At 48.6% G+C, this 144,179-nt stretch overlaps 1 protein-coding gene across 1 annotated transcript; it reads left to right on the forward strand.

Annotated features, from left to right (window-relative positions):
• Positions 1-43,124: 43,124 nt before the first annotated feature.
• On the forward strand, positions 43,125-94,441 carry LOC138821206 (mucin-2-like). Its single transcript, XM_070013299.1, has 53 exons — positions 43,125-43,225; positions 48,661-48,797; positions 50,524-50,659; positions 50,994-51,184; positions 51,580-51,700; positions 51,830-51,921; positions 52,419-52,549; positions 53,279-53,414; positions 53,678-53,821; positions 54,110-54,298; positions 57,221-57,330; positions 59,054-59,275; positions 59,726-59,870; positions 60,209-60,436; positions 61,018-61,907; positions 63,397-63,533; positions 64,874-65,014; positions 65,278-65,414; positions 65,709-65,782; positions 66,562-66,651; positions 67,098-67,299; positions 67,893-67,998; positions 70,438-70,489; positions 70,827-70,916; positions 70,964-71,069; positions 71,598-71,783; positions 72,280-72,330; positions 72,726-72,884; positions 73,852-73,971; positions 74,808-74,944; positions 75,013-75,175; positions 75,245-75,394; positions 76,498-76,663; positions 77,333-77,505; positions 78,070-78,205; positions 79,499-79,572; positions 81,220-81,294; positions 81,454-81,544; positions 82,514-82,671; positions 83,980-84,033; positions 84,477-84,652; positions 84,841-85,158; positions 85,558-85,702; positions 86,356-86,496; positions 88,224-88,663; positions 89,227-89,282; positions 89,593-89,644; positions 90,502-90,735; positions 90,822-90,969; positions 91,647-91,789; positions 92,614-92,924; positions 93,720-94,073; positions 94,252-94,441. Exons 1-53 carry the CDS (start codon positions 43,125-43,127, stop codon positions 94,439-94,441), a joined length of 8,709 nt encoding a protein of 2,902 aa, XP_069869400.1.
• Positions 94,442-144,179: the final 49,738 nt, after the last annotated feature.

Consider the following 144,179-nt stretch of genomic DNA (forward strand, 5'->3'; position numbering starts at 1 on the left):
GTTCCAGTCCAACACAATGGATATATATATAGGTCGCGACCCAACCACGGAAGACTGTTTCTAATATCTTCAGCATAGTGCCATAAGTAGAGGTTCAACTTACTCCTCAGGTTGAGGAGAGTTTAGCTCTAAAAGCTGTAATCAACAGGCTTCAGTTGGGAGGAACGAGAAGCAGATATTCCCAGTGAGCTGGCAGCGTCCAACGGGGACAAGCAGAACTGGCTGCCATGTCTGAATGCTTGCAACCGCTGTAGAGCTCTGCAGGCACAATTGTGCAGCAATGCTACCTGAGTAACCTTGCCAAACTTCACGGGTGTAGAAGAAACCCTGTAGGATTTACAGGGAGATATTTATCCAGAGCACCTGGGCCCTTCTAGCAACATGATTCAGGAATTCTTCCTAATAAGACTTAAAAGCAGTGAAATGCTTTTTTGTTGGGATGACTCAGAACCTCATTCTGAGTGTACACGGCAGAGGTCATTCAACTGCACACAACCAAGAAATATTTAGTGGTGGATATTTCAGGTGCTGTCCGTTGCAATGGATAGACATCAGTTGCCTCCCAAACAAAGGCAGACTGGTTCTCAAATCTTCAACACAGTGGCATAAGTAGAGGTTCATCTTACTCCTCAGGTTGAGGAGATTGTAGCTCTAAAAGGTGTAATCAGCAGGATTCAGTTGGAAGGAATGGGTAGCGGATATTCCCTGTCAGCTGGCAACATCCAACGGGGAAAGCACAACTGGCTGAAACATCTGAATACTTGCAACCACTACAGAGCTCTGATGGTGCAATTGTGCAGCAATGCAAACTTGGTAACCTTGCCAGATGAAACCATGTAGGTTTTACAAAGAGATATTTATTGTTTACCACCTTCACCGTCTGGCAACAAGATTCAGTAATTCTTCCTAAGAAGCCTTGAAAGCAATGAAATGATCTTATGTTGCAATGACTCAGAACCACATTCTGAGGGTACACGGCAGAGGTTATTCGACTCAACACAACCATTAAATATTTAGAGGCCAATATTTTCGGAGCCGTCCATAGCAATGGATAGACATCGGTCCCGTCCCAAACAAAGGAAGACTGGTTCTCAAATCTTCAACACAGTGCTATAAGTAGAGATTCATCTTACTCCTCAGGTTGAGGAGATTGTAGCTCTAAAATCTGTAATCAGCAGGATTCAGTTGGGAGGAACGGGAAGGGAATATTCCTAGTCAGCTGGCAGCTTCCAAAGGGGACAAGCACAACTGGCTGCCACGTCTGAATGGTTGCAACTGCTGCAGAGCTCTGCAGGCACAATTTGCAGCAATGCAAACTGAGTAACCTTGCCAGGTGAAACCATGTAGGTTTTACAAAGAGATATTTACCTGTTAACAGCTGGACCATTCTGGCAACATGATTCAGTAATTCTTCCTAAGAAGCCTTGAAAATTATGAAATGATCTTATGTTGAGATGACTCAGAACCTCATTCTGACTGTACAGGGCAGAGGTCATTCGACTCAGCACAACTGTGAAATATTTAGAGGCTGATATTTCTAGTGCCGTCCATAGTAATGGATAGACATCGGTCGTGTCCCAAACAAGGGAAGACTGGTTCTCAAATCTTCAACGCAGTGCCATAAGTAGAGGTGCAACTTACTCCTCAAGTTGAGGAGCATGAAACTCAAAAGCTGAAATCAGCAGGGTTCAGTTGGGAGGATCGGGAAGCAGATTTTCCCAGTAGGCTGGCAGCTTCCAACGGGGACAAGCACAACTGGCTGCCAAGTCTGAATGGTTGAAACTGCTGCAGATCACTGCAGCCGTAATTGTGCAGCAATGCAAACTGAGTAACCTTTCCAAACTTCAGGGGTGTAGGAGAAACCATGTTGGATTTACAAGGAGATATTTTCCTGGAACACCTGGGTCCTTCTGGCAACAAGATTCAGGAATTCTTCCTAATAAGCCTTGAAAGCAGTGAAATGCTCTTATGTTGTGATGACTCAGAACCTCATTCTGAGTGTACACGGCAGAGGTCATTCAACTCAGCACAACCGTGAAATATTTATAGGCGGATATTTCAGGTGGCGTCGATTGCAATGGACGGACATTGGACGCAGCCCAAACAAAGGAAAACTGGTACTCAAATCCTCAACAAAGTTCCATAAGTCGAGGTTCAAATTCCTCCTCAGGTTGAGGAGAGTGTAACTCTAAAAGCTGTAATCAGCAGGTTTCAGTAGTGAGGAACGGTAAGTGGATATTTCCTGTCAGCTGGCAACATCCAACGGGGACATGCACAACTGGCTGACATGTCTTAATTCTTGCAACCTCTGTACAGCTCTGCTGGCACACTTGTGTAGCAATGCAAACTGAGTAACCTGGCCAAACTTCAGGGACATAGAAGAAACCATGTAGGGTTTAAAGGAGATATTTACCCGGAACACCTGTGTCCTTTGGCACCAAGATTCAGGAATTCTTCCTAAGACTCCTTGAAAGCAGTGAAATGCTCTTAGGTTGCAATGACTCACAACCTCATTCTGAGTGTACATGGCAGAGGTCATTCGACTCAGCACAACTATGAAATATTTAGAGTCTGATATTTCCGTGCTGTCCAAATCAATGGAGAGAAATGGGTCGCGTCCCAAACACAGGAATACTGGGTCTCAAATCTTCAACACAGTTCCATAAGTAGAGGTTCAAATTACTCCTCAGGTTGAGGAGAGTGTATCTCAAAATGTGTAATTAGCAGGATTCAGATGAGAGGAACGGGACTCGGATTTCCCAGTCAGCTGACAGAGTCCACTGGGGACAAGCACCACAGGCTGTCATGACTGAATGCTTGCAACCACTGTAGATCACTGCAAGCACAATTGTGCAGGATGGCAAACTGATTAACCTTGCCACACTTCAGGGTTGTAGAAGAAAACATGTAGGATTTACAAGGTGATATTTACCCGGAACATATGGGCCCTTCTGGCAACAAGATTCAGGAATTCTTCCTAAGAAGCCTTAAAAGCAGTGAAATGCTCTTATGTTGCAATGACTAAGTACCTCATTCTGAGTATACACGACAGAGGTCATTCGATGCAGTACAACTGTGAAATATTTAGAGACTGATATTTCCAGTGTGGTCCATAGCAAATAATGGACATGGGTCACGTCCGAAACAAAGGAAGACTGGTTCTCAAATATTCAACACAGTGCCTTAAGTAGAGTTTCAACTTACTCCTCCCGTTGAGGAGAGTGTAGCTGTAAAAGCTGTAATCAGTAGGATTCAGTTGGGAGGAACGGGAAGTGGATATTCTCAGTCAGCTGGCAGTGTCCATCGGGGACAAGCACAAGTGGCTGCCACTTCTGAATGCTTGCAACTGCTGCAGAGTTCACAGGCAAAATTGTGAAGCAATGAAAAATGATTATCCTTGCCAAACTTCAGGGGTGTAGAAGAAACCATGTAGGATTTAAAGGAGATATTTACCGGGAACACCTGGGTCCTTTGGCACCAAGATTCAGGAATTCTTCCTAAGAAGCCTTGAAAGCAGTGAAATGCTCTTATGTTGCAATGACTCAGATACTCATTCTGAGTGTACACAGTAGAGGTCATTCAACTCAGCACAACCGTGAAGTATTTAGAGGCTGATATTTCCAGTGCCATCCATAGCAATGGATTGTCATCGGTCTCATCCCAAACAAAGGAAGACTGGATTGCAAATCAACACAGTGCCATAAGTAGAGGTTCAACTTATTCCTCCATTTGAGGAGAGTGTAGCTCTAAGACCTGTAATCAGCAGGATTCATATGTTACATACGGGAAGCAGATATTCCCAGTCAGCTGTCAGTGTTCAATGGGGACAAGCACAACTGGCTTCCACGTCTGAATGCTTACAACTGCTGCAAAGCTCTGCAGGTGCAATTGTGCAGCAATGCAAACTGAGTAACCTTGCCAAACTCCTGGTGTGTACAAGAAACCATGTTGGATTTACAAGGTGATATTTTCCAGGAACATCTGGCCCCTTCTAGCAACAGGATTCAGGAATTCTTCCTAAGAAGCCGTGAAAGTAATGAAATGCTCTTATGTTGCTATTGCTCAGAAGCTCATTCTGAGTGTACACGGCAGAGTTCATTCAAGTAAAGACAACCTAGGGGAATTTAGATGCTGATATTTCCATTTCCATCCATATCAATGGATATATATATAGGTTTCGTCCCAAACAACGGAAATTGGTTTTCAAATCTCAACACTGTGCCATAAGTAGAGTTTCACCTTATTCCTAAAGTTGAGGAAAGTGTTGCTCTAAAAGCTGTAATCAGCAGGATTCAGGTGGGAAAAAGGGGAAGTTGATATTCCCAATCAGCTGGAAGCATCCAAAGGGAACAAGCACAACTAGCTGCCAAGTCTGAATGGTTGCAACCACTGCAGACCTCTGCAAGCTCAATTGTGCAGGAATTCAAACTGAGTAACCTTGCCAAACTTCAGGGGTGTAGAACAAACAATGTAGGATTTACAGGGAGATATTTACCCGGAACACCTGGGCCCTTCTGGCAACAAGATTCAGGAATTCTTCCTAATAAGCCTTGAAAGCAGTGAAATGCTCTTATGTTGCACTGACTCAGAACCTCATTCTGAGTGTACACGGCAGAGGTCATTCGACTCAGCACAACCATGAAATATTTAGAGGCTGATATTTCTGGTGCCATCCATAGCAATGGAAAGATATAGGTTGTGTTTCAAACAACGGAACACTGGTTCTCAAATCTTTAACACAGTGCCATAAGTAGAGGTTCAACTTACTTCTCAGGTTCAGGAGAGTGTTGCTCTAAAAGCTGTAAGCAGTAGGATTCAGTTGGGAGGAACGGGCAGGGGATATTCCCAGTCAGCTGGCAGCGTCCAACGGGGACAAACACAACTGTCTGCCACACTTTAGAAATATGCAGGCGCAATTGTGCAGCAATGCAAACTGAGTAACCTTGCCAAACTTCAGGGTGTAGAAGAACCAAGGTAGGATTTACAAGGAGATATTTACCCGGAACACCTGGGCCCTTCTGGCAACAAGATTCAGGAATTCTTCCTAAGAAGCCTTGAAAGCAGTGAAATGCTCTTATGTTGCGGTGACTCAGAACCTCATTCTGAGTGTACACTGAAGAGGTCATTTGACTCAGCACAACCGTGAAATATTTAGAGCCTGATATTTCCTGTGCTGTCCATAGCAATGGAAAGATATAGGTTGTGTCCCAAACAATGGAACACTGATTCTCAAATTTTTAACACAGTGCGATAAGTAGAGGCTCTACTTACTTCTCAGGTTCAGGAGAGTATTTCTCTTTTTTTCCAGGGCTGAGGACCAAACCCAGGGCCTTGCGCATGCTGGGCAGGCGCCCTTCCACTGGGCTAAATCCCCAGCCCCAGGAGAGTATTTCCCTAAAAGCTGTAAGCAGCAGGATTCAGTTGGAAGGAACGGGCAGGGGATATTCCCAGTCAGCTGGCAGCATCCAACGGGGACAAGCACAACTGGCTGCCATGCTTTAGAAATATGCAGGAGCAATTGTGCAGCAATGCAAACTGAGTAATCTTGCCAAACTTCAGGGGTGTAGAAGAAACCATATAGGATTTACAAGGAGATATTAACCCGGAATACCTGGGGGCCTGCTGGCTACAAGAATCCGGAATTCTTCCTAAGAAGCTTTGAAAGTAATGAAATGCTCTTATGTTGCGATTACTCAGAATCTCATTCTGAGTGTTCCTGGCAGAGGTCATTCGGGTAAAGACAACCTTGGTGAATTTAGAGACTGCTTTTTCCGCACAACTGTGAAATATTTAGAGTTTGATATTTCCGGTGCCGTCTGTAGCAATGGATAGACATCGGTCGTGGCCCAAACAAAGGAAGACTGGTTCTCAAATCTTCAACACAGTGCCATAAGTAGAGGTTCAACTTACTCCTCAGGTTGAGGAGAGTGTAGCTCTAAAAGCTGTCTTCAGCAGGATTCAGTTGAGAGGAACGGGAAGGGGATATTCCCAGTCAGCTGGCAGCTTCCATCGGGGACAACCACAACTGGTTGCCACGACTGAATGCTTGCAACCACTGCAGAGCTCTGTAGGTGAAATTGTGCAGCAATGCAAACTGAGTAACCTTGCCAAACTTCAGGGGTGTAGAAGAAACCATGTAGGGCCCGGAACACCTGGGCCCTTCTGGCAAAAAGTTTCAGGAAATCTTCCTAAAAAGCCTTGAAAGCAATGAAATGCTCTTCTGTTGTGATGACTCAAAACCTCATTATGAGCGTTCCCAGAAGAGGTCATTAGGCTCACCACAACCGTGGAGTATTTAGAGGCTGATATTTCTGGTGCCATCCATAGCAATGGTTGGGCAAAGATCGCATTCCAAACAACTGAGGTCTGTTTCCAAAATCTTCAACCGAGTGCCATAATTAGAGGTTCAATTTACTCCTCAGTTTGAATAGAGTGTATCCATAAAACTGTAATCTACAGGACTGAGGTTGGAAGAACGTGAAGTAGATATTCCCAATCAGCAGGCAGTGTCCTACGGGGACAAGCACAACATGCTGCCACGTCTGAATGCTTGCAAACACTGCAGAACTCTACAGGCACAATTGTGCAGCAATGCAAATTGAGTAATCTTGCCAAACATCAGGGGTGTAGAAGAAACCACGTAGGATTTAAAAGGGAATATTAACCTAGAACACCTAGTGGCCTGCCAGGGTTAAGAATCTGGAATTTTCCAAGAAAGCCTTGAAAACAGTGGAATGCTTTTCTGTTGCCATGACTAAGAACCTCATTCTGAGTGTTCCCGGCAGAGGTCAATGAGCTCAAAACAACAGTGGAGTATTTAGAGGCTGATATTTCCGGTGCCATCCAGAGCAACAGATGGGCAAAGATCGCGTCCCAAACAACTGAGGTCTGGTTCTCAAATCTTCAACCGAGTGCCATAAGTAGAGGTTCAACTTACTCCTCAGTTTGAGGAGAGTGTATCTGTAAAAGCTGTAATCAGCAGGACTCAGGTGGGAAGAAAGGGAAGCCGATGTTCCCAGTCAGCTGGCAGTGTCCTACAGGGACAAGCACAACTGGCTGCCACGTCTGAATGCTTGCAACCACTATAGAACTCTGCAGGCACAATTTGCAGCAATGAAAACTGAGTAACCTTTCCAATCATCAGGGGTTTAAAAGAAACCATGGAGGATTTACAAGGAGATATTAACCTGGATCACCTGGAGGCCAGAAGGCCAAAAATATCTGGAATGCTTCCTAAGAAGCCTTGAAAGTATTGAAATGCTCTTCTGTTTGGATGACTCAGGAATGCATTCTGAGTGTTCCCGCAGAGGTCATTCGGCTACACACAACCATGGAGTATTTAGAGGCTGATATTTCTGGTTTCCGCCATAGCAATGGATGGACACAGGTCATGTCCTAAAAAACTGAGGTCTGGTTCTCAATCTTCAACTGAGTGCAATAAGTAGAGGTTCAACTTACTCCTCTGGATGAGGAGAGGATAACAGTAAATGCTGTAATCTGTAGGACTCTGGAGGGAAAAACTGGAAATGGATATTTCTATTAGGCTGGCAGTGACCTACGTGTACTAGCACAACTAGATGCCATGACTGAATGCTTGCAACCACTGCAAAGCTCTGCATGTGCAATTGTGCAACCATGCAAAATGAGTAACCTTGACAAGATTCAGGGGTGGAGAAGCAACCTCGGAGGATTTATAAAGAGATATTAACCCAGATACCTGGGGGCCTGCCGTCCGCAAGAATCTGGAAATCTTCCTAAGAAGTCTTGAAAGCAGTGAAATGCTCTTATGTTCCAATGACTCAGAACCTCATTCTGAGTGTTCCCAGCAGAGATCATTTGGTTCAACACAACCATGGAGTATTTAGAGGCTGATATTTCTGAGGCTGTCCATAGCAATGGATGGGCATATGTCGCATCCCAACAATTGAGGTCTGGTTCTCAAATCTTCAACACAGTACCATAAGTAGAGGTTCAACTTTCTCCTCAGGTTGAGGAGAGTGTAGCCATAAAAGCTGTAATTAGCAGGACACAGGTGGGAAGAATCAGAAGCGGGTATTCCCAGTCAGCTGGCAGTGTCCTAAGGGGACAAGCACAATATACTGCCATGTCTGAATGCTTGCAACCGCTGCAAAGCTCTGCAGGCTTAACAGTGCAGCAATGCAAACTGAGTGCCTTTATCAAATTTCAGGGCTGTAGAAGAATCCATGTAGGATTTACACAGAGGTATTTACCGGGAACACTAGGGCCCTTCTGGCAACAAGATTCAGGAATTCTTCCTAAGAAGCCCTGAAAGCAGTGAAATGCTCTTTGTTTCCATGACTCAGAACCTCATTCTGAGTGTTCCCAGCAAAGTCATTCAGCGCAACACAACTGTGGAATATTTAGTGGCTGATATTTCCGGTGCCATCCATAGCAATGGATGGGCATAGGATGCGTCCCAAACAACTGAGGTCTGGTTCTCAAATCTTCCACAGAGTGCCATAAGCAGAGATTCAACTTACTCGCTGGATGAGGAGATGGTAACAGTAAAAGCTGTAATCTCCAGGACTCTGGAGGGAAGAACAAGAAACGGATAATCCCAATAGGCTGCAGCGTCCTACGGGGACAAGCACAACCAGCTGCCAGTCTGAATGCTTGCAAATGCTGCAGACCTCTGCAGGCGCAATTGTGCAGCAATGCAAAATGAGTAACCTTGCCAAGCTTCATGGGTGTAGAAGAAATCTGGGAGGATTTATAAAGAGATATTAACCAGGAATACCTGGGGGCTTGCCAGCCTCAAGAATCTGGAATTCTTCCTAAGAACCCTTGAAAGCAGTGAAATCCTCTTATGTTGCAATGACTCAGAACCTCTTTCTGAGTGTTCCCAGAAGAGGTCATTCGGCTCAACACAACCATGGAGTATTTAGAGCCTGATATTTCCGTTGCCATCTATAGCAATGGATGGGCATATGTCGGGTCCCAAACAATTGAGGCCTAGTTCATAAATCTTCAACACAGGATGATAAGTAGAGGTTCAACTTACTCCGCAGGTTGAGGAGAGTGTAGCCATAAACGCTGTAATTAGCAGGACTCAGGTGGGATGAACCAGAAGCAGATATTCCCAGTCAGCTGGCAGTGTCCTCCGGGAACAAGCACAACTGGCTGCCACGTCTGCTTGCTTGCAACCACTGCAGAGCTCTGCAAGCGAAATTGTGCAGCAATGCAAACTGAGTAACCTTGCCAAAGTTCAGGAGTGTAGAAGAAACTGGTAGGATTTACAAGGAGAAATTTACCCGGAACACCTGGGCCCTTCTGGCAAAAACATTCAGGAAATCTTCCTAAGAAGCCTTGAAAGCAATTAAATGTTCTTATGTTGCGATTACTCAGAACCTCATTCTGAGTGTTCCTGGCAGAGGTCATTCGACTGAACACAACCGTGGACTAATTAGAGCCAGATATAGCCAGTGCCGTCCATAGTGCTGGATGGAGAGTGGTCGCGTGCCAAACAACTGAGGTCTAGTTCTCTAAACTTTCACAGAGTGCCATAAGTAGAGGTTGAACTTACTCCTCAGGTTGAGTAGAGTGTAGCCGTCAAAGCTGTAATCAGTAGCACTCAGGTGAGAAGAATGGGAAGCAGATATACCCAGTCAGCTGGCAGTGTCCTACGGGGACAAGCCTATATGGCTGCCACGTCTGAATGTTTGCAACCGTGGCAGAGCTCTGCAGGCGCAATTGTGCAGCAATGCAAACTGCCTACCCTTGCCAAACTTCACGGGTGTAGAAGAAACCATATAGGATTTACAAGAGATATTAACCCAGAACACCTAGCGGCCTGCCAGGGTTAAGAATCTGGAATTTTCCAAGAAAGCCTTGAAAACAGTGGAATGCTCTTCTGTTGCCATGACTAAGAACCTCATTCTGGGTGTTCCTGGCAGAGGTCATTGGGCTCAACACAACAGTGGAGTATTTAGAGACTATATTTCCAGTGCCGTCCATAGCAATGGAGGGGCAAAGATCATGTCCCAAACAACTGAGGTCTGGTTCTCAAATCTTCAACGAGTGCCATAAGTAGAGGTTCAACTTACTCCTCAGTTTGAGGAGAGTGTATCTGTAAAAGCTGTAATCAGCAGGACTCTGGTGGGAAGAAAAAGAAGCCCATGTTCCCAGTCAGCTGGCAGTGTCCTACGGGGTTAAGCACAACTGGCTGCCATGTCTGAATGCTTACAACCCCTGCAGGACTCTGCAGGCACAATTGTGCAGCAATGAAAGCTGAGTAACATTTCCAAACATCAGGGATGTAAAAGAAACCATGGAGGATTTACAAGGAGATATTAACCTGGAATACCTGGGGGTCTGCCATCCGCAAGAATCTGGAATTCTTCCTAAGAAGCCTTGAAAGCAGTGAAATGCTCTTATGTTCCGATGACTCAGGACCTCATTCTGAGTGTTCCCGGCAGAGGTCATTTGGTTCAACACAAGCATGGAGTATTTAGAGGCTGATATTTCTGAGGCTGTCCATAGCAATGGGTGGGCATATGTTGTGTCTCAACAATTGAGGCCTGGTTCTCAAATCTTCAACATAGTACCATAAGTAGAGGTTCAACTTACTCCTCAGGTTGAGGAGAATGTAGCCATAAAAGCTGTAATTAGCAGGACACAGGTGGGAAGAACCAGAAGTGGATATTCCCAGTCAGCTGGCAGTGTCCTCTGGGGACAAGCACAACCTGCTTGGACATCTGAATGCTTACAACAGCTTTCAGAGCTCTGCAAGGGCAACTCTGTAGCAATTCATAATGAGTAACCTTGCCAAACTTCAGGGGTTTAGAAGCAACGATGGAGGATTTACACAGAGATATTAACCCGGAACACCTGGGGTCTGCTGGCTGACCTGGCATTCTTCCTACGAATCCTTGAAAGCAGTGAAATGCTCTTATGTTGTGATGACTCAGAACCTCTTTCTCAGTGTTCCTGAAAGAGGTCATTCAGCTCAACACTACCGAGCAGTATTTAGCGCCTGATGTTTCCCGTGCCTTCCATAGCAATGGTTGGACATACATCACATCCCTAAAAAATGAGATCTGGTTCTCAAATCTTAAACACACCACCATAAGTAGAGGTTCAACATACTCCTCTGGATAAGGAGATTGTAACAGTTAAAGCTGTAATTACCAAGACTCAGGTGGGAAGAACAGGAATCGGATCTTCCCAGTCAGTTGACAGTGTCCCACGGAGAGAAGCACAACTGGCTGCCACATCTGAATGCTTGCAACCGCTGCAGAGTTCTGCAGGCGCAATTGTGCAGCAATGCAAACTGAGTAACCTTGCCAAACTTCAAGGGTGTAGAAGAAATCTCGGAAGATTTACATATTAACCCAGAACACCTGGGGGCCTGCCGGCCCCGAGAATCTGGTATTCTTCCTAAGAGGCGTTTAAAGCAGTGAAATGCTCTTATGTTGCAATGACCCAGAACCTCATTCTGAGTGATCCCGGCATTGGTCATTCGACTCAACAAAACTGCTGATATTTCAGATGCTGTGCATAGCAATGGATCGACATAGGTCCTGTCCCAAACAACTAAGGTCTGGTTATCAAATCTTCAACAGATAGGTTCAACCAACTCCTCAGGTTGAGGAGAGTGTAGCCATAAAAGCTGTAAGCAGCGGGACTCACGGGGGAAGAATGGGAAGCAGATATTCCCTGTCACCTTGCACATACCTGCAGGGACAAGCACAACTGTCAGCCAAGTCTTGAATAGCAATGGATGGGCATATGTATCATCCCAAACAATTGAGGTCTGGTTCACAAATCTAAAACACAGCACCATAAGAAGAGCTTCAACTTACTCCTCAGGGCGAGGAGAGTGTAGCCTTAAAAGCTGTAATTAGCAGGATTCAGATGGGAAGAAAGGAAAATGGATATTTCCAGTCAGGTGGCAGCATCCTTTGGGGTCAAGCACAACCGGCTGCCACTTCTGAATGCTTGCAACAGCTTCAGAGCTCTGCAGGTGCAATTGTGCAGAAATGTATACTGAGTAACCTTGCCAAACATCAGGGGTGTAGATGAAACCACGAAGATTTACATGGAGATATTAACCTGGAATACATGGGGGCCTGCCAGTGGCAAGAATCTGGAATTCTTCCTAAGAAGACTTGAAAGCAGTGAAATGCTCTTATGTTACAATGACGCAGAACCTCATTCTGAGTATTCCCGGCAGAGGTCATTCGGCTCAAGACAACCGTGGAATATTTAGAGGCTCATATTTCAGGTGCAGTCCATAACAATGGATGGACATAGATCGAGTCCCAAACAACTGAGGTCTGGTTCTCAAATCTTCAACACACTGCCATAAGTAGAGGTTCAACTTACTCCTCAGATTGAGGAGAGTGTAGCTGTAAAAGCTGTAATCAGTGGGATTCAGTTGGGAAGAACGGTAAACAGATATTCCCAATCAGCTGGCAGGGTCCTACAGTGACAAGCACAACAGGATGCCATGTCTGAATGCTTGCAACAGCTGCATAGCTCTACAGGTGCAATTGTACAGCAATGCAAACTGAGAAACCTTGCCAAACGTAAGGGGTGTAGAATAAACCACGTTGGATTTACAAGGAGATATGAACCCAAAACACATTGTGGCCTGCTGGCCTCAAGAATCTGGAATTTTCCTAGACAGGCTTGAAAGCAGTGAAATGCTTTTATGTTGCGATGACTCAGAACCTCATTCTGAGTGTTCCCGGAAGAGGTCATTCCCCTCAACACACCCTGGAGTATTTAAGGGCTGGTATTTCCTGTGCTGTCCATAGCAATGGATGGACACAGGTCGCGTCCCAAACAACTGAGGTCTGGTTCTAAAATCTTCAACATTTTGCCATAGTAGAGGTTCAACTTACTCCTCAGGATGAGGATAGTGGAGCTGTGAAAGCTGTAATTCACAGGACTCAGGTGGTCAGAACTGGAAGTGGATATTCCCAGTCAGCTGGCAGTGTCCTACAGGGAGAAGCACAATTGGCTGCCACGTCTGAATGCTTGCAACCACGGCAGAGCTCTGCAGGGACAATTGTACAGCAATGCAAACTAAATAACTTTGCCAAATGTGAGGGGTGTAGAAGAAACCATGTAGGATTTACAAGGAGATATTAACCTGGAACACCTGGGGGCATTCCAGCTGTAAGAATCTGGAATTCTTCCTAAGAAGCCTTGAAAGCAGTGAAATGCTCTTATGTTGTGATGACTCAGAACCTCATTCTGAGTGTTCCCGGCAGAGGTCATTCAGCTCAACACAACCCTGGAGTATTTACAGGCTGATATTTCTGGTGCCGTCAATAGCAATGGATGGACAAAGGTCGAGTCCCAATAAACTGAGGTCTCGTCCTCAAATCTTCAACAGAATGCCATATGTACAGGTTCAAGTTACTCCTCAGGTTGGGGAGAGTGTAGCCATAAAAGGTGTAATCAGTAGGACTCAGGTGGGAAGAACAGGAAGCAGATATTCCTAGTCAGCTGGCTGCATTCTACGGGGACAAGCACAACCCGCTGCGACATCTGAATGCTTGCAACAGCTGCAAAGCTCTGCAGGTGCAATTGTGCAGCAATGCAAATTGAATGACCTTGCCATACTTCAGGAGTGTACAGGAAAACTCAGAGGATTTCCAAGGAGATATTACCCAGGGAACACTTGGGGACTTGCTGGCCCCAAGGATCTGGAATTCTTCCTAAGAAGATTTGAAAGCAGTGAAAGGCTCTTATGTGGCATTGACTCAGAATCTCATTCTGAGTGTTCTCAGCAGAGATCATTCAGCTCAACATAACTGTGGACTATTTAGAGGGTGATATTTCCAGTGCCGCCCATAGCAATTGATGTACATAGGTTGCGTCCCAAACAACTGAGGTCTTGTTCTCAAATCTTCAACACAGTGCCATAAGTAGAGGTTTAACTTACTCCTCAGGTTGAGGAGAGTGGAGCTCTAAAAGCTGTAATCAGCAGGACTCAGGCGGAAAGAATGGGAAGAGGATATTCCCAGTCGCCTGGCAGTGTCCTTCGAGGACCAGCACAACCGGCTGCCAAGTCTGAATACTTGCAACCGCTGCAGAGCTCTGCAGACACAATTGTGCAGCAATGCAAACTGAGTAACCTTGCCAAACATCAGGGGTGTAGAAGAAACCATGTAGGAATTACAAGGAGATATTAACCCGGACACTTGGAGGCCTATTGGTGTCAATAATCTAGAATTTTCCTAGAAAGCCTTGAAAGCAGTGAAATGCTCTTATGTTGCAATGACTCAGAACCTCATTCTGAGTGTTCCCGGCAGAGGTCATTGGGCTCCACACAACCGTGAAGTATTTAGAGGCTGATATTTCTGGTGTCGTCCATAGCAATGGATGGACATAGGTCGTGTCCAAAAAACTGTAGGCTGGTTCTCAAATCTTCAACATAGTGCCATAATTAGAGGTTTAACTTACTCCTCAGATTGAGGAGAGTGTAGCCGTAAAAGCTGTAATCAGCAGGATTCAGGTGGGAAAGACGGGAAGCAGATATTCCCAGTTATCTGGCATTGTCCTAAGGGGACAAGCACAACCAGCTGCCACCTTTGAATACTTGCAACCGCTGCAGAGCTCTTCAGGCCCAATTGTGCAGCATTGCAAACTGAGTAAACTTGCCAAACTTCAGGGGTGTAGAAGAAACCGTAGGATTTGCAAGAAGATGTTAACCCAGAACACTTGGGGGCCTGCTGGTATCAATAATCTGGAATTTTTCAAGAAGGCCTTGAAAGCAGGGGTATGCTATTATGTTGTGATGACTCAGGATCTCTTTCTGAGTGTTCCCGGCAGAGGTCATTAGGCTCAATACAACCGTGGAGAATTTAGAGGCTGATATTTCCAGTGCCATGCTTAGCAATGGATGGGCATAGATCTTGTCCCAAACAACTGAGGTCTGGTTCTCAAATCTTCAACTGAGTGCAATAAGTAGATGTTCATCTTACTCCTCATGTTGAGGAGAGTTTAGTTGTAAAAGCTGTGATCAGCAGGACTCAGGTGGGATGAAAGAGAAGAGGATACTCCCAGTCAGCCTGCAGCATCCTACGGGGACAAGCACAATTGGCTGCCACGTCTGAATTCTGGCAACAGCTGCAGAATTCTGCAGGCCCAACTGGGCACCAATGCACTCAGTAACCTTGACAAATTTCAGGGGTGTAGAAGATTCCATGTAGGATTTACAAGGAGATATTAACCTGGAATACCTGGGGGCCTGCCGGCAACAAGAATCTGGAATTTTCCTTGAAAGACTTGAAAGCAGCCAATTGCTCTTATGTTGTGATGACTCAGATCCTCATTCTGAGTGTTCCTGGCAGAGGTCATTCGGCTCAACACAACCATGGAGTATTTAGAGGTCTATATTTCTGGTGCCGGCTATATCAATGGATGGACATAGGTTGCGTCCCACATATTTCAAGTCTGGTTCTCAAATCTTCAACACAGTGCCATAAGTTGAGGTTCAACATACTCCTCAGGTTGAGGAGAGTGTAGCCGTAAAAGTTGTAATAAGCAGAACTCATATGGGAAGAACCAGAAGTGTATATTCCCAGTTAGCTGGCAGTGTCCTTCGGGAATAAGCACAACTGGCTGCCACGTCTGAATGCTTGTAACCTCTGCATAGCTCTGCAGGCACAATTGTGCATCAGTGAAAACTGAGTAACCTTCCCAAACGACAGGGGTGTATATGAAACCACGTAAGATTTACAAGGAGATATTAACCTGATAAGCCTGTGGGCATGCTGGCTGCAAGAATCTTAAATTTTCCTTGAAAGCTTTGAAAGCAGTGAAATGCTCTTATGTTGCATGTCTCAGACCTCATTCTGAGTGTCCCAGCAAAGTCATTTGGCCCAATACAACTGTGGAGTATTTTGAGGCTGATATTTCCGGTGCCATTCATAGCAATGGATGGACAAATGTCGAGTCCCAAAAACTGAGATCTGGTTCTCAAATCTTCACCACAGTGCCATAAATAGAGCTGCAACTTACTCCTCAAGTTGAGGAGAGTGCAGCTCTAAAAGCTGTAATCAGCAGGATTCAGGTGGGAGGAACAGGATGCGGATATTTCCAGTCAGCTGGAAGCGTCCAACGGGGACAAGACAACAGGCTGCTACGTCTGAATGCTTGCAACCGCTGCAGAGCTCTGCAGACCCAATTGTGCAGCAATGCAAACTGAGTTACCTTGCCAAACTTCAGGGGTGTAGAAGAAACCATGTAGGATTTACAAGGAGATAATTACATGGAACAACTAGGCCCTTTTCGCAACAAGATTCAGGAATTCTTCCTAAGAAGCCTTGAAAGCAGTGAAATGTTCTTATGTCATGATGACTCAGAACCTCAATCTGAGTGTACACTGAAGAGGTCATTTGACTCAGCACAACTGTGAAGTATTTAGAGGATATTTCCAATGCCGTCCATAGAAATGGATAGACATAGGTTGCATCCCAACCAATAGAAGACTGGTTCTCAAATATTCAATACAGTGCCATAAGTAGAGGTTCAACTTACTCCTTAGGTTGAGGACAGTGTAGTGGTAAAACCTGTAATCAGCAGGATTCAGGTAGGAGGAATTGGAATCAGATATTTGCAGTCAGCTGGCAGCGACCAACGCAGACAAGCACAACTGGCTGCCACGTCTGAATGCTTGTAACCAATGCAGAGCTCTGCAGGTGAAATTGTGCAGCAATGCAAATGGAGTAACCTTGCCAAACTTCAGGGGTGTAGAAGAAACCATGTAGGATTTACAAGGAGATATTAACCCGGAATAAATGGGGGCCTTTTGGCAACAAGAATATGGAGTTATTTCTAAGAAGCCTTGAAAACATTGAAATGCTCTTATGTTGCGATGACTCAGAACCTCATTCTGAGTGTACAAGGCAGAGGTCATTCGACTCCCCACAACTGTGAAATATTTAGAGGCTGATATTTCCGGTGTCATACATAGCAATGGATATATATCGGTCGAATCCCAAACAAAAGACACCTTGTTCACAAATCTGCACCACAGTGCTGTAAGTAGAGGTTCAACTTACTCCTCAGGTTGAGGAGAGTGTAGCTCTAACAGCTGTAATCAGCAGGATTCAGTTGGGAGGAACAGGAAGGGGATATTCCTAGTCATCTGGCAGCGTCTGAGGGGTACAAGTATAACTGGCTGCCACATCTGAATGCATGCAACTGCTGCAGAGCTCTGCAGGCGCAATTGTGCAGCAATACAAACTGAGTAACCTTGCCAAACGTCAGGGGTGTAGACGAAACGATGTAGGATTTACAAGGACAGATTAACCCGGAACACCTGGAGGCCTGCTGGCAACAAGAATCAGGAATTCTTCCTATGAAACCTTGAAAGTAATGAAATGCTTTTATGTTGCAATAACTCAGAACCTCATTCTGAGTGTACAAGTCAGAGGTCAATCGGGTAAAGCAACCTTGGTGAACTTAGAGGCTTCTCTTTCCTTTGCCGGCCATAGCACGGGATATACAGAGGTTGCGTCCCAAATAAAGGAAGACTGGTTCTCAAATCTTCAACACAGTGCCATATGTAGAGTTTCAACTTAGTCCTCAGGTGGAGGAGAGTGTAGCTCTAAAAGCTGTAATCAGCAGGATTCAGTTGGGAGGAAAGGGAAGCAGATATTCCCAGTCAGCTGGCACCATCCAAAAGGGACAAGTACAACTGACTGCCATGTCTGAATGCTTGCAACCCCTTCAGAGCTCTGCAGGCACAATTGTGCAGCAATGCAAATGGAGTAACCTTGCCAAACTTCAGGGGTATAGAAGAAACTATGTAGAATTTACAAGGAGATATTTACCCGGAACACCTGGGCCCTATTGGCAACAAGATTCAGGAATTCTTCCAAAGAAGCCTTGAAAGTAATTATATGCTCTTAAATTGCGATTACTAAGAACCTCATTCTGAGTGTTCCTGGCAGAGGTCATTCGGGTAAAGACAACCTTCGTGAATTTAGCAGCTGATATTTCTGTTTTTGTCCATAGCAAAGGAGATATATATATATATATATATATATATATATATATATATATATATATATATATATATATATATATATATGTTGTGTCCAAAACAAGGGAAGATTGGTTCAGGAATCTTCAACACAGTATCATAAGTAGAGGTTCAACTTACTCTTCAGGTTGAGGAGAGTGTAGCTCTAAAAGCTGTATTCAGCAGGATTCAGTTGGGAGAAATGGGAAGCAAATATTCCCAGTCAGCTGGCAACCTCCAACGTGGACAAGCACAACTGGCTGCCACATCTGAATGCTTGCTACCTCTGCAGAGCTCTGCAGGCCAATTGTGCAGCAATGCAAACTGAGTAACCTTGAAATATTTAGAGGCTGATATTTCCGATGCCCTCCACAGAAATGGATAGACATCAGTCACGTACTAAACAAAGGAAGACTGGTTCTCAATTCTTCAACAAAGTACCAGGTTGAGGGGAGTGTAGCTTTAAAAGCTGTAATCAGCTGGACTCAGGTGGGCAGGAAGGGAAGTGGATATTCATAGTCAGCTGGCAGCATCCAACGGGGACAAGCACAACTGGCTGCCATGTCTGAATGCTTGCAACCGCTGCAGAGCTCTGCAGGTGCAATTGTGCAGCAATGCAAACGGAGTAACCTTGCTAAACTTCAGGGGCATAGAAGAAACCATGTAGGATTTACAAGGAGATATTAACCAGGAATTACTGGGGGCCTTTCGGCAACAAGAATCTGGAATTATTCCTAAGAAGCCTTTAAAGCAGTAAAATGCTCCTATGTTGTGACGACTCAGAACCTTATTCTGAGTGTACACGGCAGAGGTCATTCGACTCAGCACAACCCTCCAATATTTAGAGGCTGACATTTCTGGTGCTGTCCATTGCACTGGATAGATATTGGTCGTGTCTCAAACAAAGGAAGACTGGTTCAACACAGTGCCATAAGTAGAGGTTCAACTTACTCCTCAGGTTGAGGAGAGTGTAGCTCTAAAAGCTGTAATCAACAGTACTCAAGTGGGCGGAACGGGAAGCAGATATTCCCAGTCAGCAGCAGCATCCAACGGGGATAAACACAACTGGCTGCCAAGTCTGAGTGCTTGCAACCGATGCAGAGCTCTGCAGGCCCAATTGTGCAGCAATGCAAACTGAGTAACCTTGCCAAACCTCAGGCGTGTAGAAGAAACACGTACAATTTACAAGGAGATATTAACCTGGAACAAATGAGGGCCTGTTGGCAACAAGAATCTGGACTTATTCCTAAGAAGTCTTGAAAGCTGTGAAATGCTCTTATTTTGTGATGATTCAGAACCTCATTCTGATTGTACACCGCAAAGGTCATTCGACTAAGCACAACCATGAAATATTTAGAGTCTGATATTTCCGGTGTCATCCATAGCAAAGGATAGACACCGGCACATTCCAAACAAAGGAAGACTGGTTCTCAAATCTTCAACACAGTGCCATAAGTAGAGTTTCAACTTACTCCTCACGTTGAGGAGAGTGAAGTTGTAAAATCTGTAACCAGCAAGATTCATTTGGGAGGAACTGGAAGCAGATATTCCCAGTCAACTGGCAGCGTCCTATGGGTACAAGCACAACTGGCTGCCACATCTGAATGCTTGCAACTACTGCAGAGCTCTGCAGGCCCCATTGTACAACAATGCAAACTGAGTAACCTTGCCAAACTTCAGGGGTGTAGAAGAAATCATGTAGGATTTACAAGGAGATATTAACCTGGAACACCTGGAGCCTGCTGGCAACAAGAAGCAGGAATTCTTCCTAAGAAGACTTGAAAGCAGTGGAATGCTCTTATGTTGCGATGACTCAGAACCTCATTCTGAGTGTACACTGCAGAAGTCATTCGACTCAGCACAACCGTCAAATACATAGAGGCTGATATTTCCTGTGCCATCCATACCAATGGATAGGCATCTGTCGCGTCCCTAACAAAGGAAGTCTGGTTCTTAAATCTTCAACACAGTGCTATAAGTAGAGGTTCAACTTACTCCTCAGGTTGAGGAGAGTGTAGCTCTAAAAGCTGTATTTAGCAGGATTCAGTTGGGAGGAATGGGAAGCGGATATTCCCAGTCAGCTGGCAGCGTCCAATGGGGACAACCACAACTGGCTGCCACGTCTGCATGCTTGCAACAGCTGGAGAGCTCTGAAGGCACAATTGTGCAGCAATGTAAACTGAGTAACCTTGCCAACTTCAAGGTTGTAGAAGAAACAATGTAGGATTTACAAGGAGATATTTATCCGGAACACCTGGGCCATTCTGGTAAAATATTCAGGAATTCTTCCTATGAAGCTTTGAAAGCAGTGAAATTCTCTTATGTTGCAATGACTCAGAACCTCATTCTGAGTGTACAAGGCAGAGGTCATTTGCCTCAGCATAACTGTGACATATTTAGAGGCTGATTTTACCGGTGTCGTCCATAGCAGTGGATAGAAATAGGTAGCATCCCAAACAATGAAACACTGGTTTTCAAATCTTGAACAAAGTGCCATAAGTAGAGGTTCAACTTACTCCTCAGGTTGAGGAGAGTGTAGTGGCAAAACCTGTAATCAGCAGAATTCCGTAGGGAGGAATTAGAATTGGAATTCCAGTCAGCTGGCAGCGTCCTTTGGGTACAAGCACTACTGGCTGCCACATCTGAATGCTTGCAACTGCTGCAGAGCTCTGCAGGCCCAATTCTGCAGCAATGCAAACTGAGTAACGTAGTCAAACTTCAGGGGTGTAGAAGAAACCATGTAGGATTTACAAGGAGATATTAACCCAGTAAACCTGGTGGCCTGCTGGCAACAAGTATCAGGAATTCTTCCTAAGAAACCTTGAAAGTAATGAAATGCTCTTATGTTGCGATAACTCAAAACCTCATTCTGAGTGTTCCTGGCAGAGGTCAATCGGGTAAAGACAACTTTGGTGAATTGGGTAAAGACAACTTTGGTGAATTTAGAGGCTGGTTGCCGTCCATAGCAATGGATATATAAGGGTTGCATCCCAAACAACGGAAGTCTGGTTCTCAAATCTTCAACACAGTGCCATAAGTAGAGTCTCAAACTTACTCCTTAGGTTGAAGAGAGTGTAGCTCTAAAAGCTCTAATCAACAGTACTCAGGTTGGTGGAACGGGAAGCGGATATTCCCAGTCAGCTGGCAGCATCCAACGGGGACAAGCACAACTGGCTACCACGTCGGAATGCTTGCAACTGCTGTAGAGCAGCTCTGCAGGCGCAATTGTTCAGCAATGCAAACTGAGTAACCTTGCCAAACTTCAAGCATGTAGAAGAAACTGCATAGGATTTACAAGGAGATATTAACCTGGAATAAATGGGGGCCTATTGGCAACAAGATTCTGGAATCCTTCCTAAGAAGCCTTGAAAGCAGTGAAATGCTCTTATGTTGCGATGACTCAGAACCTCATTCTGAGTATACAAGTCAGAGATCATTCAATAATCACAACAGTAAAATATTTAGAGGCTGATATTTTTGGTGTCGTCCATATCGATGGATAGTTATCAGTTGTGTCCAAAACAATGGAAGAATGATTCTCAAATCTTCAATACAGTGCTATAAGTTGAGGTTCAGCTTTCTCCACAGGTTGAGTAGAGTGTAGTCTAAAACTTGTAGTCAGCAGGATTCAGGTGGGAGGAGTTGGAATAGGATATTTCCGGTCAGCTGGCAGCGTCCTACGGGTACAAGGACAACTGGCTGCCACATATGAATGCTTGCAACCACTGCAGAGCTCTGCATGCCCAATTGTGAAGCAATGCAAACTGAGTAATCATGCCAAAATTCAGGGGTGTAGAAGAAACCATGTAGGATTTATAAGGAGATATAAACCCAGAATAAATGGGGCCTGTCCCCACAAGAATCAGGAATTCTTCCTAAGAAGCTTTGAAAGTAATGAAATGATCTTATGTTGCAATAACTCAGAACCTCATTCTGAGTGTTCCTGGCAGAGGTCATTCAGGTAAAGACAACCTTGGTGAATTTAGAGGCTGATATTTCCAATGCTCTCCATAACAATGGATATATATAGGTTGCATCCCAAACAAGGGAAGACTGTTTCTCAAATCTTCGACACAGTGCCATAAGTAGAGTTTGAACTTGCTCCTCCCATTGAGGAGAGTGTAGCTCTAAAAGCTGTAATCTGCAGGATTCAGTTGTGAGGATGGGGAAGCAGATATTCCCAGTCAGCAGGCAGCATCCAATGGGGACAAGCACAAGTGGCTGCTACATCTGAATGCTTACAACTGCTGCAGAGCTCTGCAGGCGCAAATGTTCAGCAATGCAAACTGAGTAACCTTGCCAAACTTCAGGGGTGTAGAAGAAACCATGTAGGATTTACAGGGAGATATTTTCCCGGAACACCTGGGCCCTTCTGGCAGCAATATTCAGGAATTCTTCCTAAGAAGCCTTGAAAGCAGTGAAATGCTCTCATGTTGCGATGACTCAGAACCTCATTTTGAGTGATTCCGGCAGAGGTCATTCAGCTCAACACAAATATGGAGTATTTAGAGGCTAATATTTCCAATGCCATCCATAGCAATGGATGGGCATATGTGGTGTCCTAAACAATTGAGTTCTGGTTCACAAATCTTAAACACAGTACCATAAGTGGAGCTTCAACTTACTCATCACATTGAGGAGAGTGTAGCCGTAAAAGCTGTAATTACCAGGACTTAGGTAGGATGAAAGGGAAGCTGATCTTCCCTGTCAGCTCTCAGTGTCCTTCGGGGACAAGCACAACAGTATGCAACTTCTGAATGCTTGCAACTGTTGCAGAGCTCTGCAGGTGGAATTGTGCAGAAATGCAAACTGAGTAACCATGCCAACCTTCAGTGGTGTAAAAGAAACCACGTAGGATTTACAAGGAGATATTAACCTGGAATACCTGGAGGCCTTCTGGCCCCAAGAATCTGGTACTCTTTCTAAGAAGCCTTGAAAGCATTGAAATGCTATTATGTTGCCGTGACTCAGAACCTCATTCTTAGTGTTCCTGGCAGAGGTCATTAAGCTCAACACAACTCTGGACTATTTAGGGGCTGATATTTCAGGTGCTGTCCATAGCAATGGATAGACATAAGTCGCATACCAAACAACTAAGGTCTGGTTATCAAATCGTCAACACAGTGACATAAGTATCGGTTCAACTTATTCCTCAACTTGAGGAGAATGTAGCCTTAAAAGCTGTAATCAGTGGGAATCAGGTGGGAAGAACCAGAAGCAGATATTTCCAGTCACCTGGCAGCATCCTGCATGGACAAGCACAACTGGCTACCAAGTCTGAATACTTGCAAACGCTACAGTGCTCTGCAGGCACAATTGTGCAGCAATGCAAACTGAGTAACCTTGCCAAACATCAGGGATGTAGAAGAAACCATGGAGGACTTACAAATACATATTTTCCTGGAACACCTGGGTGCCTACCTGTTGCAAGATTCTGGAATTCTTCCTAAGAAGCCTTGAAAGCAGTGAAATGCTCTTATGGTGCAATGACTCAGAACCTCATTCTGAGTGTTCAGAACAGAGGTCATTCGACTCAACACAACCATGCAGTATTTAGCGGCTGACCTTTCCAGTGCTGTCCATAGCAATGGATGGACATAGGTTGCATCCCAATCAACTGAGGTCTGGCTCTCAAATCTTCAACCCAGTGCCATAAGTAGAGTTATAACTTACTCCTCAGGTTAGGGAGAGTGTAGCCGTAAAAGCTATAATCAGCAGGATTCAGGTGGGAAGAACGAGAAAGCAAATATTCCCAGTCACTTAGCAGCATCCTTCGGACATAAGCACAACATTTTGCCATGTCAGAATGCTTGCAACTGCTGCAGAGCTCTGCAGGCGCAATTGTGTAGCAATGAAAACTGAGTAACTTTGCCAAACTTCAGGGGTGTAGAAGAAATCAAGGAAGATTTACAAGGAAATATTAACCCAGAACACCTGGGGGCCTTCCACCCGCAAGAATCTGGATTTCTTCCTAAGAAGCCTTGAAAGCAGTGAAATGCTCTTATGTTGGGATGGCTCAGAAACTCATTCTGAGTGATCCCTGCAGAGGTCGTTCGGCTCAACACAACCAAGGAGTATGTAGAGGCTGATATTTCCGGTGCCGTCCAAAGCAATGGATGGACAGAGGTCGCGTCTCAAACAACTGAGGTCTGGTGGTCAAATCTTCAACACAGTGCCATAAGTAGAGGTTCACCTTACTCCTAAGGTTGAGGAGAGTGTAGGCATAAAAGCTGTAATAAGCAGCACTCTGGTGGGAAGAAGGAGAAGCAGATAGTCCCAGTCAGCTTGCAGCATCTTACGGGGAAAAGAACAACCGGCTGCCACATCCGAATGCTTGCAACCACGGCAGAGCTCTGCAGGCACAAGTGTGCAGCAATGCAAAATGAGTAACCTTGCCAAACTTCAGGGGTGTAGAAAAAAAACGGAGGATTTAAAAGGAGATATTACCCGGAACATCTGGGGGCACGCCGGCCTCAAGAATCTGGATTTCTTCCTAAGAAGCTTTGAAAGCAGTGAAATGCTCTTATGTTGGGATGAATCAGAACCTCATTCTGAGTGTTCCTGGCAGAGGTCATTCGGCTCAACACAACCATGGAGTATTTAGAGGCTGATATTTCCGGAGCCATCCATAGCAATGGATGGACATAGGTCGGGTCCCAAACAACTGAGGTCTGGGTCTCAAATCTTCAACACAGTGCCCTAAGTAGAGGTTGACCTTACTCCTCTGGATGAGGACATTGTAACAGTAAGAGCTGAAATCTGCAGGACTCAGGTTGGAAGAACCAGAAACGGATATTCCCAGTAGGCTGGCAGCATCCTACGAGGACAAGCACAACTGGCTGCCATGTCTGAATGCTTGCAACTGCTGCATACCTCTGCAGGTGCAATTGTACAGCAATGCAAAATGAGTCACCTTGCCAAACTTCAGGGGTGCAGAAGAAACCTCGAAGGATTTACAAAGACATATTAACCCGGAATATCTGGGGGCCTGCCCGCCACAAGAATCTGGAATTCTTCCTACAAAGACTTGAAAGCATTGAAATGTTCTTATGTTGCGATGACTCAGAACCTCATTCTGAGTGTTCCCGGTAGAGGTCATTCAGCTCAACACAACCATGGAGTATTTAGAGGCTGATATTTCCAGTGCTGTCCATAGCAATGGATGGGCATATGTGGCATCCCAAACAATTGAGGTCTGGTTCACAAATCTTTAACACAGTACCATAAGTAGAGCTTCAATTTACTCATCAGGTTGAGGAGAGTGTAGCCGTAAAAGCTGTAATTACCAGGACTCAGGTGGGATGAAAGGGAAGCAGATCTTCCCAGTAACCCGACAGTGTCCTAAGGGGACAAGCACAATCAGCTGCCATGTCTGAATGCTTGCAAATGCTACAGAGCTCTGCAGGCGCAATTGTGCTGAAATGCAAACTGAGTAACCTTGCCAAATTTCATGGGTATAGAAGAGACCACGGAGGATTTACAAGGAATTATTAACCTGTAACCCCTGGAGGCCTGCCGGTCCCAAGATTCTGGTACTCTTCCTAAGAAGCCTTGAAAGCAGTGAAATGCTCTTATGTTGCGGTGACTCAGAATCTCATTCTAAGTGTTCCCGGCAGAGATCATTCGGCTCAACACAACTCTGGACTATTTAGAGGCTGATATTTCAGGTGCCCTCCATACAAATGGATCGACATAGGTCTCATACCAAACAACTAAGGTCTGGTTATCAAATCAACAACACAGTGCCATAGGTATAGGTTCAACTTACTCCTCAGGTTGAGGAGAATGTAGCTGTAAAAGCTGTAATTAGCACAGCTCAGGTGGGAAGAAAGGGAAATGGATATTCCCAGTCAGCTGTCAGTGTCCTACAGGAACAAGCACATCCGGCTGCAAAGTCAGAATGCTTGCAACAGCTGCAGAGCTCTGCAGGTGCAATTGTGTAGCAATGAAAACTGAGTAACCTTGCCAAGAGTGAAGTGTGTAGAAGAAACCAGGTAGGATTTACAAGGAGAAATTAACTCGGAACACCTGGGGGGCCTTCAGGCAGCAAGAATCTGGAATTCTCCCTCAGAAGCCTTGAAAGCAGTGAAATGTTCTTATGTTATGATGACTCACAACCTCATTCTGAGTGTTCCCAGCAGAGGTCATTTGGCTCAACACTACAGTGGAGAATTTAGAGGCTGATATTTCCGGTGCTGTCCATAGCAATGGATGGGCATAGATCTTGTCCCAAACAACTGAGGTATGGTTCTCAAATCTTCAACCGAGTGCCAGAAGTAGAGGTTCAACCTACTCCTCACGTTGAGGAGAGTGTAGACGTAAAAGCTGGGATCAGCAGGACTTAGGTGGGATGAAAGGCAAACGGATATTCCATTAGCTGGCAGCGTCCTACGGGGACAAGCACAACTGGCTGCCACGTCTGAATTCTGGAAACAGCTGCAGAATTCTGCAAGCACAACTGGGTAACAATGCACTCAGTAACCTTGACAAATTTCAGGCATGTAGAAGAAACCACGTAGGATTTACAAGGAGATATTAACCTGGAACTTCTGAGGGCCTGCCGGCAACAAGAATCTGGAATTTTCCTTTAAAGACTTGAAAGCAGCGAAATGTTCTTATGTTGTGATGACTCAGATCCTCATTCTGATTGTTCACGGCAGATGTCATTCGACTCAACCCAACAATGGAGTATTTAGAGGCGTATAATTCCGGTGCCAGCCATAGCAATGGATGGACATAGGTCGCATCCCACACATCTCAGGTCTGGTTCTCAAATCTTCAACACAGTGTCATAAATTGAGGTTCAACATATTCCTCAGGTTGAGGAGAGTGTAGCTGTAAAATTTGTAATCAGCAGGACTCAGTTGGGAAGAAGAGGAAGCAGATATTCCCAGTCAGCTGGCAGTGTCCTTTGGGAACAAGCACAACTGGCTGCCAAGTCTGAATGCTTGTAACCGCTGCATAGCTCTGCACTTGCAATTGTGCAGCAATGAAAACTGAGTAACTTGGCCAATCGTCAGGGGTGTATTTGAAACCACGTAAGATTTACAAGGAGATATTAACCCAGTACACCTGTGGGCATGCCGGCCGCAAGAATATTAAATTTTACTAGAAAGCTTTGAAAACAGTGAAATGCTCTTATGTTGCGATGACTCAGAACCTCATTCTGAGTATTCCCGGCAAAATCATTCGGCGCAACACAATCGTGGAGTATTTAGTGGCTGATATTTCCAGTGCCATCCATAGCTATGGATGGGCATAGGTTGTGACCCAAACAACTGAGGTCTGGTTCTCAAATCTTCAACACAGTACCATAGGTATAGGTTCAACTTACTCCTCAGGTTGAGGAGAGTGTAGCGGTAAAAGCTGTAATCAGCAGGACTCAGGAGGGAAGAATGGGAATCATATATTCCCAGTCAGCTGGCAGCATCCTTCGGGGTCAAGCACAACCGGCTGCCATGTCTGAATGCTTGCAACCACTGCAGAACACTGCAGGCGCAATTGTGCAGCAATGAAAACTGAGTAACCTTACCAAACATCAGGGGTGTAGAAGAAACCACGTAGGATTTATTAGGAGATATTGACCCAAAAGACCTGGCGGCCTGCCGGCCGCAAGCATCTTGCATTCTTTCTAAGAAGCCTTGAAAGCAGTGAAATGCTCTTATGTTGTGATGACTCAGAACCTCATTTTGAGTTTTTCCGGCAGATGTCATTTGGCTCAACACAACAGTGGAGTTTTTTTTTATTTTTTAAATAAGCTTTTTTTTTTAATTGTAAAGGTACTATACAGAGAGTTACAGTTACATGAGTGAGGTATTGAGTACACTTCCTCTTGAACATTGTTACCCCCTCCACTGTTTTCCCCCTACCATCTCCCCCTCCCTCCCTTCCCCAAGGTTTTTTTTTTTAATTGTGATTAAGTGATTACATAATTTCTGGAATTTCACAGTATTGTGGAATAATGATGTTCATTTAAAGTCACAAGTTCATTCTAACTTTCCTGGAGCAAATTGTCTATCACAGTCTGTAACATATAACGGTGTTCACATGTTATATACCATATATGTGATCAGCAGCATGGGGATATTTAGTAGCGGTTCAACCAGATGAGTGGGAGTTCTTTGTTTCTTAAGTCCTGTTAGTTTTGTCGTATCGCCTAACATTTTGGATTTAGCATCCGCTTTTCAGGGAGACCATGTACCATTTGTCTCTTCTTTCTTGGCTTACCTCGCTCAACATGATTCCTTCTAGCTCCATCCATTTCCCTGCAAATGCCATTATTTTGTCATTTCTAATGGCTGCATAATATTCCATTGTGTATAGATACCACAATTTTTGGATCCATTCATCTGTGGTGGGGCATCTAGGTTGTTTCCATATCCTAGCTATTGCAAACAGTGCTGCAATAAACATGGAGGTGCACGTGTCCTTGTATATTGGTTCCTGTTGTTCAGGGTAAATGCCTAGAAGTGGTATGACTTGGTCGTAAGGGAGGTCAATCTTTAGCTTTCTAAGGACCCTCCAGACTGCTTTCCAAAGTGGTTGTATAAGTGTACATTCCCACCAGCAGTGTAATAGGGTTCCTCTTTCTCCACATCCCCTCCAGCATTTGTCGTTGGCTGATTTGTGGATGTGGGACATTCTGACTGGGGTAAGGTGGTATCTCAGGGTTGTCTTTATTTGCATTTCCTTCACCATCAGGGATGATGAACATTTCCTCATGTGTTTCTTTGCCATTTTTATTTCTTCATTTGAGAAGTCCCTCTTTAGTTCCCTTGCCCAGTTATTAATTGGTTTGTTAGGTTTGGGAGGGATTAGTTTCTTGAGCTCCCTGTATATACAGGATGTTAACCCCTTGTCTGATATATTGCTGGTAAATATTTTTCCCAATTAGTTGGTTGTCTTTCTAGCTTAGTTGCGATAGATTTAGCTGTGCAGAAGCTTTTTATTTTAAGGTAGTCCCATTTGTCGAGTCTCTCTCCAACTTGTTGTGACCCTGGGACTTTGTTCAGGAAGTTCCTTCCTGTGCCTATTAGTTCAAGTGTCTCTCCTACCCTGTCCTGCAGTAGTTTCAGAGATTCAGGTTTAATGTTAAGGTCTTTAATCCATTTTGAGTTGATGTTGGTGCATGGTGATAGGCTGGGGTCCACTTTTAATTTTCTGCATGTGGCTGCCCAGTTTTCCCAGCACCAGCAGTTGAAGAGGCTGTGTTTCTTCCATTGTATGTCTTTGGCTCCTTTATCGAATACCAGCTGGCTGTAGGCTTGTGGATTTATTTCTGGGTCTTCTATTCTGTTCCATTGGTCTTCGGGTCTGTTTTTGTGCCAGTACCATGCTGTCTTTGTTATTATAGCTCTGTAGTAGAGTTTGAAGTTCGGCATGGATAGCCCTCCCATATTGTCTTTATCCCCTAGAATTGTTTTGGCTATTCTAGGTCTTTTGTTGTTCCATATAAATTTTTGGACTGTTTTCTGTATTTCAGTGATGTACGTCATTGGGATTTTAATAGGAATTGCATTGAATTTGTATATTAGTTTTGGAAGTATTACCATCTTTACTATATTAAGTCGGCCTATCCAGGGGCATGGGAGGTCTTTCCATTTCCTAGTGTCTTCTGCAATTTCTTTCTTTAACTTTTTATAGTTCTCATTAAATAGTTCTTTTACATCTTTGGTTAGGTTAATTCCTAAATATTTTATTTTTTGGGAGGTTATTGCTCCCTTTATTTCCCTCTCTTCTTGTACATTGTCAGTGTACAGGAAGGCAACTGATTTTTGTGGGTTTATTTTGTATCCTGCTATTTTGCCGAAGTGATTTATGATTTCTAAGAGTTTGGGGATGGAGTTTTTGGGATAGTGAAGGTATAGTATCATGTCGTCTGCAAAAAGGGATAGTTTAACTTCTTCTTTCCCTATGCGGATCCCTTTAATGTCTTTTTCTTGCCTTATTGCCCTGGCTAAGGGTTCCAGGACTATATTGAAGAAGAGTGGAGACAGTGGGCATCCTTGCCTTGTTCCTGATTTTAGGAGAATTGGTTGTAGCTTTTCCCCATTAAGTATAATATTGGCTATTGGTCTGTCATAAACGGCTTTTATTGTTTTTTAGAAATGTTCCTTCTATTCCTATTTTCTCCAGAGCTTTTAGCATGAATGAATGTTGAATTTTATCAAAGGCCTTTTCTGCATCTGTGGCGATAATCATGTGATTCTTGACCTTGGCTCTGTTGATATGTTGGATTACATTTATTGACTTACGTATGTTAAACCATCCCTGTGTCTCTGGGATGAAGCCTACCTGGTCATAATGTATAATTTTTTAATGTGTTTCTGGATTCTGTTAGCTAGAATCTTGTTAAGGATCTTTGCATCTGTGTTCATCAAGGAGATTGGCCTGTAATTCTCCTTTTTGGTTGGGTCTTTGCCTGGTTTGGGGATGAGTGTGATATTGGCTTCCTAGAATGAGTTTGGGATAGCTCCCTCCTTCTCTGTTTCTCTGAAGAGCTTGAGGAGTATGGGTATTAGTTCTTGTTTAAAGGTCTTATAAAATTCTGCTGTAAATCCATCTGGTCCTGGGCTTTTTTTTGTTGGAAGACTTTTAATAGCTTCCTGTATCTCGTTATAGGATATTGGCTTATTTAATTGGTTAACTTCTTCTTTGCTCAGTTTGGGCAACTTGTATTTCTCTAAAAATGCATCCATTTCTGCCAGATTTTCTTCCTTTTGAGAGTATAGCTTTTGAAAGTAGTCTGTCAGAAATTGTTTGGATATCTTGGGTACGTGTTGTGATGTTTCCCGTGGCATCCCTAATCCTATTAATATGGGTTTCCTCTCTTCTTTTTTTAATTAATCTAGCCAATGGACCATCAATTTTGTTTATTTTTTCAAAGAACCAGCTTTTTGTTTGGTTTACTTTGGTTATGGTTTTCTGATTTTCTAATTGGTTAATCTCTGCTCTTAATTTGGTTATCTGGCTTCGTCTAGTAACTTTAGGTCCCATTTTTTCTTGTTTTTCCAGCTGTTTTAATTGCAACATGAGATTATTTACTTGGTCTGTCTCCATTCTCTTGATGTGGGCACTGAGGGCAATAAATTTGCCCCTCAGGACTGCTTTTGCTGTGTCCCACAAGTTTCTTTGTGAGGTGTTTTCATTTTCATTGAGTTGTAGGAAATGCTTTATTTCTTCTCTGATCTCTTCCTTTACCCAGGCATTGTTAAGGAGTGTGCTGTTCAATTTCCATGTATTAGAGAAATTTCTGAGGTATGCTTTGTTATTGAGAGCTAGCTTGATTCCACTGTGGTCAGATAGGATACAGGGGATTATGTCGATCCCTTTGTATTTGCTTAAGTTCCTTGCATGAACTATGATATGGTCTATTTTGGAGAAAGTTCCATGAGCTGCTGAGAAGAATGTGTACTGTGTTGTTTTAGGGTGAAATACTCGGTAGATGTCAGTTAATTCCGCTTGAAGTATTGCCTCACTTAATTCGGTAGCTTCTTTGCCAATCCTCTGGTTGGTAGACCTGTCCTTTGGTGAGAGTGGTGTGTTAAAGTCTCCTAGTATTATCGTATTGGGATCTATTTTATTCTGTAAGTTTGAGAGCATTTGTTTAACGTATCTGGGTGCACCAATATTTGGGGCATATAAGTTGATGATGGTTATATCCTCCTCTTGGATTGTTCCCTGTATTACAATGTAGTGTCCGTCCTTGTCTTTCTGTATTGATTTTAATGAAAAGTTTATTTTGTCAGATATCAGGATAGCTACACCTGCTTTCTTACTGGGGGCATTTGATTGGTAGATCCTTTTCCACCCCTTCACTCTGAGTTTGTTTGTATGTTTGGCTGAGAGGTGGGTCTCCTGAAGGCAACAGATGGATGGGTTTTGTTTTCTGATCCAGTCCTCAGTTCGTTTTCTTTTAATTGGCGAATTCAGCCCATTTATATTAAGAGAAAGTATAGAGAGATGCATTGTTGTCCCTGCCATTCCGTTTTCCTAAGTTTTTCTTCTTTCCTTTCCTCCTGTGCTTGCTCAGTTGGACTTTGAGTAATGCCTGTTTGGGGCAGGTCCCAATTCCTGGTTGCTTTCTTCAGGTTGTGTCCCCCCTCTTAGAATTCTTTGTAGTGCTGGCTTAATGTTTATGTATTCATTTAGTTTTTCTTTGCTATTAAAAGTTTTCAGTTCTCCATCGAATGTGAATGCTAGCTTTGCCGGATATATCAGTCTGGGTTGGCATTTATTGGCTTTCAGGGCTCGTATGATGCATTCATTGTTTGTGTGGAGAGATCTGCAGTGATTCTAATTTTTTTTCCCGTTGTAGTATAGCTCCTTCTTCATTTTTGCTGCATGCAGGATTGTTTCCTTATTATTCAGATCTATCATTTTTGCTATAATGTGTCTAGAAGTATTTCTCCTGGGGTCTTGCTTGTTGGGTGTTCGATAAGCTTTTGTGATGTAGTTAAGATGGTCGTTTTTGAGGTGGGGAAAATTTTCGCTGATTATCTTAATAAATAGGTGTTGCATTCCCTTGCTCTGGAATTCCTCACCTTCATCCACTTCGATTATGCGAAGGTTAAATTTCTTAGCATTATCTGCTTGCTCTTGAATTTCCCTTTGGTTTAATTTGAGTGATTTTTCCATATCTGTCACTTTTTGGTCCAGTTGGTGTATTCTGTCTTCTGTATCTGACACTCTACCTTCCATTTCATTCACTCTGTTGACCGTGGCTTCTATTGTGGTTTGCATGGAGGAAATGGATCCCTTTATGGATTCAATGTTGGTTCTCAGAGTACTGATCTCACCTCTCAATGAGGTATGCATTACCTCTAATTTGGCGTTTATCTCACTTCTTACTGAGGTTTGTGCAGCTTCTATTTTTGCATCCAACTCTTGTTTGATATCCTGTATCTCTTTTGATAGTTCATCCTTGTGCTCTTTCAATTTCTGATCAATTTCTCACTTTATTTCTTGAGTCATTGCCTCCAGCAACCCTTGGATGTAGCTTTTGTCTTCCATTCCTGCTTTGCTCCCACTGGGGCTCTCCCCTGCGTGGCTGCTGGCTTTTGAGGTGAGCTTGCTGTCCTGGGTGGTGGTAAACATTGTGATTTTTCTCTGTGATTTTCGCATGGGAGTTCAGGAGACTGCTCTGCAATTTTGTTTTGGTGTGTCTCTCTTTGCTTGGTTGCTAATTCTGTATTGGTAGAGAGAGTCTGTGCCTGATCCGTGTTCTGTTGGGAGCCTATTTCCAGCTGCTATTCTGACCTACTTAGGATTCTCAGCTCTCTGCTGTAGATTGCTGGCAATTCCCGCCTTTGGAAGGGTTGAGCAGCCTAGACTGCTTGTGTTTGCTCCTATGGGTGCTCTTGGGAAGATCAGATGCTCTGGATGCACTCTCCCAAATACTGGAGTCTGCTATGGGCTCCTGGTGTGTTTTTGTTTGTTTGTATGTTTTGGGCTGGTTGTGGGCTTGAACTCTAGGTTTGGGTGCTGTCCCTAAGCTCTTCAACTCAAGGCTGGCACCCTACCATTTGAGCCAGAGCACCACTTCTGACCCTTTTTGCTTTTGTGATGCTGAGGAATCAGATCCAGGGCCTCATACATCCAAGACTCTCACTCTACTGCTGAGCCGCTTTATCCGCCTGAGCTCCTGCTTACTATCAGGTGCTGGCAGCCTGTGTTGCCCAATTTCCAGCCTAGGGTATATGGGTGGAGTTTTGGTGGGGTTTGGGCTTCTCTTGTCCTGAGACTCCAGGTCTTTTGTTGTCACAGGCGTGCTTCCCGGGGAGTGCTGTTCCCTGTTTTTCTCCCCTCTGTTGAGGCATATGCTCAGCTTTTTACTTCAGTTGGGAGGAGTTGGTTGTGTTCAGGCACCCAATCCCCGGGCCTGGTTCTGGCCCCAGCCTGGGGCGCGCTCTTTAGGCCTGTGCCGATGTGTATACCACCTAGGTCATGCAGCCTGGGGGACACAGTTCAAATTTCTTCTACTGTTGGTAGTCTTGACCCAGGGGGGTTGTTCCTGGATTGGGCATTTAAGCTCCCTTCCAGGGGCACTCTTGCTCTGGCCTGGCCAGCGGAGTGTGCTCCATTGGCTGGTGGAGCTCTCAAACAGTTCCCAGTTTTAGTGGGTTCTGTGATCCGGATGTTGGGGTAGGGAGTCTAGGTCAGGGTCTGGGGATTCCCTCCAGCTCTGGTCTCCCTTGAGGGATACACTGTCCCCTGTGGGGTACTCACCCTGGAGCTGGTTGTTTCTGTGTGGTGTAGATCGTCAGTTGTTGTTGCAATCCGAGTTCAGTTGGGGTGATTGAGGGCTGGGTTGGGCGGTGGTGGCTCTGTGTGATTCTTTTCTGTCTCTGCCTCTATCGAAGCTGTCGGGTCCACAGTGTCCATGCTCAGGCGGCTTCTTCGCTGGTTGTAGAGATCCGGTGGGTCTGATGGCAGTGCTTGAGGCGGCTTCTGCTCGGGTGGTCTGCAGGCAGCCCCCTGTGCCTCTGGGACCTGGGCGGCCCCGCCGGGTCATTGCGTTGGCGATCGGGCAGGTCCGGTGCCTCAGGCGTGGGTGATCTGCAGGCAGCCCCCTGTGCCTCTGGGACCCGGACGGCCCCCCGCCGGGTATTGCGATCGCTATTGGGCAGGTCTGGTAACCTCAGGCAGCCTCTGTGCGGGTGATCTGCAGACAGGTCCCTTTGTCGAGTTGCCGGTGCCGGGCAGCTTTGGCGGGATGGAGCCTCTCTGCTTGGGTGGGGAGTGATGGGTGGGGGTGGGATCCTCGTGGAGACTCCCGGCTTGTAGGTTTCTCTGTTCCTGGCGATCAGTTGTTCTGCAAGCCGGTACCTCAGGTGGGTGATCTGCAGGCGGCCCCCTGTGTATCTGGGGCTCCGGCAGCCCCCGCCGGGCCAACTGGCCGGCAGCTTGGCGCACTGCCGAGCGGCCAGTAAAGGTTGGGGGAGGGGTCTTCACTCTTCTGTTCTGAAATTCTTCTTTTCCTCTCTTTCTTTTTTTTGTTATTTTCCACCTCATTTTTTCTCTGAATGTTCATCTTTTTGTTGTTGTCGGTCTCTTGGGGAAATGAGCATTGGAACTCGAACTCTCTTTTTGGTTGGGGAGAGCTGTGGCGTTTCCCTACTGCCCCGTCACCATCTTGGTCCCCCCTTTTCAACAGTGGAGTTTTTAGAGGCTGATATTTCCGGTGCTGTCCATAGCAATGGATGGACATAGGTTGCGTCCCAAACAACTGAGGTCTGGTTCTCACATTTTCAACACAGTGCCATAAATATAAGTTCAAATTACTCCTCAGGTTAAAGAGAGTGTAGCCATAAAAGTTGTAATCTGCAGGACTCTGATGAGAAGAATGGGAAACAGACATTCCCAGTCAGTTGGCAGCATCCTTTGGGTTCAAGCACAACCAGCTGCCATGTCTGAATGCTTGCAACTGCTGCAGAGCTCTACAGGCGCAATTGTGCAGCAATGCAAAATGAGTATCCTTGCCAAGCTTCCAGGGTATAGAAGAAACCTCGGAGGATTTATAAAAAGATATTAACCCGGAATACCTGGAGGTCTGCTGGCCGCAAGAACATGGAATTCTTCCTAAGAAGCCTTGAAAGCTGTGAAATGCTCTTATGTTGTGATGACTCAGAACCTCATGCTGAGTGTTCCCGGCAGTGGTCATGGAGTATTTAGAGGCTGATATTTCCAGTGATGTCCATAGCAATGGATGGACATAGGTCATGTCCCAAACAACAGAGTTCTGGTTCTCAAATCTTCAACACTGTGCCATAAGTGGAGGTTGAACTTACTCCTCAGGTTGAGGAGAGTGTAGCCGTAAAAGGTGTAATTAGCAGGACTCAGTTGGGAAGAACCGGAAGCAGATATTCCCAGTCAGCTGGCAGTGTCCACCATGAACAAGCACAAGTGGCTGCCACATCTGAATGCTTGCAACCACTGCAGAGCTCTGCAGGTACAATTGTGCAGCAATGCAAACTGAGTCACCTTGCCAAACTTCAGGGGTGTATAAGAAACCAGGTAGGATTTACAAGGAGATATTTACTCAGAACACCTGGGGCCTTCCAGCTGCAAGAATCTGGAATTCTTCCTAGGAACCTTTGAAAGCACTGAAATTATCTTATGTTACCATGACTCAGAACCTTAATCTGAGTGTTCTTGGCAGAGGTCATTCGGCTCAACAAAAATGTGGACTAATTAGAGTCTGGTATTTGTGGTGCCATCCATAGCAATGGATCGACATAGGATGCGTCCCTATCAACTAAAGTCTGGTTCTCAAATTTTCAACACAGTGCCATAAGTAGAGGTTCAACTTATCCCTCAGGTTGAGGAGAGTGTAGCGGTAAAAGCTGTAATCAACCAGACGCAGGTGGGAGGTATGCTAAGCGGATCTTCCCAGTCAGCTGTTAGCATCCTACGGTGACAAGTACAACTGGCTGACACGTCTGAATGCTTGAAACTGTTGCAGAAGCCTGCAGGCACACTTGTGCAGCAACACAAACTGAGTAACCTTACCAAACTTCAGGGGTGTACAAGGAAAAAGAGAGGATTTACAAGGAGATATTAACCCAGAACAACAGGAGGCCTGCCATCCGTAAGAATCTGGAATTCTTCCTAAGAAGCCTTGAAAACAGTGAAATGCTTTAATGTTGCAATTTCTCAGAACCTCATTCTGAGTGTTCCAGGCAGAGGTCATTCGGCTCAACACAACCGTGGAATATTTAGAGGCTGATATTTCTGGGCTGTCTATAGCAATGGAGAGGCAAAGATTGCCTCCCAAACACCTGAGGTCTGGTTCTCAAATCTTCAATACAGGGCCATAGGTAGAGGTTCAACTTACTCCTCAGGTAAGGAGAGTGTAGCTGTAAAAGCTGTAATCAGTAGAACTCAGGTGGGAAGAATGGGAAACGGATGTTCCCAGTCAGCTGGCAGTGTCCTATGAAGACAAGCATAAACGGCTGCCATGTCTGAATGCTTGCAAGCACTTCAGAGCTCTACAATCACAATTGTGCAGCAATGCAAACTGAGTAACCTTGCCAAACTTCAGGAGTGTAGAAGAAACCACGTAAGATTTACAAGGAGATATTAACCCAAAACACCTGGGCCTCAAGAATCTGGAATTCTCCTAGAAAGTCCTGAAAGCAATGAGATGCTCTTATGTTGCGATGGCTCAGAACCTCATTCTGATAGTTCCCAGCAGAGGTCATTCAGCTCAACACTACCTTGGAGTATTTAAGAGGTGATATTTCTGGTGCCGTCCAGAGCAATGGATAGACTTAGGTCTTGTCCCAAACAACTGAGGTCTGGTTCTCAAATCTTCAACACTGCCCATAAGTAGAGGTTCAACTTACTCTTCAGGTTGAGGAGCGAGTAGCCATATAAGCTGTAATCAGCAGGACTCAGGTGTGAGGTACCCGAAGCAGATCTTCCCAGTCAGCTGGCAGAGCCCTAGAGGACAAGCACAACTGGCTGGCACCTCTGAATGCTTGCAATCGCTGCAGAGCTCTGCAGGCGCAATTGTGCAGCAATGCAATCTGAGTAACCTTGCCAAACTTCATGGGTGTAGAAGAAACCATGATGGATTTACGAGGAGATATTAACCCGGAACACCTGGAGGCCTGTCAGCTGCAAGAATCTGGAATTCTTCCTAAGAAGCCTTGAAAGCACTGAAATGCTGTGATGACTCAGAACCTCATTCTGAGAGTTCCCAGCAGAGGTCATTCGGCTTAAGACAACTTTGGACTATTTAGAGGCTGATATTTCCGGTGCCGTTCATAGCAATGGATGGACAAAGGTCGAGTCCGAAAAAACTGAGGTCTGGTTCTCAAATCTTCATCACAGTGCCATAGGTACAGGTTCAACTTACTCCTCATGTTGAGGAGAGTAAAGCTGGAAAAGGTGTAATCAGCAGGAATCTGGTGGGAAGAACAGGAAGCAGATATTCCCAGTCATCTGGAAGCATCCTGCAGGGACAAGCACAACTAGCTGCCAACTCTGAATGCTTGTAAACACTGCAGTGCTCTTCAGGTGCAATTGTGCAGCAATGCAAACTGAGTAACCTTGCCAAATTTCAGGGGTGCAGAAGAAAACACGGAGGATTTACAAGGAGACCTTAACCCGGACCACCTAGGGGCATGCCAGCTGCAAGTATCTGGAATTACTCCTGAGAAGCCTTAAAAGCAGTGAAGTGCTCTTAGGAGTGTTCCCGGAATAGGTCATTCAGCTCAACACAACCCTGGAGTATTTAGAGGCTGATATTTCCGGTGCCGTCCATAGCAATGTATGGACATAGGTCCCGTCCCAAACATCTGAGGTCTGGTTCTCAACTCTTCAACACAAAGTGATAAGTAGAGTTTCAATTTACTCCTCAGGTTGAGAAGAATGTAGCCATAAAAGCTCTAATCAGCAGGACTCAGGGGGGAGGAATGGGTAATGGATACGACCAGTCAGCTGGCAGCATCCTAAGGGGACAAGCACAACTGGCTGCCATGTCTGCATTCTTGCAACCGCTATAGAGCTCTGCAGGCGCAAGTGGAAAGCAATGCAATCTGAGTACCCTTGCCAAACTTCAGGCATATAGAAGATACCACGGCGGATTTACAAGAAGATATTCACCAGAACCCCTGGGGGCCTGCTGACTTCAAGCATCTGGAATTCTTCCTAAGAAGCCTTGAAAGCAGTGAAATGCTCTTATGTTGTGATGACTCAGAACCTCATTCTGAGTGTTCCCAGCAGAGTTCATTCCGCTCAACACTACCATAGAGTATTTAGAGGCTGATATCGCCTGTGCTGTCCACAGCAATGGTTGGACATAGGTTGCATCCCAAACAACTGAGGACTGGTTCTCAAATCTTAAAACAGTGTCAAAAGTAGAGGTTCAACCTACTCATCAGGTTGAGGAGAGTGTAGTAAAAGCTGTAATCAGCAGGACTCAGGTGGGAGGAACGGGAACCGGATTTTCCCAGTCAGCTGGCAACGTCCTACCAGGACTAGCACAACTGGCTGCCACTTCTGAATGCTTGCAACCGCTGCAGAGCTCTGCAGGCGCAAGTGGAAAGCAATGCAATCTGAGTAATCTTGCCAAACTTCAGGCCTGTAGAAGAAACCATGGAGGATTTAAAAGAAGATATTAACTTGGAACCCCTGAGGGCCTGCCGGCTGCAAGGATCTGGAATTCTTCCTAAGAAGCCTTGAGAGTAGTGAAATGCTTTCATGTTGTGTTGACTCAGAACCTCATTCCAAGTATTTCCGGCAGAGTTCATTTGGCTCAACACAGCCTTGGAGATTTTAGTGGCTGATATTTCTGGTGCCGTCCATAGCAATGGATGGACATAGGCAGGACTCAGGTGGGAGGTACCAGAAGCCGATCTTCCCAGTCTGCTGGCAGTGTCCTACCAGGACAATCACAACCAGCTGGCACATCTGAATGTTTGCAACCTCTGCAGAGCTCTGCAGGCGCAATTGTGCTGTAATCAGCAGGACACAGTTGGGAGGACCGGGAAGCACATATTCTCAGTCAGCTGGCAGTGTCCAACGGGGACAAGCACAACTTGTTGCCATGTGTGAATGCTTGCAAACGCTGCAAAGCTCTGCAGGCACAATTGTGCAGCAATGCAAACTGAGTAATCTTGCCAAACTTCAGGGGTATAGAAGAAAACATGTAGGATTTACCAGGAGATATTAACCCAGAACCCATGGGGGCTGCCAGCTGCAAGGATCTGGAATACTTCCTAAGAAGCCTTGACAGCAGTGAAATGATTTTATATTCCAATTACTCAGAACCTGATTTTGAGTGTTCCTGGCAGAGTTCATTCGACTCAGCACAACCATGGATTATTTAGAGCCTGCTATTTCTGGTTCCATCCATAGCAATTGATAAACAAAAGTTGCATCCCAAACAAGGAAAGACTGGTTCTGAAATCTTCAACACAGTACCATAAGCAGAGGTTTAACTTACTCCTCAGGTTGAGGAGAATGTAGCTCTAAATGCTGTAATCAGCAGGATTCAGTTGGGAAGAACGTGAAGTGGATATTCCCAGTCAGCTGGCAGTGTCCAACAGGGACAAGCCCAACTGGCTGACACCTCTGAATGCTTGCAATAGCTGCATAGCTCTGCAGGAACAATTGTGCAGGAGATCAAAATGAGTAACCTTGCCAAACTTCAGGGATGTAGAAGAAACCATGTAGGATTTTCAAGTAGATATTATCACGGAACACTTGGGAGTCTGATGGCCCCAAGAATCTGGAATTCTTCCTAAGAAGTCTTGAAAGCAGAGAAATGCTCTTATGTTGCAATGACTCGGAACCTCCTTCTGAGTATTCCTGGCAGACGTCATTTGGCTCAACACAACCCTGGAGTATTTAGAGGTTAATATTTCCGGTGCCATCCATAGCAATGCATGGATATAGGTTGCATCCCATACAATGGAAGTCTGTTTCTAGAATCTCAACACAGTGCCATAAGTAGAGGTTCAACTTAGTCCTCAGCTTGAGGAGAGTGTAGCCGTTAAAGCTGTAATCAGCAGGATTCAGGTGGGAGGAACTGGAAGCAGATATTATCAGTCAGCTGGCAGTGTCCTATGGGGACAAGCTCAACTGGCTGGCAAGTCTCAATGCTTGCAACCTCTGAAGAGCTCTGCAGGTGCAATTGTGCAGCAATTCATACTGAATAACCTTGCCAAACTTCAGGGGTATAAAAGAAACCACGTCAGATTTACAAGGAGATATTTACCCGGAACACATCTGGGCATTCCGGCAATAAGAATCTGGCATTCTTCCTAAAAAGCCTTGAAAGCAGTGAAATGCTCTTATTTTGCCATGACTCAGAACCTCATTCTGAGTGCTCCCGTCAGAGGTACATTGGCTTAACACAACTGTGGACCAATTAAGGCTGATATTTCCATTGCCGTCCATACCAATGGATGGACATAGGTCGCATCACATACAATGGAAGACTTGTTGTCAAATCTTCAACACAATGCCATAAGTAGAGGTACAACTTCCTTCTCAGGTTGAGGGGAGTGTAATGGTAAAAGCTATAATCAGCAGGACTCAGGTGGGATGAACTGGAAGTGGATATTATCAGTCAGCTGGCAGTGTCCTACGGGGACAAGCAAAACTGGCTGCCAAGTCTGAATGCTTGCAACCGATGAAGAGCTCTGCAGGTGCAATTGTGAAGCAATGCAAACTGAATAACCTTGCCAAACTTCAGGGATATAAAAGAAACCACGTCTGATGTACAAGGAGATATTTACCTGGAACACGTCTGGTCCTTCGGGTCGCAAGACTCTGGCATTCTTCCTAAAAAGCCTTGAAAGCAGTGAAATGCTCTTATGTTATGATGACTCAGAACGTCATTCTGAGTGCTCCTGGCAGAGGTAATTTGGCCTAACACAACCGTGGACCAATGAAGGACTGATATTTCCGTTTCTGTCTATACCAATGCATGGACATAGGTCGCATCCCAAACAACTGAAGACTGGTTGTTAAATCTTCAACACAGTGTCATAAGTGTAGGTACAACTTCCTCCTCAGGTTGAGGAGAGTGTAATGGTAAAAGCTCTATTCAGCAGGACTCAGGTGGGAGGAACTGGAAGCGGTTATTCCCAGTTAACTTGCAGCATCCTACGGGGACAAGCACAACTTGCTGACACATCTGAATGCTTGCAACTGCTGCAGAGCTCTGCAGGCACAAGTGTGCAGCAATGCAAACTGAGTAACCTCGCCAAATTTCAGGGGTGTAGAAGAAATCAAGTAAGATTTAGAAGGAGATATTAACCCGGAATGCCTGGGGTGCCTGCCACCTGCAACAATCTGGCATTCTTCTTAAGAAGCCTAGAAAGTCGTGAAATGCTCTATATTGTGATGACTCAGGATCTCATTCTGTCCCGGCAGAAGTTATTTGGCTCAATAATACCATGGAGCATTTAGAGGCTGATGTTTCGCTGCCATCCATAGCAATGGATGGACATAGGTTGCGTCCTAAACAATGGAAGTCTGGTTCTCAAATCTTCAACACAGTGCCATAAGTAGAAGTTCAACTTCCTCCTCAAGTTGAGGCGAGTATAGCGGTAATAGCTGTATGCAAGAGGACTCAGGTGCGAGGAACAAGAAGACGATATTTCCATTCAGCTGGCAGTGTCCTACAGGGAGAACCAGAACTGGCTGCCAGGTCTGAATGCTTGCAACTGATGCAGAGTACTGCAGGTGCAATCGTGCAGCAATGCAAACTCAGCATCCTTGCCAAACTTCAGGGGGGTAGAAAAAACCACATAGGATTTACAAGGAGATATTTACCTGGAACACCTGGGGGGCCTACCGGCAGCAAGAATCTGGCATTCTTCCTAAGAAACCTTGAAAGCAGTGAAATGCTCTTATGTTGCAATGACTCAGAAGTTCATTCTGAGTTTTGCTGTCAGAGGTCATTCGGCTCAACACAACGATGGAATATTTATAGGCTGATATTTCCGGGGCCATCCATAGAATTGCATGGACATAGATTGCATCCCAAACAACTGAGGTCTGGTTTTCAAATCTTCAACACAGTGCCATAAATAGAGGTTCAACTTATACCTCAGGGTGAGGAGATTGTACTGGTAAAAGCTGTAATCAGGAGGACTCCAGTGGGAGGATTGGGAAGTGAATATTCCCAGTCATCTGCCAGCTTCCTACGGGGAGAAGCCCAACTGGCTGCCACTGAATGCTTGCAACCACTGCAGAGCTCTGCAGGCACAATTGTGCAGCAATGCAAACTGAGTAACCTTTCCAATTCTTCCTAAGAAGCTTTGAAAGCTAAGAAATGCTGTTATGTTGTGATGACTCAGAGCCTCATTTGGTGTGTTCTCAGCAGAGGTCATTTGGCTCAACACAACGGTGGAGCTTTTAGAGACTGATAGTTCCGGTGCCGTCCATTGCAATGGATGGACAAAGTTCGTGTTGCAAACAACAGAAATCTGGTTCTCAAATGTTCAACACCGTGTCATAAGGAGAGGTTCACCTTACTCCTCAGGTTGAGGAGAGTGTAGCGGTAAAAGTTGTAATCAGCAGGACACAGGTGGGAGGAACAGGAAGTGCATGCTCCCAGTCAGATGGCAGTGTTGTACTGGTACCAACACAACTGACTGCTATGCCTGAATGCTTGCAACTGCAGCAGATCTCTGCAGGCACAATTGTGAAGCAATGCAAAATGATGAACCTTGCTAAACTTCAGGGTGTAGAAGAAACCATGTAGGATTTAGAAGGAGATATTAACCTGTAACACCTGGGGGCCTGCCGGCCACAAGAATCTGGAAAACTTCCTGAGAAGCCTTGAAAGCAATGAAATGCTCTTATGTTGTGATGACTCAGAACCTTATTCTGAGTGTTCCCGGCAGAGGTCATTCGGCTCAACACAACCGTATTTAGAGGCTGATATAGACTATTGCAAATTACTGGGAGTATCCATTTCTCATTCCTCCCACCTGACTCCTGCTGATTAGAGCTTTTACTGATACACTCTCCTCAACCTGAGGAGTAAGTTGATTCTCTACTCAGGGCACTGAGTTGAAGGTTTTAGAACCAGACTTCCATTGATTGGACGCGAGATATTTCCATCCATTGCTATGGATGGCACCCCAATTGTCAGCCTTTAAGTAATCCAGGGTGGTGTTGAGCCGAATGACTTCTGCTGGGAACACTCAGAATGAGGTTCTGAATCATCGCAGCAGAAGAGCTTTCAATGCTTCTTAGAAAGAATTCCAGATTCTTGCAGCCGGATGGCGCACAGGTGTTCCGGATTCATATGTTTGCCTAAACCCTATATGGTTTCTTCTACACACCTGAAGATTTACAAGGTTACTCAGTTTGCATTGCTGTACAATTGCACCTCCAGAGCTCTGCAGCAGTTGCAAGTATTCAGAGGTGCTCTTCAGTTGTGCTTGTCCTCGTAAGACGCTGCCAGCTTACTGGGAATATCCCCTTCTTGTTCCTCCCACCTGAGTCCTGCTGATTAGAGCTTTTACACCTATACTCTCTGCAACCTGAGAAGTAATTTGAACCTCTACTTAGTGCACTGTGTTGAAGATTTGAGAACCAGACTTCTGTTGTTTTGGATGTGACTTATGTCCATCCATACCTATGAACGGCACCAGAAATATCAACGTCTAAATACTCCATGGTTGTGTTGAGCCGAATGAGCTCTGCTGGGAACACACAGAATGAGGTTCCAATTCACCACAACATAAGAGCATTTCACTGCTTTCAAGGCTTCTTAAGAAGAATTCCAGATTCTTGCAGCCAGCAGGGCCACAGTTGTTCCGGGTTCATAACTCCTTCTAAATCCTATGTGTTTTCTTCTACACACCTGAAGTTTTGCAAGGTTACTCAGTGTGCATTGCTTATAATTGCACCTGCAGAGCTCTGCTGCGGTTGCAAGCATTCAGACTTGGCTTTCAGTTGTTCTTTTATCAGTAGGACGCTGCCAGCTGACTGGGAATATCCGCTTCTCATTCCTCCCACCTGAGTCCTGCTAATTAGAGTTTTTAATCTCTACACACTCCCCAGCCTGAGGAGTAAGTTGAATCTCTACTTAGGGCACTGTGTTGAAGTTTTGAGAACCAGATTTCTGTTGTTTTGGACACGACCTATGTCCATCCATTGCTATGGACAGCACCAGTAATATCAGCCTCTAAATATTCCAGGGTGGTGTTGAGCCAATTGACCTCTGCCGGGAACACTCAGAATGAGGTCTGAGTTATCGCAACATAAGAGCATTTCACTGCTTTCGAGGGTTCTTTAGAAGTATTCCAGATTCTTGCAGTTGGCAGGCTCACAGGTGTTCCAGGTTCATATCTCCGTTAAATCCTTCATGGTTTCTTCTACACATCTGAAGTTTTGCAAGGTTTCTCAGTTTGCATTGCTGCACAATTGTGCCTGCATAACTTTGCAGTGGTTGCAAATATTCAGACTTGGCATTCAGTTGTGCTTGTCCCCATAGGACTCTACCTGCTGACTGGGAATATCTGCTTCTCCTTCCTACCACCGGAGTCTTGCTTATTAGAGCGTTTCCTGATACACTCTCCTCAAACTAAGAAGAAAGTTGAACCTCGACTTAGGGCACTGTGTTGAAGATTTGAGAACCAGAATTCCTTTGTTTTGGATGCGACCTATGTCCATCCATGGCTATGGAAAACACGGGAAATATCAGCTTCTAAATACTCCATGGTTGTTTTGAGCCGAATGACCTCTGCCAGGAGCACTCAGAATGAGGTTCCGAGTCACCAAAACATAAGAGCATTTCACTGCTTTCAAGGCTTTTAAGGAAGAATTCCAGACTCTTGCAGAAGGCAGGTCCACAGGAGTTCCGTGTTCATATTTCCTTCCAAATCCTACGTGGTTTCTTCTACACAGCTGAAGTTTTCAAGGTTACTCAGTTTGCATTGCTGTACAACTGCACCTGCTGTGCTCTGCAGTGGTTGCATGCATTCAGACATGGTGTTCAGTTGTGCTTGTCCTCGTAGATGCTGCCAGCTGACTGGGAATATCTGCTTCTTGTTCCTCCCACTTCAGTCCTGCTAATTAGAGCTTTTATTTCTACATGCTCCCCAACCTGAGGAGTAAGTTGAATCTCTACTTAGGGCACTGTGTTGAAGTTTTGGGAACCAGACTTTCATTGTTTTGGACACAACCTATGTCCATCCACTGCTATGGACAGCACTGGTAATATCAGCCTCTAAATATTCCAGGTTGCTGTTGAGCCAAATGACCTCAGCTGGGAACACTCAGAATGAGGTCTGAGTCATCGCAACATAAGATCATTTCACTGCTTTCAAGGGTTCTTTAGAAGTATTACAGATTCTTGCAACCAGCAGGCTCACAGGTGTTCCGGGTTCATATCTCCGTTAAATCCTTCGTAGTTTCTTCTACACAGCTGAAGTTTTGCAAGGTTTCTCAGTTTGCATTGCTGCACACTTGTGCTTGCAGAGCTTTGCAGCAGTTGCAAATATTCAGACTTGGCACTCAATTGTGCTTGTCCCCATAGGACGCTGCCTGCTGACTGGGGAATATCTGCTTCTCCTTCCTCCCACCTGAGGCTTGCTGATTAGAGCTTTTATGTTACACTCTCTTCAAGTTGAGGAGTAAGTTGAACCTCTACTTATGACACTGTGTTGCAGATTTGAGAACCAGAATTCCATTGTTTTGGACACGACCTATGTCCATCCATTGCTATGGAAGGCACTGGAAATATCAGCATCTAAATACTCCATGGTTGTGTGGAGACGAAAGACCTCTACTGGAACACACAGAATGAGGCTCTGAGTCACCGCATCATAAGAGCATTTCACTGCTTTCAAGGCTTCTTAGGAAGAATTCCAGACTCTTGCAGCCTGTAGACCCACAGGTGTTACGGGTTAATATCTCCTTCTAAATCCTATGTGGTTTCTTCTACACAGATGAAGTTTTGCAAGGTTACTCAGTTTGCATTGCTGCACGATTGCACCTGCAGAGCTCTGCAGTGGTTGCAAGCATTCAGACGTTGTGTTCAGTTGGGCCTGTCCCCATAGGACACTGCCAGCTGACTGAGAATATCTGCTTCTCCTTCCTCCCACCTGAGTCCTGCTGATTACAGCTTTTACCGCTACACTCTCCTCCAGCTGAGCAGTAAGTTGAACCTCTACTTAGAGCACTGTGTTGAAGACTTGAGAAACAGACTTCCATTGTTTGGATGCGACCTATGTTCTTCCATTGCTATGGACGGCACTGGAAAGATCAACTTCTAAATACTCCACGGTTGTGTTGAACCGAATTGCCTCTGCCGTGAACACTCAGAATGAGGTTCATAGTCATGGCAACATAAGAGCATTTCACTGCTTTCAATGCTTTTTAGGAAGAATTCCAGACTCTTGCAACCAGCAGGCCCTCAGGTGTTTTGGGTTCATATCTCCCTCTAAATCCTATGTGGTTTCTTCTACACAGATGAAGTTTAGCAAGGTTACTCAGTTTGTATTGCTGCACAATTGCTCCTGCAGCGCTCTGCATGAATTGCAAGCATTCAAATGTGGCGCTCTGTTGTACTCGTTGCCGAAATTGGTGCCAGCACACTGGGAATATCTGCTTCTCATTCCTCCCACTTGATTCCTGCTGATTAGAGCTTTTATGGCTACACTCTCCTCAACTTTAGTAGTAAGTTGTTCCTCTACTCAGGGAACTGAGTTGAAGATTTGAAAACCAGACTTCTGTTGTTTTGGATGCGAGCTATGTCCATCCATTACTATGGATGGCACCGGAATATCAGCCTCTAAATACTCCAGGGTGGTGTTGAGCCGAATGAGCTCTGCCGGGATCACTCAGAATGAGGTTCTGAATCATTGCAGCAGAAGAGTATTTCACTGCTTTCAAGGCTTCTTAGGAAGAATTCCAGATTCTTGCAGCCGGCAGGACCACAGGTGTTCCAGGTTCATATGTCCGTCTAAACCCTATATGGATTTTTCTATACACCTGAAGTTTTGCCAGGTTACTCAGTTTGCGTTGCTGCACAAGTGCACCTGCAGAGCTCTGCAGCAGTTGCAAGCATTCAGAGGTGGTGTTCAATTGTGCTTGTCCTGTAAGACACTGCCAGCTTATTGAGAATATCCCCTTCTCCTTCCTCCCACCTGAGTCCAGCTTATTAGAGCTTTTACCACTACACTCTCCTCAACCTGAGGAGTAGGTTGATCCTTTACTTAGGGCACTGTGTTCAGCATTTGAGAACTAGCTTTCCATTCTTTTGGATGCGACCTCTGCTATCCATTGCTATGGATGGCACCAGAAATATCAATCTCTAAATACTCCATGGTTGTGTTGAGCCGAATGACCTCTGCTGGGAACACACAGAATGAGGTTCCTAGTCACCACAACATAAGAGCATTTCACTGCTTTCAAAGCTTCTTAGGAAGAATTCCAGAATCTTGCAGCCTGTAGGCCTACAGGTGTTACGGGTTAATATCTCCTTCTAAATTCTACGTGGTTTCTTCTATACAGCTGAAGTTTTGCAAGGTTACTCAGTTTGTATTGCTGCACGATTGCGCCTGCAGAGCTCTGCAGCGGTTGCAAGCATTCAGACATTGTGTTCAGTTGGGCTTGTCCCCATAGGGGACTGCCAGCTGACTGGGAATATCTCCTTCTCCTTCCTCTCACCTGAGTCCTGCTGATTAGAGCTTTTACTGCTACACTCTCCTCAACCTGAGGAGTAAGTTGAATGTCTACTAAGAGCACTATGTTGAAGATTTGAGAACCAGACATCCGTTGTTTTGGACGCGACCTATTTCCATGCATTTCTATGGAAGGCAACAGACATATCAGCCTCTAAATACTCCACGGTTGTGTTGAGCCGAATGACCTCTGCCAGGAACACTCAGAATCACGTTCTGAGTCATCGCAACATAAGAACATTTCACTGCTTTCAAGTCTTCCCACAGAGCATAGTGTCTACACTCAGCAGAGTCCCATTTTCTTAGTCCCAAGATCCCAGTGTCCACAATTCATAAGGTCCAGTGTCCACTCCCCAGATACCAGTGTCCACACTCTCCAGATCCCAGTGTCCATGATTCACAGAGTCCAGTGTCTACACTCAAAACATCCTAGGATCCACATTGTCCAGATCCAAGTGTCCACACTCCTAAGATCCCAGTATCTACACTCTCCAGATCCCAGTGTCCACAGTCCACAGATCACAGTGTCCACAATCCCCAGATCCCAGTGTGCACACTCCCTTATCCAAGTGTCCACACTCCCAAGATCCCAGTATCCACACTGCCAGATGCCGAGTCCACACTCTCCAGATGTCAGTCTCCACACTCCACAGATCCCAGTGTCCACACTTCCCAGATATTATTGTTCACACTCCCCAGAGTCCAGTGTGCAAATTCCCTAAATCCCAGTGTCCACACTCCCCAGATTCCAGTGTCCATTCTCCCCAGAACCCAGTGTCCACACTCCCCCAATCCCAGTGTACACATTCCCCCGATCCCAGTGTCCACACTCCCCATATCCCAGTGACCACAATACACAGAATCCCCAGAAAATAGTGTCCACAATACACAGAAGCCAGTGTCCACACTCCCAGACATCAGTGACCACACTCTCCTGATCACAGTGTCCAATGTCCCAAATCCCATTGTCCACCCACCCAGATCCCAGTGTCCATAGTGCCCAGAGTTCAGTGTGCACACTCCTGTAATCCCAGGTTCCATACTCACCATATCCCAGTGTCAACACTCCAAAGAGTAGTACAGTGTCCAAACTTCCCACAACCCAGTATCCAGAATCCATAGATTCCAGGGTCCACACTGCCCAGATCCCTGTGTCAATATTTCCCACACCCCAGAATCCATAGGTTCCGGTGTCCACACTCCCCACGTCTCAATGTCCATGCTCCCCCATCCCAGTGTCCAAACTGCCCTGACCCCAGTGTCCACACTCCCAGAATCCCGAGTCCACAATTCCAGATCCCACACTCGCCAGATATCAGTGTCCACATTCTCAATATCCCAGTGTCCCCACTTACAAGATCCCAGTGTCCACACTCCCTTGATCCCAGTGTCCACAATCCCAAGATCCTAGTGTTCACATTCCCAAGATCCCAGTGTCCACAATCCCCAGATCCCAGTGTCCACACTCCCAGATCTCCGTGGTCTCACTCTCCAGATCCCAGTGTGCACATTCCCCTTATTCTAGTTTCCAAACACCAAAGATTCCAGTGCCCAAAGTGCCAGGTTCCTGTGTACTCCCTCTCCATATCCCAGTGCACACCCTCCCACATCCCAGTGTTCACATGACCCAGAATCCAGTATGCACCCTCCTCTAATCCTAGGATCCACACTCCCCATATCCCAGTGTCAACATTCCAAAGAATACAGTGTTCAAACTCCCCACACCCCAGTGTACAGACTTCATAGATTCCAGTGTCCACACTGCCTAAATCCCAGTGTCTATCCTCCCAAGATCCCAGTGTACACACTCTCCACTCTTCAATGTCTATAGTGCATGGACTCAAGTGTCCACATTCCTCAGATCTTAGTGTCCTCAATAATCACAGTGTCCACACTCCACAGATACCAGTTTCCACACTTCCCAGAGTGCAATGTGCAGACTCCCCAGATGCCAGTGGCCACACCCCACAGAGAACAGTGTCCACACTCCAAAGATACAATGTGCATAATACCCAGATCCCAGTGGCCTCATTGCTCAGATATCAGTGTACACACTACCCACAGTCCAGAGTGCACACTCCTCTGATCTTAGGATCCACACTCCCCAGATCCCTGGGTGCACTTTCCTCAGACCCACTGTCCACACAATACAATTCCCAGTGTCCACCCCCCCCACAGAGCAGTGTCCACACTCTCCAGAGTCCAGTGTCCTCACTACTAAGATCCCAGTGTCCATAATCCACAGAGTACATTTCCCAGATATCAGTGTCCACTCTCCCTAGGTCCCAGTGTGCACATTCCCCAGACTCCAGTGTTCATAGTCCCCAGATCCAAGCTTCCAGACTTCCCTGATCCCAGTGTCCAAACTGCCAGATCCCAGTGTCAACATTCCTCAGATCCCAGTGTCCATACTCCCAACATCCCAGTGTCCACACTCCCAACTTCCCAGTGTCCACACTCCCAACATCCCAGTGTTCACAGAACCCCGATCCAAGTGGGCACACTCCCCCTATACCAGTGTCCACACTCCCCAGATCCCAGTGTCCACATTCCCAGATCTCAGTGTGCACATTACCCAGAGAACAGTGTGCACACACCTCAAATTCCATGGTCCACACTCCCCATATCACAGTGTCCAGTTGATAGAGTGTCCAAACTCCTCATATTCTAGTGTCCAGACTCCATAGATTCAGAGATCCTGCCACACTCCTAGATCCCAATATGCACACTCCTCAGAGTCCAGGTTGCACATTCCTCAGAGTCCAATGTCCTCACTGCCAAGATCCCAGTGTTCACACTCCCTAGATCCCAATGTCCATATTCCCCAGATCCCAATGTTCATACTCCCCCGATCCCAGGGTACACACTCCCCTGATCCGAGTGTACACACTCCCCCGATCCCAATGTCCACACTCCCCATATACCATTGTACAAACTCCCATGATCCCAGTGTACACAATCAACAGATCCAATGTCCACACTCCCCAGATTCCAATGTACAAACTCCTCGTATATCAGTGTACAAACTTCCCAAATCTGGTGTCTACTTTCCCATTTTCACGTGTCTACACTCCCCAGATCCTAGTGTGCACAATACAAAGAGTCCAGTGTTCACATTCCCCAAATCCCAGGATCCACATTGCCCAGATCCCAGTGTCCACACTCCCAAAAACCGAGTGACCACAATCCTAATATTCCAGTGTCCACACTCCCTAGAACCCAGTGTCCACACTCCCAAGATCCCAGTGTCCACACTTCCCAGATCCTAGGGTTCACATTTTCCTGATCCCAGTGGCAACACTCTCAGTGTCCACACTCGCCAGGTCCCAGTGTCCACACTCACAGATCCCTGTGTACACTCTCCTCTGATCCCAGTGTTCCCACTCCCCAGATCCCATTGACCACACTCCCTAGATCCCAATGTTCATACTCCCCAGATCCCAGTTTTCACACTCTCCCTATACCAGTGTACAAACTCCCCAGATCCCAGTGTCCATACACCCCAAATCCAGTGTTCACCCTCCAAGATTCCAGTGTACACATTACACAGAGTCCAGTGTGCACACTCCTATGATCCCAGATTCCACACTCCACAGATTCCTGGGTGCACATTCCTCAGACCCAGTTTCCACACATCCAAATTCCTAGTGTCCGCACCCCATAGATCACAGTGTCCACACTCAGCAGAGTCCAATGTTCTTATTCCAAAGGTACCAGTGTCCACAATCCACAAGGCCCAGTGTCCACACTATGCAGGTACCATTTCCAAACTCGACAGATCCCAGTGTCCACGATTCACAGAGTCTGGTGTCCACACTCCCAACAGCCTAGGATCCACATTGCCCAGATCAAAGTGTCTACACTCCCAAGATCCCAGTGTCCACACTCTCCAGATCCCAGTCTCCAAACTCCACAGATCCTAATGTCCACACTCCCCATATCCGAGTGTTAACACTCCAAAGAGTAGTACAGTGTCCAAACTTCCAACATCCCAGCCTCCAGAATCCAGAGATTCCAGTGTCCACACTGCCAAGATCCCATTGTCCATACTCCCCAACCCCAGAGTCCATAGATTCCAGTGTCCACACTTCCCAGATCTCAATGTCCACACTCACAAGTTCCCAGTGTTCATACTCCCACGATCCAGAATTAAAACTCCCCCTATCCCAGTGTCCACATTATGCAGATACCGGTGGGCACACTTCCCTAAACCAGTGTCCATATGGCCCTAATCCCAGTATCCACATTTTCAGATCACCAGTATACGCTTTCCAGATCCCAGTATCCACACTCCCCAGATATCAGTGTCCACATTCCCAAGATCCCAGTGTCCCCACTCCCAAGATACTGGGATCATTTGACGGTGGATATTGGGATTTGGGCAGTGTGGACACTGGAATCTATAGAGTGTGGATACTGGGATATGGGGAGTTCGGACACTGCATTCTTTGGAATGTTGACACTGGGATATGGGGCGTGTGGATCCTGGGATCAGAGGAGGGTCCACACTCCCCACTCGTTAGTGTCCACAGTCCATGGACTCAAGTGTCCACATTCCCCAGATCTTAGTGTGCTCACTAATCACAGTGTCTTCACTCCCCTGATACCCTTATCCACACTACCGAGTTCAGTGTGCAGACTCCCCAGATGCCGGTGTCCACACCCCACCCATTACAGTGTCCATACTCCACAGATCCAATGTTCAAACTAACCGTATCCCTGTGTCCACACTGCTCAGATTCAGTGTGCACTGGACGACCCAGAGTCCAGTGTGCTCACTCTTTTGAACCCAGTGTCCACACTACCAAGATCCCTGGGTTCACACAACCCAATTCCCAGTGTGCACACTACCCAGAGTCCAGTGTACACATTCCTCTGATCCCAGGTTCCACACTCCCCATATCCCAATGTTAACATCCAAAAGAGTACAGTGTCCAAACTCCCCACATCCCAATATCCCGACTCCATAGATTCAACACTGCCTAGATCACAGTGCAGTGTCCACACTCCCCAGATGCCAATGTCCCCACACCACAGATCCCAATGTTCACATTCCCCCAATCACAGGGTAGACACTCCCCAGTTCCCATTGTTCACACTGCCCCTATCCCAGTGTCCACACTCCCAGATTCCTGTGCCCACACTCTCCCAATCCCAGTGTCCACACTCCTCAGATGCCAGTGTCTGCCAACCCAGATCCAAGTGTGCACATTACCAACAGTCCAATGTGCCCACTTCTCAGATCCCAGGTTCCACACTCCACATATCCCAGTGTCAACAATACAAAGAGTACAGTGTCCCAAGTCTCCATATCCCAGTAACCAGACTCCTTAGATTGTAGTGTATACACTGCCCAGATCCAGGGTCCACACTCCCCAGATCTCAGTGTCTACTCTCCCTAGGTCCCAGTCTCCACATTCCCAAAGCTTCAATGTCCACAGTGCATGGACTCAAGTGTCCACATTCCCCATATCTTAGCGTCCTCACTAATCACAGTGTCCACACTCCCCAGATACCAATGTTCACACTCCCCAGAGTGCATGTGCAGACTCCCCAGATGACAGTGGCCACAACCCACAGAGCAAAGTGTCCACACTCTCCAGATCCAATGTGCACAATACCCAGATCCCAGCGGCCAAACTGCTCAGATACCAGTGTAAACACTACCTTGAGTCCACTGTGCACACTCCTCTGATCTTAGGGTCCACACTCCCAGGATCCCAGGGTGCACTTTCCTCAGACCCACTGTCCACACAACACAATTCGCAGTGTCCACACCTCACAGAGCAGTGTCCACACTCCCCAGAGTTCATTGTTCACATTTCCCAGATACCAGTGTCCACACTCTCTACATCCCAGTGTGCACAGTCCCCAGACTCCAGTGTCCAATCTCCACAGAATACACCCTCCACACTCCTCCCATCATGGTGTCCACACTCCCCAGATACCAATGTTCACACTCCCCCGATCCCAGTTTTCACAATCCCCAGATCCCAGTGTCCATGCTCCCCAGATCCAGGTGTCCAGATTTCCCTTATCCCAGTGTCCACACTGCCAGATCCCAGTGTCCACACTCCCACCATCCCAGTGTCCACACTCCCAAGATCCCTGTATTTGCAGAACCCTGATCCAAGTGGGCACACTCCCCCTATCCCAGTGTCCACACTCCCCAGATCACAGTGTTCACAATACCCAGTGACCAGTGTGCACACTCCTCAAATCCCATGGTCCCCATTCCAAAGAGTAGAGCGTCGAAACTCCTCATATCCCAGTATCCAGATTCCATAGTTTCAGCATCCCAGTGTCCACAATCCTTGATCCCAATGTGCACACTCCTCAGAGTCCAGGGTGCACACTCCTCAGAGTCCAATATCCTCACTCCCGAGATCCCAGTGTCTTCACTCCCCAGATCCTAGTGTCCAAACAAGCAGATCTCAGGGTGCACACTACTCAGAGTCCAATGTGCACACTCCTCAGCTCCCAGGGCCCATACTCCCCATATCTCAGTGACAGCACTCCAAAGGTTACAGTGTCCAAACTCCCCACTTCCCTGTATCCATAGACTCCAGTGTGCACACTCCCCAGATCCCAGTGTCCACACTCCTCCATTCACATTGACCACACTCCAAGATCCCAGTGTCCACAGTCCCTATTTCCCAGTGTCCAAATTTGCAAGATCCCAGTGTCCACACTGCCCAGATCCCAATGTCCACACTCCCCTGATACTAGTGTACACACTCCCACTACACCAGTGTACGAATCCGCAGATCCTAATGTCCAAACTCCCAGAACCCCATGTCCCCACTCTCCATATCCCAGTGTCCACACTCCTCAGATCCTGGTGTGCACACTACCGACAGTCGAGTGTGCACACTTCTCTAATCCCAGGTTCCACACTCCCCGTATCCCAGCGTCAACACTTCAATGAGTAGTGTCCAAACTCCCCACATCCCAGTATCCAGAGTCCATAGATTCCACTGTCCAAACTGCCCAGATCCAGAATCAACACTCCCCAGAGTGCAGTGTGAAGACTCCCCAGATGCCAGTGTCCACACCCCACAGAGCACAGTGTCCATACCCCAGAGAGCACAGTGTCCACACTCAGCAGAGTCCAATGTTCTTACTCCCAATAACCCAGTGTTCACAATGTACAAGTTCCAGTGCCCACACTCCCCAGATACCAATGTCCAAACTCTCCAGATCCCAGTGTCCACAATTCATAGAGTCCGGTGTCTACACTGCCAACATTCTAGGATTCACACTACCCAAATCCAAGTGTCCTCATTCTCAAGATCCCAGTGTCCACATTCTCCAGATCCCAGTGTCCACAGTCCACTGTTCCCAGTGTCCACACTCCACTCCCAGGATCCCAGTGTGCACACTCCCTTATACCAGTGTTCATACTCCCAAGATCCCAGTATCCACACCTCCAGATCCCTGAGTCCACACTCTCCAGTTATCAGTATCCACACTCCCCAGATCCCAGTGTCCACACTTCCCAGATATCATTGTTCACACTCCACAGGGACCAGTGTCCACACTCCCCAGATTTCTGTGTCCACACTCTCCAGAGCCCAGTGTCCATACTCCCCAGAAAACAGTGTCCACACTACCCAGATGCCACTGTCCACACTCCAAGACCCCCGTGTCAACACTTTCCAGATCACAGTGTCAAAACTCCCCAGATCCCATTGCCCACTCACCCAGATCCCAGTGTCCATACTACCCAGAGTTCAGTGTGCACAATCCTGTAATACCAGGTTCCACACTCCCCGTATCCCATGTCAAAACTCCAAAGACAATACAGTGTATAAAATCCCCTCATCCCAGTATCCAGAATCCATAGATTCCAGTGTCTACACTGCCCAGATCCCAGTATCCATACTCCACACACCCCAGATTCCATAGATTACAGTGTCCACACTCCCCAGATCTCAATGTGCACATTCCCAAGATCCCAGTATTCATAGTTCCCATATCCAGAGTTAATACTCCCCCTCCTCCAGTGTCCATACTTCCTAGATCCCACTGTGCACTCTCCACCTATCCTAGTGTCTACAATGGCCTGATCCCAGAATCCCCGCTCCCAGATACCTGAATCCACACATTCCAGATCCCAGTATCCACACTCCCCAGATATCAGTTTCCACATTCCCAAGATCAAAGTGTCCCCACTCACAAGATCTCAGTATCCACACTCCCTAGATACCATGTCCACAATCCCAAGATCCTAGTGTTCACACTCCCAAGATCCCAGTGTTCACATTATTCAATTGCAAGCGTCCACACTCCCCACATCCCAGTGTCCACACTCCAAGATCTCCATGTTCTCACTCTCCAGATCCCAATGTCCACATTTCCCAGACCCCAGTGTGCATAATCCCCCTATTCCAGTTTCTAAACTCCATAGATCCCATTGTCCACACTCCTAGATTCCTGTGTCCATACTCTCCACATCCCAGCGTGCACCAACCCAGATCCCATTGTGCATTCTACCCAGAGTCCAGTGTGCACACCCCTCTGATCCCAGGTTCCACACTACCCATATCCCAAAGTTAACACCCAAAAGAGTACAGTGTCCAAACTGCCCATATTGCAATATCCTGACTCCATAGATTCCAGTGTCCACACATGGCCAGATCACAGTGTCCACACTCCCCAGATGCCAATATCCTCACACCACAAATCCCAGTGTTCCCATTTCCCCGCTCCCAGGGTACGTACTCCCCAATCTGATTGTTCACACTCCCGCTATCCCAGTGTCCACAATCCCAGATTCATGTGTCCACACACTCCCAATCCCAGTGTCCACACTCCTCAGATCTCAGTGTCCACCAAGCTAAATCCCAGTGAGCACACTACCCAGAGTCCAGTGTGCACACTCCTCTGATCCCAGGTTCCATGCTCCCCATATCCAAATGTTAACACCCCAAAGAGTACAATGTCCAAACTCCCTACATCCCAATATCCAGACTCCACAGATTCCAGTGTCCACACTGCCCAGATCAGTGTTCACACTCCCCAGATCCCAGTGTGCACAATCTCCCTATTCCAGTTTCCAACTCCATAGATCCCAGTGCCCAATTCCCAGATCCCCGTGTCTACACTCTCCAAATCACAGTGTCCAAACGCCATGGATCCCCTGGTGTACCCTCACAGATCCTTGTATCCACACAATGCAGAGTCCAGTGAGCACAGTCCCATAATTCCAGATTCCACACTTCCCATATCCAAGTGTCAACACTCTAAAGAAAACAGTGTGCAAACTCCTCACATCCCAGTATCCAGACTCCAAATATTCCAGTGCCCACCCTGCCCAGTGTACAGTGCCCAGATTCCAGTGTACAATCCCCAGATCCCATTGTCCAGATTCCCCAGAGCCAAGTGTTCATACTCCCCTCAACCCAGAGTTCACACACCCCTTATATCAGTGTCCAAACTTTACAGGTACCAGTGTCCACTCTCCCCAGATCTCAGTGTCCACAGTCCTCAGATTTCAGGATTCGCACTCCCTAGATCTCAGTGAGCACATTCCCCCCTATCCCAGTGTACACACTCCCCAGATCCCTGTGTCCACCCTCTCAGATTCCAGTGTGCACACTACATACAATCCATTGTGCCCACTTCTCTGATCCCAGTTCCCACACTCCCCATATCCCAGTGTCAACACTGCAAAGAGAACAGTGTCCCAACTCCCCACATCCTAGTATCCAGACTCCATAAATTGCAGTGTATACAATGTCCTGATCTAGGGTCCACTCCCCTGATCCCAGTGTCCACCCTTCCTAGATCCCATTGTCCACACTCTCCAAGCTTCAGTGTCCACAGTCCATGGACTCAAGTGTCCACATTCTCCCAATATTATTGACCTCACTAATCACAGTGTCTTTACTCCCCTGATACCTTTATCCACACTACCCAGAGTTCAGTGTGCAGAATCCCCAGATATCGGTGTCCACACCCCACCGAGAACAATGTCCATAATCCCCAGATCCAATGTTCACATTCCCCATATCCCAGTGTCCACACTGCTCAGATCCCATTGTCCACAATTCCCAGAGTCCACTGTGCACACTCTTCTGAACCCAGGGTACACACTTCCAAGATCCCAGGGTGCACACTCCCCAGATCCCAGTGTTCACACAACCCAATTCCCAGTGTGCATACTACCCAGAGTCCAGTGTGCACACTCCTGTGATCCCAAGTTCCAAACTCCCCATATCCAAATCTTAACACCCAAAAGAGTACAGTGTCCAAACTACCCACAGCCCACTATCCAGACTCTATAGATTCCAGTGTCCACACTGTCCAGATCACAGTGTCCACACTCCCCAGATGACAATGTCCCCACACCACAGATCCCAATGTTCACATTCCCCTGATCCCTCAGTACACACTCCCCAGTTCCCATTGTTCATACTCCCTCTATCCCAGTGTCCACACTCCCAGACCCCCATGTCCACACTCTGCATGTACCTGTTTCCACACTCCTCAGATCCCAGTGTCCACCAACACAGATCCCATTGTGCACACTACCCAAAGTCCAGTGTGTACACTCCTCTGTTACCAGGTTCCACACTCCCCATATCCCCGTGTCAACATTCTAAAGTGTACAGTGTCCAAACATCCATATCCCTGTGTCCAGACTCCGTAGATTCCAGTGTCCACACTGCCCAAACACCAGTGTCTACACTCCCCAGATCCCAGTGTGCACAATCCCACTAGTCCAGTTTCCATCTCCATAGATCCCAGTGTCCACACTCCCATATTCCCATGTTCACACTCTCTAATTCACAGTGTCCAAACTCCCTGGATCCCATTGTGTACCCTCCCATATCCCTGTATCCACACTATCTAGAGTCCAGTGTGCACACTCCTATAATCCCAGGTTCCACACTCCCCATATCCAAGTGCCAACACTGCAAGGAAAACAGAGTGCAAACTCCCCACATCCCAGTATCCAGACTCCAAAGATTCCAGTGCCCACACTGCCCAGATCCCAGTGTCCAATTCCCCAGATCCCAATATCCACATTCCCCAGATCCCTCTGTTCATCCTCCCCCCAACTCCGAGTTCATACATCCCCTATACCAGTGTGCAAACTCCCCAGGTACCAGTGTCCACACTCCGTAGATTTCAAGATTCACATTCCCTCGATTCCAGGGAGCACATTCCTCCTAACCCAGTGTACACACTGCCCAGATGCTAGTTTCCTCACTCCCCAGATCACAGTGTCCACTCTCTCAGATCCCAGTGTGCACACTACCCACAGTACAGTGTGCCCACTTCTCTGATCCCAGGTTCAACACTCCCCATATCCCAGTGCAAAACTGGAAACAGTACAGTGTCCCAACTCCCCACATCCCAGTATCCAGACTCCATAGATTGCAGTGTCTACACTGCCCAGATCCAGGGTCCACAATGCCCCGATCCCAGCGTCTACCCTCCTTAGATCCTAGTGTCCCTACTCCCCACGCTTTAGTGTTCACAGTGCATGGACTCAAGTCCACATTCCCCAGATCTTAGTGTTTGCACTAATCGCAGTGTCCTCACTCTTCAGATACCAGAGTCCACACTCCCGAGAGTACAGTATGCAGACTCCCCAGATGCCAGTGGCCACACCCCACAGAACACAGTATCCACAAAACCCAGATCCAATGTGCATAATAACCAGATCCCAGTGGCCACACTGCTCAGATACCAGTGTACACACTACCCAGAGTCCCGTGTGCACACTCCTCTGATCCTAGTGTCCAAAATCCCCAGATTTCTGGGTGCACTTTCCTCAGATGCACAGTCCAAACAACCCAATTCCCAGTGTCCATAACCCACCGAGCAGTGTCCACACTCCCCAGAGTCAAGTGTCCTCACTACCAAGATACCTGTGTCCATAATCCAGAGTCCATCGTGCACACTCCCTAGATCCCAGTGTGTACAGTCCACAGACTCCAGTGTCCACACTCCACAGAGTACACCCTCCACACTCCAACATCCAGGTGTCCACACTTGTCATATCCCAATGTTCACACTCCCCTGATCCCAGTGTTCACAATCCCCAGATCCCAATGTCCATACTCCCGAGATCCAAGTATCCAGACTTCCCTGATCCAAGTGTCCAAACTGCCAGATCCCAGTGTCCACACTCCCCAGATCCCAGTGTCGACACTTCCAACATTCCATTGTCCAAACTCCCAAGATCCCAGTGTCCACACTCCCAAGATCCCAGTGTCCACACTCCCAAGATACCAGTGTTCACTGAACCCCAATCTAAGTAGGCACATTCCCCTTATCCCAGTGTCCATATTCCCCAGGTCCCAGTGTCCACACCCTCCAGATCCCAGTGTCCACACTCCCAGGTCACAGTGTGCACATTACCCAGTGACCAGTGTGCACACTCCTCAATTCCCATGGTCCACACTCCCCCTACCACAGTGTCCACACTCGAAAGAGTAGCTTGTCCAAACTCCTCAGATCCCAGTATCCCGACTCCATAGATTCAGAGATCCCAGTGTCCACATTCCTAGATCCCAATGTGCACACTCCTCAGAGTCCATGGTGCACACTCCTCAGAGTCCAATGTCCTCACTCCCGAGATCCCAGTGTCCTTACTCCCCAGATTTTAGTGTCCAAATTCCCAGATCCCAGGATGCACACTAATCAGAGTCCAATGTGCACACTCCTTAGATCCCAGGGTCCGTATTCACCATATCTCAGTGTCAACACTCCAAAGCTTACAGTGTCGAAACTCCCCACTTCCCAGTATCGACACTCCATAGACTCCAGTGTGCACACTACCCAGATCCCAGTGTCCACACTTCCCCATTCTCATTGACCACACTTCCAAGATCCCAGTGTCCACAGTCCCCATTTCCCAGTGTCCAAATTTGCAAGATCCCAGTGTCCACACTCCCCAGATCCCAATATCCACACTATCCAGATTTCAGTGTGCAGACTTCCCAGATGCCTGTAGCCACACCCCACAGAGCACAGTGTCCACACTCCAAAGATCCAATGTGCATAATATCCAGATCCCAGTGGCCACACTGCTCAGATACCAGTGGACACACTACCCAGATTCCAGTGTGCACACTCCTTTGATCCTAGGATCCACACTCCCCAGATCCCTGGTTGCACTTTCCTCAGACCTACTGTCCATTCAACCCAATTCCCAGTGTACACACCCCACAGAGCAGTGTCCACACTCCCCAGAGTCCAGTGTCCTCACTACCAAGATCCCAGTATCTATGATCCACAGAATCCATTGTCCACATTCCCCAGATATCAATGTCCACACTCCCTATATCCCAGTGTGCACAGTCCCCAGACTCCAGTGTCCACACTCCAAAGAGTACACCGTCCACACTCCTCACATGCTGGTGTCCACACTCCCTGGATCCCAATATTCACACTACCCCGATCCAAGTGTTCACAATTCCCAGATTCCAGTGTCCATACTCCCTAGATACAAGGGTCCAGACTTCCCTGATACCGGTGTCCACACTGACAAATCCCAGTGTCCACACTTCCCCGATCCCAGTCTCGACACTCCCAACATCCCAGTGTCCACAATCCCAAGATCCCAGTGTCCACACTCCCAAGATACCAGTGTTCAAATAACCCCCTTCCAAGTGGGCACACTCCCCTTATCCCAGAGTCCACACTCCCCAAATCCTAGTGTCCACACTCCCCAGATCCCAGTGTCCACACTCCCAGGTCACAGTGTGCACATTACCCAGAGACAAGTATGCACACTCCTCAAATCCCATGCTCCACACTCCCCATATCACAGTGTCCACAGTCGAAAGAGTAGCATGTCCAAACTCCTCATATCCCAGTATCCAGAATCCATTGATTCAGAGATCCCAGTGTCCATACTACTAGATCCCAATGTGCACACTCCTCAGAGTCCATGGTGCACACTCCTCAGGGTCCAACGTCCTCACTCCCGAGATCCCAGTGTCCACACTCCCCAGATCCTAGTGTCCAAACAAGCAGATCCCAGGGTGCACACTACTCAGAGTCCAAAGTGCACACTCCTCAGATCCCAGGGTCCATACTCCTCATATCTCAGTGTTAACACACCAAAGGTTACAGTGTCCAAACTCCCCACTTTCCAGTATCCAGACACCATAGACTCCAGTGTGCACACCCCAAGTTCCAAATGTTCAATCTCCCCCGTTCGCAGTGTACACACTCCCCTGACCCCACTGTCCACAATCCCCATATCCCAGTGTACACACTCCCAAGTTCCTGTGTCAACACTCTCCAGATCCTAGTGACCACACTCCCAAAATCTAGTGTCTACACTTCCCAGATCCCAATGTCCATACTCCCAAGATCCCAGTGGTCACAGTCTCCCTATACCAATGTACAAACCCCCTAGATCCCAGTGTCCACACACCCCAAACCCAGTGTCTACCCTCCAAGGTCCAAGTTTAGACAATACCAAGAGTTCAGTGTGTACACTCCTCTATTCCATGATCAACACTTCTCATATCCCAGTGTCCATATCCTAGTATCCAGACTCCATAGATTCCAGTGTCCACACCCTCCAGATCCAGGTTCCACACTCCCCCGATTTCAGTGTCCAGCCTCCCAAGATCCCAGTGTCCAAATTCCCCATGTCTCAGTGTCCACAGTCCATGAACTCAAGTGTTCATATTACTAGATCTTAGTGTCCTCAGTAATCACAGTCTGATGTCCACACTCCCCGATATGAGTGTCCACACTCCCAGATACCAGTGTACACACTTCCCAGAATTCAGTGTGTAGACTCCTCAGATGCCGGTGGCCATATCTCACAGACCACAATGTCCATACTCCCCAGATCCAATATTCACACTCCCCAGATCCCAGTTTGCACACTACCCAGAGTCCAGTGTGCATACTCCTCTATCCCAGAGTCCACACTCACCAGATTCCTGGGGAGAAAGTCCACATTCCCCAGATGCCTCAGACCCAGTTTGCACACAACACAATTCCCAGTGTTCACAATCCACAGAGCACAGTGTCCACACTCAGCAGAGTCCAGTGTTCTTACTCCCAAGATCCCAGTGTCCACAATCCACAAAGTCCAGTGTACACACTCCCCAGATACCAGTGTCCAAACTCTCGAGATGCCAGTGTCCACGATTCACAGAGTCTGGTATCTACACTCCCAACATCCTAAGATCCACATTGTCCAGCTCCAAGTGTCCACACTCCCAAGATCCCAGTGTCCACACTCTCTAGATCCAGTGTTCACAGTCCACAGATCCCAGTGTCCACACTCCTCAGATCCTAGTGTACACACTCCCCTATCCCAGTGTCCACACTCCCAAGATCCCAGTGTCCACACTGCTAGATCCCCAAGTCCACACTCTCCAGATGTCTATATCCACACTCCCCAGATCCCAGTGTCCACACACACTTCCAAGATATCATTGTTCACACTCCCGAGTCCAGTGTCCACATTGACTAGATCCCAGTGCCCACATTCCCCAGATTCCAGTGTCTATACTCCACAGAACCCAGTGTCAACACTCCCCAGATCCCGGTGTCTAAACTCCCAGATCCCAGGGGGCACACTACTCAGAGTTCAATCTGCACAGTCCTCAGATTCCAGGGTCCATATTTCCCATATCTCAGTGGCAACACTCCAAAGGTTATAGTGTCCAAACTCCCCACTTACCAGTATCTAGACTCCATAGAGTCCAGTGTGCACACTCCCCAGATCCCAGTGTCCACACTCCCAGATCCCCATGTCCACGCTCTCCAGATGCCAGTGTCCAATATCCCCAGATCCCATTGTCCACCCATCCAGATCTCAGTGTCCAAACTACCAGAGTTCAGTGTGCACACTCCTGTAATCCCAGGTTCTACACTCACCAAATCCCAGTGTCAATACTCCAAAAAGTAGTAGTGTCCAAACTCCCTACATCCCATTATCCAGAGTCCATAGATTCCAGTGTTCACACTGCCCAGATCCCAGTGTCCATACTCCCCACACCCCAGATCCCATAGATTCCAGTGTCCACACTCCCCAGTTTTCAATGTGCACACTCCCAAGATCCCAGGGTTCATATTCCCTCCATTCAAAGTTAATATTCCCCTATCCCAGTGTCCACACTCCTCAGATCCCAGTGTGCACACTCCCCCATCCCAGTGTCCACACTGCCCTGATCCCAGTATCCACACTCTCAGATCCCCGAGTCCACACTTTCCAGATCCCAGTATCCACACTCCCCAGATATCAGTGTCCACATGCCCAAGATTCCAGTGTCCCTACTCCCGAGATCTCAGTGTCCACACTCCCTAGATCCCAGTGTCCACAATACCAAGATCCTAGTCTTCACACTCCCAAGATCCCAGTGTCCACATTACCCCATTCCAAGTGTCCACACTCCCCCTATCCCAGTATCCACACTGTCCTAATCCTAGTATCCACACTCCCAGTTCCCTGAGAACACACTTTCCAGATCCCAGTATCCACACTCCCAGATATCAGTGTCCACCTTCCTAAGATCTCAGTGTCCCCATTCCTGAGATCCCAGTGTCCACACTCCCTAGATCCCAGTATGCACAATCCCAAGATCCTAGTTTTCACACTCCTAAGATCCCATTGTCCACATTACCCAATTCCAAGTGTCCACAGTTCCCAGATCTCAGTGTTCACAATCCCCAGATGTGAGTGTACACACTCCCAGTTCCCTGTGTCCACCCTCTTCAGATCCCAGTGCCCACCCTCCTACATCCAAGTGTTCACACGACTCAGAGTCCAGTGTGCACCCTCCTCTGACCCCAGGATCCACTCCTCCTATCCCAGTGTCAACATTCCAAAGAATACAGTGTCCAAACTCCCCACATCCCAGTAACCACACTCCATAGATTCCAGTGTCCACACTGCCCAAATCCCAGTGTCCACCCTCCCAAGATCCCAGTGTCCACACTCTCCACGCTTCAGTGTCCACAGTTCATGGACTCAAATGACCACATTCCCCAGGTCTTAGTGACCTCACTAATCAGTGTCTTCACTCCCCTGATACCATTATCCACACTACCCAGAGTTCAGTGTGCAGAATCCCCAGATGCCAGTGTTCACACCCCACTGAGCACAGTCTCCATAATCCCCAGATCCAGTGTTCACACTCCCCACATCCCAGTGTCCACACTGCTCAGATCCCACTGTGCACACTACACAGAGTCCAGTGTGCACACTCCTCTGATCAAGGTTCCAAACTCTCCATATCCCAATGTTAACACCCAAAAGAGTACAGTGTCCAACCTCCTCCCCACAGCCCAGTATCCAGACTCCATAGATTCTAGTGTCCACACTGCCCAAATCCCAGTGTCCATGCACCCAAGATCCCAGTGTCCACACTCCCCATGCTTCAGTCTCCACAGTCCATGGACTCAAGTGTTAAATTCCCCAGAGCTTTGTGTCCTCAGTAATCACAGTGTCTTCATTCCCTTGAAACCATTATCCATACTACCTAGAGTTCAATTGCAGACTCCCCAGATGCCGGTGTCCACACCCCACTGAGCTCAGTGTCCATAATCCACAGATCCAATGTTCACACTCTTCATCTCCCAGTGTCCATACTGCTCAGATACCAGTGTGCACACTACCCAGAGTCCAGTATGCATTCTTTTCTGAACCCAGGGTCCACACTATCCAGATGCCTGGGTGCACACTCCCCTGATCCCAGTGTCCACACAACACAATTCTCAGTGTGCATACTACTCAGAATCCAGTGTGCACACTCCTCTGATCCCAGGTTCCACACTCCCCATATCCTAGTGTCAACACTCCAAAGAGTACAGTGTCCAAACTCCCCATATCTGAGTATCCAGACTCCATAAATTCCAATGTCCACACGGCCCAGATCCCAGTGTCCACACTCCCCAGATCCCAGTGTGCACAATCCCAATATTCCAGTTTCCAACTCCATAGATCCCAGTGTCCACACTCCCAGATCCCCATGTTCACACTCTCCAAATCACAGTGTCCAAATCCCTGGATCCCATGGTGTACACTCCCAGATCCCTGTATCCACCCTAACCAGAGTCCAGTGTGCACACTCCTATAATCCCAGGTTCCACACTCCCCATATCCAAGTGTCAACACTCCCAAGAAAACAGTGTGCAAACTCCCTACATCCCAGTATCCAGACTTCAAAAATTCCAGTGCCCACACTGCCCATCTCATAGTGTCCAATTCCCCAGATCCCAATCTCCACATTTCCTAGATCCCAGTGTTCATACTCCCCTGGGTTTAGGGGAGTATATATCCCCTATACCAGTGTCCAAACTCCCCAGGTACCAGTGTCCACACTCCCAAGATACTAGTGTCCACACTCCTCAGATTTCAGGATTCACACTCCCTCCATCCCAGTGAGCACATTCCCCCTATCCCAGTGTCCAAATTTCCCAGATGCCAGTGTCTATACTCCCCAGATCCCAGCGTCCACCCTCTCAGATCCCAGTGTCTACACTACCCACAGTCGAGTGCACACACTTCTCTCATCCCAGGTTCCACACTCTCCATATCCTAGTGTCAGCACTGCAAAGAGTGCAGTGTCCCAACTCCCCATATCCCAGTATCCAGACTCCATAGATTGCAATGTCTACCTTGCCCAGATCCAGGGTCTATACTCCCCCGTTCCCAGTTTCCACACTACCTAGATCCCAGTGTCCACACTCCCCAGATCCCAGTGTCCACACTCCCCATGCTTCAGTGTCCACAGTGCATGGACTCAAGTGTACATATTCTCCAGATCTTAGTGTCCTCACTAATCACAGTGTCCACACTCCCCAGATACACACTCCACAGAATGCAGTGCGCAGACTCCCCAGATGCCTGTGGCCACACCCCACTGAGCATACTGTCCATATTCCCAGGAACCAATGTTCACAATACCCATATCCCAATGGCTACACTGCTCTGATAACAGTGTACACACTATGCAGAGTCTAGTGTCCATACTCCCAACAGCTCAGTGTCCACACTCCCAAGATCCAAGTGTCCACACTCCCAAGATCCCAGTGTCCACACTCCCAAGATCTCAGTGTTCACAGAACCCCAATCCAAGTGGCTACACAACCCCTTTCCCAGTGTCCACACTCCCCAGATCCCAGTGTCCACACTCCATCACAGTGTGCAATTATCCAGAGATCAGTGTGCACACTCCTCAAATCCCATGGTCCACAGTCCCATATAATGTCCACACTCGAAAGAGTAGACTGTCCAAACTCCTCATATCCCAGTATCCAGACTCCATAGATTCAGAGATCCCAGTGTCCACAACTCCTAGATGCCACTGTGCACACTCCTCATCATCCAGGGTGCACACTCCTCAGAGTCCAATGTCCTCACTCCTGATATGCCAGTGTCCACACTCCCAAGATTCTCGTGTCCAAAACCCCAGATCGTAGGGTGCACACAACTCAGAGTACAATGTGCACATTCCTCGGATCCCAGGGTCCATACTCCCCATAACTCAGTGTCAACACTCCAAAGGTTACAGTGTCCAACCTCTCCACTTCCCAGTATCCATACTCCACATGAAACCAATGTTCATACTCCCCTGATCCCAGTGTACATACTCCCCAGATCCAAGTGTCCACAATACACAGAATCCAGTGTCCACATTCCCAACATCCTAGGATCCACATTGCCCAGATCCCAGTGTCCACAATCCCAACAACCCAGTGTCCACATTCCTAATATTCGTGTCCACACTCCCTAGAACCAAGTGTCCACACTCCCCAGATCCCAGTATACAAACTCTCAGATCCCAGTGTTCACATTCCCCTGATCCCAGTGTCCACACTGCCAGTGTCCACACTCCCCAGGTACCAGTGTCCACACTCCCAGATCCCTGTGTACACTCTCCTCTGTTCCCAGTGTCCCCACTTCCCAGATCCCATCGACCACACTCCCAATATCCCAGTGTCCACACTCCCCAGATACTAGTGACCACACCCCAAGTTCTAGTGTCCACAATCTCCCGATCCCAATGTTCATAAGACCAGATACCAAGCCGGGCACTGGTGGCTCACGCCTGTAATCCTAGCTACTCAGGAGGCTGGGATCTGAGGATCGCGGTTCAAAGCCAGCCCGGGCAGGAGAGACCGTGAGACTCCTATCTCCAATAAACCACCAGAAAACCGGAAGTGGCGCTGTAGCTCAAGTGGTAGAGCGCTAGCCTTGAGCTGAAGAGCTGAGGGACAGCGCCCAGGCTCAGAGTTCAAGCCCCACGACCGACAAAAAAAAAAAAAAGACCAGATACCAGTATTCACACTCTCCCTATACCAGTGTACAAACTCCCCAGACCTCAGTGTTGATATGCCTCAAATCCAGTGTCCACCCTCAAAGATACCAGTGTGCACATTACCCAGAGATCAGTGTGTACACTCCTATATCCCAGGATCCATACTTCTCATATCCCAGTGTCCACATCCCAGTATTCAGACTCCATAGATTCCGGTGTCCACACTGCCCAGATCCAGGGTCCACACTCCCCCGATCTCAGTGTCCACCCACACACAATCCCATTGTCCACACATCCCATGTCTCAGTGTCCAAAGTAAATGGTCTCAAGTGTCCATATTATCAGATCTTAGTGTCCTCAGTAATCACAGTCTAGTGTCCACACTTCCAGATACCAGGGTCCATACTTCCAGATAGCAATGTACACACTTCCCAGAGTGCTGTGTGCAGATTCCCAAGATGCCAGTGACGATATCTCACAGAGCACAATGTCCACACTCCCCAGATCAAATGTTCACACTCCTCAGATCCCAGTGTGCACACTACCCAGAGTCCAATGTGCAGATTCCTGGATGCACATTCCTCCGACCCAGTTTCCACACAATCCAATTCCCAGTGTCCACACCCAACAGAGCACAGTGTCCACACTCAGCAGAGTCCAATGTTCTTACTCCTAAGATCCCAGTGTCAACAATCCACAAGGTCCAGTGTACATACTCCCCAGATACCACTGTCCAAACTCTCCAGATCCCAGTGTCCATGATTCAGGGTCCGGTGTCTACCCTCCCAACATCCTTGTATCCACATTGCCCAGATCCAAGTGTCCACAGTCTACAGATCCTAGTGTCCATACTCCTCAGATACCAGTGTGCACACTCCCCAATCCCAGTGTCCACAATCCCGAGATCCCAGTATCCACACTGCCAGATCCCCGAGATCACACTCTTCAGATGTCAGTATCCACACTCCCCAGATCACAGTGTCCACACTTCTCAGATATCATTATTCACACTCACCAGAGTCCAGTATCAAAGTTCCCTAGATCCTAGTGTCCACATGCCCCAGAATCCAGTGTCTATACTCCCCAAACCCAGTGTCCACACTCCCAGAACCCCATGTCCAAACTCTCCAGATCACAGTGTCCAATCTCCCCAGATCCCATTGTCCACCCACCCAGATCCCAGTGTCCATACTACCCAGAGTTCAGTGTGCACACTTCTGTAATTCCAGGTTCCAAACTCCCCATATCCCAGTGTCAACACTCCAAAAATAGTACAGTGTCCAAACTCTCCACATCCCAGTATCCAGAATCCATAGATTCCAATGTCCACACTACCCAGAACTCAATGTCCACACTCCTAAGATCCCAGTGTCCACACTACCCAGACCCCAATGTGCACACTCCCCCCTATCCCAGTGTCCACACTTCCCTGATCCCAGTATCCACACTCCCAGATCCACGAGTCCACACTTTCAGATCCCAGTATCCACACTCCCCAGATATCAGTGTCCACATTCCCCAAATCCCAGTGTCCCCACTCCCCAGATCACAGTGTCTACTCTCCCTAGATCCCAGTGTCCACAATCCCAAGATCCTAGTGTTCACACTCCCAGATCTCCGTCTTCTCACTCTCCAGATTCCAGTGTCCACATTCCCCAGATCCCAGGGTGCACAATTCCACTATTCCTGTTTCCAAACTCCATAGATCCCAGTGTTCACACTCCCAGTTCCCCGAGTCCAACCTCTCCAGATCACAGTGACCACACTCCCATATTCCAGTGTTCCCACAACTCAGAGTCCAGTGTGCACCTTCCTCTGATCCCAGGATCCAAACTCCCCATATCCCAATGTTAACACCCAAAACCAGTGCCCACACTGCCCAGATCCCAGTGTCCAATTCCCCAGATCTCTATGTCCACATTCCCAGGATCCCAGTGTTCATACTTCCCCAAACCCAGAGTTCATACATCCCCTATACCAGTGTCCAAACCCCCCATGTCCCTGGGTCCACTCTCCCCAGATACCAGTGTCCACACTCCTCAGATTTCAGGATTCACACTCCCTCCATCCCAGTGAGCACATTCCCCCTATCCCAGTGCACACACTCCTCAGATGCCAGTGTCCACACTCCCCATTCCCAGTGTCCACCGTCTCAGATTCCAGTGTGCACACTACCCACAGTTGAGTGTGAATACTTCTCTGATCCCAGGTTCCACACTCCCCATATCCCAGTGTCATCACTGAAAACAGTACAGTGTCCCAAATCCCCATATCCTAGTATCCAGAATCCATTCATTACAGTGTCCACACTGCTCAGATCCCAGTGTCCATACTCCTGACACCCCAGAATCCATAGATTCCAGTGTCCACACTCCCCAGATCCCAGTGTGCATGCTCCCACTATCCCAGTGTCCACACTGCCCTGATCCCAGTATCCACACTGCCCTGATCCCAGTATCCACACTCACAGATCCCCTAGTCCACACTTTCCAGATCACGGTATCCACATTCCCCAGATATCAGTGAACACATTCCCAAGATCCCAGTGTCCATACACCCGAGATGCCAGTGTCCACACCCGAGATCCCAGTGTCCACAATCCCAAGATCCTAGTGTCCACACTCCCAGATACAAGTGTACACACTGCCCAGAGTACAGTGTGCAGACTCCCCACATGCCAGTGGCCATATATCACAGAGCACAATGTCCACACTCCACAGATCCAATGATCACACTCCCCAGATCCCACTGTGCACACCACCCCGAGTCCAGTGTGCACACTCCTCTGATCCCAGAGTCCACACTCCCCAGATTCCTGGGTGCACATTCCTCAGACCCAGTTTCCACACAACCCAATTCCAAGTGTGCACACCCCACAGAACAAAGTGTCCACACTCAGCAGAGTCCAATGTTCTTACTCGCAAGATCCCAGTGTCCACAATCCACAAGGTCCAGTATCCACACTCCAACTAGATACCAGTGTCCAAACTCTCCAGATCCCGGTGTCCACAATTCACAGAGTCCAGTGTGCACCCTCCTCTGATCCCAGGATCCACATTCCCCATATCCCAGTGTCAACATTCCAAAGAATACAGTGTGCAAACTCCCCACATCTCAGTATCCACACTCTATAGATTCCAGTGTCCATACTGCCCAAATCCCAGTGTCCACCCTCCCAAGATCCCAGTGTCCACACTCTCCACACTTCAGTGTCCACAGTCCATGCACTCAAGTGTCCACATTCCCTAGATATTAGTGACCTCACTAATCACAGTGTCTTCACTCCCCGATGCCATTATCCACACTACGCAGAGTTCAGTATGCAGAATCCCCAGATGCCTGTGTCCACACCCCGCCGAGCACAGAGTACGTACTCCCCAGATCCAATGTTCACACTCCCCGTATCCCAGTGTCCACACTGCTCAGACCCCAATCTGCACACTTCCCAGAGTCCAGTGTGCACACTCTTCTGAACCCAGAGTCCACACTACCAAGATCCCAGGGTGCACACTCCCTAGATCGCAGTTTACACACAACCCAATTTCCGGTGTGCATACTACCCAGAGTCCAGTGCGCACACTCCTGTAATCCCAGGTTCCACACTCTCCATATCCCAATGTTAACAACCAAAAGAGTAGAGTGTCCAGACTACCCACAGCCCAATATACAGACTCCATAGATTCCAGTGTCTACACTGCCAAGACCACAGTATCCACACTCTCCAGATGACAATGACCCCACACCACAGATCCCATTGTTCACATTTCCCTGATCCCAGGGTACACACTCCCCAGTTCCCATTGTTCATACTCCCTCTATACCATTGTCCACACTCCCAGACCCCTGTGTCCACACTCTCCAGATCCCAGTGTCCACACTCCTCCGATCCCAGTGTCCACCAACACAGATCCCAGTGTGCACACTACCCAGAGTCCAGTGTGAACCATCCTATGATCCCAGGATCCAAACTCCCCCAAATCCCAGTGTCACCATTCCAAAGAATAGTGTCCAAACTCCCCACATTCCAGTATGCATACTCCATAGATTCCAGTGTCTACACTGCCCAAATCCCAGTGTCCACTCACCCAAGATCCCAGTGTCCACACTCCCCACACTTCAGTGTCCACAGTCCATGGACTTAAGTGTCCACATTCCCCAGATCTTAGTGTCCTTAATAATCAGTGTCTTCACTCCCCTGATACCATTATCCAGTTCAGTGTGTAGACTACCCAGATGCCAGTGTCCACACCCCACTGAGCACAGTGCCCATACTCCCCAGATCCAATGTTCACACTCTCCATCTCCTAGTGTTCACAATCCCCAGATCCCAGTGTGCACACTCACCCTATCCCAGTGTCCACATTGTCCTGACCCCAGTATCCACACTCCCAGATACCCGAGTCCACACTCCCCAAATCCCAGTGTCCACATTGCTCAGATACCAGTGTGCACATTACTCAGAGTCCAGTATGCACACTCTTCTGAATCTAGGGTCCACACTACCCAGATCCATGGGTGCACACTCACCAGATTCCAGCGTCCACACAACCCAATTCCCAGTGTGCATACTACCCAGAGTCCAGTGTGTACACTCCTCTGATCCCAGGTCCAAACTCTCCATATCCCAAGGTTAACACCCAAATAGAACAGTGTCCAAACTCCCCACATCCCAATATCCAGACTCCATAGATTCCAGTGTCCACACTGACCAGATTGAAGTGTCCACACACCCCAGATGCCAATGTTCCCACAGCACAGTTCCCAATGTTCACATTACCCCATCCCAGGTTACACACTCCCCAGTTCCCATTGTTTACACTCCCCCAATCCCAGTAACACACTCCCAGATTCCTGTGGCCACACACTCCAGATCCCAGTGTCCACACTTCTCAGATGCTAGTGTCCAACAACCCAGATCCCAGTGTGCACACTACCCATAGTACAGTGTGCACACTCCTCTGATTCCAGGCTCCACACACCCCATATCCCCGTGTCAATATCACAAAGAGTACAGTGTCAAAACTCCCCATATTCAGATATTCAGACTCCATAGATTACAGTGTCCACACTACCCAGGTCCCAGTGTCCACACTCCCCACATCCCATTGTGCACAATCCCCCTATTCCAGTTTCCAACTCCATAGATCCGAGTGCTCACACTCCCAGATCCCCATGTCCACACTCTCCAAATCAGTGTCCATACTCCCCGGATCCCATTGTGTACTCTCCCAGTTTCCTGTTTACACACTATCCAGAGTCCAGTGTGCACACTCCTATAATCCCAGGTTCCACACTCCCCATATTCAAGTGTCAACACTCCAAAGGAAATAGGGTGCAAACTCTCCACATCCCAGTATCCAGACTCCAAAGATTCCAGTGCCCATACTGCCCAGATCCCAGTGTCCAATTATCCCCCAATGTCCACATTCCCCAGATCCCACTGTTCATAAACCCCCCAACCCAGAGTTCATACATCAAGTATACCAGTGTACAAACTCTCCAGGTAGCAGTGTCCACTCTCCCCAGATCCCATTGTCCACGCTCTCAGATACCTGTATGCACACTACCCACATTCTAGTGTGCCCACTTCTCTGATCCTAGGTTTTACACTCCCCATATCCCAGTGTCACTCTGCAAAGATTAGTGTCCCAACTCCCCATATCCAAGTATCCAGACTCCACAGATTGCAGTGTATACACTTCCCAGATCCAGGGTCCACACTCGCTCGATCCCAGTGTCAACAGTCCAAAGAGTACAGTGTCCAAACTCTCCACATCCCAGTATCCAGAATCCATAGATTCCACTGTACACATTCCCCAGAGTGCAGTGTGAAGACTCCCCAGATTCCAGTGTCCAAACCCGACAGAGCACAGTGTCCACACCCCACAGAGCAGTGTCCACACTCCCTAGATCACAATGTCCGTATTCTCCTGATCCCAATGTTCACACTCCCCTATCCCAGTGTACACATCTCCCGATCCCAGTGTCTACACTCCCCATATCCAAGAGTACACACTCCTAAGATAACAGTGTACACACTCCACAGATCCCAATGTCCACACTCCCCACATTCCAATGTTCAAACTCCTCGTATATCAGTGTAAAACTTCCCAGATCCCATGTCCACACTCCCAGATCCATGTGTCCACACTCGCCAGATCCCAGTGTCCACAATACACAGAGTCCAGTGTCCACATTCCCAACAACCCAGGATCCACATTGCCCACATCCAAGTGTCCACACTCCCAACAACACACTGTCCACATTGCTAATATTTCAGTGTCCACCCTCCCTATAACCGAGTCCACACTCTCAAGATCCCAGTGTCCACACTTCCCAGATCAGAGTATCCACACTCTCTATATCCCAGTCACATTCCCTTGATCCCAGTTTCCACACTCCCAGTGTCCACACTCCAAGATCCCTGTGTCCACATATCCCAGATCCCATTATCCACACTCTCCAGATCCCAGTATTCACATTCCCCTGATCCCAGTGCCCATACTCCCAGTGTCCACACTCCCCAGGTCCCAGTGTCCACACTCCCAGATCCCTGTGTACACTCTCCTCTGATCCCGGTGTCCATACTCCCCAGATCCTACTGACCACACTCCCAAGATCTAGTGTCCACAGTCCCCAGATCCCAATGTCCATACTCCCCAGATCCCAGTATTCACACTCTCCCTATACCAGTGTACAAAATCCCCAGATCCCAGGGTCCACAAACCCCAATACAGTGTCCACTCTCCAAGATCCCAGTGTGCACATTACCCAGAGTTCAGTGTGTACACTCCTTTATCCCAGGATCCACACTTCTCATATCCCAGTGTCCACATACCAGTATCCAGACTCCATAGATTCCAGTGTCCACATTGCCCAGATCCAGGGTCCATACTCCCCCAATCTCAGTGTCCACCCTCCCAAGATCCCAGTGTCCACACTCCCCATCTCTCAGCGTCCACAGCCCATGGACTCAAGTGTTCACATTACCAGATCTTAGTGTCCTCAGTAATCACAGCCCGGTGTTCACACTCCCGATCCCAGTGTAGACACTCCCCAGAGTGCAGTGTGCAGACTCCCCAGATGGCAGTGGCCATATCCCACAGAGCAGAATGTCCACACTCCCCAGATCCAATGTTCACACTCCCCAGATCCCAAGGTTAACACCCAAAAGAGTACAGTGTCCAACTCCTCATATTCCAATATCCAGATTACATAGATTCTAGTTTCCAAACTGCCCAGATCACATTGTCCACAATCAACAGATGCCAATGTCCCCACACCACACATCCCAGTGTTCACATTCCCCTGATCCCAGGGCACACACTCCCTTGTTCAGATTATTCACACTTCTCCTATCCCAGTGTCCACACTCCCAGATTCCTGTGTCCACACTCTCCAAATCCCAGTGTCCACACTCCTCACATCCCAGTGTCCACCAACCTAGATCCCAGTTTGCACACTACCCACAGTTCAGTGTGCCCACTTCTCTGTTCCCAGGTTCCACACTCCCCATATCCCAGTGTCAACACTGCAAACAGTACAGTGTCCCATCTCCCCATATCCTAGTATCCAGACTCCATAGATTGCAGTGTATACACTGCCCAAATCCCGAGTCCAAATTCCCCAGATCCCAGTGTCCACACTCCTCATGCTTCAGTGTCCACAGTGCATAGACACAAGTGTCCACATTCCCCAGATCTTAGTGTCCTCACTAATCAAAGTGCCCACACTCCCCAGATACCAGGGTACACACTCCCTAGAGTGCAGTGTGCTGACTTCCCAGATGCCAGTGGACACATCCCACAGGGCACAGTGTCCACACTCCCCAGATCACTGGGTGTACTTTCCTCAGACCCACTGTCCACACAACCAAATTCCCAGTGTCCACCCCACAGAACAGTGTCCACACTTCCTAGATTCCAGTGTGCACAGTCCCCAGACTCCAGTGTCCACACTCCACAGAGTACACCCTCCACACTCCCCACATCCCAGTGTCCACACTCCCCGGATCCCAATGTACACACTCCCCTGATCCCAGTGTCCACAATCCCCAGATCCCAGTGTCCATACTCCCCAGATCCAAGTGTCCAGACTTCCATGATCCAAGTGTCCAAACTGCCAGATCCCAGTGTCTATCCTCCCCAGATCCCAGTGTCCGCACCTCCAAAATCCCAGTGTCCAAACTCCCAACATCCCAGTGTCCACACTCCCAAGATCCCAGTGTTCACTGAACCCCAATCCAAGTAGGCACACTCCCCCTATCCCAGTGTCCACACTCCCCAGATTCCAGTGTCCACACTCCAGATCACAGTGTGCACATTACCCAGTGACCAGTGTGCACATTCCTCAAATCCCATGGTCCACACTCTCCATATCACAGTGTCCATACTCGAAATAGTAGCTTGTTCAAACTCTTCATATCCCAGTATCCAGACTCCATAGATTCAGAGATCCCAGTGTCCACACTCCTAGATTCCAATGTGCACACTCCTCAAAGTCCTGGGTGCACACCCCTCAGACTCCAATGACCTCACTCTCGAGATCCCAGTGTCCACACTCCCCAGATCCTAGTGTCCAAACAAGCAGATACCAGGGTGCACACTACTCAGAGTCCAATGTGCACACTCCTCAGATCCCAGTGTCCCCCCCTGCCCAGATCTCATTGACCACACTCCCAAGATCCTAGTGTCCACACTCCCCAGATCCTAGTGACCACATTCCAAAGATCTAGTATCCATACTCCCCAGATCCCAAGGTCCATACTCCCCAGATCCCAGTGTTCACACACTCCCTATACCAGTGTACAAACTCCCCAGATCCCAGTGCCCACACACCCCAAATCTAGTGTCCACCCTCCAAAGTCCCAGTGTGCACATTACCCAGAGTTGAGTATGTACACTCTTCTATCCCAGGATCCACACTTGTCATATCCCAGTGTCCTCATCCCAGTATCCAGACTCCATAGATCCCACTGTCCACACTGCCCAGATCCAGGGTCCACACTCCCCCAATCTCAGTGTCCACCCTGCCAAGATCCCAGTGTCCACACTCCCCATCTCTCAGCGTCCACAGCCCATGGACTCAAGTGTCCACATTACCAGATCTTAAGTGTCCTCAGTAATCACAGCCTGGTGTTCACACTCCCAGATACCAGTGTCCACACTCCCAGATACCAGTGTAGACACCCCCAGAGTGCAGTGTGCCGACTCCCCAGATGCTAGTGGCCATATCACACAGAGCACAATGTCCACTCTCCCCAGATCCAATGTTCACATTCCCCAGATCCCAGTGTACACACTACCCAGAATCCAGTGTGCACATTCCGCTGATCCCAGAGCCCACACTCCCCAGATTCCTGGGTGCATATTCCTTAGACCCACTTTCCACACAACCCAATTCCCAGTGTCCACACGCCACAGAGCACAGTGTCTTCACTCAGCAGAATCCAATGTTCTTACTCCCAAGATCCAAGTGTCCACAATAAACAAGGTCCAGTGTCCACACACTCCTGATACCTGTGTCCAAACTCTCCAGATCCAGTGCAGAGGATTCACAGAGTCCAGTGTCTACACTCCCAACACACTAGGATCCACATTGCCCAGATCCAAGTGTCCACATTCTCTAGATCCCAGTGTCCACACTCTCTCAGATCCCAGTCTCTACAGTCCACAGATCCGTGTCCACACCACCCAGATCCCAGTGTGCACACTCCTCTATCCCAGTGTCCACACTCCGAATATCCCAGTATCCACACTGCCAGATCCCCCAGTCCATACTTTCCAGATGTCAGTATCCAAACTCCCCAGATCCCAGTGTCCACACCTCCCAGATATCATTGTTCACACTCCCCAGAGTGCAGTGTCCATGCTCCCGAGATCTCTGTGTCCAGGTCCATACTCCCCAGAAAACAGTGTCCACACTACCCAGATGCCACTGTCCACACTCCCAGACCCCCGTGTCTACACTTTCCAGATCACAGTGTCAAAACTCCCCAGATCCCATTGCCCACTCACCCAGATCCCAGTGTCCATACTACCCAGAGTTCAGTGTGCACAATCCTGTAATACCAGGTTCCACACTCCCCATATCCCAGTGTCAAAATGCCAAAGAGTAGTACAGTGTATAAAATCCCCACATCCCAATATCCAGAATCCATAGATTCCAGTGTCCACACTGCCCAGATCCCAGTGTCCATAAACTTCACACTCTAGATTCCATAGATTCCAATGTCCACACTCCCCAGATCTCAATGTGCACACTCTCAAGATGCCAGTGTTCATACTCCCCAATCCAGAATTAATACTCCCCCTATCCCAGTGTTCAAACTCCCCAGATCCCATTGTGCACTCTCCCCCTATCCCAGGGTCCACTCTGGCCTGATCCCAGTATCCACACTCACAGATCTTCTAGTCCACACATTCCAGATCCCAGTATCCACACTCCCCAGCTATCAGTGTCCACATTCCCAAGATCCCAGTGTCCCCACTCCCGAGATCCCACACTCCCTAGATCCCAGTGTCCACAATCCCAAGATCCTAGTGTTCACACTCCCAAGATCTCAGTGTCCATATTAGTCAATTGCAAGTGTCCACACTACCCAGTTCCCAGTGTCCACAATCCCCAGATCCCTGTGTCCACACTCCCAGATCTCTTTCTTCTCACTCTTTAGATCCTAATGTCCACAGTCCTCAGATCCCAGTGTGCACAATCCCCCTATTCCAGTTTCCAAACTCCATAGAACTCATTGTCCACACTACTAGATTCCTGTGTCCACACTCTCCAGATCTCAGTGTCCACACTCCTCAGATCCCAGTGTGCACACTCCTCTGAGCCCAGGTTCCACACTCCCTATATCCCAATGTTAACAACCAAAAGAGTACAGTGTCCAAACACCCCACACCCCAATATCCTGACTCCATAGATTCCAGTGTCCACAATGCCCAGATCACAGTGTCCACACTCCCCAGATGCCAATATCCCCACACCACAAATCCTAGTGTTCACATTCCCCCATCCCAGGGTACATACTCCCCAATCCCATTGTTCACACTCCCGCTTATCCGTTTCCACAATCCCAGATTCCTGTGTCCACACTTTCCCGATCCCAGTGTCCACACTCCTCAGATCCCAGTGTCCACCAAGCCAGATCCCAGTGAGCACACTACCCAGAGTCCAGCGTGCACACTCCTCTGATCCCAGGTTCCACACTCCCCATATCAAATGTTAGACCCAAAAGAGTACAATGTCCAAACTCCCTACACCCGAATATCCAGACTCCATAGGTTTCAGTGTCCACACTGCCCAGATCACAGTGTCCACACTCACCATATCCCAGTGTGAACAATCCCCCATCCAGTTTCCAACTCCAGAGTTCCCAGTGTCCACACTCCCAGATCCCCATGTCCACACACTCCAAATCACAGTGTCCAAACTACTCAGGATCCCATGGTGTACCTTCCCAGATCCCTGTATCCACACAATCCAGAGTCCAGTGTGCACAGTCCTATAATTCCTTTTTCCACACTCTCCATATCCAAGTGTCAACACTCCAAAGAAAACAGTGTGCAAACTCCCAACATCCCAGCATCCAGACTCCAAAGATTCCAGTGCCCCACTGCCCAGATCCCAGTGTCCAATTTCCCAGAACCCAATGTCCACATTCCCCAGATCCCAGTGTTCAAACTTCCCCCAACCCAGAGTTCACAACCCCTTATACCAGTGTCCAAACTCCACTGGTACCAGTGTCCACTCTCCCCAGATCCCAGTGTCCACACTCAGATTTCAGGATTCACACTCCCTCAATCTCAGTGAGCACATTCCTCCAATTCCAGTGTCCACCCTCTCAGATCCTAGTGTCCACCCTCTCAGATCACAGTGTGCACACTACCCACAGTCCAGTGTGCCCACTTCTCTGATCCCAGGTCCCACACTCCCCATATCCCAGTGTCAACACGGCAAATAGTACAGTGTCCCAACTCCCCACACCCCAGTATCCAGACTCCATAAATTGCAGTGTATACAAAATCCTGATCTAGGGTCCATACTCCCCAGATTCCAGTGTCCACACTCCCTACATCCCATTGTCCACACTCCCCATGCTTCAGTGTCCACAGTGCATGGACTCAGGTGCCCACATTCTCAAGATCTTAGTGTCTTCACTAATCACAGTGTCCACACATCCCAGACACCAGTGTCCACACTCCGCAGAGTGTAGTGTTCAGACGCCCCAGATGCCAGTGGCCACACCCAACAGAGCACAGTGTCCACACTCCCCAGATCCAATGTGCATAATACCCAGATCCAGTGGCCACACTGCTCCGATACCAGTGTACACACTACCCAGAGTCCAGTGTGTACACGTCTCTGATCTTAGGGTCCACACTCCCCAGATCCCTAGGTGCACTTTCCTCAGACCCACTGTCCATAGATCCCAATTCCCAGTGTCCAAACTCCACCAAGCAATGTCAACACTTCCCAGACTCCAGTGTATTCACTACCAAGATCCCACTGTCCATAATCCACAGAGTCCATTGTCCACATTCCCCAGATGCCAATATACACACTCCCTAGATCCCATTGTGCACAGTCCCCAGACTCCAGTGTCCACACTCCAAAGAGTACACCCTCCACTCTCCCCACATCCCGGTGCCCACACTCCATGGATCTCAATGTTCACACTCCCCTGATCCCAGTGTTCACAATTCCCAGATCCCAGTGTCCATACTCCCCAGATCTAAGTGTGCAGACTTCCCTGAGCCCAGTGTCCAAACTGCCCGATCCCAGTGTTCATACTCCCTAGTTCCCAGTGTCCACACCGCCAAGATCCCAGTGTCCATACTACCAAGATCCCAGTATTCACAGAACCCCGATCCAAGTGGGAGCACTCCCCCAATCCGTGTCCACACTCCCAAGATCCCAGTGTCCACACTTCCCAGATCCCAGTGTCCAAACTCCCCAGATCCCAGTGTCCATACTCCCCAGATCTAAGTGTCCAGACTTCCCTGATACCAGTGTCCAAACTGCCCAATCCCAGTGTCCATACTCCCTAGTTCCCAGTGTCCACACCCCCAAGATCCCAGTGTCCACACTACCAAGATTCCAGTGTTCACAACACCCCGATCCAAGTGGGTACATTCCCCCTATCCCAGTGTCCACATTCCCCAGATCCCAATGTCCACACTCCCCAGATCCCAGTGTTCACTCTCTCCCTATACCAGTGTACAAACTACCCAGCCCCAAGTGTCCACACACCCCAAACCCAGTGTCCACCCTCCAAGGTGCCAGTATAGACAATACAAAGAGTTCAGAGTGTACACTCTTCTATCCCAGGATCCACACTTCTCATATCTCAGTGTCCACATCAAAGTATCCAGACTCCATAGATTCCTGTGTCTCCACCCCCCAGATCCAGGTTTCACACTCCACCGATCTCAGTGTCCACCCTCCCAAAACCCCAGTGTCCAAATTCCCCATGTCTCAGTGTCCACAGTCCTTGGACTCAAGTGTCCACATTACCAGATCTTAGTGTCCTCAGTAATCAGAGTCCGGCGATCACACTCCCAGATATCAGTGTCCACACTCCCCAATACCAGTGTAGACACTCCCCAGTGCAGTGTTCAGACTCCCCAGATGCCAGTGGCCATATCTCACAGAGCACAATGTCCACTTTCCCCAGATCCAATGTTCACACTCCCTAGATCCCAATGTGCACACTACCCAGAGTCCAGTGTGCACACTTCTCTGATCCCAGAGTCTACACTCCCCAGATTCTTGGGTGCACATTCCTCAGACCCAGTTTCCACACAACCCAATTCCCAGTGTCCACACACCACAGAGCACAGTCTCCGCACTCAGCAGAGTTCAATGTTCTTACTCCCAAGATCCCAGTGTCCACAATCCAAAAGATTCAGTGTACACACTACCCCGATTCCAGTGTTCAAACTCTCCAGATCCCAGTGTCCACGATTCACAGAGTCCGGTGTCTACACTCCCAACAGCCTAGGATCCACATTGCCCAGATACAAGTGTCCACAGTCCACAGAGCCCAGTGACCACACTGCCCAGATCCCATTGTGTGCACTCCCCTATCCCAGTATCCACATTCCCAAGATCCCAGTATCCACACTGCTAGATCCCCAAGTCCACACTCTCCAGATCTCAGTATCCACACTCCCCAGATCCCAGTGTCCACACTTCCAAGATATCATTGTTCACACTCCCCAGAGTCCAGTGTTCACATTGCCTGATACCAGTGCCCACACTCCCCAGATTACAGTGTCTGTACTCACCAGAACCCAGTGTCTACACTCCCCAGGTCCTAGTGTCCAAACTGCTAGATAACAAGGAGCACAGTACTCGGAGTCCAATGTGCACTGTCCTAAGATCCCAGGGTCTATACTTCCCATATCTCAGTGTCAACACTCCAAAGGTTACAGTGTCCAAACTCCCCACTTTCCAGTATCCAGACTCCATAGAGTCCAGTGTGCACATGCCCCAGTTCCCAGTGTCCACATTCCCAGACCTCTGTGTCCACACTCTCCAAACCACACTGTCTAATCTCCCCAGATCCCATTTTCCACCCACCCAGATCCCAGTGTCCAAACTACCCAGATTTCAGTGTGCACACTCCTGTAACAGGTTCCACACTCCCCATATCCCAGTGTCAACACTACAAATAGTAGTACAGTGTATAAAATCCCCACATTCCAGTGTCCTGAATCCAAGGATTCCAGTGTCCACACTGCCCAGATCCCAGCGTCCATACTCCTTACACCCCAGATTCCATAGATTCTAGTGTCCACACTCTCCAGATCTCAATGTGCACACTCCCAAGATCCCAGTGCACATACTCCCCACATCCAGAGTTAATACTCCTCTTTCCCAGTATCCACATTCCCCAGATATCAGTGTCACCATTCCCAAGATCCCAGTGTCCCCACTCCCGAGATCCCAGTGTCCACACTCCCTAGATCCCAGTGTCCATAATCCCAAGATCCTAGTTTTCACACACCCATGATCCCATTGTCCACATTACCCAATTCCAAGTGTCCACACTCCCCAGATACCAGTGTCCACACTCCTAGATCTCCATGTTCTCACTCTCCAGATCCCAGTGTCCACACTCCCCAGATCCCAGTGTGCACAATCCCCCTATTCCAGTTTCCAAACTCCATAGATCCCACTGTACACACTCCCAGTTACCCGTGTCCACCCTCTCCATATCCCAGTGCTCACCCTCCTACATCCCAGTGTTCCCACGACCCAGAGGCCAGTGTGCACCCTCCTCTGATCCCAGGATCCATAGTCCCCATATCCCAGTGTCAACATTCCAAAGAATATAGTGTCCAAACCCCCCACATCCCAGTATCTACACTCCCTAGATTCCAGTGTCCACACTGCCCAAATCCCAGTGTCCACCCTCCCAAGATCCCAGTGTCCACACTCTCCATGCTTCAATGTCCACAGTGCATGTACTCAAGTGTCCACATTCCCCAGATCTTAGTGACCTCACTAATCACAGTGTCTTCACTCCCCTGATAACATTATCCACACTACCCAGACTTCAGTGTGCAGAATCCCCAGATGCTGGTGTCCACACCCCATCGAGCACAGTGTACATACTCCCCAGATCTAATGTTCACACTTCCCATATCCCAGTGTCCACACTGCTCAGATCCCAATCTGCACATTTTCCAGAGTCCAGTGTGCACACTCTTCTGAACCCAGGGTCCACACTACCAAGATCCCAGGGTGCACACTCCTCAGATCCAGTTTACACACAACCCAATTCCCAGTGTGCATACTACCCAGAGTCCAGTGTGCACACTCCTGTGATCCCAGGTTCCACACCCCCCATATCACAATGTTAACACCCAAAAGAGTACAGTGTCCAAACTACCCACAGCCCAATATACAGACTCCATAGATTCCAGTGTCCACAGTGTCCACACTCCCCAGATGACAATGACCTCACACTACAGATCCCAGTGTTCACATTTCCCTGATCCCAGGGTACACACTCGCCAGTTCCCATTGTTCATACTCCCTCTATCCCAGTGTTCACACTCCCAGACCCCCATGACCACACTCTCTACATCTCAGTTTCCACACTCTTCAGATCTCAATGTCCACCAACCCAGATCCCAGTAGGCACACTATCCAGAGTCCAGTGTGCACACTCCTCTGATCCCAGGTTCCACACTCCCCGTATCCCCGTGTCAACACTCCAAAGCGTAAAGTGTCCAAACTCCCCATATCCCTGTATCCAGACTCCATAGATTCCAGTGTCCACACTGCCCAGAAACCAGTGTCTAAACTCCCCAGATCCCAGTGTGCACAACACCAATATTCCAGTTTCCAACTCCACAGATTCCAGTGTCCACACTCCCATATTCCCATGTCCACACTCTCTAATTCACAGTGTCCAAACTCCCCGGATCCCATTGTGTACCCTCCCATATCCCTGTATCCACACTATCTAGAGTCCAGTGTGCACACTCCTATAATCCCAGGTTCCACACTCCCCATATCCAAGTGTCAAACTCCAAGGAAACCAGGGTGCAAACTCCCCACATCCCAGTATCCAGACTCCAAAGATTCCAGTGCCCACACTGCCCAGATCCCAGTGTCCAATTCCCCAGATCCCAATATCCACATTCCCCAGATCCCTCTGTTCATCCTCCCCCCAAATCCGAGTTCATACATCCCCTATACCAGTGTCCATACTCCCCAGATACCTGTGACCACACTGCTTAGATTTCAGGATTCCATCCCAGGGATCACATTCCCCCTATCCCAGTGTACGCACTGCCCATATGCCAGTGTCCACACTCCACAGATACCAGTGTCCACCCTCCCAGATCACAGTGTGCACACTACCTACAGTCCAGTGTGCCCACTTCTCTGATCCCAGGTTCAACACTCCCCATATCCAAGTGCAAAACTGCAAAGAGTACAGTGTCCCAACTCCCCATATCCCAGTATCCAGACTCCATAGATTGCAGTGTATACACTACCCAGATCCAGGTTCCACACTCCCCCGATCCCAGTGTCCACACACCCCATGCTTCAGTGTTCATAGTGTCCACATTCCCCAGATCTTAGTGTCTGCACTAATCGCAATGTCCACACTCCTCAGATACCAGTGTCCACACTCCTGAGAGTACAGTGTGCAGACTTCCTAGATGCCAGTGGCCACACCCCACAGAGCACAGTGTCCACAGTCCCAGAATCCAATGTGTACAATACCCAGATCCCAGTCGCCACACTGCTCAGATACCAGGGTACACACTACTCAGAGTCCAGTGTGCACACTCCTCTGATCCTAGGGTCCACATTCTCCAGATCCCTGGGTGCACTTTCCTCACACCCATTGTCCATACAACCCAATTCCCAGTGTCCACACCCAACAGAGCAGTGTCCACACTCCCCAGAGTCCAGTGTCCTCACTACCAAGATCTCAGTGTCCATAATCCAGAGTCCATTGTCCACATTCCCCAGATACCACTGTCCACACTCCCTAGATTCCATTGTGCACAGTTCCCAGACTCCACTGTCCACACTCCACAGAGTACACTCTCCACACTCCCCACATCCCGGTGTCCACACTCCCCGATCCCAATGTTCACACTCCCTCGATCCCAGTGTTCACCATCCTCAGATCCCAGTGTCCATACTCCCCAGATCTACGTGTCCAGACTTCCCTGATCCCAGTTTCCACACTGCCAGATCCCAGTGTCTACACTACCCAGATCCCAGTGTCCACACACCCAAGATCCCAGTGTGGACATTCCCAACATCTCAGTGGCCATACTCCCAAGATCCCAGTGTCCACATTCCCAAGATTCCAGTGTCCACACTCCCAAGATACCAGTGTTCAAAGAACCCCCTTCCAAGTGGGCACATTTCCCCTAATCCCAGTGTCCACACTCCCCAGATCCCAGTGTCCACACTCCCCAGATCCCTGTGTCCACACTCCTAGATCAGTGTGCACACTCCTCAAATCTCATGGTCCACACTCCCCATATCACAGTGTCCACAGTCGAAAGAATAGAGTGTCCAAACTCCTCATATCCCAGTATCCAGAATCCATAGATTCAGAGATCCCAGTGTCCACACTCCTAGATCCCAAAGTGCATATTCCTCAGAGTCCAGGGTGCACACTCCTCAGAGTCCAATGTCCTCAGTCCCAAGATCACAGTGTTCACACTCCCCAGATCCTAGTGTCCAAACAAGCAGATCCCAGGGTGCACACTACTCAGAGTCCAATGTACACACTCCTCAGATCCCAGGGTCCATACTCCCTATATCTCAGTGTCAACATTCCAAAGGTTACAGTGTTCAAATTCCGCAATTCTCAGTATTCAGTCTACATAGACTCCAATGAGCACACTCCCCAGATCCCAGTGTCCAAACTAACCCATTCCCATTGACCACACTCCGAAGATCCCAGTGTCCACAGTCCCCATTTCCCAGTGTCTAATTTCCAAGATCCCAGTGTCCACACTCCCCAGATCCCAAAGTCTACACTCCCCTGATACTAGTGTCCACACTCCCAACATACCAGTGTACAAATCTCCAGATCCCAATGTCCAAACTCCCAGAACCCCATGTCCACACTCTCCAGATCCCAGTGTCCACACTCCTCAGATCCCAGTGTGCATGCTACCGACAGTCCAGTGTGCACACTTCTCTGATCCCCGGTTCCACACTCCCCATATCCCAGTGTCAACACTCCAAAGAGTTCAGTTTCCAAACTCCCCACATCATAGTATCCAAACTCCATAGATTCCACTGTCCACACTTCCCAGATCCGGAATCAACACTCTCCAGAGTGCAGTATGAAGACTCCCCAGATGCCAGTGTCCACACCCCACAGAGCATAGTGTCCACACCACAGAGATGTGTCCACACTCAGCAGAGTCCAATGTTCTTACTCTCAAGATCCCAGTGCTCAAAATCCACAAAGTCCAGTGTCCATACTCACCAGATACCAATGTGAAAACTCTCCAGATTCCAGTGTCCACGATTCATAGAGTCCTGTGTCTACACTCCCAACATCCTAGGATCCACACTGCACAGATCCAAGTGTCCTCACTCCCAAGACCCCAGTTTCCACACTCCCCAGATCCCAGTGTCTACACTTCCCAGATATCATTGTTCACACTCCACAGGGTCCAGTGTCCACATTCCCTAGATGCCAGTGTCCACACTCCCCAGATTCCATTGTCTATACTCCCCAGAACCTAATGTCCACACTCCCCAGATCTCTGTGTCCACGGTCTTCAGAGCCCAGTGTCCATACTCCCCAGAAAACAGTGTCCAAACTACCCAGATGCCAGTGTCCACACTCCCAGACTCCTGTGTCCACACTTGCCAAATCACAGTTTCCAATCTCCCCAGATCCCATTGTCCACTCACCCAGATCCCAGTGTCCATACTACCCAGAGTTCAGTGTGTACACTCCTGTAATCCCAGGTTCCACACTCCCCATATCCCAGTGTCAAAAATCCAGAGTAGTACAGTGTATAAAATCCCACAGCCCAGTATCCAGAATCCATAGATTCCAGTGTCCAAACTGCCCAGATCCTAGTGTCCATAATCCCCACACCCCAGATTCCATAGATTCCAGTGTCCACACTCTCCAGATTTCAATCTCCACACTCCCCAGATCCCAGTGTTCATACTCCCACACCCAGAGTTAATACTCCCCTTATCCCAGTGTCCAAATTACCAGATCCCACTGTGCATTCTCCCTCTATCCCAGTGTCCCCACTGCCCTGATCCCAGTATCCACACTCCCAGATCCCGGAGTCCACACTTTCCAGATCCCAGTATCCACACTCCCCACATATCACCGTCCCCATTCCCAAGATCCCAGTGTCCCCACTCCCGAGATCCCAGTGTCCACACTCCCCAGATCCAAATGTCCACAATCCCAAGATCCTAGTGTTCAGACTCCCAAGATCCCAGTGTCAACATTACTCAATTGCAAGTGTCCACACTCCCCAGATGCCAGTGTCCACAATCCCCAGATCCCAGTGTCCACACTCCCAGATCTCTGTATTCTCACTCTCCAGATCCCAGTGTGCACAATCCCCCTATTTCAGTTTCCAAACTCCATAGAACTCACTGTCCACACTCCTAGATTCCTGGATCCACCAGCTCCAGATCCCAATGTCCACACTCCCCAGATCCCAGTGTCCACCAACCCAGATCCCAGTGTGCATTCTACCCAGAGTCCAGTGTGCACACTCCTCTGATCCCAGGTTCCACACTCCCCATATCCCAATGTTAACACCCCAAAGACTGAAGTGTCCAAACACCCCACATCCCAATATCCTGACTCCATAGATTCCAGTGTCTACAGTGCCCAGATAACAGTGTCCACATTCCCCAGATGCCAATATCCCCACACCACATATCCCAGTGTTCACATTCCCCCGACCCCAGAGAACATAATCCCCAATCCCATTGTTCACGCTCCCGCTATCACAGTGTCCACAATCCCAGATTCCTATGTCCACACTTTCCCGATCCCAGTGTCCACACTCCTCAGATCCCAGTGTCCACCAAGCCAGATCCCATGAGTACACTACCCAGAGTCCAGTGTGCAAACTCCTCTGATCCCAGGTTCCATACTCCCTATATCCAAATGTTAACACCCAAAAGAGTACAATGTCCAAACTCCCTACATCCCAATATCCAGACTCCATAGATTCCAGGGTCCACACTCCCCAGATCGCAGTGTGCACAATCCTCCTCTTCCAGTTTCCAACTCCATAGATCCCTGTGTCCACACTTCCAGATCCCCATGTCCACACTCTCCAAATCACAGTGTCCAAACTCCCCGGATTCCATGGTGTACCCTCCCAGATCCCTTTATCCACACATTCCAGAGTCCAGTGCGCACAGTCCTATAATTCCAGGTTCCACACTCCCCATATCCAAGTGTCAACACTCCAAAGAAAACAGTGTGCAAACTCCCCACATCCCAGTATCCAGACTCCAAAGATTCCAGTGCCCACACTGCCCAGATCCCAGTGCCCAATTCCCCAAATCCCAATGTCCAAATTTCCCAGATCCCAGTGGTCATATTCCCCCCAACCCAGACTTCACACACCCCCTTTACCAGTGTCCAAACTCCACAGGCACCTGTGTCCACACTCCCCAGATACCAGTGTCCACACTTCTCAGATTTCAGGATTCACAATCCCTTGATCCCAGTGAGCACATTCCCCCTATCCCAGTGTACATACTCCCCAGATCCCAGTGTCCACCCTCTCACATCTCAGTGTGCACACTGCACACAGTTCAGTGTACCCACTTCTCTGATCCCAGGTCCCACAGTCCCCATATCCCAGTGTCAACACTGCAAATAGTACAGTGTTCCAACTCCCTATATCCCAGTTTTCAGAGTCCATAAATTTCAGTGTAAAGAATGTCCTGATCTAGGGTCCACACTTCCTAGATCCCATTGTCCACACTCTCCAAGCTTCAGTGTCCACAGTGCATGGAATCACGTGTCCACATTCCCAAGATCTTAATGTCCTCACTAATCACAGTGTCCACACTCCCCAGAGTGCAGTGTGCAGACTCTCCAGATGACAGTGGCCACACCCTACAGAGCACAGTGTCCACACTCCCCAGATCCAATGTGCACAATACCCAGATCCCAGTTGCCACATTGCTCAGATACCAGTGTACACATTACACAGAGTCCAGTGTGCACACTCCTCTGATCCTAGGGTCCACACTCCCTAGATCCATGGGTGCACTTTCCTCAGACACACTGTCCACACAACCCAATTCCCAGTGTCCAAACTCCACAGAGCAGTTTCTACACTCCCTAGACTCCAGTGTTCTAACTACCAAGATCCCACTATCCATAATCCACAGAGTCCATTGTCAACATTCCCCAGACTCCAGTGTCCACACTCCCTAGATCCCAGTGTCCCCAGTACCCAGATTCCAGTGTCCACACTCCACAGAGTTCACCCTCCACACTCCCCACATCCCGATGTCCACACTCCCTGGATCTCAATGTTCACACTCCCCTGATCCCAGTGTTCACAATCCCCAGATCCCAGTGTCCATACTCCCCAGATCTAAGTGTCCAGACTTCCCTGATACCAGTGTCCAAACTGCCCGATCCCATGATCCACACTCCATAGTTCCCAGTGTCCACACCTCCAAGATCCCAGTGTCCACACTACCAAGATCCCAGTGTTCACAGAACCCCGATCCTAGTGGGCACACTCCCCAGATCCCAGTGTCCACACTCCCCAAATCCCAGTGTCCACACTCCCAGATCACGGTGTGCACATTACCCAGACACCAGTGTGCACACTCCTCAAATTCCATTGTCCACACTCCTTATATCACATTGTCCGCACTCAAAAGAATATTGTGTCCAAACTCCTCATATCCCAGTATCCAGACTCCATAGATTCAGAGATCCCAGTGTCCACCCTCCTAGATACCAATGTGTACATCCTCAGAGTCCAGGGTGCACACTCCTCAGAGTCCAATGTCCTTACTCCCAAGATCCGTGTGTCCACACTCCCCAGATCCTAGTGTCCAAACTCCCAGTTCCCACGGGGACAGGGAACTCAGAGTCCGATGTGCACACTCCTCAGATCCCAGGGTCCATACTCCCCATATCTCAGTGTCAAACTCCAAAGATTACAGTGTCCAAACTCCCCACCTTCCAGTATCCAGACTCCATAGATTCCATTGTGCACACTACCCAGATCCCAGTGTCCACATTCCCCTTTCCCATTGACCACACTCCCAAGATCCCAGTGTCCACAGTCACATTTCCCCGTGTCCAATTTTCCAAGATCCCAGTTCCCACACTCCCCAGATCCCAATGTCCACACTCTCCAGAGTGTAGTGTGCAGACTCCCCAGATGCCAGTGTCCACAGCTCAAAGAGCAGTGTCCACACTCCAAAGATCCAATGTGCACAATACCCAGATCCCAGTGGCTACACTGCTCAGATACCAGTGAACACAGTACCCAGATTCCAGTGTGCACACTTCTTTGATCCTAGGATCCACACTCTCCAGATGCCTGGGTGCACTTTCTTCAGACCTACTGTGTAAACAACCCAATTCCCAGTGTCCACACCCCACAGAGCAGTGTTCACACTAACCAGAGTCCAGTGTCCTCACTACCAAGATCCCAGTGTCTATGATCCACAGAGTCCATTGTCCACATTCCCCAGATACCAGTGTCCACACTCCCAAGATCCCAGTGTTCACAGAACACCAATCCAAGTGGGCACACTCCCCCTATAACAGTGTCCACACTCCCCAGATCCCAGTGTCCACACTCCCCAGATCCCAGTGTTCACACTCCCAGATCACAGTGTGCACATTACCCAGAGACAAGTGTGCACACTCCTCAAATCCCAATGTCCACACTCCCCATATCACAGTGTCCACACTTGAAAGAGTAGAGTGTCCAAACTCCTCATATCCCAGCATCCAGACTCCATAGATTCAGAGATTCCAGTGTCCACACTCCTAGATCCCAATGTGCACACTCCTTAGAGTCCAGGGTGCATACTCCTCAGAGTCCAATGTCCTCACTCCCGAGATCCAAGTGTCCACATTCCCCAAATCATACTGTCAAAACTCTCAGATCCCAGGGTGCACACTACTCAGAGTCCAATATGCACTCTCTTCTGATCCCAGGGTCCATACTCCTCATATCTCAGTGTCAACACTCCAAAAGTTACAGTGTCCAAACTCCCCACTTCCCAATATCCAGACACCATAGACTCCAGTGTGCACACTCCCAAGTTCCCAATGTTCAATCTCCCCTGTTCGCAGTGTACACACTCCCTCGATCCCACTGTCCACACTCCCAAGTTTCCAGTGTCCACACTCCCCAGATCCTAATGACCACACTCTCAAGATCTAGTGTCCACACTCCCCAGATCCCAATGTCCATACTCCCCAGATCCCAGTGTTCAAACTCTCCCTATACCAGTGTACAAACTCCCCAGATTCCAGTATACACACAATCAAAACCCAGTGTTCACCCTCCAAGGTCCAAGTTTAGACAATACCAAGATTTCAGTGTGTCCACTCCTCTATCCAAGGATCCACACTTCTCAAATCCCAGTGTAAACATCCTAGTATCCAAACTCCATAAATTCCAGTGTCTACACCCCCCCCCCGATCCAGGTTCCACACTCCCCCGATTTCAGTGTCCACCCTCCCAAGATCCTAGTGTCCAAATTCCCCATGTCTCAGTGTCCACAGTCCAGGACTCAAATGACCATATTACCAGATCTTAGTGTCCTCAGTAATCACAGTGCGATGTCCACACTCCCAGATACCAGTGTACACACTCCCAAGATGCCAGTGTCCACACTCCCCAGATTCCAGTATCCACACCCTCCAGATCCCAGTGCTCACATTCCCCTGATCCCAGTGTCCACACTCCCAGTATCCACACTCCCCAGGTCCCAGTGTCCACACTCCCAGATCCCTGTGTAAACTCTCCTCTGATCCCAGTGTCTCCATTCCCCAGATCCCATTGAAAACACTCGCAAGATTCCAATGTCCACACTCCCCAGATCCTAGTGACCACACTCCCAAGATCTAGTGTCCACACTCCCCAGATCAAAATGTCCATACTTCCCAGATCCCAGTGTTCAAACTCTGCCTATACCAGTGTACAAACTCCCTAGATCCCAGTGTCCACACACCCCGAATCCAGTGTCCACCTTCCAAGATCCCAGTGTGCTCATTACCCAGAATTCAGTGTGTACATTCCTCTATCCCAGGATCCACATTTCTCATATCCCTGTGCCCACATCACAGTGTCCAGACTCCCATAGATTCCAGTGTCCACACTGCCCAGATCCAGAGACCACACTCCCATGAACTCAGTGTCCACATTTCCAAGATTCCAGTGTCCAAACTCCCCATGCCTCAGTGTCCACAGTCCATGGACTCTAATGTCCACATTACCAGATCTTAATGTCCTCAGTAATCACAGTCCAATGTCCACACTCCCAGGTACCAGTGTCCACACTCACAGATACCAGTGTACACACTCCCCAGATTGCAATATACAGACTCCCCAGATGCCAGTGGCCATATCCCACAGAGCACACTCCCCAGATCCATTGTTCACACTCCCCAGATCCCAGTGTGCACACTACCCAGATTCCATTGTGCACACTCCTCTGATCCCAGAGTTCACACTCCCCAGATTCCTGGATGCACATTCCTCAGACCCAGTTTCCACACATCCCAACTCCCAGTGTCCACACTCCCCACAGAGAACAGTGTCCACATTCAGCAGAGTCCAATGCTCTTACTCCCAAGAAACCAGTGTCCAAAATCCAGAAGTTCCAGTGTCCACACTCCACAGATACCAGTGTCCATACTCTCCAGATTCCAGTGTCCATGATTCACAGAGTCCAGTGTCACACTCCCAACATCCTAGGAACCACATTGCTCAGATCCAAGATCCCAGTGTCCACACTCTCCAGATCCCAGTGTCCACAGTCCACAGATTCCAGTGTCCACACTCCCCAGATACCTGTGTGCACATTCCCCTATCCTAGTGTCCACACTCCCAAGATCCCAGTTTCTACTTGCCAGATCCCTGAGTCCACACTCTCCAGATCTCGGTATCTACATTCCTTAGATCCTAGTGTCCACACTTCCCAGATATCATTGTTCACACTCCCCAGAGTCCAGTGTCCACATTCTCTAAATCCCAGTGTCCACACTCCCCAAATTCCAGTGTCTATAGTCCCCAGAACCCAGTGTCCACACTCCCTTGATCTCAGTGTCTGCATTCTCCAGAGCCAAGTGTCCATACTCCCCAGAAAACAGTGTCCACACTATCCACATTCCACACTTCCCATATCACAGTGTCAACACTCCAAAGAGTAGTACACTGTCCAAACTCCCAACTTCCCAATATCCAGACTCCATAGACTCCATTGTGCACACTCCCCAGATCCCAGTGTCCACACTCCCCCATTTCCATTGACCACACTCCCAAGATCCCAGTGTCCACAGTCCCCATTTCCCAGTCTCCACACTTCCCAGATGCCAGTGTCCACACTCCACAGATCCCAGTGTCCACTCTCTCAGGTCCCAGTGTACACACTACCCACAGTCCAGTGTGCCCACTTGTCTGATCCCGGGTTCCACACTCCCCATATCCCAGTGTCATCACTGCAGAGTACAGTGTCCCAACTCCCAAAATCCCAGCATCCAGACTCCATAGATTGCAGTGTATACACTGTCCAGATCCAGGTTCCACAATACCCTGATCCCAGTGTCCACCCTCCCCAGATCCCAGTGACCATGCTCCCCACGCTTCAGTGTCCACAGTGCATGGATTCACGTGTCCACCTTCCCCAGATCTTAGTGTCCTTACTAATCACAGTGTCCAAACTCCCCAGATACCAGTGTCCACACTACCAATAGTACAGTGTGCAGATTCCCCAGATGCCTGTGTCCACACCCCACAAAGCACTGATCCAAAGTGCACAATACACAGATCCCAGTGGCCATACTCCCCAGATCCCAATGTCCACACTCCCCCGATACTAGTATACACACTCCCCCTATAACAGTGTACAAATCCCCAGATTCAAATGTCCACACACAGAACCCCATGCCCACACTCTCCATATCCCAGTGTCCACATTCCTCAGAACCCAGTGTGAACATTACCAACAGTCCTGTATCCACACTTCTTTAATCCCAGGTTCCACATTCCCCATATCCCAATGTCAACACTCCAAAGAGTACAGTGTCCAAAATCCCCACATCCCAGTAGGAAGATTCCATAGATTCCACTGTCCACACTGCCCAGATCTGGAGTGAACAGTGCCCAGAGTGCAATGTGAGGATTCCCCAGATGCCGGTGTCCACAGCCCATAGAGCACAGTGTCCACACCCACACCCTAACCTTCACCCTGACCCAAAACAGTCACCCTCACCCAAACCCTCATCCTAAACCTACCCCTCACCCACACCCTAGGCCTCAAACTCACCCGAACATTCACCCTCACCCTAACCCTCACCTGCACCCTAAACATCACCCTAACCTTAACCCTGACCCTAACTCTAAACCTAACCCTCACCCTAACCCTAACCCTCACCTTCACCGTCACACTCACCCTAAGCCTAACACTAACCCTAACCCTAATGCTAAACCTAAAGCTCTCTATCACCTTCACCTTAACCGTAACACTAATCTTAAAACTCACCCTCACCCTCACCCTCAACCTAACCCTAACCCTCACCCTAACCCTAAACCTGACCTTAAACCTAAACCTACCCCGCTCCCTAACACTCATTCTAACCCTAACCCTAACCTTCACCCTCACCCTCACCCTCAGCCTAACCCTAAGGGTAACCCTAATCCTAACCCTAACCGTCACCCTCACCCTCACCCTAACTCTAACCCTAAACCTAACCCTCACTTTCACCCTCAACCTCACCATCACCCTAACCCTAACCCTCACCCTCACCCTCACCCTCACCCTAAACCTAACCCTAATCCTTACCCTCACCCTAACCCTAACCCTAACACTAACCTTAACCCTCACCCTAACCAACACCCTAAACCTAACCCTAACCTTAACCCTTACCCTAAACCTCAACCTAACCCTTAACCTCACTCTAACCCTAACCCTAACCCTAACCCTAATCCTCACAATAACCCTAACCCTAACCTGAACCCAAACCCTAACCATCACCCTAACCCTAACCCTAACCCTAACCATTACCCTAACCCTAACACTAACCCAAACCCTAAACCTCACCGTCAACCTAATCATCACCCTAACCTTAACCCTCACACACACCCTAACCCTCACCCTCACCTGAACCCTCACTCTCACCCTAACCCTCATCCACACCCTCACTCTCACTCTAAACATCACACTAACCCTAACCCTCACCCTAACCCTAACCCTAAACCCCACCCTAACCCTCACCTTCACTCTCACCCTCACCCTAAGCTTAACACTAAACCTAACCCTAATCCTAAATCTAAATTTCACCCTCACCCTCACCCTCAGCCTCAGCCTAAACCTAACCCTAACCCTAAACTTAATCTTAACCCTAGCCTTCACCCTCACCCTCACCGTAACTCTAACCCTAACCCTAACCCAAACCCTCACCCTCAAACTAACCCTAATCCTAAACCTAACCCTCACTCTAACCCTTACTCTCACCCTAACCCAAACCCAAAACCTAACCCTCACCCTCACCCTCACCCTCACCCTAACCCTCACACTCACCCTAAACATCACACTAACCATAACTCTAATCCGAACCCGAACCCTAACCATCACCCTAACCCTAACCATAACCCTAACCCTAACCATCACCCTAACGCTAACCCTAACCCAAACCCTAAACCTCACCGTCATCCTAACCATCACCCTAACCCTAACCCTCACCCTCACCCTCACCCTAAACCTGACACTAACCCTAACCCTAATCCTAAACATAACACTCACCCTCACCCTCACTCTCAGCCTAACCCTAACCTTAACACTAATCCTAACCCTAGTCCTCCCTCTCACCCTCAAACTCACCCTAAGCCTAACACCAACCCTAACCCTAATCCTAAACCTAACTCTCTCCCTCAACCTCACCCTAAATTTAAGCCTAACCCTCACCCTCACCCTCACCCTAACACTAACCCTAACCCTAACCCTCACCCTAACCCTAACCCTAACACTCACCCTCACCCTAACCCTAACACTAACACTAACCTTAACCCTCACCGAAAACCTCACCCTAACCCTTACCCTCACCCTCATCCTCACCCTCACCCTCACCCTAACCCTAATCCTATCCCTCACACTAACCTTACCCTCACGCTCACACTAATCTTACCCTCACCCTAACCTTAACTCTACCCCTCAGCCTAAATCTCACCCTAACCCTAACTCTAACCCTAATCCTCACCCTATCAGTAACACTAACCCTAACCCTCACCCTCACCCTAGCCCTCATCCTAACACTAACTCTCACCCTAAGCATAATCCTAACCCAAACCCTAATCCTAAAGCTAAATCTCACCCTCACCCTATCCCTCAACTTAACCCTAAAGTTAACCCTAACCCTGACACTCACCCTCACCCTAACCCTAACCCTAACCCTCACCCTCACCCTAACCCTCAACCTAACCCTAACCCTAACCCTCACACTAACCCTACCCCTCACCCTAACCCTAACCTTACCCCTCACCCTAACCCTCATCCTAACCCTAACCCTAAAGCTCACACTAACCCTAACCCTAACCCTAACCTTCACCTTAAATCTCACCCTAACCCTCACCCTCACCCTAACACTCACCGTCACCCTAACCCTCACCCTAACCCTAAGCCTCACCCACACCCTAAAACTAACCCTCACCCGAACCCACACCCTCACTCTAAATATCACCCTCACCCTAAACCTCACCCTAACCCTAAACCTAAACCTCACATTCACGCTAACCCTCACCCTCACCCTCACCCTAACTCTAACCCTAACTCTAACCGTAACCCTTAACTTAAACTTAACTCTAAACCTAACCCTCATCCTAACCCTAACGCTAACCCTAAACTTCACCCTCACTCTAAACCTCACCCTAACTCTTACCCTCACCCTAACCCTAAACCTAACCATAACCCTAAGCCTCACACTAACAATAACTGTGAACCTCAACCTAACACTCACCCTAAACCTAACACTCCCCCTAAATTTCACACTAACGATAAACCTAACCCTAACCATCAAACTCACCCTAATTATCACTGTCACCCAAACCCTCACCCTAACCCTACCCCTCACCCGCACCCTAACCCTAACCCTCACCCTAACCCTCACCCTCACCCTAACCCTAAACCTCACCCTCACCCTAATCCTCACCCTCACCCTAAACATCACCCTAACATTAACCCTAACCCTAACCCTAACACCCACCCTAAACCTAACCCTCACCCTCACCCTCACACTCACGCTAAGCCTATCACTAACCCTAACCCTATTCCTAAACCTAATGCTCTCCCTCACCCTCACCCTCACCCTCACCCTAAACGTAACCCTAACCCTCACCCTCACCCTAACACTAACCCTAAGACTCACCCACACCCTAACCCTAACCCTAACACTAACCATAACCCTCACCCTAACCCTAACTCACAACCTCACCCTAACCCTAATGCAAACCCTAACCCTAATCCTCACCCTAACTCTCACACTAACCCTAAGCCTAACACTAACATAACACTCACCTACCCTTCACCCTAACCCTAACACTAACACTCACCCTAACCCTTACCCTCACCCTAATCCTCACCCTCACCCTAACCCTAACACTAACCCTAACCCTCACGCTAACCCTAACCCTAACCCTCACCCTCACCCTAACCTAACCCTAACCCTAACCGTAACCCTCACCCTAACCGTCACCCTCACCCTAACCCTAACACTAACCCTAACCCTCACTCTAACCCACCCCCTAACCCTAATGCTAAACCTAACCCTCAACCTAAACCTCACCCTAAACCTTACCCTCACCCTAACCCTAACCCTAACCCTAATCCTCACACCAACCTTAACCCTAACCCTAACCTGAACCCTAACCATCACCCTAACCCTAACCCTAACCATCACCCTAACGCTAACCCTAACCCTAACCCTCACTGTCAACCTAACCATCACCCTAACGCTAAACCTCACACACACCCTAACCCTCACCCTCACCTGAACCCTCACTCTCACCCTAACCCTCATCCACACCCTCTCCCTCACGCTAAACATCACATTAACCCTAACCCTCACCCTCACCCTAAGCATAACCCTCACCCTAACCCTCATCCACAGCCTCACCCTCACTCTAAACATCACACTAACTGTAACCTCACCTAACCCTAAACCTAACCTACACCCTAACCCTCACCTTCACCCTCAGCTTCACCCTAAACCTAACACTAACCATAACCCTAACCCTAACCCTTACCCTAACACTCACCCTCACCCTCACCCTCACCCTCACCCTAACTCTAACCCTAACCCTAACACTAACCCTCACCCTCACCCTAACACTAACCCTAAACCTAAAACTCACCCTAAGCCTAAATCTCACGCAAACGCTAACCCTAACCCTCACCCTCAGGCTAACCCTCATCCTAACCCTTACTCTCACCCTAACCCTAACCCTAACCCTCACCCTCACCCTCACCCTCAACCTAACCCTCACCCTCTCCCTAAACATCAAACTAACCCTAACCCTCACTCTAACCCTAACCTTCACCCTAACCCTCAACCTCACCCTCACCCTTACCCTCACCCTAAGCCTAACACTAATCCTAAAACTAATCCTAAACCTAACACTCACGCTCACCCTCACCCTCACCCTCAGCCTAACCATAACCCTAACACTAATCCTAACCATAGTCCGAACCCTCACCCTCACGCTAATTCTAACCATAACCCTAACCATAACCCTCACCCTCACCCTAACCCTCACCCTAACCCTTACTCTCACCCTAACCCTTACCCTAACCATAACCCTAAACTTCACCCACACCCTAAACCCCACTCTAACCCTAAACCTCACACTAACCCTTACTCTCACCTTAACCCTAGCCCTAACCCTCAACCTCACCCTCACCCTAATCCTCACCCTCACCCTAACCCTAACCCTCATCCTAACCCTCACCCTCACCCTCACCCTCACCCTAAGCCGAACACTAACCCTAACCCTAATCCTAAACCTAACACTCACCCTCACCCTCACCCTCAGCCTAACCCTAACCCTAACACTAATCCTAACCCTAGTCCTCACCCTCACCCTAATTCTAACCATAATCCTAACCCTAGCGCTCAACCTCACCCTCACCCTAACCCTAAACCTAACACTCACCCTAATCCTAAACCTCTTGCAAATGCTAACCCTAACCCTCACCCTCACCCTAACTCTCGCCCTAACCCTTACTCTCACCCTAACCCTAACCCTAACCATAACCCTAAACTTCACCCTTACTCTAACCCTCACCGTAACCCTAACCCTCACCCTAACCCTAACCCTAATCCTAAACCTAACCCTCAACCTAATCCTCAACCTCACACAAACACTAACACTAACCCTGCCCCTCACCCTAATCCTTACTCTCACCCTAAACCTTACCCTAAAAATAAACCTAAACTTCACCCTCACCTTAACCCTCACCCTCACTCTAACCCTCACCCTAACCCTTACTCTCACCCTAACCTTAACTCTAACCCTAACCCTAACCCTCACCTTCACCCTCACCCTCACCCTAACCCTCACCCTCACCCTAAACATCACACTAACCCTAACCCTCACCCTCACCCTAACCCTAACCCTCACACTCACACTCACCCTCACCCTCAGAATAACACTAAACATTATCCTAATCCTAAACCTAACACTCACCCTCACCCTCACCCTCAGCCTAACCCTAACCCTAACACTAATCCTAACCCTAGTCCTCACTCTCACCCTCACCCTAAGCCTAACACTAACCCTAAACCTACTACTAAACCTAACGCTCTCCCTCAACCTCACCATAAACTTAAACCTAACCCTAACCCTCAACCTCACCCTAACACTAACCCTAAACCTAACCCTCACCCTAACCCTAACCCCAACACACACCCTCACCCTAATCCTAACCCTAACCGTAACCCTCACCCTAACCCTAACCCTCAAACTCACCCTAACCCTCACCCTAACCCTAATGCAAACCCTAACCCTAATCCTCACCCTAACCCTCACCCTAACCCTAACCCTAACACTAATCCTAACCCTAGTCCTCACTCTCAACCTCACCCTCAGCCTAACCCTAACCCTAACCTTAATCCTAACCCTAGCCCATACCCTCACCATCACCCTTACCCTAACACTCACCCTCACCCTAAACATCACACTAACCCTAACCCTCACCCTAACCCTAACTCTAACCCTCACCCTAACCCTTAACCTCACCATCACCCTCTCCATCACCCTCACCCTAATCCTAACACTACACGTAACCCTAATTCTAAACCTAACACTCACCCTCAACCTCAGCCTCAGCCTCAGCCTAACCCTAACCCTAATCCTAACCCTAGTCCTTACACTCACCCTCACCCTAATTCTAACCCTAACCCTAACCCTAACCCTCACCCTCACCCTAACCCTCAAACGAACCCTAACGCTCACCCTAACCCTAAACCTAACACAAACTCTCACCCACACCCTAATCCTCACACTCACCCGAACCTTCAATCTCACCTTAAACCTCACCCTCACTCTAAACATCACACTAACCCTAACCATCACCCTAACTCTAAACCTTACCCTCACCCTAAACCTCACCCTCACCCTCACCCTCAACCTCACCCTCAGCCTAACCCTAATCCTAAACTTAATCCTAACCCTAGCCCTCACCCTCACCCTCACCCTAACTCTAACCCTAACCCTAACCCTAACCCTAACCCTCACCCTCACCCTAACCCTAACCCTAAATCTAACCCTCACCCTAACCCTAAACCTCAGGCAAACGCTAACCCTAACACTCACACTCACGCTAACCCTCAACATAACCCTTACTCTCACCCTAACCCTAAATCTAACCCTAACCCTCACCCTCACCCTCACCCTAACCCTCACCCTCACCCTAAATATCACACTAACCCTAACCCTCACCCTAACCCTCACCCTAACCCTCACCCTCACCCTCACCCTCACCCTAAGCATAACACAAACCCTAACCCTAATCCTAAATCTAACACTCACCCTCACCCTCACCCTCAGCCTAAGCCTAACCCTAACACTAATCCTAACCCTAGTCCTCAACCTCACCCTCACCCTAATTCTAACCCTAACCCTCACCCTCACCCTCACCCTAATCCTAACCCTAAACCTAACCCTCACTCGAATCCTAAACCTCACACAAACACTAACCTTACCCTCACCCTCACCCTAACCCTCAACCTAACCCTTACTCTCACCCTAACCCTAACCCTAACCATAACCATAACCTTCACCCTCACCCTCACCCTAAACATCACATTAACCCTCACCCTCACCCTCACCCTCACCCTAACCTTCACCCTCACTCTCACCCTAAGCCTAACACTAACCCTAACCCTAATCCTAAACCTAACACTCACCCTCACCCTCACCCTCAGCCTAACCCTAAACCTAGCACTAATCCTAACCCTAGTCCTCACCCTCACCCTCACCCTAATTCTAACCCTAACCCTAACCCTAACCCTCACCCTAAACCTAACCCTCAGCCTAAATCTCACCATAACCGTAACTCTAACCCTAATCCTCACCCTATAACTAAACCTGTCACCCTAACCCTAATCCTAACCCTCAACCTAACCTTCACCCTCACTCTCACCCTCACACTAAGCCTAACACTAACCCTAACCCTTATCCTAAACCTAACCCTCACCCTAACTCTCACCCTAACCCAAACCTTAACCTTAACCATCACCTTCACCTTAACCCTCACCCTCACCCTTAACCTCAACCTCACCCTAACCCTAATCCTAACCCTCACACTAACCTTAACCTCAACCTAACCCTAACCCTACACTTCAGCCTAAATCTCACCCTAACCCTAACTCTAACCCTAATCCTCCTCCTATCACTAACCCTAACTCTAACCATCACCCTCACCCTAGCCCTCACCCTAACACTAACTCTCACCCTAAGCCTAATCCTAACCCAAAACATAATCCTAAAGCTAACCCTCACCCTCACCGTATCCCTCACCATAACCCTACAGTTAACCCTAACACTATTCCTCACCCTAACCCTCACCCTAAACCTAAACCTAACCCTCACCCTCACACAAACCCTCACCCTCACCCTAACCCTAATTCTAACCCTAATTATAACTGTAAACCTTACCTTAAACCTAAATCTAAACCTAACCATCACCCTAACAGTCATGCTAACCCTATCCTTCACCCTCACCCTAAACCTCACCCTAACCCTTACCTCACACTAACCCTAAACCTAACCCTAACCCTAATCCTCACACTAAATGTAAACCTAAACCTTACCCTCATCCTAAACCTAAGCCTTACCCTAAACTTCACCCTAACGCTAAACCTAACCGAACCCTCAAACTCACCCTAACCGACACTGTCACCCAAACCCTCACCCTAACCCTACCCCTCATCCACACCCTAACCCTCAGCCTCAACATAACCCTCACCCTCACCCTAACCCTCACCCTCACCCTCATGCTAAACATCACCCTAACCCTGAGCCTAACCCAAAACCTAACCCTAACCCTCTCCCTAACCCTAACCCTCACTCTTACCCTCACCCTAAGCTTAACACTAACCCTAATCCTAATCTTAAACATAACACTCTCCCTCACCCTCACCTTAACCGTAAATCTAACCATAAACCTCACACTCACCCTAACCCAAAACCTCATCCTAACGCTAACCCTAACACTCACCCTCACCCTAACCCTAACCCTATCCCTCACCCTCAACCTAACCCTCAACCTAACCCTTACCCACACACTAACCCTAACAATCACCCTAACCCTAACCCTACCCCTCACCCTAACCCTCATCCTAACCATAACCCTAACCCTCAACCTAACCCTAACCCTAACCCTAACCCTCACCCAAACCCTTTTCCTCACCCTAACCCCAACCCTAACCCTAAAGCTCACACAAACCCTAACCCTCACCTTAAGCCTTGTCCTCACCCTAAACCTAACCCTAACCCTCACACTAACCCTAACCCTCACCCTAACCCTAACCCTAACGCACAAACTAACCATAACCCTCACCCTAACCCTCACCCTAACACTAACGCTAATCTAAACCTCACCCTAACCCCTACCCTCACCCTAACCCTAACCCTAACCCTAACCCTAAACCTCACCCTAAAGCTAACCGTAACCATCACCTTCACCCTCATATTCACCTTTAGCCTAACCTTAACCCTAACCCTAACCCTAACCCTAGCACTCACCCTCACCCTAACCCTCACGCTAATGCTAACCCTAACCCTCAGCCTCACCCTAACCGTCACCCTAACCCTTACTCTCACGCTAACCCTAACCCTAACACTAATGTTCACACAAACCTTAACCCGCACCCTAACCCTAACCCTAACCTTAATCCTCACCCTATCCCTAACCCTAATCCTAACCCTCATCCTCACCCTAACCCTCACAATCACTGTCACCCTAACCCTCACCCTAACCCTCACCCTCACCTTCACCCTAACCCTCACCCTAACCCTACCCCTAACCCTCACCCTCACAGTAGGCCTCACCCTAACCCTAACCGTAACCTTCACCTTCACCCTAAAAATAACAGTCAGGCGAACCATCACCCTAACCCTCACCCTAACACTTTCCCTCATCCTAACCCTAACCCTAACTATAACCCTCACCCTAACCCTAACCCAAATCATAACCCTCACCCTAACCCTAACCCTAACCCTAACCCTCACCCTAACCCTAACCCTCACCCTCAGCCGCACCCTCAGCCTAACCCTAACCCTAATCCTAAATTCAGCCCTCACCCTCACCCTCACCCTAACAATAAACTTAACCTTAATCCTAACCCTCACCCCCACCCTAAACCTCACTCTATACCTTATCCTCACCCTAACCCTAACTCTAACCTTAACCCTAATCCTCACACTAACCCTATCCCTAACTCCAACTCTAACCATAACCCTCATCCTACCCCTCACCCTAAGCCAAATCCTAACCCTAACCCTCACCCTAAAGCTCACAACAACCCTCACCCTCACCCTAGACCTAACCCTCAGCCTAACACTTACCCTAACCCTAATCCTAAACTTAGCCTTCACCCTCATCCTCACCCTAACTCTAACCCTAACAATAAACCTTACCCACACCCTAACCCTAACCCTAAACCTCACACTCACTCTAACCCTCACTGTCACCCTAACCCTCACCCTAAAACTCACCCTAACCATTACTCTCAACCTAACCCTAACACTAACCCTAACCCTAACCCTCACCCTCACCCTAACCCTCAACCTAAACCTAACCCTCACCCACAACTTAACCCGCAACCTCACCTGAAACCTCACACCAACCCTGTCACCCTCACCCTAAATATCACACTAACCCTAACCCTCACCCTCACCCTCAGCCTAAACCTAAACCTAAACCTAACCCTAACCCTCACCCTCACCCTCACCCTAAACCAAACCCTAAACCTGAACCTCACCCTCAACCTCATCCTTAACATAACTCTAACCCTAACAAAAACCCTAAGCCTAAGCCTAACCCTAACCCTAACCTTAACACTAACCCTAAACCTAAACCTAACCATAAGCCTAACCCTAACCCGCATCCTCACCCTCACCCTAAACCTCACCCTAACCCCAACGCTAACCCTAACCCTCACCCTCACCCTAAACCTCACCATAACCCTTACCCTCAACCTAACTCTAACCTTAACTCTAACCCTAATCCTCACACTAACCCTAAACCTAACCCTAAGCCTAAAACTGACCCTAACCCTGACCCAAACTCTAACCCTAACCATACCCCTCACCCTAACGCTAACGCTAACCCTAACCCTAACCCTCATCCTGTCCCTCAACGTCACCCTAACACTAACCCTAACCCTAACCCTCACCCACACCCTAACCCTCACCCTCACCTGAGCACTCACACTCACCCTAACCGTCACTCTCACCCTAAATATCACACTAAACCTAACCATCACCGTCATCCTAACCCTAACCCTAACCCTAACCCTCACCCTAAGCCTGACACTGACACTAACGCTAACCATAAACCTTAACCCTTCCCCTCACCCTAACCCTCATCCTAAACCTAACCCTAACCCTCACCTTAAACCTCACCCTAACCCTGAACCTCACCCTAACCCTAACCCTAACCCTCACCCTAACCTTCACCCTAACCCTCACCCTAACCCTAATCCTCACCCTAACCCTAATCCTCACCCTAACACTAACCCTACCCCTCACCCTAACCCTAACCCTAACCCTCATCATAACCCTCACCCTAACCCTAATGCTAACCCTTTCCCTAATCATAAACCTAACCCTCACCCTCACTCTAACCCTCACCCTCACCCTAACCCTCACCCTAACCCTTTTCCTCACCCTAACCCTAACCCTAACCCTAACCCACACACTAAACATAACCCTCACCCTAAACCCCAATCCTAACCCTCAGCCTAACCCTCATCTTAACCCTAACCCTAATCCTAACCCTCACCCTCACCCTAACCCTAACCCTAACCCTGACCCTAAACATAACCCTCACCCTAACCCTAACCCTCACCCTAACCCTTACCCTCTCCCTAACCCTTACCCGAACCTTAACCCACACACTAACCCTAACCCTCACCCTAACCCCAACCCTACCCTCAGCCTAACCCTCATCCTAACGCTCAAGCTAACGGTAACCCTAACCCTCACCCTCACCCTAAACCACACCCTAACCCTTACTCTCACCCTAAACCTAAGCCTAAGCCTAACCCTCACCCTCACCCTAACCCTAACCCTCACCCTCACCCTCACCTGTACCCTCAGCCTAACCCTAACCCTAACTCTAATCCGAACCCGAGACCTCACCCTCCTTCTCACACTTACTCTAACCTTAAACCTAATCCTAACCATCACGCTAAAACTCACCCTGTACCCTACCCTCACCCAAACCCTAACCCTAACCCTAACTTTAATCCTCACACTAACCATAACCCTAACTCTAACTCTAACCATAACCCTCTCCCTAACACTCAGCTTAACCCAAACCATAACCCTAACACTGACGCTAACGCTAACCCTGACAGTCAACCTCAACCTAAACTTCACCCTAACCATTACTCTCACCCTAACCATAACCATAACCATAACCCTAACCCTCACTCTCACCCTAACACTCACCATCACCCTAACCCTCACCATCACACTAACCCTCAACCTAACCCTAACCCTCACCCACAACCTAACCCGCAACCTCACCTGAAACCTCACACCAACCCTAACCGTCACCCTCACCCTAAATATCACACTAACCCTAACCCTCACCCTAACCCTCACCCTCACCCTCAGCCTAAACCTAAACCTAAACCTAAAGCTAACCCTAAGCCTCACCCTCACCATCACCCTAAACCTAACCCGAACCCTAAACCTCACCCTCACCCTCACCCTTACCATAACTCTAACCCTAACAATAACCTTAAGCCTAACCCTAACCCTATCCCTCACCCTAACCCTACCACTAACCCTAACCCTAACACTAACTCTCAGCCTAACCCTAACCCTCATCCTCACCCTCACCCGAAACCTCACCTTAAACCTCACGCTAACACCAATGCTAACCCTAACCCTCACCCTCACCCTAAACCTCACCATAACCCTTACCCTCAACCAACCTCTAAGACTAACCCTAAAGCTAATCCTCACACTTACCCTAACCCTAAGCCTAAAACTCACCCTAACCCTGACCCTAACCCTAACCCTAACCATACCCCTCACCCTAATGCTAACCGTAACCCTAACCCTCATCCTCACCCTATCCCTCACCCTCACCCTATCCCTCACCGTCACCCTAACCCTCACCCTAACCCTAACCCTCACACACACCATAACCCTCACCCTCACCTGAACACTCATACTCACCCTAACACTAACCATCACCCTAAATATCACACTAAACCTAACCATCACCCTCATCCTAACCCTAAACCTAACCCTAACCCTCACTCTAAACCTCATCCTAACCCTAACGCTCACCATAAACCTAACCCTTCCCCTCACCCTAACCCTCATCCTAAACCTAACCCTAACCCTCACCGTAAACTTCACCGTAACCCCTACCCTCACCATAAACCTAACCCTAACCCTCACCCTAACCCTAATCCTCACCCTAACCCTAATCCTCACACTAACCCTAACCCTACCTCTTACCCTAACCCTAACCCTACCCCTCACCCTAACCCTCACCCTCACCCTAACCCTAACCCTAACCCTCTCCCTAACACTAAAGCTAACCCTTACCCTAATCCTAAACCTAACCCTCACCCTAACTCTAACCCTCACCCTCACCCTAACCCTCACCCTAACCCTAACCCTAACCCTAACCCTAACACTACCGCTCACCCTAACCCTCACCTTAACCCTAAGCCTAACCCTAATCCTCACCCTATCCCTAAAGCTAACCCTAACCATCACCCTCACACAAAACCTTACCGTCACCCTGACCCTCACCCTAACACTAACCCTAACCCTCACCCTCACCCTAACCCTCACCCTAAAACTAACCCTAACTCTCACCCTCACCCTAGCCGTTAACGTAAACCTAACTGTAACCCTAAACCTCACCCTCACCCGACTACTCAACGTCACACTAACCCTCACCCTAACCCTCTGCCTAACCCTTACCGTCACCCTAAACCTAACCCTAACCCTAACCCTAACCCTCACACTAACCCTAACCCTCACCCTAACCCTAACACTACCGCTCACCCTAACCCTCACCTTAACCCTAAGCCTAACCCTAATCCTCACCCTATCCCTAAAGCTAACCGTAACCATCACCCTCACCCAAAACCTTACCGTCACCCTGACCCTCACCTAACACTAAACCTAACCCTCACCCTCACCCTAACCCTCACCCTAAAACTAACCCTAACTCTCACCCTCACCCTAGCCGTTAACGTAAACCTAACTGTAACCCTAAACCTCACCCTCACCTGACTCCTCAACCTCACACTAACGATCACCCTAACCCTAACCCTAACCCTCCCCCTAACCCTTACCCTCACCCTAACCCTAACCCTAACCCTCACACTAATCCTAACCCTAACCCTCACCCTAACCCTAAACCTCATCCTAACCCTAACCCTCACCCTCACACTTACCCTCACCCTCAGACTAACTCTAACCATAACACTAACCCTAACCCTAACCCTCAACCTCACCCTAACCCTCACCATCACCCTAACCCTCACTGTCACCCTAACCCTCAACCTAACCCTAAACTTCACAGACAACCTAACCCGCACCCTCACCCCAAACCTCACACTCAACCTAACCATCACCCTCACCCTAAATATCACACTAACCCTAACCCTCATCCTCACCCTCACCCTCAGCCTAAACCTAAACCTAAACCTAAACCTAAGCCTCACCCTAAACCTAACCCTAAACCTAAACCTCACCCTCACGTTCACCATTACCATAACTCTAACCCTAACAATAACCCTAAACCTAACCCTAACCCTCACCCTAACCCTAACACTAATCCTAACCCTAACCCTAACCCTCAAATTCACCCTCACCGTTACTGTCACCGATACCCTCACCCTAACCATAACCCTCACCCACACCCTAACCCTCACCCTCACCCTAAACATCTCCCTAACCCTCACCCTAACCCTAACCCTAAACCTAACCCTAACACTAAACCTCACCCTCACCCTCACCATCACCCTAACCCTAACCCTAACCCTAATCCTAAACCTAACGCTCTCCCTCATCCTCACCCTAACCCTAACCCTACCCCTCACCCTACCCCTCATCCTAACCCTAACCCTCAACCTAACCCTAATGCTAACCCTAATCCTAAACTTCAACCTAACACTAACCAGCACGCTAACGCTAACCCTAACCCTAACTCACAACCTCACCCTAAGTCTCACCCTAACCGTTACTCTCACCCTAACCCTAACCCTAACCCTAACCCTCACACTAACCCAAATCCTAATCCTAAACCTATCCCTCACCTTAACTTTCAGTCTAACCCTCACCCTCACCCTAAAACTCACCGTCAGCCTAACCCTAACCCTAAGCCTAAGCCTCAACCACACCCTAAAACTAACCCTCACTGGAAGCCACCTCCTCATCTTAAACATCACTCAAACCCTAACCCTCAACCTCACCCTAACCCTCACCCTCAACCTCACCCTAACCCTCACCCACACCCTAAACATCACCCTAACCCTAAGCCTAAATCTAACCCTAACCCTAACCCTCTCCCTAACCCTAACCCTCACCCTCACCCTCACCCTCACCCTAAGCCTAACACTAACCCTAACCCTAATCCTAAACCTAACACACTCCCTCACCCTCACCCTAACTGTAACACTAACCTTAAACCTCACCCTCACCCTAACCCTAACCTTAATACTAACCCTCACCCTAACCCAAACCCTCATCCTAACCCTAACCCTAACACTCACCCTCACCCTAACCCTAATCCTAACCCTCTCCCTAACCCTCACCCTAACCCTTACCCTCAACCTAAACCTAACCCTAACCCTAACCCTCACACTAACCCTAACCGTCACCCTAACTCTAACCTACACCTCACCCTAACCCTCCTCCTAACCCTAAACCTAACCCTCAACCTAACACTAACCCTAACCCTAACCCTCACACTAACCCTAACCCTAACCCTAACACTAACCCTCACTTTAACCCTCACCCTAACACTCACCCTCACCCTAACCCTCACCGTCACCCTAACCCTCACCCTCACACTAAGCCTCACCCACAGCCTAAGCCTAACCCTCACCCGAACCCACACCCTCACGCTTATCATCACCCTCACCCTAAACCTAACCCTCACCCTCATGCTAACCCTCACCCTCACCCTCAACCTAACTCTAACCCTAACTCTAACCGTAACCCTTACCTTAAACCTAACTCTAAACCTAACCCTCACCCTAAACCAAACGCTATCCCTAAATTTCACCCTCACCCTAAACCTCACCCTAACCCTTACCCTCACCCTAACCCTAACCCTAACACTAATCCTCACACTAACCCTAAGTGTAAACCTCAACCTAACCCTCACCCTAAACCTAACCCTAATCCTAATCCTAACCTTCACACTAACGCTAAACCTAACCCTAACCTTCAAAATCACCCTAACCGTCAATGTCACCCAAACCCTCCCCTAACCCTTTCCCTCACCAACACCCTAACCCTCACCCTCACCCTAACCCTCACCCTCACCCTAAACCTAACCCTCACCCTCACCCTAAATATCACCCTAACCCTAACCCTAACCCTCAAACTCACCCTAACCATCAATGTCACTGAAACCCTCACCCTAAAACTACCCCTCACCCACACCCTAACCCTCACCCTCACCCTAAACATAACCCTCACCCTCACACTAACCCTAACCCTCACTCTAACCCTAAACCTCACCCTCACCCTCACCCTAACCCTAACCCTAAGCCTAACCCTAATCCTAAACCTAATGCTCTCCCTCACCCTCACCCTAACCCTAACCCTCACAGTAATCCTAGCCCTCACCTTAACCCTAACCCTACCCCTACCCCTAACCCTCAACCTAACCCTAACCCTAACCCTAACCCTAATCCTAAAACTAATGCTCTCCCTCACCCTCACCCTAACCCTAACCTAACCCTCACACTAACCATAACCCTCACCCAAATCCTAAACGTCACCCTCACCCTAAACCTCATCTTAAAACTAACACAAACCCTAACCCTAATCCTCACCCTAAACCTAACCCTAACACTCACTTAACTCGCAAACTACCCCTCACCCTAATCCTAACCCTAGCACTCACCCTAACCCTAACCCTCACACTCACCCTCACCTTCATTCTCACCCTCACCCTAACCATAACCCTAAACCTAAACCCCACACTAAACCTAAACCTCATCCTCACCCTCACCCTAAGTCTAACACTAACCCTAACCCTAATCCTAAATCTAACGCTCTCCCTCAACTTCACCCTAAACGTAACCCTCACCCTAACCCTAAGCCTCAACCTCAACCTAACCCTCACCCTAACCCTCAACCTAACCCTAAACCTAACACTAACCCAAACACTCACCCTACTGCTCACCTGAACCCTAACCCTAACACTCACCCTAACCCTTACCCTCACCCTAACCCTAAACCTAATCCTCACCCTAAACATCACCCTAAACCTAACCCTAAAACTCACCCTCACCCTAACTCTCACCCTCACCCTAAACATAACCCTAACCCTAACTCTAACGCTAACCCTAACCCTAACCCTCAAACTCACCCTAACCATCACTGTCACCGAAACCCTCACCCTAACCCTACCCCTCACCAACACTCTAACCCTCACCCTCACCCTAAACACAACCCTCACCCTCACCCTAACCCTAACCCTCACTCTAACCCTAAACCTCACCCTCACCATCACCCTCACCCTAACCCTAACCCTAAGCCTAACCCTAATCCTAAACCTAATGCTCTCCCTCACCTTCTCCCTAACTCTAACCCTAACCCTCACAGTAAACCTAACCCTCACCTTAACCCTAACCCTACCCCTAACCCTAACCCTCATCCTAACCCTAACCCTAACCCTAAACTTAATCCTAAACCTAACGCTCTCCCTCACCCTCACCCTAACCCTAACCTAACCCTCACACTAACCATAACCCTCACCCTAATCCTAAACGTCACCCTCACCCTAAACCTCATCTTAAACCTAACACAAACCCTAACCCTAATCCTCACCCTAAACCTAACCCTATCACTAACCTTAACTCTCAAACTACCCCTCACCCTAATCCTAACCCTAACACTCACCCTAACCATAACCCTCACCCTAACCCTAACCCTAACCCTATCCTCACACTCACCCTCACCCTCATCCTAACCCTAACCCTAAACCTCACACTAAATCTAACCCTCATCCTAACCCTAACCCTATCCCTCACCGTAACCCTCATGGTAACCCTAACCCTAACCTTAACCCTTAACCTAACCCTAATGCTAACCCTAAACCTAAACCTCACCCTAACACTAACCTGGACGCTAATGCTAACCCTAACCCTCACCCTCACACTAACCCTAACCCTAACCCTCACCCTCACCCTAACCCTCACCCTAACCCTTACCCTCAACCTAACCCTAACTGTAACTCTAACACTCACACTAACCCTAATGCTAACCCTAACCTTAACCCTCACCTTAACCCTCACCCTAACACTCACTCTCACCCTAACCCTCACAGTCACCCTAACCCTAAGCCTCACCCACACCCTAAACTGAACCCTCACCCGAACTCACACCCTCACGCTAAACTTCACCCTCACCCTAACCCTCACCCTAACCCTTAACCTAACCCTCACACTCACGCTGACCCTCACCCTCACCCTCACCCTAACTCTAACCCTAACCCTCACCCTCACACTCACCCTCACCCTAAGCCTAACACTAACCCTAACCCTAATCCTAAATCTAACGCACTCCCTCACCTTCAATCTAACTGTAACACTAACTGTAACCCTCACCCTCACCATAACTCTAACCCTAATCCTACCCTCACACTAACCCCAACCCTCATCCAAACCCTAACCCTAACACTCACCCTCACCCTAACCCTAACCCTAACCCTCACCCTCACACTAACCCTCACCCTAACCCTTACCCTCAACCTAACCCTAACCCTAACCCTCACACTAACCTTAACCCTCACCCTAACCCTAACCCTAACCTACCCCTCACCCTAACCCTCACCCTTACCCTAACCCTAACCCTAACACTAACGTTCACACTATCCCAAAACCTCACCGTAACCCTAACCCTAACACGAACCCTAACCCTAACCCTAAACCTCACCTTAACACTAACCCTATCCCGCACCCTCATCCTAACCCTAACCCTAACTCTAACACTCACACTAACCCACACCCTAAACCTAATGCTAACCCTTACCCTAAACCTAAATCTAACCCTCACCCTCACCCAAACCTTCATCCTCACCCTAACCCTCACCCTAACCCTTTTCCTCACCCTAACCCTAACCGTAACCCTAACGCTCACACAAACCCTAACCCTCACCCTAACACTTGTCCTCACCCTAAAACTTACCCTAACCCTCACACTAACCCTAACCCTCACACTAACCCTAACCCTAACCCACACACTAAACCTAACCCTCACCCTAACCCTCACCCTAACCCTAACGCTAATCTAACCCTCACCCTAAACCCTACCCTCACCCTAACCCTAACCATAAACCTAACCCTAATCCTCACACTAACCATAACCTTAAAGCTAATCTAACCCTCACCCTCACCCTAACCCTAACCCTAAACCTCACCCTAAAGCTAACTGTAACCCTCACCTTCACCCTCACATTCACCTTTAGCCTAACCCTAACCCTAACCCTAATCCTAACCCTAGACCTCACCTTCACCCACACCCTAACTCTAACCCTAACCCTAACACTACCCCTCAAATTAAACCTAACCCTAACCCTAACACTCACCCTAACCCTAAACCTCACGCTAATGCTAACCCTAACCCTCAGCCTCACCCTAACCCTCACCCTAACCCTTACTCTCACCCTAACCCTAAACCTAACCCTAATGTTCACACAAACCTTAACCCGCACCCTAACTCTAATCCTAACCTTAATCCTCACCCTATCCCTAACCCTAATCCTAACCCTCATCCTCACCCTAACCCTCACCGTCACGGTCACCCTAAACCTCACCCTAACCCTAACCCTCACCCTCACCTTCACACTAAGCCTCACCCTAACCCTAACTCTCACCCTCACAGTAGCCCTCACCCTAACCCTAACCCTAAACCTCACCCTCATCCTAACCCTAACAGTCAGGCTAACCATCACCTTTCCCTCATCCTAACCCTAACCCTAACTATAACCCTCACCCTAACCCTAACCCTAACCCTAACCCAAATCATAACCCTCACCCTAACCCTCACCCTAACCCTAACCCTCACCCTAACCGTAACCCTCACCCTCACCGCATCCTCAGCCTAACCCTAACCCTAAACCTAATCCTAAACTTAGCCCTCACCCTCACCCTAACAATAACCCTAACCCTAATCCTAACCCTCAACCCCACTCTAAACCTCACCCTATACCTTACCCTCACCCTAACCCTAACCCTAACCTTAACCCTAATCCTCACACTAACCCTATCCCTAACTCCAACTCTAACCATAACCCTCATCCTACCCCTCACCCTAACCCAAACCCTAACCCTAACCCTCACCCTAAAGCTAACAACAAATCTCACCCTCACGCTAGACCTAACCCACAGCCTAACACTTACCCTAACCCTAATCCTAAACCTAGCCCTCACCCTCACCCTCACACTAACTCTAACCCTAACAATAAACCTTACCCACCCCATAACCCTAACCCTAACCATAACCCTAACCCTCATCCTCACCCTAACACTCACCATCACCCTAACCCCCACCGTCACACTAACCCTCAACCTAACCCAAACCCTCACCCACAACCTAACCCGCAACCTCACCTGAAACCTCACACCAACCCTAACCATCACCCTCACCCTAAATATCACACTAACCCTAACCCTCACCCTAAACCTCACCCTAACCCTCAGCCTAAACCTAAACCTAAACCTAAAGCTAACCCTAACCCTCACCCTCACCATCACCCTAAACCTAACCCTAACCCTAAAGCTCACCCTAACACTCACCCTTACCATAACTCTAACCCTAACAATAACCCTAAGCCTAACCCTAACCCTAAACCTCACCCTAACCCTACCAATAACCCTAACCCTAACCCTAACCCTCAGCTTAAACCTAACCCTCATCCTCACCCTCACCCTAAACCTCACCCTAACCTCAATGCTAACCCTAAGCCTCACCCTCACCCTAAACTTCACGATAACCCTTACCCTCAACCTACATCTAACCCTAACCCTAAACCTAATCCTCACACTTACCCTAACCCTAAGCCTAAAACTCACCCTAACACTGACCCTAACCCTAACCCTAACCATACTCCTCACCCTAACGCTAACCCTACCCTCACCCTCACCCTATCCCTCACCGTCACCCTAACCCTCACCCTAACCCTAACCCTCACCCACAACCTAACCCTCACTCTCACCTGAGCACTCATACTCACCCTAACACTCACCATCACCCTAAATATCACACTAAACCTAACCGTGATCCTCATCCTAACCCTAAACCTAACCCTAACCCTCACTCTAAGCCTCATCCTAACCCTAATGCTCACCATAAACCTAACCTTTCCCCTCACCCTAACCCTCATCCTAAACCTAACCCTAACCCTCACCATAAACCTCACCCTAACCACTACCCTCACCCCAAACCTAACCCTAAACCTCACCCTAACCCTCACACTAACCCTAATCCTCACCCTAACCCTAAGCCTAAATCTAACTCTAACCCTACTCCTCACCCTAACCCTAACACTAACACTCACCCTAACCCTCACCCTAACCCTAATGCTAACCCTTACCCTAATCCTAAACTTAACCCTCACCCTCACACTAACGCTCACCCTCACCCTAACCCTCACCCTAACCATTTTCCTCACCCTAACCCTAACCCTAACCCTATCTCTCACACAAACCCTAACCCTCACCCTAAACCTTACCCTCACCCTCACCCTAATCCTAACCCTAACCCTCACACTAACCCTAACCCTCACCCTAACCCTAACCCTAACCCTCACCCTAATGCTCACCTTAACCCTAAGCCTAACCCTAATCCTCATCCTATCCCTAAACCTAACCCTAACCATCACCCTCACCCTAAAACTTTCTGTCACCCTGACCCTCACCCTAACACTAACCCTAATGCTCACCCTCACCCTAACCCTCACGCTAAACCTAAGCCTAACTCTCACCCTCACCCTAGCCATTACCGTAAACCTAACCCTAACCCTAAACCTAACCCGCACCCTAACCCTCAACGTCATACTAACCCTCACCCTAACCCTTATCCTCACCCTCAACCTCACCCTAACCCTAACCCTCAGTCTAACCCTAACCCTCACCCTAACCCTAACCCTCATCCTAACACTAACCCTCACACTCATACTTACCCTCACCCTCAGCCAAAACCTAACCCTAACCCTCACCCTAACCTTAACCCTCATCCTAACCCTAACCCTCCCCATCACACTTAAGCTCAACCCCAGCCTAACCCTAACTCTAACCCTAATCCTAACCCTAACCCTCACTCTCAACCTAACTCTAATCCTAACCCTATTCCTAATCTTCACCCTCACCCTAACCCTAAGCCTATCCCTAAACCTCACCCTAACCCTAACCCTTACCCTAACCCTAACCCTAACCCTTACTCTCACCCTAACCCTAACACTAAACCTAACCTTCACACTAACCCTTACCCTAACCCTAATGCTAACCTAACCCTCACCCTAAACCTCACCCTAACCCATAACCTCACACTAACATTAACCCTAACCCTAATGCTCACACTAACCCTAACCCTAACCCTAACACTCACCCTAACCCTCACCCTAACCCTAACCCTCACAGTCACCTGAACCCTCACTCTCACCCTAACTATCACCCTCAGCCTAAACCTAACCCTAACCTAATACTAACCCTAGGCCTCATCCTCACCCTCAACCTAAGTCTAACCCTAACCCTCACCCCCAACCTAATCCTAACCCTAAACCTCACACTAATGCTAACCCCAAACCTCACCCTCACCCTAACCCTAACCATCACCCGAACCCTCACCATAACCCTAACACTCACCCTCAGCAGAACCGTCACTCTCACCCTCACCCTCACCCTAAATATCACACTAACCCTAACCCTCAACCTAACCCTAACCCTCACCCTAACCCTAACCCTAACCCTCACTCTCACCTTAAAAATCACCCTTACCCAAACGCTAACCCTAACCCTCATCCTCACCCTGAACCTCAACATAACCCTTACCCTCAACCTAACTCTAAAACTAACCCTAACCCTAATCCTCACACTAACCCTAACCCTCAACCTAACCCTCACCCTAACCCTCAGGCTAACCCTAAACCTAACCCTACCCCTCACCCTAACGCTAATCCAAACCCTAATCCTCACCCTCACCCTAACCCTCACCTTCACCCTAACCCTCACCCTAACCCTAAGGCTCACCCACACAGTAACCCTCACCCTCACCTAAACCTTCACACTCACCCTAACCCTCAGCCTCACCCTATATATCACACTAACCCTAACCCTCACCCTAACCCAACCCTAACCCTCACCCTAACCCTCACCTCACCCTCATCCTCACCCTGAATCTAACCCTAAACCTAACCCTAATCCTAAACCTTAACCTAATCCTCACCCTAACCCTCACCCTCACCCTAACCCTCACCCTCACCATTTTCCTCATCCTAACCCTAACCCTAACCCTCACACAAACCCTAAACCTCACCCTCACCCTCACCCTAACCCTAATTCTACCCCTACCCCTACCCCTACCCCTACCCCTAACCCTAACCCTAAACATAACCCTAACCCACACACTATCCATAACCCTCACCCTAACCCCAACCCTAATCCTCAGCCCAACCCTCATACTAACGCTAACCCTAATCCTAACCCTCACCCTAACCCTAACTCTAACCCTAACCCTGACCCTATCCATAACCCTCACCCTAACCCTAACCCTCACCCTAACCCTTACCCTCTCCCTAACCCTTACCTGAACCCTAACGCACACACTTAAACCTATCACTCACCCTAACCCCAACCCTACTCCTCAGCCTAACCCTCATCCTAACGCCCAAGATAACGGTAACCCTAACCCTCACCCTCACCCTAACCCTCACTCTAACACTTACTCTCACCCTAACCCTAACCCTAACCCTAACCCTCACCCTCACCCTAAACATAACCCTCACCCTCACCCATACCCTCAGCCTAACCCTAAACCTAACCCTTATCCTAACCCTAGCCCTCACCCTCCTTCTCACACTAACTCTAACCCTAACCCTAAACCTAACCCTCACCCTAAACCTCACCCTATAGCTTACTCTCGGCCAAACCCTAACCCTAACCCTAACCCTAATCCTCAAACTAATCCTAACCCTAACTCTAACTCTAACCATAACCCTCACCCTAAACCTCACCTTAACCCAAACACTAACCCTAACCCTGACGCTAACGCTAACCGTAACCCTCAACCTCACCCTAAACCTCACCCTAACCATTACTCTCACCCTAACCCTAAACCTAACCATAACCCTCACCCTCACCCTCACCCTAACCCTAACCATCACCCTAATCCTCACCATCACCCTAACCCTCAACCTAAACCTAACCCTCACCCACAACCTAAACTGCACCCTCACCTGAAACCTCACATCAACCCTAACCATCACCCTCACCCTAAATATCACAGTAACCCTAACCCTTACCCTCACCCTCACCCTCAGCTTAAACTTAAACCTAAACCTAACCCTAACCCTAACAGTCACCCTCACCCTCACCCTAAACCTAACCCTAAACCGAAACCTCACCCTCACCCTGACCCTTACCATAACTCTAACCCTAACAATAACCCTAAGCCTAACCCTAACCCTCACCCTAACCCTAACACTAACACTAACCCTAACCCTAACCCTAAGCCTAACCCTAACCCTCATCCTCACCCTCACCCTAAACCTCACCCTAACCCCAATGCTAACCCTAACCCTCACCCTCACACTAAACCTCACCATAACCCTTACCCTCAACCTAACTCTAACTCTAACCCTAACCCTAATCCTCACACTAACCCTAAGACTAACCCTAAGCCTAAAACTCACCCTAACCCTAACCATACGCCTCACCCTAACGCTAACCCTAACCCTAACCCTATCCCTCACCATCACACTAACCCTCACCCTAACCCTAACCCTCACCAACACCCTAACTCTCACCCTCATCTGAGCACTCACACTCACCCTAACCCTCACTCTCACCCTAAATATCACACTAAACCTAACCATCACCGTCATCCTAACCCTAACCCTAACCCTAACCCTCACCCTAAGCCTCACCCTAATCCTAACACTCACCATAAACCTAACCCTTCCCCTCACCCTAATCCTCATCCTAAACCTAACCCTAACCCTCACTGTAAACCTCACCCTAACCCTTAACCTTACCATAACCCTCACCCTAACCCTCACCCTAACCCTAATCCTCGCCCTAACCCTAATCCTCACCCTAAACCTAACCCTACCCCTCACCCTAACCCTAACCCTAACCCTCATCCTAACCCTCACCCTAACCCTAATGCTAACCCTTACCCTAATCCTAAACCTAACCCTCAACCTCACTCTAACCCTAACCCTCACCCTAAACCTTTTCCTCACCCTAACCCTAACCCTAACCCTTACTCTCACCCTAACCCTAAGCCTAACCCTAACCCTCACCCTCACCCTAACCGTAACCCTCACCCGTACCCTCAGCTTAACCCTAACCCTAACCCTAATCCTAACCCTAGACCTCACCCTCCTTCTCACACTAACTCTAACACTAACTCTAATCCTAACCCTCACCCTGTACCTTACCATCGCCCAAACCCTAACCCTAACCCTAACTTTAATCCTCACACTAACCACAACAATAACTCTAACTCTAACCATAACCCTCACCCTAACCCTCACCTTAACCCAAACCCTAACCCTAACTCTGACCCTAACGCTAACCCTAACACTCAACCTCACCCTAAATCTCACCCTAACCATTACTCTCACCCTAACCCTAACCCTAACCATCACCCTAACCCTCACCGTCACCGTAACCCTCAACCTAACACTAACACTCACCCACAACCTAACCCGCACCCTCACCCGAAACCTCACACTCAACCTATCCGTCACCCTCTGCCTAAATATCACACTAACCATAAACCTCACCCTCAGCCTAAACCTAAACATAAACCTAAACCTAACCCTAACCCTCACCCTCACCCTCACCCTAAACCTAACCCTAAACTGAAACCTCACCTTCACCCTCACCCTTACCATAACTCTAACCCTAACAATAACCCTAAGCCTAACCTTAACCCTAATCCTAACAATAACACTAACCCTAACCCTAACCCTAAGCCTAACCCTAACACTCATCCTCACCATCACCCTAATCCTCACCCTAAACCCAACGCTAACCATAACTCTCACCCTCAGCCTAAACCTCTACATAACCCTTACCCTCAACCAAACTCTAACCCTAAACCTAACCCTAAACTCACACTAACCCTAACCCTAACCCTAAACCTCACCCTAACCCTCACCCAAACCCTAACCCTAACCATACCCCTCACCCTAACGCTAACCCTAACCCTAACCCTCACCCTCACCCTAGCCCTCACCGTCACCCTAACCCTCACTCTAACCCTAACCCTCACCCACACCGTAATCCTCACCCTCACCTGAACACTCACACTCACCCTAACCCTCACACTCCCAAGTATCACACTAAACCTAACCATCAGCCTCATAATAACCCTAAACCTAACCCTAACCCTCACACTAACCCTAACCCTCACACTAACCCTAAACCTCAACCTAACCCTAACCCTCATCCTAACCCTAACCCTAACCCTCACACTTACCCTCACCCTCAGACTAACCCTAACCCTAACCCTCACCCTAAACCTAACCCTAACCCTAACCCTCACCCTCACCCTAACCCTCACCATCACCCTAACCCTCACTGTCACCCTAACCCTCAACCTAACACTAACCCTCACCCACAACCTAACCCGAACCCTCACCCGAAACCTCACACTAACCCTAACCCTCATCCTCACCCTCACCCTCAGCCTAAACGTAAACCTAAACCTAAACCTAACCCTAACCCTCACCCTCACCCTCACCTTAAACCCAACCCTAAACCTAAACCTCACCCTCACCTTCACCCTTACCATAACTCTAACACTAACAATAACCCTAAACCTAACCCTAAACCTAACCCTCACCCTAACACTAACACTAAGCCTAACCCTAACCCTAACCCTCAGCCTAACCCTAACACTCATCCTCACCCTCACCCTAAACGTCACCCTAACCCCAATGCTAAGCCTAACCCTCACCCTCACCCTAAACCTCACCATAACCATTACCCTCAACCTAACTCTAACCCTAACCCTATCCCTAAGCTCACACTAATCCTAACCCAAACCCTAACCATAAACCTCACCCTAACCCTCACCGTAACCCTAACCCTAACCATACCCCTCATCCTAACGCTAACCCTAACCCTAAACCTCACCCTCACCCTAATACTCACTGTCACCCTAACCATCACCCTAACCCTAACCCTCACCCTCACCATAACCTCACCCTCACCTGAACACTCACACTCACCCTAACCCTCACACTCACCCTAAATATCACACTAAACCTAACCATCACCCTCATCCTAACCCTAACCCTAACCCTCACCTTAGCCCTCACCCTAACCCTAACGCTAAACCTTACCCTTATCCTAAACCTAACCCTCACTCTCACTCTAACCCTCACCCTCACCCTAACCCTTATCCTAACCCTAACCCTAACCCTCATCCTCACCCTAACCTACCCATCACCCGAACCCTTATTCTAATTCTAACCCTAACCCTAACCCTAACCCTAACCATAACCCAAAACCTACCCTCACCCTAAGCCTCACCATCACCCTAACCCTCACCATCACCCTAACACTCACCATCACCCTAAACCTCACAATAACCCTAACCCTCACCCACACCCTAACCCTCACACTTACCAGAACCCTCAATCTCACCCTAACCCTCACCGTCACCCTAAACATCACACTAACCCTAACCCTAAGACTAACCCTAAAATTCACCCTAACCCTCACCCTAACCCTAACCCTCACCATTATCCTAACCCTTACAGTCACCCGAACCCTCACTCTCACCCTAAGTTTCACCCTTAGCCTAAACCTAACCCTAACCCTAATCCTGACCCTAGCCCTCATCCTCACCCTCAACTTAAATCTAACACTAACCCCCTCACCCTCAACCTAACCCTAACCCTAACCCTCACACTAACCCTAACCCCAACCCTCACCCTCACCCTAAACATCACACTAACCCTAACCCTCACATTCAGCCTCACCTTCAGCCTCAGCCTAACGTTAATCCTAAACCTAAACCTAATGCTAATCCTAATCCTCACCTTAACCCTAATCCTAACCCTAACCCTAAACCTAACCCTCACCCTAACCCTAAACCTAACCCTCACCCTCACCTTAACACTCACCCTAACCCCAAAGCTAACCCTAACTCTCACCCTCACCCTAAACCTCATCATAGCCCTTACCCTCAAACTAACTCTAACCCTAACCCTAAACCTAATCCTACCACTAAACCTAACCCTATCCCTAAACCTCACCCTAACCCTCACGCTAACCCTAACCCTAACCCTACCACTCACCCTAACCCTCAACGTCACCCTAACCCTCACCCTAACCCGAACGCTCACCCACACAGTAACCCTCAACCTCACCTGAACATCCACACTCACCATAACCCTTACCCTAACTCTAATCCTAAACCTCACGCTAACCCTCACCCTCACCCTCACCCTAAACCTAACCCTAACACTAACCCTAATCCTAAACCTAAACCTCACCCTCACCCTAAACCTCACCCTAACCCTAACCGTCACCCTCACCCTTTTCCTCATCCTAACCCTAACCCTAACCCTAACCCTCACACAAACCCTAACCCTCACCCTAACCCTAAACCTAACCCTAACCCTACTCTCAACCTAACCCTCACCCTAACCCTTACCCTCACCCTAAACCTAACCATAACCCTCACAATAACCCTAACCCTCAGCCTAACCCCAAACCTACCCCTCAGCCAAACCCTCATCCTAACCCTAACCATCACCCTAACCCTAACCCTCACCATCACCCTTACCCTCACCCTCAGACTAACCCTAAAACTAACCCTAATCCTAAACCTATCTCTCACCTTCACACTCACCCTAACTCTAACCCTAACCCTAATCCTACCCCTGACCCTCACCCTCACCCTAACCATAACCCAATTCCTAAACCTTACCCTAACCCTAACACTCACCCAAATCCTCACCTTAACCCTCACAATAAACCTAACCCCAACCCTAACCCTCACGGTAAACCTCACCCTAACCCTTACCCTCACCCTAACCCTAACCCTAATCTTAACCCTAGACCTCACCTTCCTTCTCACACTAACTCTAATACTAACCCTAATCCTAACCCTCACCCTAAACCTCACCCTCTACCTTACCATCGCCCAAACCCTAACCCTAACCCTAACTTTAATCCTCACACTAACCATAACCCTAACTCTAACTCTAACCATAACCCTCACCCTAACCCTCACCTTAACCTAAACACTAACCCTAACCCTGACGCTAACGCTAACCCTAACACTCAACCTAACCCTAAAACTCATCCTAACCATTACTCTCACCCTAACCCTAACCCTAACCATAACCCTAACTCTCACCCTCACCCTAACCCTCACCATCACCCTAACCCTCACCGTCACCGTAACCCTCAAGCTAACCCTAACCCTCACCCACAACCTAAACCACACCCTCACCCGAAACCTCAAACTCACCCTAACCGTCACCCTCACCCTAAATATCACACTAACCCTAACCCTCACCCTCACCCTCACCCACAGCCTAAACCTAAACCTAAACCTAGCCCGAACCCTCACCCTCACCCTAACCCTCACCCTAAACCTAACCCTAAACCTAAACCTCACCTTCACCCTCACCCTTACCATAACTCTAACCCTAACAATAACCCTAAGACTAACCCTAACCCTCACCCTAACCCTCACCCTAACCCTAACCCTAACCCTAATCCTAACCCTCAGCCTAACCCTAACACTCATCCTCACCCTCACCCTAATCCTCACCCTAAACCCAATGCTAACCATAACCCTCACCCTCAGCCTAAACCTCACCATAAGCCTTACACTCAACCAAACTCTAACCTAAACCTAACTCTAAACTCACACAAACCCTAAACCTAAACCTAACCATAAACCTTACCCTAACCCTCACCCAAACCCTAACCCTAACCATACCCCTCACCCTAATGTTAAGCCTAACCCTAACCCTCACCCTCACCCTAACGCTCACCATCACCCTAACCGTCACCCTAACCCTCACCCACACCATAACCCTCACCCTCACCTGAACACTCACACTCACCCTAACCCTCACACTCACCCTAAGTATCACACTAAACTTAACCATCACCCTCATACTAACGCTAAACCTAACCCTAACCCTCACACTAACCATAACCCTCACCCTAACCCTAACCCACATCCTACCCCTAAACCTAACCCTCACACTTACCCTCACCCTCAGACTAACCCTCACCCTAAACCTAACCTTAACCCTAACCCTCACCCTCACCCTAACCCTCACCCTCACCCTAACCGTCACCCTCACCCTTTTCCTCATCCTAACCTTAACCCTAACCCTAACCCTCACACAAACCCTAAACCTCACCCTAACCCTAAACCTAACCCTAACCCTACTCTCAACCTAACCCTCACCCTAACCCTTACCCTCACCCTAAACCTAACCATAACCCTCACAATAATCCTAACGCTCAGCCTAACCCTAAACCTATCCCTCAGCATAACCCTCATCCTAACCCTAACCCAATCCTAACCATCACCCTAACCCTAACCCTCACCATCACCCTTACCCTCACCCTCAGACTAACCCTAAAACTAACCCTAATCCTAAACCTATCTCTCACCTTCACACTCACCCTAACTCTAATCCTAACCCTAATCCTACCCCTGACCCTGACCCTGACCCTAACCCTAACCCAATCCCTAAACCTCACCCTAACCCTAACACTCACCCAAATCCTCATCCTAACCCTCACAATAACCCTAACCCCAACCCTAACCCTCACCGTAAACCTCACCCTAACCCTAACACTCACCCAAATCCTCATCCAACCCTCACAATAACCCTAACCCCAACCCTAACCCTCACCCTAAACCTCACCTTAACCCTTACCCTCAACCTAACCCTAACCCTAAGGCTAATCCTCACACTAACCCTAACCCTCAGCCTAACCTTAAACCTAACCCTCACCCTACCCTAACCCTAAATTTAAACCTCACCCTAATGCTAACCCTAACCCTAACCTTAAACCTCACCCTACCCTAACCCTAAATTTAAACATCACCCTAATGCTAACCCTAACCCTGACCCTAACCCTCACCATCACCCTAACCCTCACCATCACCCTAACCCTAACCCTCACCCTAACCCTCACCGTAACACTCACCCTAACCCTAACCCTAATCCTCAATCTAACCCTAACCCTAACCCTCCACTAACCCTACACCTAAACCTAACCCTAACCTTCACCTTACCCCTCACCCTCACTCTAACTCTAACCTTAATCCTAAAGCTAACATTCACCCTACCCGTCACCCTAACCCTAACCCTAACCGTAACCCTACCCCTCACCCGAACCCTCAGTGTAACCGTAACCCTCAACCTAATCCGCACCCTAACCGTTACCCTCAAAGTAATCCTAACCCTAAACCTAACCCTCCACTAAACCTAACCCTCACCCTAAACCTAAACCTCACCCTAACTCTAACACTCACCCTCACCCTCACCCTCAGCCTAACCCTAACTGTAACCCTCATCTTGACTCTAACCGTAACCCTCACCCTCACCATAACTCTAACCCTAACCTTAACCCTAACCCTCACCCTCACCCTCACCCTAACCCTCACCCTAACCCTTACCCTCACCCTCACTCTAACCCTAACTCCAACCCTCACACTAACCTAAACCTCACCTTAACCCTAAACCTACCCCTCAGCCTAAAGCTCAATCTAACACTAACCCTAACCCTAATCCTCACACTATCACTAACCTTAACCCTAACACTCACCCTAACCCAGCCCTCACCCTAACAATAATCCTAACCCTCACACTAACCCTAATCCTAAACCTAAACCTCACCCTCACCCTAACCCTCACCCTCACCCTAACCCTCACCCTCACCCTTTTCCTCATCTTAATCCTAACCCTAACCCTAACCATCACCCTAACCTAACCCTCACGTTAACGCTAACCCTAACCCTCACCCTCACCCTAACCCTCACCCTAAACCTTCCTCTCAACCTAACCCTAAACCTAAACATAACCCTAACCCTCACCCTCAACCTAAGCCTCACCCAAACCATAATCCTCACCCACATTCTAACCCTCACCATCACCTGAACCCTCAAACTCACCCTAACCCTTACCCTCAACCTAACCCTCACCCTCACCCTAACCCTAACCCTAATCCTCACACTAACCCTAACTGTAACCCGTACCCGAACCCTAACAATCACCCTAACCCTAACCCTAACCATCACCCTAAGGCTAAACCTAAGCCTAACCGTAATCCTAAACCTAACACTCACCCTACCCGTCACCCTAATGCAAACACTAACCGTAAACCTCACCCTCACCTGAATCCTCACTCTAACCATAACCCTCACCCTAACCCTCACCCTAACCCTTACCTTCACCCTAATCCTAACCCTAACCCTAACCCTCCACTAACCTAACCCTCACCCTAACCCTAAACTTCACCCTAAACCTAACCCTCACCCACACTCTCACCCTCAGCCTAACCTTAACTGTAACCCTAATCCTAACCCTAACCGTCACCTTCACCCTCAACCTAACTCTAACCTTAACCCTCACCCTCACCCTAACCCTCACCCAAAACCTAACCCTAACTCTCATCCTCACCCTAGCCATTACCATAAACCTAACCCTAACCCTAAACCTCACCCTTACCCTAACCCTCAACGTCACACTAAACCTCAACCTAACCCTCACCCTAACCCTTACCCTCACCCTAATCCTAACCCTAACCCTAACCCTCACCCTAACCCTAACCCTCATCCTAACCCTAACCTCACCCTCACACTTACCCTCACCCTCAGCCTAACCCTAACCTTAACCTTCACCCTAACCCTCATCCTAACCCTAACCCTCTCCATCACACTTACCCTCAACCCCAGCCTAACCCTAACCCTAACCCTAATCCTAACCCTAACCCTTACCCTAAACCTAACTCTAAAACTAACACTAATCCTAACCCTCACCCTCACCCTCACCCTAACCCTAAGCCTATCCCTAAACCTCACCCTAACCCTAACCCTTACCCTAACCCTAACCCTCACTCTCACCCTAAACCTAACACTAAACCTAACCCTCACCCTAACCCTTACCCTAACAGTAACACTATCCTAACCCACACCCTAAACCTCACCCTAACCCATAACCTCACCCTAAACCTAACCCAATCCCTAATGTTCACACTAACCCTAACCCTAACCCTAACACTCACCCTATCGCTCACCCCAAACCTAACCCTCACCATCATCCTAACCCTCACAGTCACCCGAACCCTCACTCTCACCCTAGCTCTCACCCTCAGCCAAATCTAACCCTAACCCTAATCCTAACCATAGCCCTCACCCTCACCCTCAACCTAAGTCTAACCCTAACCCTCACCCTCAACCTAACCCTTACCACCACCCGAACGCTTATTCTAACCCTAACCCTAACCATAACCATAACCCAAAACCTCACCCTCACCCTAACACTCACCGTCACCCTAACCCTCACAATAACCCTAACCCTCACCCACACACTAACCCTCACCCTCACCAGAACCCTCACTCTCACCCTAACACTCACCCTCACCCTAAACATCACACTAACTCTAACCCTCACCCTAACCCTAACCCTAACCCTCACCCTCACCTTAACCCTCACCCTAACCCCAATGCTAACCCTAAACCTCACCCTCACCCTAAACCTCAGCATAACCCTTACCCTCAAACTAACTCTAACCCTAACCCTAAACCTAATCCTCACACTAACCCTAACCCTAACCCTATCCCTAACCCTCATCCTAACCCTCAAGCTAACCCTAACCCTAACCCTACCACTCACCCTAAGGCTAAACCAAACCCTAACCCTCACCCTAACCCTAACCCTCACCTTCACCATAACCCTCACCCTAACCCTACCGCTCACTCTCACCCTAAGCCTAAGCCTAACCCTTACCCTAATCCTAAACCTAACACTCACCCTTACCCTAACCCTCACCCTCACCCTTTTCCTCATCCTAACCCTAACCCTAACCCTCACACAAACCCTAACCCTCACCCTAACCCTAAACCTAACCCTAACCCTACCCTCAACCTAACCCTCAACCTAACTCTTTCCCTCACCCTAACCCTAACCAAAACCCTCACAATAACCCTAGCCCTCATCCTAACCCTAAACCTACCCCTCAGCCTAACCCTTATCCTAACCCTAACCCTAACCCTAACCCTAACCATCACCCTAACCCTAACCCTCACCATCACCCTTACCCTCACCCTCAGACTAACCCTAAAACTAACCCTAATCCTAAACCTAACCCTCTCCCTAACCCTAAGCCTAACCCTAAGCTAATCCTAACCCTCAAGCTCACCATAAGCTTCAACCTCACCCTTACCCTCACCCTCACCCTCACCCTCACCCTCACCCTAACCCTAACTCTAACCCTAACCCTAACTCTAACCCTAACTCTAACCCTAACCAACCCTAACCGTAACTCGAACCCGAACCCTATCAATCAACCTAACACTAACCCTAACCATCACCCTAACTCTAAACCTAACCCTAACCCTAACCCTCACTGTCACCCTAACCATCACCCTAACCCTAACCCTCACACACACCCTAACCTTCACACCCACCCGAACAATCACTCTCACCCTAACCCTCCCCCTCACCCTAAACATCACACTAACTCTAACCCTCAACTTGACCCTAACCCTAACACTCACCCTAAACCTCATCCTAACCCTTATCCTAAGCTTAATCGTAACACTAACCCTAATCCTAAACCTAACACTCACCCTCACCCTCACCCTCAACCTCAGCTTAACCTAGCCCTCAACCTCACCCTCACCCTAACTCTAACCCTGACCCTAACCCTAACCCTAACCCTCACCCTAACCCTAACCCTAACCCAAAGCTAACCCTCATCCTAACCCTAACCCTCATGGTAACGCAAACTCTAAACCTCTAACTGACCCTAAACCTCATCCTAACCCTTACTCTCACCATAACCCTAAACCTAACCATAACCCTAACCCTCACCCTCACCCTAACCCTCAACCTAAACCTAACCCTCACCCTAACCCTAACCCTCACCCACACCCTAACCCTCATCCACACCCGAAACCTCACACTGCCCCTAAAACTCACCCTCACTCTAAACATCACACTAACCCTAATGTTCACCCTAACCCTATCCCTTACCCTCACCCTAAACCTCACCCTCACCCTCACACTCACCCTAAACCTAACCCTAACCGTAACCCTAATCCTAAACCTAACTCTCCCTCTAACACTCAACCTAACCCTAATGCTAACCCTAACGCTCACCCTCACCATAACCTTCACCCTCACCCTTATCTCACCCTCACCCTCACCCTAAATCTAACCCTAACCATCACACTAAACTAACCCTCACCCTAACCCTAACAATACCACTCAGCCTAACCCTCACTCTAACCCTAACTCTAAACTTAATGCTCACCCTATCACTAACCCTAACTCTAACCCTCACCCTCACCCTAACCCTCACCCTGAACCGAAACCTAACCCTCACCCTCACCCTAACCCTAACCCTCACCCTAACCCTCACCCTAACACTCACCCTAACCCTAACCCTAACCCTCAACCTAACCCTAACCCTAATCCTCCACTAACCCTACACCTAACCCTAACCCTAATGTTCATCCTACCCCTCACCCTCACCCTAACCCAAAGCCTAACGCTAAACCTAACACTCACCCTACTCGACACCCTAACCCTAACCCTAATGCTAACCTTACCCCTAATCCTCACTCTAACCCTCACCCTAACCCTAACCCTAACCCTAACCCTAACCCTCACCCTAACACTCATCCTAATCCCAATACTAACCCTCAACCTAACCCTAAACCTAATCCTCCAGTAACCCTACACCTAACCCTAAACCTAAACTTCACCCTAACCCTCACCCTCACCATAACCCTAACCCTAACCCTAAACCTAACACTCACCCTGCCCGTCACCCTAATCCTAACCCTAATTGTAACCCTCACCCTCACCCAAACCCTCACTCTAACCCTAACCCTCCCCCTCCCCCTAACCCAACACTATCCCTAACCCTCACTCAAATCTTAAACCTAATGCTCACCCTAACCCTCACCCTTACCCTCACCCTCACCCTAACCCTCACGCTAACCCTAACCCTCACCTAACCCCAACCTTTATCCTAAACCTCACCCTCACCCTCACTCTAAACCTAACCCTAACCCTAATCCTGACACTAACCCTAACCCAAACCTGAACCCTAACCATCACCCTAACCCTAACCATCACCCTAATGCTAACCCTAACCCGAAAACTAACCCTCACCGTCACCCTAACCATCACCCTAACCCTCACCCTCACACACACCCTAAAACTCACCCTCACCCTCAACCTCACTCTCACCCTAACCCTCACCCTTTCAGCCTAACCATCACCCTCACCCTAAACATCACACTAACCTTAACCCTCACTGTTACGCTAACCCTAACCCTCACCCTAACACTCACCCTCACCCTCACCCTAAGCCTAACCCTAACTCTAACCCTAATTGTAAACTGACCACTCACCCTCACCCTCATCTTCAGACTAACCCTAACCGTAACCCTAATCCTAACCCTAGCTCTCACCCTCACCCTCACCCTAACTCTAAACCTAACCCTAACCCTAACCATCACCCTCACCTAAACCCTAAAATAACCCTCACCTAAACCTAACCCTCACGTTAACGCTAACCCTAACCCTCACACTCACCCTAACACTCACCCTAACACTTACCCTCACCCTTACCGTAACCCTCACTCTAACCCTAAATGTAACCCTAACCTTCACCCTAACCCTCATCCTAACCCTTCCCCTCACCCTAACCCTAATGCTAACCCTAACCCTCACCTTCACTCTATCCCTCACCGTAACCCTTAGCCTCACACTAACCCTAAACCTCTCACTCACCCTAACCCTCACCCTAACCCTTACCCTAACCCTAAACCTAACCCTAACCCTCACCCTAACCCTCACCCTAACCCTAACTCTAAGCCTCACCCTAGCCCTCACCTTAACCCTAACCCTAACCCGAACCCTATACCTCACCCTAACCCTCACCCAAACCCTTAATCTCACCTTCACCCTAACCCTAATCCTAACCCTAGCCCTCACACTAACCTTAACCCTCACCCTAACCCTAAACCTACCCCCCAGCCTAACAATCATTCTAACCCTAAACCTAAACCTAACCCTCAACCTAACCCTAAACCTAATGCTTAATCTCAGCCTAACCCTAACTTTCACCCTCACTTAAATCTAACCCTAACCCTCACCCTCACCCTAAACCTTACACTCAACCTAACCCTCACCCTCACCCTCACATTCACCCTAACCCTAACCCTCAGACTCACCCTCAGACTAACTTACCCCTAACCATAATCCTAACCCTAACCCTCACCCAAACCCTCACCCTAAACCTAACCCTAACCCTCACCCTCACCCTAAATCTCAACCTAACCCTTACTCTCACACTCACCTTAACCCTCACCCTAACCGTAACCCTCGCCCTAAACATCACCCTAACCCTAACCCTCACCCTAACCCAAACCCTAACCCTAACCCTCAGCCTCACCCTAAACCTTACCGTCATCCTAACCCTCACCCTAACACTAACCCTCACTTGAATCTGAACCCTAGCCCTAACGTTAACCCTAACCCTAAAGCTCAAACTCACCCTCACCCTCACCCTCAGCCTAACCCTCACCCTAATCCTAACCCTAACCCTCACCCTCACATTCACCCTAAACCTAACCCTAACCCTAATCCTAACACTCACCCTGACCCTAACCCAAACCCTAACCCTAAAACTCACCCTAAACCTCACACTCCCCTTCCCCCTCCGCCTCAGCCTAACCCTAACCCTAACCCTAACCCTAAACCTAACCCACACCCTCACCCTAACCCTAAACCTAACCCTAACATTCAACCTAACCCTAACCTTCACCCTAAGCCTCACCCGCACCATAATCCTCACCCAAACCCTAACACTTACCTAACCGAAACACTCACCCTCAACCTCACACTCACCCTCAACCTCCCCCTCACCCTCAACCACAGCCTCACCCTAGCCCTCACCATAAACCTAACCCTAACCCTAACGATCTCCCTCACCCTCACCCTCAGCCTTACCCTAACCTTCACCCTAATCCTAACCCTAGGCCTAAATGTCACCCTCACCCTAAACCTAACCCTCACCCTCACAATCATCATCACCCTAACCCTGACCCTCAACCTAACCATAACCCTCACCCTAACCCTCACCTTCACCCTCACCCTCACCCTAACCCTAGCCCTCACCTCACCTTTAACCTCACCGTAACACTTACCCTCAACCTAACCCTAACCCAACCCTCACACTAACCCTAACCCACACCCTAACGCTAACCCTAACCCTAAAGCTAACTCTAACCCTCACCGTCACCCTAACCCTCACCCTAAACCTTATCCTCACACTAACCCTAACCCTAACACTAACCCTAACACTAACCCTAATCCTCACCCTAACCCTAACCCTAACCCAACCCTCACACTAACCCTAACCCTCACCCTAACACTAACCCTAACCATAACACTAACCCTCACCCTCACCCTCACCCTAACCCTCACTCTAACCCTAATCCTACCCCTCACCCTAACCCTAACCCTAATCCTAAACCTAACCCTCACCCTAACCCTAAACTTAACCCTCCCCCTCACACTCACCCTTACACTCAGACTAACTCTAAACCTAACGTTAAACCTAACACTAACCCTTACACAAATAATAACCGTAACCCTCACCCTAACCATTACCCTAACCCTAACCCTAACCCTAACCCTCAACCTCACCCTAGCCCTCACCCTAACCCTAATCCTAAACCTCACCTTCACCTTTACCCTTAACCTAACCCTAACTCTAACCATCACCATAACCCTAACCCTCACACTAAACCTAACCCTCACCCTAACACTAACCCTAACCCTAAGGCTAACCCTAACCCACACCCTCACCCTAACCCTCACCCTAACCCTTATCCTCACACTAACCCTAACTCTAACCTTAACCCTAACCCTAAACCTCACCCTAACCTTTATCCTCACACTAATCCTAACCCTAACACTCACACTAACCCTAACGCTCACCCTAACCCTAATCCTCCCCCTCAACCTAACCCTCACCCTCACCCTAACCCTAACCCTCAACCTAACCCTCACCCTAACCCTAACCCTAACCGTAACCCTAGCCCTAACCCTCACCCTATCCCTCATCCTCACAATAACCCTCACCCTAATGCTTACCCTCACCCTAAACCTAAACCTAAACCTAACCCTTACCCTACCCCAACCCTAACCTTAACCCTCACCCTAACCATAAGCCTAAGCCTAACCCTCACCCTCACCATAACCCTCACCCTAACCCTTATCCTTACCCTAACCCTGATGCTAACCCTAACCCTCACCTTCACCCTAAACCTCACCCTAAACCTTACACTCACACTAACCCTAAACCTCACCCTAACCCTAACCCTCAATTTCACCCTCACCCTCACCCTCACCTTAAACCTCACCCTCACCCTAAACCTAACCCTAACCCTCAACCTAACCCTAACCCTCATCGTCACCCCAACTCTCACCCTAACACTAACCCTCACCCACACTCTAACCCTCACCCTCACCCTCACCCTAACCCTAACCCTATCCTCACCCACACTCTAACCCTCACACTCACCCTCACCCAAACCCTCACCCTCACTCTCACACTCACCCTCACCCTAACCCTCACCCTAACTCTTAACCTTACCCTAACCCTCACACTAAACCTAACCCTCACCCTAACCCTAAATCTACACCTCAACCTAACCCTCACCGTAACCCTAACCCGACCCCTCAACCTAACCCTAACACTCAACCTAACCCTCACCTTCACCCTAGCCCACACCCTAAACCTAATCCTAACCCTAACATTCACCCTAACCCTAAGCCTCACCCTCACCCTAAACCTCACCCTCACCCTCACCCTCACCCTCACCCTAAACCTCACACTCACCCTAAACATCACCTTACACCTAACCCTCACCCTAACCCTAACACTAACCCTCACCCTCACCTTTACCCTCACACTAAGCTTAACCCTAACCCTAACCCTAACCTTCATACTAAACTTAACGCTCACCCTCACCCTCAGCCTAACTTTAACCCTAACCCTAACCATCACCCTCACCCTCACCCTAACTGTAACCTTAATCCTTACCCTAACCCTAACCCTCACTCTAACCCTAACCCTCATGCTCAATCTAACCCTAACCCTAACCCTAACCTTCACCCTTCCCCTCACCCTAACTCTAACGCTAACACTAACCCTAACCCTCACCCTAAACAAAACCCTAACCCTAACCCTCACCCTAACCCTCATAGTCACTTTAATCCTCACCCGAACTCTAACCCTACCCCTCAACCTAACCCTCATCCTATCCCTAACCTTAACCATCACCCTAACCGTAACCCTCAACCTAAACTTCACCCTCACCCTAATCCTCAACCTAATCCTAACCCTAACCCTTACCTAGCCGAAACCCTCACCCTCAACTTCAACCTCACCCTAACCCTCACCCACACCCTAGCCCTCATTCTAACCCTAACCCTAACCCTAACCCTAACCCTCACCCTCACCCCAACCCTAACACTAAACCTCACCCTAACCCTAACTCTAATCCTAACCCTCACACTAACACTAACGCTCACCTTCACCCTTACCCTCAGGATAACCATAAAACTACCTCTAACCCTCACCCTTACCCTAAACCTCACACTCATCCTCACCTTCACCATTAGCCTAACCGTAACCCTAATACTAACCCTAACCCTAACCCTCACACTCACCCTCACACTAACTCTAACCCTAACCATAACCTTAACCCTAACCCTAACCCTTACCTTAACATTAAATATTATCCCTAAACCTTACCCTAACCCTCACCCTCACCCTCACCCTAACCCTCACAATCACATTAGCCCTTACCCTAACCCTAACCCTCACCCTAACCCTAACCCTCACCCTTAGCCTAACCATAACTCTAACCCTAATACTAACCCTCACCGTAACCCTAACCCTAATTATATCCATAACCCTAACCCTAACCCTATCCCTAACCCGATCCCTCATCCTAACTCTAACGCTCACCCTAACCCTAATCATAACCCTCACCCTAACCCTCACACTCACCCTCACCCTCACCTTCACCCTCACCCTCACCCTAACCTTCACAATCAAATTAGCCCTCACCCTAACCCTAACCCTCACCCTCACCCTCACCCTCAGCCTAACCATAACCCTAACCCTAATACTAACCCTCATCCTAACCCTAATCCTAATCCTAACCCTAAGCCTCACTCTAACCCTAACCCTATCCCTCACCCTCACCCTAACCCTCACCCTAACCCAAACCCTCATCCTAAACCTAACCCTCACCCTAACCTTAACCCTAACCCTAACCCTCACCTCACCCTCACCCTTACCCTCACCCTGACCCTAAATATCACCATAAACCTAACCCTCTTCCCAACGCTAACCCTTACCAAACTGAAACCCTCACCATCAACCTCACCCTAAACCTGACCCTCACGATAGCCCTCACCCACACCCTCAGCCTAACCCTAACCCTAACCCTAATAGTAACCCTTACCCTCACACTCACCTACACCCTAACAATAAACTTAACACTAACCCTCACCCTAACCCTAACCCTAACCCTCACACTAACCCTTACCCTAACCCTCCCCCTAACCCTAACCCTAACCCTCACCCTAACCCTAACCCAACACCTCACACTACCCCTAAACCTAACCCTAACCCTCACTCTAACCCTAAGCCTAAGCCTAGACCCTGACCCTCACCCTCACCCTCAGCATAACGCTAACCCTAACCATGAACCTCACCGTAACCTAATGCTCAACCTCACGCTCACCCTCACCCTCAGCCTAACCCTAAACCTCACCCTAACCCTAACCCTCACCCTCACCCTCACCCTAACTCTAACCCTAACCCTAACTTTAGACCCTGACCCTCACCCTCAACCTAACCCTAACTCTATCCCTAACCATCACCCTAACCGTAAACCTCACCCTAACCCTAACCCTCACCCTCACACTAACACTAAGCCTAAACTTAACCCTCACACTAAACCTCACCCTAACCCTAATGCTAACCCTAAACCTCACCCTCACCCTAAACCTCATACTACACCTAATCCTCACCCACACACTAACCCACACTCTCACCTGAACCCTCACACTCACCCTAACACTCACCCTCACTGTAAACATCACCCTAATCCTAACCCTTACCCTAACCCTAACCTTAATCCTAACCCTCACCCTCACCCTCAGCCTAACCCTATCCCTAATCCTAACCCTCTCCCTCACCCTCAGCGTAACACTAACCATAACCCTAACTATAACCCTAATCCTAACCCTAACCCTCACCCTAATCCTAACCCTAACCCCCAACCTCACCCTAACCCTAACCCTAGCCCTCACACTCACCCTCACCCTAACACTTACCCTCACCCTAATACTCACCTAACACTCACGCTAACCCTAAACTTCACTATCAACCTAATCCTCAACCTAACTCTTACCCTCACCCTAACCCTAACCCTAACCCTAACCCTCACACTAAACCTAACCCTCACCTTAACCCTAACCCATCCCCTCAACCTAACCCTCACCCTAACCCTATCCCGACCCCTGAACCTAACTCTAACACTAACCCTAACACTCACCTTCACCCTAGCCCTCACCCTAACCCTAATCCTAACCATAACCCTCACCTTAACCCTAACCCTCAACATCACCCTAAACCTCACCCTCACCTTCACCCTAAACCCTCACTCTCACCCTCACCCTAACCCTCAATCTCACCCTCACCCTCATCCTAAACCTAACCCTAACCTCAAACCTGACCTTCAGCCTAAACCTAACCCTAACCCTAATGCTACCCCTAACCCTCACCCTAAACCTAACCCTCAACTTAACCTTTACCCTCACCCTAACCCTATACCTAACACTAACTCTCACAGTAAACCTAAACCTCAACCCAAACCTAACCCTACCCTTCAGCCTAAACCTCACCATAACCCTAACCCTAACTCTAAACCTCACCCTATCCCTAACCCTAACCCTAACCCTGATCCTCACCCTTACTCTCAATCTAATCCTAACCCTAACCCTCACCCTAACGCTAACCCGAACCCTAACATTAACCCTGACCCTAACCCTCATCCTAACCCTAACCCTAAACCTCATCCTAACCCTAAACCTAACACTAACCCTAAACCTCACCCTAACCCTAACCCACACTCTCACACTCGCCCTCCCCCTCAAACTCACCCTAACTCTAACCTTAACCCTAACCCTAACCCGAACCCTCACCCTCACCCTAAACCTCACCCTCAACAAAAACATCACCCTAAAGCTAATCCTCACCCTAAACCTAACACTAACCCTCACCCTAACCTTAACCCTCACCCTCACCCTCACCCTAATCCTAACCCTAATACTAACCCTAAAGCTCAACCTCACCCTCACCCTCACCCTAACCCTAATCTTCACCCTAATCCCTAACCCTCACCCTATCCCTAACCCTCACCCTAATCCTTACCCTCCACCTAACCCTAACCCGACCCCTCAGCCTAAACCTCACGCTAATCCTAAGGCTAAGCCTAATCCTCACCCAATCCCTAACCCTAACAAACTCTGACCCTTACCCTAGCCCTGACACATTAACCCTAACCCTAACCCTCACCCTCATCCTAACCCTAATGCTAACCCTAACACTCTCCATCACCCTAACACTCATCCTAACCCTACCTTCACCCTAACCTTAAAACTCACCCTCACCCTAACCCTCACCCTAATCCTTACCCTCACCCTAAACCTCACCCTAACCCTAAAATTAAACCTAACCCTAACCCTAAGCCTAACCTTTATCCTAAACCTAACCCTAACCCTAACCCTCACCCTAACCCTAACACTTACCCTAACCCTAAACTTCACCTTCACCCTCACCCTCACCCTCACCCTCACCCTCACCCAATCCCAAACCCGAACCTTCAACTGAACCCTCACCCTAACCCTCATCCTCACTCTAAACATCACCCCAAACCTAACCCTCACCCTAACCCTAACCCTAACCCTTTCCAAAACGAAACCCTCACCCTCACCCTCACCCTAAACCGCACCCTCCCCCAGCCCTCACCCTATTCCTAACACTAAGCCTAACCCTAAACCTCACCCTCCCCCTCCCCCTGCCCCTCAGCATAACTCTAAACCTAACCCTAATACTAACCCTAACCCTCACCCTCAGCCTAACCCTAACACTAACTCTAATCCTAACTCTAACCATCACCCTCACCCTCACCCTAACCCTAAACATAACTCTAACCTTAACACTAACCCTGTCCCTGACCCTCACCCTAACCCTAACCCTAAAACTTACCCTAATTCTCACCCTCACCCTCAGTCTAACCCTAACCCTAATCCTAATCCTAATCCTAATCCTAACCCTAACCCTAATCATAACCCAAACAATCACCCTAAACCTCACTCTTACCCTAACCCTTAACTTAACCCCCACCATCACCCTGACCCTCACACACACCCTAAAACAAACCCTCACCCTCACCCTCACCCTAACCCTCACCCTCACCCTAAACATCACCCTAAACCTAAAACTCACCCTCACCCTAATCCTCACCCTAAACCTAACCCTAACCATAACCTAAATAAAAACCTCACCCTCACCCTCACCCTCACTCTCACCCTCACACTCACCCTACCCCATACCCTAACCCTAAACCTAACCCTAACCCTCACCCTCATTCTCACGCTCAGCCTAACCCTAACCCTAACCCTAACCTTCACCCAAACCCTATCCCTCACCCGAACCCTCACCCTCACACTAACATTCACCCTCACCCTAAACATCACCCTAACCCTAAAACTCACCCTAACCCTAACCCTAACCCTCACCCTAAACCTAACCCTCACCCTCACCCGCAACCTCACCCTAACACTAACCCTAACCCTAACCCTCACCCTCACCCTAACACTCACCCTAACCCTTACCCTCACCCTCCACTTAACCCTCACAATAAACCTAACCCTCACCCTAATCCTTACCGTAACCCTCACCCTCAGCCCCACCATCACCATCAGCCTAACCCTAACCCTAGCAGTAATCCTAACCCTAACCTTCACCCTCACCCTAAACTTCACCCTAACCCTTACACTCACCCTCAACTTAACCCTCAAAATAACCCTAACCTTCACCCCAACCCTTACCATAACCCTCACCCTCAACCTCACCCTCACCCTCAGTCTAAGCCTAACCCTAACACTAATGCTAACCCTAACACTCACCCTCACCCTAAACCTAACCCTAAACCTGTCCCTCACCCTTACCCTCACCCTCAACCTGAGCCTCACACTCACCCTAATCCTAACCCTCACCCTAACCCTCACCCTAACCCTAACACTCACCCTCACCCTAACCCTAACCCTAACATAAACCCTAACCCTAACCCTAAGCCTAATGCTCACCCTAAACCTCAACCTAACCCGAACTCTAACCCTAACCCTCAACGTCACCCTAACCCTAATCCTAACACTAAACCTCACAATAAACCTCACCCTCACCCTAATCCTACCCCTCAGCCTAACCATCACCCTAAACCTAACCCTAAACCTAATCCTCACCCTAACCTTCACCCTCACCCTAACTCTAATGCTAACTCTAACACTCACCCTCACCCTAACACTCACCCTAACACTTACTCTCACCCTTACCCTAACCTTAACCCTAACCCTCAACCTAACCCTCACCCTAACCCTAAACATAACCCTAACCTTCAACCTAACCCTCATCCTAACCCTTCCCCTCACCATAACCCTAATGCTAACCCTAACCCTCATCTTCACCCTATCCTTCACCGTAACCCTTAGCCTCACACTAACCCTAAACCTCACACTCAACCTAAAGCTCACCCTAACCCTAACCCTAACCCTAAACCTTACCCTAACCCTCACCCTAACCCTCAACCTAACCCTAACTCTAACCCTCACCCTAACCCTCACCTTAACCCTAACCCTAACCCGAACCCTAAACCTCAACCTAACCCTCACTCTAACTCTTACCCTCACCCTAAACCTAACCCTAATCCTAACCCTAACCCTCACAATAACCGTAACCCTCACCCTAACCCTAAACCTACCCCTCAGCCTAACACTCATCCTAACCCTAACCCTAAACCTAACACTCAACCTAACCCTAACCCTAATGCTTACTCTCAGCCTAACCTAAACTTCACCCTCACCTTAACTCTAACCCTAACCCTAACCTTCACCCTCACCCTCACCATCACCCTAACCCTAACCATAACCCTAACCCTCACCCTAACCATAACCCAAACCCTAACCCTAAACCTACCCCTCAGCCTAACACTCATCCTAACCCTAACCCTAAACCTAACACTCAACCTAACCCTAATGCTTACTCTCAGCCTTACCCTAAACTTCACCCTCACCTTAACTCTAACCGTAACCCTAAACCTCACCCTCACCCTCACCATCACCCTAACCCTAACCATAACCCTAACCCTCACCCTAACCATAACCCTCACCCTAACCCTAACCATCACTCTCACTTTCACCCTAATCCTAACCTTAACCATAACCCTAAACCTCACCCTCACCCTGAACTTCACCCTAAACCTTACCCTCACCCTAACCCTAAACCTAACCCTATCATTAACCCTAACCCTCATCCTAAACCTTACACTCAACATAACCCTCACCCTCACCCTCACCCTAACCCTAACCCTAACCCTAACCCTCAGACTCACCCTCAGACTAACCTTAACCCTAACCCTAATCCTAACCCTAACCCTCACCCTAACCCTCACCCTAAACCTAACCCTAACCCTAACCATCACCCTCACCCTCACCCTAAACCTAACAATAACCCTAACACTAACCCTAATGCTCACCCTAACCATCACCCTAACCCTTACCCTCAACCTAACCCTAACTCTAACCCTAACCCTCTCACTAACCCTAAAGCTCACCCTAACCCTAAACCTACCACTCACCCTAACCCTAAACTTAACCCTAACCCTCACCCTAACCCTACACCTAACCCTTACCCTCACCCTAACCCTCACCGTCATCTTAACCCTAAACCTAACCTTAACCTTCACCCACACCCTAACCCTCACCCTCACTCTAAATATCACCCTATGCCTAAACCTCACCCTAACCCTAACCCTAAACCTCACCCTCACTCTAAACCTCACTGTAACCCTATCCCTAACCCTTACCTAACTGAAACCCTCACCCTCACACTCACTCTCACCCTAAACCTCAACCTCACCCTAGCCCACACCCTAACCCTAACGTTAACCCTAACCCTCACGCCTACCCTCACCCTCAGCCTAACCCTAACCCTATCCCAAATCCTAACCCTAACCCTCACCCTCACCCTCAACCCAACCCTAAACATAACACTAACCTTAATGCTAACACTGTCCCTGAATCTAACCCTAAACCCTAACCCTAAAACTCACCCTAATCCTCACCCTCACCCTCATTCTCACCCTCAGTCTAACCCTAACCCTAATCCTAATTCTAACCCTAATCCTAACCCAAACACTCACCCTAAACCTCACCTTCACCCTAACCCTAAACCTAACCCTCACCCTCATCGTAACCCTAACCCTCACCCTCACCCTCACCTTAACTCTAACCCTAAACCTACCCCTCACCCTCACCATCACCCTCACTCTCACCCAAACCTCACCCTCACCCTTACCCTAATCCTAACCCAAACACTCACCCTAAACCTCACCCTCACCCTAACACTAAACCTAACCCTCACCCTCACCAAAACCCTAACCCTAACCCTAACCCTCACCCTAACCCTAAACCTAAACATCACCCTCACCCTTATCCTAACGCTAATCCTAACCCTAACCCTCACCCTCACCCTAAACTTCACACTAACACTTACCATCACCCTAACCCTAACCCTAAACCTAACCCTAACCATCACACTAACCCTGACCCTCACCCTAACCCTCACCCTAACCATCACCCTCAGCCTAACCCTAATCCTAACCCTAACCCGCACCCAAACACTCATCCTAAACCTAACCCTAACCCTAAACCTAACCATAACAATAACCCCAGCACTAACCATAACGCTCACCATAACAATCACCCTAAACCTAACCCTAACCCTAAACCTAACCCTCACCCTAATCCTTACCCTAACCCTCACCCTCACCCCCACCATCACCGTCAGCCTAACCCTAACCCTAGCAGTAATCCTAACCCTAACCCTCACCTTCACCCTAAACCTCACCCTAATCCTTACACTCACCCTCAAATTAACCCTCAAAATAACCTTAACCCTCACCCCAACCCTTACCATAACCCTCACTCTCAATCTCACCCTCACCTTCAGCTCAAGCTAACCCTAACACTAATGCTAACACTAACACTAACCCTCAGCCGAAACCTAACCCTAAACCTATCCCTCACCCTCACCCTCACCCTCACCCTCACCCTTAGCCTCACACTCACCCTAATCCTAACCCTAACCCTAACCCTCACCATAAACCTAACGCTCACCTTCACCCTAACCCTAACACTAACATTCACCCTAAACCTAACCCTCACCCTAAT

This window comes from Dipodomys merriami, unplaced genomic scaffold (assembly GCF_024711535.1).
Source record: "Dipodomys merriami isolate MVZ:Mamm:240054 unplaced genomic scaffold, mDipMer1.0.p SCAF_90, whole genome shotgun sequence".
Classification (NCBI taxonomy): domain Eukaryota; kingdom Metazoa; phylum Chordata; class Mammalia; order Rodentia; family Heteromyidae; genus Dipodomys; species Dipodomys merriami.

Excerpts from the sequence above, each read along its gene's own strand:
- LOC138821206 (XM_070013299.1), top strand. The coding sequence starts at position 43,125 with ATGCCTGAATGCTTGCAACTGCAGCAGATCTCTGCAGGCACAATTGTG. Across the intron at positions 50,660-50,993 it reads TTCACAGAACCCCGATCCAA|ATCCCAATGTTCATACTCCC; the intron begins GTGGGCACACTC and ends CATATTCCCCAG. Across the intron at positions 65,783-66,561 it reads TGCACACTACCCAGAGTCCA|TGTCCAAATTTCCCAGATGC; the intron begins GTATGCATTCTT and ends CCCCTATCCCAG.